The sequence below is a fragment of the Jaculus jaculus genome, chromosome 14, assembly GCF_020740685.1.
Source record: "Jaculus jaculus isolate mJacJac1 chromosome 14, mJacJac1.mat.Y.cur, whole genome shotgun sequence".
NCBI lineage: Eukaryota > Metazoa > Chordata > Mammalia > Rodentia > Dipodidae > Jaculus > Jaculus jaculus.
The window spans coordinates 11,998,113-12,140,907 of record NC_059115.1 but is presented as its reverse complement, the minus strand read 5'-3'; the positions used below and the strand labels follow the sequence as shown (position 1 = coordinate 12,140,907).

At 44.5% G+C, this 142,795-nt stretch overlaps 5 protein-coding genes and 1 pseudogene across 9 annotated transcripts; 5 read left to right on the top strand and 1 right to left on the bottom strand.

The window, feature by feature from the left end:
- The first annotated feature begins 47,033 nt into the window (after window positions 1–47,033).
- On the top strand, window positions 47,034–47,407 carry LOC101615605 (annotated as a pseudogene).
- An 18,089-nt stretch (window positions 47,408–65,496) lies between these two features.
- On the top strand, window positions 65,497–71,970 carry Usp29 (ubiquitin specific peptidase 29; the record flags this gene model as incomplete). The annotated part of the gene is made up of 2 exons (XM_045133313.1): window positions 65,497–69,477; window positions 71,947–71,970. Coding segments are annotated over exons 1-2 (4,005 nt in total), but the record flags the coding sequence as incomplete, so codon positions are not given.
- A 5,310-nt stretch (window positions 71,971–77,280) lies between these two features.
- Window positions 77,281–93,139, bottom strand: Zim3 (zinc finger imprinted 3). The gene is given in 6 exon segments (XM_045133695.1): window positions 77,281–78,645; window positions 78,648–79,771; window positions 83,582–83,714; window positions 87,634–87,691; window positions 91,753–92,032; window positions 92,918–93,139. Coding segments are annotated over 4 exon segments (1,365 nt in total). The 5' UTR covers window positions 87,649–87,691; window positions 91,753–92,032; window positions 92,918–93,139; the 3' UTR covers window positions 77,281–78,552.
- LOC123454718 (zinc finger protein 264-like) lies at window positions 92,717–102,207 on the top strand. Of its 3 annotated transcripts, none has more exons than XM_045133689.1 (4): window positions 92,717–92,823; window positions 96,354–96,480; window positions 98,338–98,433; window positions 100,255–102,207. In XM_045133689.1, exons 1-4 carry the CDS (start codon window positions 92,803–92,805, stop codon window positions 101,760–101,762), a joined length of 1,752 nt encoding a protein of 583 aa, XP_044989624.1. In that variant the 5' UTR covers window positions 92,717–92,802; the 3' UTR covers window positions 101,763–102,207. The 3 variants fall into 3 exon arrangements, with proteins under 3 accessions (XP_044989624.1, XP_044989625.1, XP_044989623.1); XM_045133690.1 differs by having other exon boundaries at window positions 92,788–92,823; window positions 96,396–96,480; XM_045133688.1 differs by lacking the exon at window positions 92,717–92,823 and adding an exon at window positions 92,839–93,008.
- Window positions 102,208–108,230: 6,023 nt separating this feature from the next.
- LOC101616503 (aurora kinase C) lies at window positions 108,231–118,559 on the top strand. Of its 2 annotated transcripts, XM_004671814.2 has the most exons (7): window positions 108,231–108,423; window positions 109,109–109,145; window positions 109,643–109,834; window positions 110,133–110,271; window positions 112,953–113,101; window positions 117,919–118,093; window positions 118,273–118,559. In XM_004671814.2, the coding sequence occupies exons 1-7, from the start codon at window positions 108,258–108,260 to the stop codon at window positions 118,441–118,443; spliced, it is 1,029 nt and encodes a 342-aa protein (XP_004671871.2). In that variant the 5' UTR covers window positions 108,231–108,257; the 3' UTR covers window positions 118,444–118,559. The 2 variants fall into 2 exon arrangements, with proteins under 2 accessions (XP_004671871.2, XP_044989637.1); XM_045133702.1 differs by lacking the exons at window positions 109,109–109,145; window positions 109,643–109,834; window positions 110,133–110,271 and having other exon boundaries at window positions 108,315–108,423.
- Window positions 118,560–132,573: 14,014 nt separating this feature from the next.
- LOC123454717 (zinc finger protein 805-like) lies at window positions 132,574–141,901 on the top strand. 2 transcript variants are annotated; one of them, XM_045133687.1, is made up of 4 exons: window positions 132,574–132,686; window positions 135,014–135,103; window positions 137,572–137,667; window positions 139,888–141,901. In XM_045133687.1, the coding sequence occupies exons 3-4, from the start codon at window positions 137,598–137,600 to the stop codon at window positions 141,567–141,569; spliced, it is 1,752 nt and encodes a 583-aa protein (XP_044989622.1). In that variant the 5' UTR covers window positions 132,574–132,686; window positions 135,014–135,103; window positions 137,572–137,597; the 3' UTR covers window positions 141,570–141,901. The 2 variants fall into 2 exon arrangements, with proteins under 2 accessions (XP_044989622.1, XP_044989621.1); XM_045133686.1 differs by having other exon boundaries at window positions 135,014–135,140.
- The last annotated feature ends 894 nt before the right edge of the window (window positions 141,902–142,795 follow it).

The following is a 142,795-nucleotide window of genomic DNA, read 5'->3' as shown; positions in this document are numbered from 1 at the left end:
AAAAATGTTGCCCACACTGTGACAGGTATGGGGATCAAGCCATCTACAAGCACCACCTATTATAATCCTTAGCACAACTAGGGATCTAGAAAAAATATATCTGAATATATACGTATATGTGAAAGATATATTCTCCAGCAAGGCTCCAGTTCCTAAACTGCCATGAACTGGAGATCAGGCATTCAGAACACACACACACACAATTTTTTTTCGAAAGAGAAAACTGAGGCTCAGGAAAATGAAGTCACTTTCCTATAATCCCATGTTTTTATTCACCCCTTCCCTCCTTCAGCAAGGATCATTGAGAATCATTCTATGGCAGGTTGAGATTTTAACCTATGTGGAGTCTGGAAAGTTCCATTCAGTGAGTAGTTCTCAGCTTCCTCCCCGTCATCTACAGTTTCCATGGCAACAAGCAGAACCTGCCTGCATCACTAACATCAGAGGATGCTCCTAACAACCAGAGCAGAGCAATGGATGTCAGAGCAGCTGAGCTGGGGAGCAGCATGGCCCTGTTGTCCCCTCGCCTGGGGTTCAGATAAGGCACAACTTTGGGTCATGTTAATACTCAAAATGCTGTCTTTGCAGATGAGAAACTCCGGTTCTGTATCTTTGCTCTTGCTCCACAGTGACCACCTAATCAGTTACTTGATTTATTCATTCAGCAAATATTTTTTGAGAGTTTTCTGTTTTCTGCAGACTGTTCTAGAGAGTGGATATCCAAGACTATCGAGTCTGTGTTCTCACTGGAGTTGATATCCTCTGTGAATAGACAGTAAATTGATACAGCTATGATATAGAAATGAATGTGATTGTAGGTGTAGACATAAATGATCGACAGATGTTTGTATACCTATGTGTATATATCTATATGTTACCATAATCTGTGTGCACATATATATTACTACATATAAATATCTGGTGGTGTTAAATTCTCTGGCAAATGATATATTGGAGTAAGACGCACTGTGAAATGTTGGGCCTCCTCTAAGTAGGGGTTAGGGGAACTATAAAGAAAGAGCAAGGAAACCATTCAGTATGCCATATATTCAGTTAACAAGTTGACAAATTCTGGACCTGAACTTTACCCCACAAACCCACATCTGAAATATTCTCTTGGGACAACTTAGAGCCTAGATCTAACGACAATACAATACCCATGTTTTTCCCAGGATCCAAAGTTAACAAACCAGGTGAGGTTCAGGGACAGGTGGAGGGAGAAGGAGCATAAATAGAAGGGAGACCTGGTGTCTCATTCCCCAGAGAACCACTGAGGTGGAATTTTCCTCTGTGGCTTCCTAACTTTGAAAGATCTGCCTTATCCTACTATCAATTTTTTTTTTTTTTTTGCTTTTATTTTTCTTCTTCAAGGTAGGGTCTTGCTCTAGTCCAGGTTAACCTGGAATTCACTATATAGTCTCAGGGTGGCCTTGAACTCACAATGATCCTCCTACCTCTGCCTTCAGAATGCTGGGATTAAAGACCTGTGCCACCATGCCCAGCTCACTGTTTGTTATTTCAAGTAGCCATTACAATACAGATACTCTACAAATTATGGTGATTCAACTTTAAAATGTTAGGCTTAGACTGGAGAGATGGCTCAGAGGCTAAAGATGCTTGCTTACATGCAAAGCCTGCCAGCCCAGGTTCGAGTCTTCAGTACCCATGTAAAGCCAGATGCATAACTTTTTAGACTTTGTGGAAATACAAAAATGCTACACAGTGCACACCTTTCATCCTAGCACTCAGGAGGCAGAGGTAGGAGGATCGCTATGAGTTTGAAGCCATCCTGGGACTACAGAGTGAGTTCCAGGTCAGCCTGGGCTAGAGTGAGACTATACTTCGAAAAATCTAAGAAATGGCTGGAGATACTGCTCAGGGTTAAGGCACTCAGTTGCAGAGCCTGACAGCCTGGGTTTGATTCCCCAGTATCCATGTAAAGCCAGACACACAAAGTGGTATATGCATCTGGAGCTTGCTTGCAGCTGGTAAAAGTCCTGGCATGCCCATTCTCTCCGTCCCTCCCTCTCTCTCTCTCTCTGTCTGCTTGCAAATAAATGAATAGAAATAAAATGATTTTTTAAAAAAGAAAATCTAAAAAAGATACACATTCAGCAAAAATTATACTTGGAATTTTTTCTTTCCTAGGTTATTAATATGCACCATGATATTTTCATGTACTTTTTGGGCTGTGGGGGTGAGCAGACGCTCCCAGCCAACCATATGATGGAGAGAATAAGCCACATTGTGTGCTCTGAGCCCAACATTGTGTGTGCCGGGCTGGTGGATGAGCCCAGGCCCTCAGGCATGCTGGGAGATGCTCTAGCTTTGATTGACAGATCCTCAGACCACTGACATTTTCTGCTATTTGCATTTTGTTTCCATAAACCCTCTTGTCTATGAAATGCCTACAAGGAGCATTCAACTTCTTGTAAGATAGGTTTTGTGTCTGAAGATAATCATCTTGAACCTGTTTAAGTTAAGCTAAGAAAAAGTAGTAGGCTAATTGCTCTTGGTTGTTCACCAAAATGGGATGGAAGGGGATGGGAGAGATGGCTTAGAGGTAAAAGGCACTTGCCTGCCACGCGAAAGGACCCAGGTTCGGCTCCCCAGGACCCACAGAAGCCAGATGCAGCCTTGATCACAGTCATTTATATATTTCTGCAATAAGCAGAAGTGATGCAGAGATTCACTGCTGGCAGAATTGGCAAGAATAAGTGACTCTTGTGTGCCTAGCCCTCAATAGGACATCCAAGGCCCTGGGGACCTTGTGAAAGAGGAGGTGGGAGGCATGAAGCAGCCGGAGCACGGGAGGAGGCCGTCACGCTCGGGACCTCGCAGCGGCTGGGGCTTCCTGCACAAGAGTGAGCCGGTCCACATTCCACCACGGAGCGGGGGGACCGTAAGCCCCCACGCAGCCCGCCGAGGCTGAGGGCACCTAGTAGTTCCTGGGGGAGAGGAAGCTATGTCCTTTGCTCGAACAGCTCCTGGTAATTTGCAGATACTTCAGTCAACAACCTCCCACTCCGGTAAATAACCCCCACCCACGCTCACGCAAGCAACCCTAATTTAACTTAATGGGTCAAAAAAACAGGCTTGGAAGTAGAGTGGCAATTAATTGGGAAGAAGAAGAAGGGTTTTAGTGGAGAGGGAGGGGATAAGGGAGCGTGCGGTAAGAGGAGAGTAAGATCAAATAGGAATACCTGCCACCCCACTGAGGGGCGTCCCCAACGGAGTGGGGGCAGGGACGAGGGAAAAGAAGGTACCAGTACACGCGATGTATCCACACAAAATATGTTAAGAATAAACATTTAAAAATACATAGTAGGATTCCGGGCGTGGTGGCACTTAGGAGGCAGAGGCAGGAGGATTGCCCTGAGTTCGAGGCCACCCTGAGATTACATAGTGAATTCCAGGTCAGCCTGGGCTAGAGTGAGACCCTACCTCGAAAAAAGAAATACATTATAGAATGTGCAAAAGTGTCAAAAATAAAAATAAAAAACAGCGCTAGGCTAAACTATGATGTTTGTTTAGTAAGTTAGATGTGCAAATAAATGCACTTTCTTTCTTTTCCTTCCTCCCCCTCCCCACCGTCTCTCTTTCTTTCTTTGAGACAGGCTTTCATGCAGGTTGGGCTGGCCCCAGGTTTGCTATGTAGCGGAGGAGGACCTTGAGTTTTTGAGCCTCCTGCCTCTACTTCCCAAATGCTGGGACTGTGGACATTTGCTACCACACCCAGCTTAGATGCATTTTCACTTTGTGTATTTTCAACATCTGATGGTTTTATCGGGACTGTGGTCCCTTCATAAGTCAAGGAATATCATCTGTACATTAAGGGCCAATTATGGGTCTTTAATTATTGTCAGTTCTTAGAATACAGGGTAAGCAAGTCAGAGAAATCTTCAGTATTACTCATGGAATGTTCACCATGAGGAAAAGATGTAGAACGTCAGCCAGGTGTGGGTGCTCCATTCCTCTAATCCCAGGGAGGGGGAGGCAAGATCAGGAGGTCAATTCCAGACTTGGCTACAAAGCAAGTTCTAGGCCATCCCTGGCTACATGAGACCCTATCTCAAATAAGCAAATAAATAAATGAATTAGATACATGTATTTAAAAATGCAGAATGTGGGCTAGAGAGATGGCTTAGTGGTTAAGCACTTGCCTGTGAAGTCTAAGGATCCTGGTTCAAGGCTCTTTTCCCCAGGAGTTATGTTAGCCAGATGCACAAGGGGGCGCACGCATCTGTAGTTTGTTTGCAGTGGCTGGTGGCTCTGGCGTGCCCATTCTCTCTCTCTCTGCCTCTTTCTCTCTGTCTGTTGCTCTCAAATAAATGCATAAAAATAAACAAAATAAAAATGCAGAACACAAATGAATAATAAATAAATTTACCTAGGCATGCTGTCTAACACCTTTAGCTCCAGCACTCAGGAGGCTGAGGTAGGAGGACTGCAGTAATTTGACAGCCAGCCTGGGCTACAGAATGAATTCCAGAACAGCCTGAGATAGAGTGAAACTCTGCCTCAAAAAAAGTAAAGAAAAACAATTTTAAATGGGCGGAAAGCCTGGTGTAGTAGCACATGTCTTTAATCCCAGCACTCAGGAGGCAGAGGCAGCAGGAGCACCCCAAGTTTGAAGCCAGCCTGAAACTACATAGTGAATTCAAGGCCAGCCCAGGCTACAGTGAGACCCTACCTCAAAAGAAAGAGAGAGACAGAGAAAGTAAGGAAGGAAGGGAAGGAGGGAGGGAAAGAGGGAAGAAGGAAGGAAGGAAGAAATAAAGAAAGAGAAAAAAGAAAAAGAGAGAGAAAGAAAGAAGGAAAGAAGGAAGGAAGGAAGGAAGGACAGGACAGGACAGGACAGGACAGGACAGGACAGGACAGGACAGGACAGGAAAGGAAAGGAAAGGAAAGGAAAGGAAAGGAAAGGAAAGGAAAGGAAAGGAAAGGAAAGGAAAGGAAAGGAAAGGAAAGGAAGAAATTGGTTAACATGACTTCAGATGAATAGGTCCTAAAAGCATGCAGTAAAATGTATTATGGCTGGAGAGGTGGCTCAGTGGTTAAGAACACTTCCTGAGCAAGCATGAAGGCCCGAGAGATCACTTGAGTTTGATCTCCAGGACCCACATGAACAGCTGGGCACGGCCACATGTGTCTATAACCACAGTCACTTAGGAGAGCAGAGAACAGAGAGCTGCTGGAATGTGCGCGCACACACACACACATACACACACACACACAATGGTAAACTCCAAGATCAATGAGAGGTTTTGCCTCAAAGAAGAGTGGCGGAGCTTGACGCTCGGCCGGCAAGAGCGCTGCGCCACAGGTGAGCACATAGGGTGCCTCGTGGGCGCTCACATGTGCATCCACTAAACACACACACACACACACACACACACACATCACATTACACTACCCACACAAGCAAAAAAAAGAGAGAGAGAGAGAGAGCTACAAGTGTACACCATGAATATAATTTGGACTATTTCTCCCCAAATTAACATGTTGAAAAAACAGAACGTTGGCTGGGCCAGTGTCTTACAGGTAAAGGCGCTTGCTTGCAGAGCCAGCCTAGGGTGCCGTTCCCTAGTGCTCATGTAAAACCAGACGCACAAAGCAGTGCACGTGTCTTGGGCTGTTTTCAGTGGCAGGGAGCCCTGGTGTGTCCATTTTATCCCTCTTTCTCTGTCTCTCTCTCTCTCTCTCTCTCTCACTCACCATAACTGCTAAGCCATCGCTCAAATAAAATATATTTTTAACAAGGTGTGGTGGCACACACCTTTAATCACAGCACTTGGAAGGCAGAGGCAGGAGGATCCTCATGAGTTCAAGGCCACCCTGAGATTACATAATGAATTCCAAGTCAGCCTGGACTACAGTGAGGCCCTACCTCAAAAAAAAAAAAAATCACAAATATATATATATACATTTAAATACAAATTAAATAGTTATATATTTATATTTAAAGAGTAGAAAGAGCTGGGCATGGTGACACACGCCTTTAATCCGAACACTTGGGAGGCAGAGGTAGGAGGATCACTGTGAGTTCAAGGCTGCCCTGAGACTATATATTGAATTCTAGGTCAACCTGGGATAGAGTGAAATCCCACCTTGACACAGCAACAACAGCAAAAGAATAGAAAGTGAGTTAGTCTTAACAAGAAATTTTATTTAATTCAATAGATGCAAAATATTACCATTTAGACACACCGCTTCATTTTTTTAATTGCTAGAATGGACAGGGAGGTGCCTCATTTAGTAGAGTGCTTGTCTTGGCAGACACAAAGCTCAGGGTTTGATTCCCAGCACCGCACAAGCCAGGAATGGTGTCACAGGCCTACAACCCTAGTAGTTAGGAGGTAGAGGAAGGGAGATCTGAATTTCAAGGTTGTCCTTGGGTACAAAGAGAGTTCAAGGCCAGCAGCCTTGATATACAAGACCTTATTGGGCTGGAGAGATGGCTTAGCGGTTAAGCGCTTGCCTGTGAAGCCTAAGGACCCCGGTTCGAGGCTCGGTTCCCCAGGCCCCACGTTAGCCAGATGCACAAGGGGGTGCACGTGTCTGGAGTTCGTTTGCAGAGGCTGGAAGCCCTGGCGCGCCCATTCCCTCTCTCTCCCTCTATCTGTCTTTCTCTCTGTGTCTGTCGCTCTCAAATAAATTAAAAAAAAAAAAAAAAAAGACCTTATCTTAAACCAAAACAAAGCCAAAAAGACTGGTGGGAGCTGTGGCACACACGGTAACGCCAGTGCTCAGGAGGCTGCTGCAGGATGATGGTGAGTGTGAGGCCCGCCTGGGCGACCTAAGGAGACCCTGTCTCAGCACACAGAAGCAACAAGAATATCAACTGGGCTGCAGGGATGGCTCAGTAGTCAAAGGCACTTGGTTGCAAAGCCTGATGGCCTGGGTTCATTTCCCCAGTATTCATGTAAAGCCAGATGCGCAAAGGGGCGCATGTATTTGGGGTTTGTTTACAGTGGGAGTGGGCCCTAGTTTGCCCATATTCACTCTGTCTGTCTACCTCTCTCTCTCTTCCTTTGTCAAATAAATAAATAATTTTAAAAATTAGTTATCAAAGAGCTACTGTATGTTTATTTCTTAATAAATTTTGCAAATATTGAATTTATTTCTTAATTATAATGTCTGAGTTGGAACCAGCCACATTTGAAGCATTTAGTGGTCACACTGGCTTATGGCTACCATATTGGTGTTAAACCAAAATTATGGGAGGAAATCATTTTGAACTGATCTTCTGCACTAGGTCTCAGCATTCTAGACCAATTAAAATGAAGTCACTCATGCAAAGCACCACACAATCAAACAGAAACTTTTAGAAATATTTATTTATTTTGATTTTTTGAGCTAGGGCCTCTCTCTAGCCCAGTCTGACCTGGAATTCACTATGTAGTCTCAGGGTGGCCTCAAACTCACCTACCTCTGCCTCCCGAGTGCTGGGATTAAATGTGTGTGCCACCATGCCTGGCTCTTATGTGTTTTTATCTATTTATTTGCAAGCAGAGACAGAGAGAGAAAGGAAGAGAATGGGCATGCCAGGGCCTCTAGCCCCTGCAACTGAACTCCAGATGCACATACCACTTTGTGCACCTGGTTGTATGTGGGTACTGCGGAATCAAATCTGGGTCATTAGACTTTATAGACAAATACCTAAACCTCTGAGCCATCTCTGCAGTCCTTATACAGAAGCTTTAAGGAAGCAGCTAGGGCACAAAGCAGACCTGAGTTAACAAGGAGGTCTGGGGCTGAGAGTGTAGCTCAGTGATGGAGCATGCCTCAGGGCCTCAGTTCAATTCCCAGCACAAAGGCAGGGCAGACTGAACTTATCTGGAAAGAGACCAACACTAGTGTTGATCCTGCAAGGATGATTGACTAACCTGTCATGATTGTGGAGGGCTGGAATGCGGCAGAGCCAAAATTATCTTGGGGTGTCTTTAGTCCTATTAATAACCATTCGTTGCTGTGGTGATTTGAGTGCGAAATGCCCCCCGATAGCCTCATGTGTTTGTGATGAAACCGCATATCAATCCCCCACAGGTGGCAGTTTGGGAGGTGGAGACTGGCTGGAGGAGGTGGCTTGTTGAGGGTGGGGTTAGTGGTGTTATGCTAGCGACCCCTTGCCAGCGTTGAGCCCTGTGCTGCCGTCCACCTGCTGTGGCAGAGGCGGTGTCCGGCCTCCGCTCGTGCCATGCTGTCCCCTGCCGTCGCGGAGCGTCCCCTGGAGACTGTAAGCCAAAATAAAAACTCTCCTCCCATGAGCTGCTTTTGGTTGGGTGCTTTGTCCCAGCAACAAGCAGGTCACTACAACAACCAGACAGACCCCATCTTAAGGTGGGTGGAGGAAGAGGACAAGCACCCCAAGGTCGTCGTCGGGCAGACCTCCACACCCGCACTGTGTTGCATGCATGCCCACGTGTTCATACAGATACACACACACACATAAGAAAGTAAAGGTAGGGGCTGGAGAGACGGCTCAGAGGTCGAAGGCACTTGCTTGTAAAGCTTGAAAGTCTGACAGCATGGGTTCAATTCCCACCTAGAGCCAGATGCACACAGTGGCACAGGTGTCTGCGGTTTGTTTGCAGTGGCAGGAGGCCGTGGCGTGCTCATGCTCGCTCTGTCTGCCTCTGTCTTTCAAATAAACAAATACAAATATTTTAAATATATTTTTTAATAATTTTTTTAAATTAATTATTTATTTGAGAGCGACAGACACAGAGAGAAAGACAGATGGAGGGAGAGAGAGAGAGAATGGGCACGCCAGGGCTTCCAGCCTCTGCAAACGAACTCCAGACGCGTGCGCCCCCTTGTGCATCTGGCTAACGTGGGGCCTGGGGAACCGAGCCTCGAACCGGGGTCCTTAGGCTTCACAGGCAAGCGCTTAACCGCTAAGCCATCTCTCCAGCCCTTAAGTATATCTTATTTTTTATTGACAACTTCCATGATTGTAAACAATATCCCATGGGAATTCCACCTCTTCCCCCCACACACACACACTTTCCCTTTTGAAACTTCACTCTCCATCATATCCCCCTCTCCTCAGTTTCTCTGTTATTCTGGTGTCATCATCTTTTCCTCCTGTTATGATGGTCTTGTGTAGGTAGTGTCAGGCACTGTGAGGTCATGGATATCCAGACCACTTTGTGTCTGGAGGAGTACGTTGTAAGGAGTCCTACCCTTCCTTTGGCTCTTACATTCTTTCCCCCACCTCTTCTGCAATGGACCCTGAGCCTTGGAAGGTGTGATGGAGATATTTCAGTGCTGAGCACTCCTCTGTCACTTCTTCTCAGCACCACAATGCCTTCTGAGTCATCCCAAGGTCACCACCATCTGAAAAGAGAACATTCTCTAACAAAAAGTGAGAGTAGCATTAATATATGGGTATGAACATTAATAGAAGTGCTTACTGGGCAGTTTGGTGAACATAGTGTATACATTTAGCCAGACGGCAACAGATGTTACATCCCTAGGGGTCATAACTACCCTGGGTGTAGGATTTCAGTATCAGGGATGTATTTCCTCCCATAGAGCAGACCTCCAGTCCAATTAGAGGGAAGTTGGTTTCCCCAGTAACAGACGTGCCACTATTGCACCCATTGTCTCATTTGGCCTGGCTGGCCAAATATAAGGCTTGGAGTGTCCACTGTTGAGTATCTTCACTGGTGATTTCTCTCTCTCCCATTGAACTGCATGCAGTGTGGCGTTTTCTGTCAGCTGGTCTGCATAGAGGAGGCTTTCAGCTCAGCTGCAACAGAATTTTTCAGTGACCTTGCAGCCCAGTATGTGGAATCCTCAGAAACAGGGTCTTCCCATCTATTCCTGGTGAGAAACCAAGGGCCTTGGCAATGGCCTGTAATGTTTTGGGAGCATCAGGGACCTCCCTGACCAACAACTCCCTGGAAGGTATCCCATCCCTGGCACTGAAAATTTTCTAGTAACAATCTACAGCTCCTGTGTGCTCCATTGTCCAAAAAAGTAGGTTTCCGTATGACTTATTTATATAAGTTTCTTGTTTCTACTTTCTTTTTACTTTTATTTACGTGTGTGTGTGTGTGTGTGTGTGTGTGTGTGTGTGTGTGCGCGCGTGCGTGCGTATGGGTGCACACGAAGGTCAGAAGAGTTGTCTGTGCTGTACCTTCTTTGAAACAGTCTCTTCCTGCTGGTTGTGGTGGCGCATGCTGGGAGGATATTGCTGAAGAGGCGGAGGCAGGAAGATCAGGAGTTCGAGGCCAGTCTGAAACAGTCTCTTCCACTGCCAATGAGTCTGCCCTGCAGATGCTTTGCATGGATACTTGGGAACTGAACCTCAGCCAGAAGGCTTTGCAAGCAAGCTCCTTTAATCACTGAGCCGTCTTTCCATCCCCTTGTTTCTACTTCACAATATCAGCTGTCCTGTTAGGAGTACTCACTGTCCTGTGGGTTAATGACCAATTAGATTTGTAAGTAGGTTTATTGTAACTTTGCCTTTTTGACTTTGGAAAGCACAAATCTAAAACCTACTTCAGATAAAATCTGGCCTGTTAAAACAGAGATATTTGCTCATCCGTGTTCACTGCTGCTCTATTGGCAACAGCTGGGAGATGGAACCAGCTTCAATACGCACCAATTGATAAAGAAAACGTGTCCCATATGCACACTGGAATTCTATTCAGCAGTGAAGGAAAATGGAAGCCAAGTGTGTGCCGTCAGCATCCAGCACTTGGGAGGTAGTGACGGGAGGATCAGGAAGTCAAGGTCATTTCAGCTACATAATGAACTTGAGGCCAGCTCAGGATGAGACTCTTTATCATCCCAGGAAGAGGAAAAATGAAGTCACGATACTCTATGGAACTGGAAGTTATTGTGTTAAATAAACCGGACTCAGAGAGACAGTTTTCTCACATATGCAAGACTCTAGATTTTAGTATGGGTGACATGAAACTAGAAAAAGGACCCAGGCGTGGTGGCACACACCTTTAATCCCAGCACTTGGGAGGCAGAAGTAGGAGGGCCACTGTGAGTTCGAGGCCACCCTGAGACTACATAGTGAATTCCAGGTCAGGCTAGGCTAGAGCAAGACCCTACCTCAAAAAAAAACAAAAAAAAGTAACTAGAAAAAGGGTAATTGGAGGGGAAAAGATCTTAAAGGGGGGATGGAAAAAGAGTAATAGAATACATGTGATATAACCCAGAGAGGGGTAGACATGGGGGGGAATGAATAAGAACAAACATGTGACAATTCCATAATGAAAATTCGAAAATTTAAGAAAAATACATAGCTGGGACAATGATGCTGCAGTTAAAGGCACTTGTTTGCAAAGCCTTATGGCCTAGGTTCAATTAGCCAGGACCCACGGAAAGCCAGATGCACAAAGAGGTGCATGCACCTGGAGTTTCTGTGCAGTGGCAAGAGGCCCATTCTCTCTCTTTTATTCTCTCTTCCCTCAGAAATTATACAAATATATAAATATATAAGTATAGATTTTTAAAAATATTTTTTGTTTATTTTTATTTATGTATTTGAAAGTGACAGAGAAAGAAGCAGATGGAGAGAGAGAGAGAATGGGCACACCAGGGCCTCCAGCCACTGCAAACGAACTCCAGACACATGCGCCCCCTTGTGCATCTGGCTAACGTGGGTCCTGGGGAATCAAGCCTCAAACTGGGGTCCTTAGGCTTCACAGGCAAGTGCTTAACCGCAGAGCCATCTCTTCAGCCCTTGTTTTGTTTTTTGAGGTAAGGTTTCACTCTAGCCCAGGCTGATCTGGAATTCACTATGTAGTCTCAGGGTGGCTTCGAACTCATGGCAATCCTCCTACTTCTGCCTCCCAAATGCTGGGATTAAAGGCATGTGCCACCATGCCTAGCAAATAAAATATTTTAATAAGTAAAACAAAAATGAAGAAAAATAAATTTTAAAAACTACTTCAAAGAAAGCTATCAGAGATGGGGCTAGGAAGATGGTTCAGCAGTTAAAGGTACTTGCTTACAAACTTTGTCAGCCCAGATTCAATTCTCAAGCCGCCCATGTAAGCCAGAGGCAAAAAGTGAACTAAGCATGTGGCATTTGTTTGTAGTGGCAAGAGGCCCTGGTGCCCACCCCCATACACAAGCAATAAATTAAAAAGCTATTTTAAAGAAAGAAATCCAGGTGTGGTGGTGCACACCTTTAATCCCAGCATTTGAGAGGCAGAGGCAGGAGGATTGTTGTGAGATTGGGGCACCCTGAGACTAACTCCAGGTCAGCTTGGGCTAGAGCAAAACCTTACCTAGAAACCATCCCCCACCTCCCCAAAAACAATAAAAGAGGAAAAAGAATTATCACAGTAAAGAGAAAAGGAGCAATTTATTGAAAGAGAAGCAGGTTTGGACAAAATATTTTGCTTTAGGAAGTGGAGCTTAGTATATATGACAGTATATATAAATATAATATATATATATATACTACTTATAGTATATATGCTAAGAATTGGCATTCCAATTACTCCTCCTGAACCAGGAGACCTCCTAAGTCCACCTAGGAAGTGAAGCCCAAGGAGATGGAGTGAGTTTGGCATCCCAGCAGCCATGTTAGCATCCATCCATTTGAGAAGGCTAAACCGAGGACTCAGAAAGGTACGACACGCTGCCTCCCAGCCGCGCACAATGATCCACCACCTGCTCTCTGTCTAGACCTGGTGTTTGCAACCACCTGTTGCCTGGGGTAGTTCAACCTCCAAGCCCTGCTTCTCTCCCTCTTTTTCTCGGCCCTTCTTGCCTCTCTTTGTCCCCCCCAACACACACACACACACACACACACACACACACACACACACACACACACAGTGGTTTCCATGGTGACAGTTGCTCATTACAAACAAGGTTGAGTATCCACTCGGCAGGGGAAGGGGAAGGCTGCTTTCAGAAGGGCATGGGTGGAAGATGGTGGGCGCAGCAAGGGTTATTTCTGCAGCCCCCACTCCTCCCCACCTCACCGGTGCACTCAAGCCTTTAATGTTCACTAAAGCTCTCCTCCATTGATTTTTTTTTCTCCCCCTTAAGAGGGAGGAAGAACTCATCTTGCAAGCTGCTGAGTTAGAAAAATAAGTCACAGGCTCCTGTTGGGCAGCTGCCACAGGTGTTCCAGATAACCTCATTATGTGCTGATGTCGTTCACCAGTCAGAACATTTTCTTCTTCCTCCAAAGAGAGTTGGTGGAGGGCTTATTGTGTGCAAAGGAGGTTTTGAGCCACTTGAATATAATTTGAAAACTCCGTGCTGTTAGAAATGAAATCTGCTCTGTAAAAAAAAGAGGAAACAAAAAAGCGTAAGAGTTCCTCTTATTCTCGTCTCAAAAGCCACCTGGCTCTTGTTCCTTGGAGCCCATGGGTCCCCAACCACCTGGACAGATGAATGAGAAGAGAATGCAACCAAAGGACCCAAGCGCGGCACAGGATGCTAATGACATTACCTCCAAGATCCACGCTGGGGACAGCTGTAGGCGTGACTTGTTCCTGGGAGCTGCATTCACGAATTAATCGCTTTTGACTTCCAGGCAGCTGTGATTATTCATCCCAATTCAAAAATCTCAAGACAGGTGCTTCCTAATACAATTTTTGATCGCTGGGGAAAATTCTCCATCACTTTGTGCTTTAGGAAAGGAAGCAGATGGTATGTGGGGAAAACATGAAACATCCGTTCCAGCAAACGTTTGTCCCCTTCACCATGAAACTGTAAATGGTCAGGGTTTTCATCTAATAACCATGGCTCCTTAACAAATTGCTTCTAATTTTTCTTCCATTTTTGGTATGTGTATGGTGTGGTGTGGTGCTCCACAGGCTCATGTGGAGCAGGGGCACTTCCAATGGCCCAGAGACCAACACTGGGTGCCCAGCTCACTCTGTGGTCCCAGCTTGGCCTCGAACTCACAGCTCTCCTCCTACCTCTGCCTCCCAAGTGCTGGGATTAAAGGCGTGCGTCCACTGTGCCTCTGGTCTTGTTCTGAGCAAGAGTCTACTGATTCTGAAGTCTTCCCGGCTCTGATGATTGTGGGGTCTGTGCTCCCCTATGGGACGGAGGTTACACGTGCGCATGGCCGTGCCCGTCCCAGCTGTTTACATGGGATGTGGAGATTCAAACCCTGCTGGTCTCAGGCCCTCCTGCTTGCACAGGAAGTGTACTTTATTAATAAGCCATCTCCCCAGTCCACAGCTTAATTTTATAAAAGACAGGGTCCATTATGGCCCTGAAATACCATGGCCCTGAGCGGATGACAGAAGTTTAGAGCAGAGCATCTGTAGAGAATAAGCTTAGGATGTTTGTCTCCTGAGAAAATTTATGTTATGATGCTGAATAAAATGGACATAGACCAAAGGATGCAGAGTTAGAGATACTCCTCACCTTACCATGGTGTTATTTCCTAACACATCCACTATATAGCTAGAAAAAAAAAAAATCCCTACAATGAGGACTAGCGAGATTGCTCAGTGGTTAAAGGCCCTTGCATACAAAGCATGCTGGCCGGAGTTCAGTTCGGTACTCCCATAAAGTCAGCTGCACAGCGAGGCGCATATGTCTGCAGTGCATTTGCAGCAGCAAGAGGCCCTCCAGGGCACATGTATGTGTGTATACATGCCTGTCTGTGTATGTGCATGTAACATCCATGCTTACGTGGGTTCTGGGGAATCGAACCTAAGTCCTTAGGCTGCACAGGCAAGTGCCTTAACCGCTAAACCACCTCTCTAGCCTCTCCCACCAATTCTTACCTGAGCCATTCTCTTCCTGATACTGGAGATGGCTGCTTTGAGTGAGCCCTGGCAATTCCCTTTTCTCTGCTACGCTTTGTAGGGCTGGGGCTCCAGGCGCATGTGGCTAACACCCAGCTGTTTATGATGGTTCTGGAGATTCGACCTGGGGCAATTTCAGGCCCCCTCAGGCCTTCCGTGCTTAATCAGGAAGCTCCTTTAACTGCTCACCCATATCTTCAGCCCCACCAGCAGATATTGTGAAACCGAACACAGGGAGTTGGCACTAGCTAGGAAACCCTTCATTGTTCCATTGGCATCCTGTGGTTGGTCGTGGGCAAACTTGAGATTTTACCAGCTCTACTAGCTCTTTTTCTCATTGTTGTGACAAAATACCTGATACAGTGGCTGGAAAGACGGCTACGATGCTAAAGGTGCATGCTTGCAAAGCCTGATGCCTGAGTTTGATTGCCCAGTGCCCACATTAAGACAGATTCACAAAGTGCATGTGTCTGGAGTTCGTTTGCAGTGGCAGAAGACCCTGGTGAGTACATTTTCTCTCTCTCTCTCTCATAAATAAATAAATAAGTTGGTTAAGTAAAATAATAAAAATAACTGACAGAGGATCTCACTCTATCAAGGTGGAAAAAGTACGGTGGTTGTAGTGGCTCAATCCACACAACTGGAGCTTGTGACTGCTTCTTCACGTGGTGTGAACAAGAAAGCAGAGGGCAGGCTGGAACTGGAACCAGAGGTGAATATAACCTTGGAGGTCCATCCCAGTGACTTTTCACAGGTTAGACCCTTCCTCCCCAAATGTTCCACAAATTCCCCAAACAGTTCGACCAGCTGGGAACAGACTGCTGTTCGCTGTGTTTACATGAACACTCTCTGTACCAGGAAGAGTGATGAAGCATGCGGGGCATGATGGTGCGTGCCTAGCCCCATCCCTCAGGAGGCTGAAGGAGGTGGATCACCATGAGTTCCAGGCCACCTTGTGCATCTGGCTTACATGGATACTGAGGAATCAAACCTAGGTCCTTTGACTTTGCAGGCAAGAGCCTCAACTGCTAAGCCATCTTTCTTGCCCTGAAAAATATTTTTTATTAGCCGGATGAGGTAGTACATGCCTTCAATCCCAGCACTTGGGAGGCAGAGGTAGGAGGATCACTTTGAGTTCAGGGCCACCCTAAAACCACATAGTGAATTCCAGATCAGCCTGTACTATAGTGAAATCTTACCTCAAAAAACCAAATATATATAATTTTTTAATTTACTTGCAAGGAGAGAGAGAGAATATAGGCATGCCAGGGCCTGTTGCCCTTGCAGATGAACTACAGACACATGCACATGTGAAAGAATTTTCTCAGCCAGACATGGTGGTGCATGTCTTTAATTCCAGCACTCGGGAGGCAGAGGTAGGAGGATTGCTGTGAGTTAGAGGTCACCATGAGACTAGATATTGAATTTCACATTAGCCTGGGCTAGAGCATGAACCTTACCTCGAGAAAAAAAGAAAGAAAAGAAAAGAAAAGAAAAGAAAAGAAAAGAAAAGAAAAGAAAAGAAAAGAAATTTCTCCCAAACTGATTGGTTTGACAGGCACAAAAGAAAAAGATTGATTGAGTAACCCCAGCCTACAGACCTAAGGATGAAGATGAGGATTATTATATATTATACACCAGTACTGTACTACGATTGGTCTAGATGGGGTTTCTAGATTATTTGGGCCAGAACAAGAAAAATATGGCCCTGTTGAGCTATCTCAACAGTAAGGTGACCTCTCCTCACATGACCATTGGCCTCACGCTGCTCTGCCCTTTCCTTTCTCATTGCCTCTGCCTGTAACTTTTTGTTGTTGTTGTTGTTTGTTTTTCAAGGCAGGGTGTCACTCTAGCTCCGACTGACCTGGAATTTACTATGTCGTCTCAGGGTGGCCTCGAACTCATCATGATCCTCCTACCTCTGCCTCCCAAGTGCTGAGATTAAAGGTGTGGGCCACCACACCTGGCTGCCCTGCAACTTTTAAAAAATGTATTTTGTTTATTTGCAAGGAGAGAGAGAGCAAAAGTGTCCACTGCAGTTGTCAAGCTTAAGAAATTTAATATCATTTCATGATAACCTAATATATCGACCATGTTCACATAATAATTATCCCAACAATTTATCAGATAGCGTTTTTTCGCTGATCTTGGATCAAACCCAAGTTTATGCTATATGTTGTCTTACTGTCCTTCATCTCCTCCTCCTCCTCCTTTCTCTCTCTCTTTCTCTCTCTCTCTCTGTGTGTGTGTGTGTGTGTGTGATTTGCACACTCTGTGCACATTTGCATAGAGGCCAAAGGAGACATCAGGCATTCTCCTCTGTTGTGCCGCTGAGGGTGTCTCACTGAACCTGGAGCTCACTGTTTTTCAGGTTTCTTGTTAGGCCCGTTTTTGAGGTAGGGTCTCACTCAAGCCCAAGCTGACCTAGAATTCACTATGTAGTCTCAGGCTGGCCTTAAACTCACAGTGACCCTCCTCCAACCTCTGCCTCCCAAGTGCTGGGATTAAAGGCATGTACAACTACGCCTGGTGATGCTGACTTTTTTTTTTTTTTTTTTTTTTTTTTTGAGGTAGAGTTTCGCTGTAGTCCAGGCTGATCTAGAGTTCACTGTGTAGTCTCAGGGTGGCCTTGAACTCATGATGATCCTTCTACCTCTGCTTCCCGAATGCTGGGATTAAAAGCATTCGTCACCATGCCTGGCTGACAGTGACAGTTTTTACAGTTTTTTTTTTTTATTTTTATTTTCTTGTTTGAGAAAGAGGCAGAGAGAGAGAGAGAGAGAGAGAGAGAGAGAGGAGGAGGGGAGAATTGGGGGCACCAGGACCTCCAGCTACTGGAAACAAACTCCAGACACATGTACCACCTTGTGCATCTGGTTTATATGGGTCCTAGGGAATCAAACCTGGGTCCTTTGGCTTTGCAGGCAAGTGCCTTAATGGTTAAGCCATTTTCCCAACTGGACAGTGATGTTTCTGCTGAATACCATCTGCAGAGTGCCCCACAGCCTTGGTGGTTCTGATACTCCCTGGTTCTTTGTTGAAATTTTTTGCTCTGTTGGATGGATGGTTTTGTTGCTCGGTATATCATATCACAGGCTCATGATGTTATTTGGACTTGGTATTTGGTGCTGTTGGTTTTGACATGTTTGAAGAAGTGCCTGCCACAGTGAAGTTATTTCCTCATGTCATTAATCATCTGTACAAATATACTGTGTCTCTTCGTACTTCTGCCCACAAGATTTAGTATCCTTTGATCGCTCTTGCCTGAAATAGTTATTCCAGAGTGGATGCCAAGTCATGAGTCTCTAATCCACTTCTCCTTTTATATTTAGGTTAGAACTCCTCTCCAAGGCCCAACTGTCTGGTTTCCACACTTATTGATCAGGTGTTGCTTTAATGGCTCTTAACTGTAGCTAATGACTCGCTTGCTTCTAATTTGATCTTTTCAGGATTTATTTTTCTCTGGAAGTACCCCCTTTTTTTGAGATAGGGTTTCACTCTAGCCCAGGCTGACCTGGAATTCACTATGTAGTCTCAAGGTGGCCTTGAACTCACAGTGATCCTCCTACCTCTGCCTCCTGAGTGCTGGGATTAAAGGTGTATGCCACCGCACCCAGCTCGTTTGACCTTTCAAACAATTTTTCTGTACTTTCCAGGCACAATGAGATATTTTAGGTTTCTATTTTATTTTCTCTGACCAGCCCTTTAATTGGGTGTCTGTCTACAGAATCCTGGAATCCCTGTGGTGGAAACATGTGTAAGGGATAGGGAGATGGCTCAGGGGTTAAAGGTGCCTTTTTGCAAAGCCTGCTGACCTGAGTTTGATCAGCCCCAGCACCTACCTAGAGCTGGATGCAAAGGGGAGTGGCATATGCATGTGATCCTGAAGGACCTATGACAGCAGGAAGCTCACAGGCAGCGAGAGACTGTCTCAAAGATGGAAGAAGCACAGGTACCTCGTAGTTGTTCTCTGACCTGTAAACACACGCCGTGATATGTGTGTACCCCCACATTCATACACACACACACTAAAACACACACACACAAAAATAAATTTTAAAAATTTAAATGCTTTTATTTATTCTAGAGAGAGACAGAGAAAATGGTTGTACCAGGGCCTCTTGCCACTGCAAATGAACTGCAGACACATGTACCACTTTGTGTGTCTAGCTTTACACGGAATTGAACCTAGACCATTAGAATTTGTAACCAAGTCTTTGACCAGTAAGCCATCTCTCCAGCCTTTAAATGTATTTTTAAAAAGACATCACATATAATGAGAGATGGCTCAGAGGTTAAGGTGCTTGCCTGCAAAAGCCTAAGGACTCAAGTTTGATTCCCCAGTGCCCATGTAAAGCCAGATGCGCAAAGTGGCGCAACATCTGGAGTTCATTTGCAGGGGCTGGAGGCCCTGGGGCACCCATGAGCGCTCTCTCTCTCTCTCTCTCTCTCTCTCTCTCTCTCTGCTTGCAAATAAATAAAATATAAATTAAAAAATAAAAGATAAAAACAGCTGGGTGTGGTGGCTCACACCTTCAATCTTCAATATTCAGGATGCTGAGGTAGGATGATTGCCATGAGTTCCAGGCCAACCTGGCCTACAAATTGATTTCTAATTCATTCTGGGCTACAGTCAGATGCTACTTCAAATTAAAAAAAAAAAAAACAAAAAAAACCACCATGGGTTGGAAGGATTGCTTAATGGTTAAGGAACTTGCCTGCAAAGCCAAAAGACCCTGGTCCTATTCTCCAGGACCCATGTAAGCCAGATGTATGAAGTAGCACGTGTGTCATGGAGTTCATTTGCAGCGGCTAGAGGCCCTGGCACACCCATTCTCTCGATCTCTCTCTCTTTCTCAAATAAATAAACAAATAATAAAATCTTTAAAAAAAAAATAGCTGGGCGTGGTGGTACCTTTAACCCCAGCACTTGGGAGACAGAGGTAGGAAGATCACTATGAGCTCAAAGCCACCCTGAAACTACATAGTTAATTCCAGGTCAGCCTGAGCTAGAGTGACACCCTACCTCGGGGCGGGGGGGAGGAGGGAAATTGGGCTGGAGAGATGGCTCAGTGGTTAAGGCACTTACTCTTAAAGCTTAACAACCAAAGTTTGATTCCCCAGTACCCATGTAATGCCAGATGCACAAAATGGCACATGTGTCTGGATTTCATTTGCAACATCTAGAGGTATACCCATTTCTCTCTCCGCCAGGTGTGGTGGTGCATGCCTTTAAGCCCAGCTGAGGTAGGAGGATCACTGTGAGTTCAAGGCTAGCCGGAGACTACACAGTGAATTCCAGGTCAGCCTGGGCTAGAACAAGACACCACCTTGAAAAAACAAAAATAAATAAACAAACAAAAACTCCCCCAAAATAAATAAAAATAAAATAGAAGGATCTGGGGAGGTTGCTCAGTGGTTAAAGGAAAAAGGGCTGGGGAGATGGCTCAGAGGGTAAAGGCACTTGCTTGCGAAGCCTGTTGGTCTAGGTTTGACTTCCCAGCACCCATGTAAAGCCAGGTCCAAAGGGTGGCACATGGGGGAGAGCCGGTGGTGAAGCATTTGACTGCAAAAGGCGGCACGTGAGTCTGGTGTTGACAGTGACAACAGACCCTGGCATATCCATACACACACACACGCACACGCACACACACACACACACACACACACGCACACACACATACACACACACACACACGTGCACACACACAATTTTTTAAATGAAAACAAAAAGTAAATCATGCTGTGCATCAAAAATATACAGATTTTTCATTTAACAATAAAAATATTAAAATTTTACTGAATTTTTTTTTTATTTATTTTTTTAATTTTTTTTAAATTTAATTTATTAGTTTTCATTTCAGTGAATACAGGCAGTTTGGTACCATTATTTAGGCTCATCTGTGATCTACCGCCTCCCATTAGACCCTCCTTGTTAATGAAAATGGGTCGTGCATTGTGGAGTTAGCCCCCAGTTATTAGTATGATAAATGTCTCTGCAAATCATGACCCAACATGTGACTCTGACATTCTTTCCGCCCCCTCTTCCGCAAGATTTCCCTGAGCCATGTTGGGTTCATTTTTGGTCTGCTTCAGTGCTGAGGTGTTGGGGGCCTCTGAGGCTCTGGCTCTCTGATTTGGTAGGAGATGATTTTTTCTCTGCGTTGATCTCCTTCCCCTTTGTGCTGGTATCTGGTTCACAGGAAAACATCACCCTTGCTTATTTCGCCAGTTGTCCTTAGTTTCAGTCGGGCCCCTTTTGAGGTATGTTGGGGAAGCTCTCTTCTTGGGATCTGCATCTATCTGGAAAAGAGAAGCAGATTCTCCAACGGAGAGTAAGTTAGCACCCGGAAAATTGAGATAACACTTACTTTTTTGATAGACAGTTTGATAGGTGTAGGCCCTCTTATACCCCGTGATTGATGGTAGCTTGATATTGTAGAGTGGGCTTGTGTTTGGGTATGGTTCTGACTTGTTTCCCAGCTCCAGCTAAGGGTCTAGTACCACTGAGTGGATCAGTTAGCCAAATCAAGAGCAATTGATTCCTCACCATGGCTGTGTGCCACTATTGCACTTGTGTGGGTATCACATCGGGTTATTTGTTGCTTATTAGGTTAAACAATGTGTTGCTTGGACAGATCTTGGTCATTTCCCCCAGTCGCCTATGTAGCGCCTTCTGGCGCTAGACACGCTGACTGTCTGGGGACTGACTCTCTCCTGGCTTCCAGCCATGTCATTCCATTTTACGCGTCAGGTGTGTATGGAGTCTTCAGCAATAGGGTCTTGTCAGTGGCCTTTGGTGGGTCATCAAGTACTCTGACAGAAGTCTGTCATTGTTTTGGGAAACCGTGTAGGTTTCTCTGATCAAAAGCTCATTGTGGATGGTAGGCCCAAGCTGGAAGTGGGGGTTACAGGTCAGTGTCCACTAAGAAATTGAGGAAAAAGATAACTAATATACAAGAGTTAGAGAGGAGAGAGATAGAGGGGAGAGAGGGAGAGGGAGGGAGGGAAGATGTAGGAGATTTAGGTCAGTCAATGGTACCATAAAATTCTACTTCCTAAAAGACAGACCAAATGGCTGAACCTTCACTAGACCCTTACAGGAAACACCTGAACCACAAGACACTGGAGAGGGTAGGATCAAGACTGACCTAAAATTTTACTGAATTTAAGCAATTCCTGGAGATAAGGTCTTGCTATATGGCCTGGACCTCTAATGTTCCTGATTCAAACCAGCAAATGTTGGGATTACAGGTAAACACCATCACATGCAGCTGGTAATTAAATCTCTCTCACGCTCTCTCTTGCTCTCTGTCTATGTCTGTGGTGTATTTGCATGTGTGTGACTGGGCACACATGCCCATGGTGCACATGTGATGGTCAGAGGACAACCACAGGGCAGGTCCTCTCCCTCCACTCCGAAGGTTTCCCTCCGTCCTGCTGTTCCTGTGAGCTGCGCGCTCTCTGGGAGCTCCTTGGAAATCCCCTTGTCTCACCTCCCACTTCACCATCAGTATACTGGAATTTTAGAAGCTCTCCATGGCTTCCAGCTTTTATATGAGCTGTGTTGATCAAATCTAGTACTCAGTCTTGAGCAGCAAGAGTTTTATCCACTGAACCATCTCTGCAACACCAGAGAAGTTTTATTCTATATTATAATATAAAAAAATATATAATCCTAAAGTGGGCATGGTGGCGCACACCTTTAATGCCAACACCTGGGAGGCAGAGGTAAGAGGATTGCCATGAGTTCGAGGCCACCCTAAGACTACACAGTGAGTTCCAGGTCAGCCTGGACTAGAGTAAGACCCTACCTCAAAAAAAAAAAAAAATAGAGATGGGCGTGGTGGCGCACATCTTTAATCCCAGCACTCGGGAGGCAGAGGTAGGAGGATCACCCTTGAGTTCGAGGCTACCCTGAGACTACATAGTGAATTCCAGGTCAGCCAGCCACCATGCACACCTTTAATCCCAGCACTTGGGAAGCAGAGATAGGAGGATTGCTTTGAGTTCAAGACCACTCTGAAACTACATAGTGAAATCCAGGTCAGCCTGGGCTAGAGTGAGACCCTACCTCGAAAAACAAAACAAAAAAAATTTTTTTTAAATATATGTATATATTCCTGTAGGGTCAGGGGAGAGAATAGAGGAGAGAAAGTTGTGGGAGGAGGGTTAATCAAAATGAAAGAAACCATATGAAAACCTCTTTCTTGCTGGGCATGGTGGCACATGCCTTTAATCCTAGCATTTGGGAGGTAGAGGTAGGAAGATTGCCATGAGTTCGAGGTCACCCTGAGACTGCATAGTGAATTCCAGATCAATCTGAGACTCTACCTCAGGAAAAAAAAAAAAAAAATTAAAAAAAACCTACTTCTCAGGGTGTGGTGGTGCACTGGGTAAGGGTGGAGGCTGAGGTAAGGATTCATGAGTTCAAGACCACCCTGACCCTACACAGTGAATTTCACATCAGTCTGGGCTAAGGGAGATCCTACCTCAAAACAATCAATCAAACAGACAAAAAGAATTGTTTCACTAGAAATGACGGATCACACGGGCCTAGGTTAATGACAGTCTGATCTAAGGAGACATATAGATGTCCAAACTTTCACTAAAAAATATTTTAAGAGGCCGGGCGTGGTGGCACATGCCTTTAATCCCAGCACTTAGGAGGCAGAGGTAGGAGGATCGCCGTGAGTTCGAGGCCACCCTGAGACTCCTTAGTGAATTCCAGGTCAGCCTGGGCTAGAGTGAGACCCTACCTCGAAAAACCAAAAAAAAAAAAAAAAAAAATTTAGGGCCGGGCGTGGTGGTGCACACCTTTAATCCCAGCACTTGGGAGGCAGAGGTAGGAGGATTGCTTTGAGCTTAAGACCACCCTGAGACTACATAGTGAAATCCAGGTCAGCCTGAACTAGAGCAAAACCCTACCTCAAAAAAACTATATATATTAGGGCTGGAGAGATGTCTTAGCAGTGAAGGCACTTGCCTACAAAGCCAAAGAACCCAGGTTATATTCCTCAGGACCCACATAAGCCAGATACACAATGTGGTGCATGCATCTGGAGTTCCTTTGCCATGGCTAAAGGCCCTGGTGCACCAATTCTCTGTCTCTGTCTCTATGTGTGTGTGTCTCTCTCTCAAATAAATAAATAAATAAAATACTAAGAAAAATATTTTTTTTAATTTTTAAATTTTTATTAACATTATCCATGATTATAAAAAAAATATATCCCATGGTAATTCCCCCCTCCCCCCTGACACTTTCCCCTTTGAAATTCCATTCTCCATCATATTACCTCCCCATCTCAATCATTGTACTTACATATATACAATATCAACCTATTAAGTACCCTCCTCCCTTCCTTTCTCTTCCCTTTATATCTCCTTTTTAACTTACTGGCCTCTGCAACTAAGCATTTTCCTTCTCACACAGAAGCCCAATCATCTGTAGCTAGGATCCACATATGAGAGAGAACATGTGGCACTTGGCTTTCTGGGCCTGGGTTACCTCACTTAGTATAATCCTTTCCAGGTCCATCCATTTTTCTGCAAATTTCATGAAAAATATTTTTGAAAAAAAATTTTAAAAACTGTTTTAGCTGGGAGTGGTGGTGCATGCCTTTAATCCCAGCACTAGGAAGGCTGAGGTAGGAGGATCGCAATATGATGTCATCTACAAATGCTTTGGACTTCACTCATAGCGCTTCTGGGATGCATGAAGCCTTGGATTGGACACAGCTGATGTGTGAGACATATGCAAAAGGTGAAGCTGGGTTGGAGAGATGGCTTAGCACTTAAGGCACTTGCCTATAAACATTAAAGACCTGAGTTTGATTCCCCAGTACCCACAGAACACCATGGACAAAATGGCACATGCATCTGGAGTTCATTTACAGTGGCTAGAGGCCCTGGAGTGTCCATTTTCTCTCTTCCTATTTGCATCTCTCTCTCTCTCTCTCTCTCTCTCTCAAATAAATAATAAGTAAATAAAACATTCAAAGAAAGAAAAGCTGTCTGGGGTGATGGTACACGCCTTTAATCCTAGCCCTCGGGAGGCAGAGGTAGGAGGATGGCTGTGAGTTCGAAGCCACACTGAGGCTCCATAGTGAACTCCAGGTCAGTGAGCTCGAGTGAGACCCTACCTCGAAAAAGAAAGAAAAGCTGAAGCTGACTCAACAGGATTTGTAGGTATCTGAGACTTGGAAGTTTGGCTGAACGCACCCGAATGAGGAATTGCCCCTAGGTTTTCACCCTGAGCAACTTGGTGGGTCACAGTGACAAGAACTGAGGGGCCAGCGGGCACGCAGGAGGACATCAGGGTGGGAGCCTCCCGCAGCCCAGGGGTGTGTGGCAGTGGCGGGAGTTGGGGGGAGTTGGGGTGTTACTAGTGAGACACTGCAAAGGGAAGCTGAGCAGAGAGCCGCGCCTGGGAAGTCGACGCGGCCAGGCTGTTTACCATTTCTCCAGAAGCCAGAGCAAAATTCAGTTCTCAGATCAGCGGTGGAATTTTCCACTGAGCTAAAGGCCAGACTTGATTCTGAGAATTACATACATCCCTGTGTAATTAAGGACGGAAAAGGTTTCTCTTAGACACAAAACAATGTGGACAGTATTCTGGAGCTGAAAATCACATCTGTCTAAATAGCCATCTGTTTTACAAATTTCCCCTTGATTGTGTTTTCATCCAGAATTTTCAAGCTGACAACACTGAATTTTACAATCTGCAGGCTTTATTTCTTTTGTGATGGGGGGTGCCAGGGTGAGGTTGGCCAGGCTAGCTTTGAACTCTCAAAATCTTACTGCCTCAACCTCCCGAGTGCTGAAATTTACAGGTGTGAGCCACCATAGCTGATGCTTTCATTTCTTGAAAAGAGCTCATCATGGTGTCTGGCACAAAATAAAGTGTTTGGTGGAATGCTTTGTGGAGTTTGTTTTTCTGATATAGTCAATAAAAGATTGTAACATCGCAGTTAACTAATTTGCATACAATTTTTATTTTTAATGTTTATTTGTCTGAAAGAAAAGAAAGAGGGAGAAATAAACAAAGAGGCAGAGAGAGAGATAGAGAAAATGGGTGCGCCAGGGCCTCTAACCACTTCAAATGAACTCTAAACACATGCACTGCTTTATGCATCTGACTTTACTTGGATCGAACCTCGGTCCTTAGGCTTTTTAAGGCAAGTGTCATCCCTCCAACCCTATTTTTATTTTTACTGTGGGGTCTTGGGAGCTTTTGTTGTTATTTGATACTTTCTCTTATAGCTTAGACTGGCCTTGAACTTAGCATGTAGTTAAGAATGATCTTAAATTCTTCTTGCCTCCTCCTCCCAAGTGTTGGGATGGTTCCCTAGTGGCATGCACCACTACCCCTGGCTTGAACTCTCCTTTGAAAAAAAAACATCATAATATGGGGCTAGAGAGTTAGTTGTCTTGAAAGTTAGGGCTCTTGCCAGCAAAGCCACAGGACCCAGGTTCAATTCCCCAGCACGCATGTAAAACCAGATGCACAAAGTGGTGCATGTGTCTGGAGTTCTCTCTCTCAAATAAATAAAATAAAAAATAAGCCAGGTGTGGTGGCGCATGCCTTTAGTCCCAGCACTTGGGAGGCAGAGGTAGGAAGTTCACCATGAGTTCAAGGCCACCATGAAACTGCATAGCAAATTCTAGGTCAACCAAAAAAAAGTTTCCTTTAATGAAGGTTATGGTCTTATGTCCTTCTCCTCCATTCCCCGTTACCTCAGGGCTTTCCTAAGTGTGGTTGTGGGTGTTCGCTTTGGGTAACTGAGGTTTCAGTCAGTCTTTATCCTAAAATACATATATATCTATATATCTATATCTATCTATATCTATCTATCTATGTATCATCTATCTATCTACATACATACATACATACATACATACATACATACATACATACATACGTTAGCTGGGCACAGTGGCTCACGCCTTTACTCCCAGAACTCTGGAGGCAGAGGTAGGAGGATTGCTGTGAGTTCAAAGCCAGCCTGAGACTTCATAGTGAATTCCAGGCCAGCTTGGGCTAGAACAAGACCCTACCTTGAAAAACAAAACAAAACAAAAAACCATATAGGGGGCAGGGACAACGGCCCAGTGGGTAAGAGCACTTTCTGTACCAGCACGGGGGCCTGAGAGCATCTGAACTTGACCCCCAGCACCCATGTAAAGAGCTGGGCGTGGCCACGCATGCAGAGAATCCCTCGCAGGTCACCCAGCCGGCTGGACAAAGAAAAGGGCAGTTTCAGGTTCAGTGAGAGATTTCATCTCGAGGAACCACGCAGGTGAGCACAGAGAGTGTTCTCTAGCCTCTGCAAGAATGCATACACACGTGCCGACACTTTACATACACATATCACACACACAACAACACATCATGCCACACACACCAGAAGAAACAAATAGAAGTTTGGTGTGGTGGCGCACGCCTTTAATTCTGGTACTCTAGGAGACAGACGTAGGAGGATCACTGTGAGTTTGAGGCCAGTCTGGGACTACAGAATGAGTTCCCAGTCAGTCTGGCCCAGAGTAAGAATTTGGGTGGGGAAAAAGGGAAAGTGATGGAAGGGGATTGTGGTCATGGTATATTGTGAATAGAAAGGCTTTTTTTGTTTTCTGTTTTGAGATACAGGTCTCGCTCTAGCTCAGGCTGACCTGGAACTCACTATATAGTTTCAGGCTGGCCTTGAACTTATAACAATCCTTCTACCTCTGCCTCTCTAAAAAGTTTTTTTATTTCTTCTTTCTCTCTTTCTCTCTCTCTTTCTCTCTTTCTTTCTTTCTTTCTTTCTTTCTTCCTTCCTTCTTTCTTCCTTCCTTCCTTCCTTCCTTCCTTCCTTCCTTTCTTTCTTTCTTTCTTTCTTTCTTTCTTTCTTTCTTTCTTTCTTTCTTTTTAGGGAAGATGGAGCACTGGAGAGGTGGCTCAGTGGTCCCAGGCCCCAGTGTCTACGTAAAGCCAGATCCACAAAGTGGCACATGTATCTGGAGTTAGTTTACAATCATAGGAGGCCCTGGTGTGCCCATATTTGCTTGCTCACTTGTTTTCTCTCTCTCTGTCTCCCCTCTCTCCAAATAAATAAAGAAAGAAAGAAAAGATGCGGCTAGTGAGATTGCTAGTGAATAAAGTTGCCATGCAATCAAGAGTCAGGTACCCACTTAAAGGTACTGAAGACAGGCGTAGGCGTCTGTAACCCTCATGTATCTATGATGACATGGGAGGCAAAGACAGGAGAATCTCCCCGACAGAAGCGTTCAGGCCAGCTGGCCTGGGAAACACATAGCGGACAATAAGCGCGCCTGCCCCAAGCAAGGCGGAGGGTGAGGATGGAAACCCAGGTTGTCTTCTGACCTCAGCATGTGCACTGTGGCTCACACATGCACACACACACACACACACACACACACACACACACACACACACACTGGTGAAAATACGCAACCATAAAATTACCCTTGCGGGCTGGAGAGATGGCTTAGCGGTTAAGTGCTTGCCTGTGAAGTCTAAGGACCCCGGTTCGAGGCTCGGTTCCCCAGGTCCCACGTTAGCCAGATGCACAAGGGGGCGCACGCGTCTGGAGTTCGTTTGCAGTGGCTGGAGGCCCTGGCGCGCCCATTCTCTCTCTTCTCTCCCTATCTGCCTCTTTCTCTCTCTGTCACTATCAAATAAATAAATAAAAATAAACAAAAAAAAAATTTTAAAAATTACCCTTGCTTCCTGACAGTATCCAATTCAGAACAGGCCTTGCCCCTTTAAATTCAAAACAAACCCAAATCCTTGAGCAGGAAAGATAGCTTAGTGATTAAACTTACTTGCTTGCTAAGCCTGCCAATCCAAGTTCAATTCCCCAGAACCCATGGAAAGCCAGATTCACAAAGTGGCACATGCATCTGAAGTTTGTTTATGGAGGCAAGAGGCTTGGGTGTGTCCATACTCTTTCCTTCTGAGAGGAGAGAAAGAAGGAAGGAGGGAGGGAGAAGGGAAGAAGAAAACACAGAGAAAGAGGGAAAGGAAGAATGAAACAAAATAAAAATCCTAAATGTGTTTTTCCTGACACCCTCTTACCATGTCCTATTGTGTGGCTTCTTTCTCATTTCAACAAAAGCCACATCCTCACCCTCTGGCTTTCTTTTTCAAAAATGCCCAATAGAAACTTATTTTCAGTGTGTGGTGGCTACAGGAGAGGCTCAAAATTCCTCAAAGTGCTGAGAAGTGACTGTGGAGTGTTCAGTGCTAAGTAAAACATCTCTTTTAACACCTTCTGAGGTGCTATAGAGGGGACATGACAGAAAAGAGGGCAAAAAATGTAAAAGTCCAAGGATGGGGAGGAGTGCTTTGGAATGAGGCCTTCCAAACGCAATGTAGCCATCAAATCCACAACTTCACAGTGACTGTCATATTCTGCACAGGATCTGCACAATATTGTGCCCATCAACATTCCATCATGACTAGCAGAGGAGGGAGAAAGAGAGAGAGAGAGAAAGGAAGGAAGGAAGGAAGGAAGGAAGGAAGGAAGGAAGGAAGGAAGGAAGGAAGGAAGGAAGGAAGGAGGGAAGGAAAGAAGAAAGGGAAGGAAGGTAAAGAAAGAAGGAAGAAAAAAAGGAATGAAGAGAAGGAAGGAAAAGTAGGAAGGAAGGAATATAATTAGAAAGATGGCTTGTTTTAAAGAAGGATCAGGACTGGGGAGATTGCTTAGCGGTTAGGGCCCTTGCCTGCAAAGCCAAAGGACCTAGGTTGGATTCCCTAGGACCCATGTAAGCCAGATGCACAAGATGGCACATGCATCTGGAGTTTGTTTGCAGTGGCTGAAGGCCCTGGTGCACCCATATTCTCTCTCTCTCTCTCTCTCTCTCTCTCTCTCTCTCCTCTCTATCAATTAAGTAAATAAAAATATATTTTATATATTTTAAAAATATATAGTATATTCAATGGAAGAGGAACTGTGGAAGGGGAACAAAAGAATGTAAGAGGAGGAGGGGATTATGATCAAAATACATTGTGTGCATGTATGAAAACTGTCAATTAAAACTGTACAGGGCTGGAGAGATGGCTCAGCAGTTAAGGCACTTGCCTGCAAAGTCTAATGACTGGGGTTTGATTCCCCAGTACTCACAAAGTAGCACATGCATTTGGAGTTTGTTTGCAGTGGCTAGAAGCCCTGATGTGACCCTTCATATTCTCTCTCTCTTTCTCTCCCTTCCTCTCTCTCTCTCTCTCTCTCTCTCTCTCTCTCCCCCCTTGAAAATGAGTAATTTAAAATATTTTTTTAAACCTGTAAATATTTGCAGTGCACAACATGATATTTTGACATGTATGTACATGTGGGGTGACTAAATCAAGTCACTGGCAAATCCATCATTTCCCAATATTTTTGTTTGTGTGTGATGAGAACATTGAAAATATCCTTATCAAGTGTAGGGAATATTGATATTAACTGTAATCATTATGCTGCACTGTGAACGGACATGGGAATGAAGAAAATACCGCTCAGGGGCCGACATGCCTCCCTGCACACCTGCAGGCCCTGAGCCTGAATCTGAGCACCCTGTTCATGAGCTCTGCTGCTGCGCTGGCCTCAGCACACAAGAACAGTGAATGGGATCTGCTCCCCTGGGCCTCTCTTCCTCCCTTGAACTCACCTCTTCCTTATCCTTCTGGAGGGAAAGATAAAGACAAGGGGCTGGAGAGATGGCTCAGCGCGTTTAAGGCACCTGCCTTCAAAGCCTCAGGACCAGGCTTGATTGCCAGCCCCAGGTATCGCCAGAGGCACAAGATGGCACAAGGGTCCAGCCTTCATTTGCATTGGCCGGAGGTGCTGGCACACCCGTTTAAGAAAAAAGTAAAAATAAATACAAAGTCAAAGAAATAAAAACAAAACATGGATTGACATAAATCTGCAGCCACAGCAGTCTAAAGAAAGTTCCAGGCTCTCCCCAGCCGAGACAGTGTTCTAACAGCGCCATCTTTTGGCAGTAGACGTAATCATTGCTGGATGTCCAGAGGAACTCAGCCCCAAAGCCTCCTCCTCAGACTGCTTTCAAAAGCTCCCTAGGAGGCTGGAGAGATGGCTTAGTGGTCAAGGTGCCTGCCTGCATAGCCTAAGGACTCAGGTTCAATTATCCAGGACCCGTGTAAGCCAGATGCACAAGGTGGAGCGTGCATCTGGTGTTTGTTTGCAGTGGCTAGAGACCCTGGCATGCCCATTGTCTCTGTCTATGTCTCTCTCTCTCTCTCTCTCTCAAATAAGTGAATAAATAATAATAAGTATATGTTTTTTAAAATAAAACTCCCTAGGCATGGTGGTGCTCATCAGTAAGTAGAGTCAGGAAGCTCCGAGTTCAAGGCCAGCTTTCGGCTAAATGGACTACGTTGAAACCCTGTTTTTTTTAAAAAAAAAAAAAAAAAAGTACAAGAAACTCCCACTAGTCTTTGGCCAAAAGAGGGGCTACACCCATAAAAGTTTTTCTTTTTCTTTTTATTTATTTATTTTTTTTTTTTTTGGTTTTTCGAGGTAGGGTCTCACTCTGGTCCAGGCTGACCTGGAATAAACTCTGTAGTCTCAGGGTGGCCTTGAACTCACGGCGATCCTCCTACCTCTGCCTCCCGAATGCTGGGATTAAAGGCGTGCGCCACCACGCCCGGCCATAAAAGTTTTTCTTAATTGACAATGCTTGCCCAATTTAACGTACGCTGACCTCAGTCCGCACTGCAGAATCTGTTTTCTTTTTCTGAAGGCAGCAAGAACTGAGGATACACATCAGCCGGCGCCCCGCCGCAACCACAGAGGAGCTGCGGAGACCAGCAAGCAAGAGCGCTGCCCCGCAGCCCAGGGTGATGGAGACCGACCCGGAGCAGAGATGCAGAAGCTGCCCAGTGTTCAACCCTGAAGTGGACCTAAACACACCCACCATGTCTAGGGGACTTTGCGGAGGAGGAGGTGAAGGATTGGAAGAGTCACAGAGGAAGGGGCAATCCCCAGAGGCATGCCGCCCACAGCCGTGGGGCTCCCGAGGAGGGCCTCAGCGGAACGGGGCAGGGAGCGGGGACAAAGTGATACCCACACCTGATGTGTCCACACAAAGTTTCTACTTAATAAAAAAATAAATAGGGCTGGAGAGATGGCTTAGCGGTTAAGCGCTTGCCTGTGAAGCCTGAGGACCCCGGTTCCAGGCTCGGTTCCCCAGGTCCCACGTTAGCCAGATGCACAAGGGGGCGCACGCGTCTGGAGTTCGTTTGCAGAGGCTGGAAGCCCTGGCACGCCCATTCTCTCTCTCTCTCCCACTATCTGTCTTTCTCTCTGTGTCTGTCGCTCTCAAATAAATAAATTAAAAAAAAAATAAAATAAATAAACAAAACCGCAAATTCCCTGAGGAAAGTGGAGTTTCTCTCTTCCCCAACCCCTGCTCTGTGTGTGTGTGTGTGTGTGTGTGTGTGTGTGTCTGTCTGTCTGTCTGTCTCTTTTCTCTCTTTCTCCCCACGTGTTCATCCCTCTGTGTACAGACACTCTATATATCTGTTCTAATTCCTTATTTATTTATTTATTATTTTTTCAAGGTAGGGTCTCACTCTAGCCCAGGCTGACCCAGAAGAATTCACGATGTCATCTCAGTCTGGCCTCGAACTCACAACAATCCTACCTCTGCCTCCCGAGTGCAGGGATTAACGGCGTGCGCCACCACGCCCGGCTTAAGACCCTAACTCTTAGTGTGGTCACACTGTGAAGTACTGGGGTGGGGGTGGCATGGACCCCAGCATACTTTGGCGGTTGGGGGAGAAGCAGACACGATTAGCCTTCCCGCCAGCACAGCGTCTTCCTTCGCGTACCGCCTGCCGCCTTCTCATGGCCGCCAGCTCCGCCGCTTCCGAGGCTCTTTGCCTGCGTCCGCTCCTGCCCCGCACTCGTTACCAGCTCCTGGAATTCAGTGCCAGTCAGCCAGCCTGCTTCGCCCCATCTCCTTTATGACTATTGAAAACTAACTTGCCTGCAAAGCCTAAGGACCCAGGTTTGCTTCTCAGGACCCATCTAAAGCCAGATGCACACGGTGGTGGTGTACATTTGGATTTTGTATGCAGTGAATAGAGCCACTGGTGCTCTCCTCCTCCTCCTCCTCTTTCTCTCTCATAAGTAAATAAATAAATAAATAAATAAAATATTTAAAAAATCAGAAAACTTCCAGGCAGGGTGGTACACGCCTTTAATCCTAGCATTCAAGAGGCAAAGGTAGGAGGATCAAAATGAGTTCGAGGCCACCCTGAGACTACAATAGTCAATTCCAGGTCAGCCTGAGCTACAGTGAGTCCCTACCTTGAAAAACAAAACAGGGCTGGAGAGATGGCTTAGCGGTTAAGCGCTCGCCTGTGAAGCCTAAGGACCCCGGTTCGAGGCTCGCTTCCCCAGGTCCCACGTTAGCCAGATGCACAAGGGGGCGCACGCGTCTGGAGTTCGTTTGCAGAGGCTGGAAGCCCTGGCGCGCCCATTCTCTCTCTCTCCCTCTACCTGTCTTTCTCTCTGTGTCTGTTGCTCTCAAATAAATAAAAAAAAAGAAAAAAGAAAAAAAGAAAAACAAAACAGACGAACAAACAGAAAATGAAGCCATCAACATGGATCTGGTAGCAGAGAGTGGTGGCACACACCTTTAATCCCAGCACTGGGGAAGCAGAGGTAGTTTGAAGCCAACCTGAGACTACAGAGTGAATTCCAGGTCAGCATGGGCTAGAGCGAGACCCTACCTTGAAAAACAAAACAAACAAACAAACATAAAAACAGGAGGGGAGAGAGGGCATTACCAAGGGATCTTGTTTACATTCATGGAAGTTGTTAATTAAAAAAAAATTTAAACCAAAGTAAATTAAATAAATAAATGAACAATAAAATATTAAGAAAAAGGGGGCAGGATGAAGAGGTGGCTCAGCAGTTAAGGTGCTAGCTTGATGGACTTGGGTTAAATTCTCCAGTACCTACAAAAAGCCAGATGCACAAAGTGGCACATGCATCTGGAAATGGTTTGCAGTGGCCAGAGGCCCTGGAACACCCATTCTCTCTCTTTCTCCTTGCAAATAAATAAAAATATATTTAAAAAAAACAACAAGAAAACAAACAAAAGAAGTCCAGGGGCTAAAGAGATTGCTCAGTGATTAAAGACACTTCTTTTTGGTTTTGTTTTTTTTTTCAAGGTAGGGTCTCACTGTGGCCTCTGGCTCAGGCTGACCTGCAGTTCATGAGGGTGGTCTCAAACTCACAGCGATCCTCCTACCTCTCCCTCCCAAGTGCTAGGATTAAAGGAATGTGCCACCACACCCAGCTTTAAAGACACTTTTCTGTGTGTGCTGGGATTAAAGGGATGCACCACCATGTCCAATTTAAAAACACTTCTTGCACAGCCTACCATGCTGGGCTCAATTCACCAGTACTCACTAAAGCCAGATGCATAAAGTGGTGGGCACATGCATCTAGAATTCTTTCACAGTGGCAGGAAGCCCTGGTGCACTCATTCTTGCTAGTTTTTTTTTTTTTTCTCTCTCTCCCTTGCAAATAAATTTAAAAAATTAAAATAAGAAGTCCATGTGTATGTGTGTATTTCTTAATGTTTTCATGTCTGGGAATGCAATACTATATTCCTGAAGACACAAGCTCCCCATTCCATTATTTTGTTGTCTTACATGAGCAGGCCTGTGGATTTCTGAAGTTTCTGTGGCAGTTGCAACATATCACCACGAGATGGCGATGAGCACCAAGTAACAAGAAAAATAACTAACCCCTTTTATTTATTTTTTATTATTACTATGATTTTGTTGTTGTTTAGTTCTTAAAAATATTTTATTTACTTATTTGAGATAGACAAACAGAGAGTGTGAGTTTGGATGCACCACGGTCACTGCAAACACACTCCAGACTCATTCACCACTTTGTACATCTGGCTTTTCGTGAGTACTGGGGAATTGAACCTGCACCATAAGGCTTTACAAACAAGCTCTTTTAACCACTGAACCATCTCTGCGGTCCTATTTATTTATTTTAAACTTTAAAAAACCATTTGAGGGTTTGAGAGATGGTTTATCAGTAAAGGCACATTCCCCAGCAGCACCCACGTAAAGCTAGATGCGCCCAGTGGCACACGCACCTGGAGTTCCTTTGCAGCAGCTGGAGGCCCTGGCATGCCCATTCTCTCCATCTGTCCCTCTTCCCTCCCTCCCTCCCTCCCTGTCTCTCCTCTCTCTCTCTTACTCTTACTTTCTACTTGCAAACAAATAAAATATTTTTTTTCTTATTTCTTAAAATCTTTTTTAAAACTTTTTAAAATTACTCCAGAGCTTGACAGATGGCTTAGAGGTTAAGGGACTTGCCAGCAAAGCCAAAGGATCTAGGTTCAATTCCCCAGTATCCATGTAAGCCAGATGCACAAGGTGGTGCATGCACCTGGATGTTTTTTTTGCAGTGGCTAGAGGTGGTACACCCATTCTCTCTTTTTCTCTTCCTGCTTCTCTTTCTCTAATACATAAAAGATTTTAAAATTATTTATTTATTCCTTTATTTATTTAATTATTTGAGAGAGACAGAAAGAGAATGAGAGCACCAGGACCTCCAGCCACTGCAAATGAACTCCAGACATATGTGCCACCTTGTGCCTGGCTTTATGTGGGTCCTGGGGATTTGAACCTGGGTCCTTTGGCTTTGCAGGCAAGCACCTTAACCACTAAACCATCCCTCCAGCCCACATAAAATATATTTTTAAAACTGTTTGATCTGGGTGTGGTGGTGCATGCTTCTAATCCCAGCACTTGGGAACCAGAGGTAGGAGGATCACCTTGAGTTTGAGGCCACCCTGACACTACATAGTGAATTTCAGGTCAGCCTGGGCTGGAACAAGACCCTACCTTGGAGGAAAATAAAATACATTTGAAGAGGCTGGAGAGATTTTTGAGGTAGGTTTCACTCTAGCTCAGGCTGACCTGGAATTCACTATGTAGTTTCAGGCTGGCCTCGAACTCATGGCAACCCTTCTACCTCTGCCTCCTGAGTGCTGGGATTAAAGGTGTGAGCCACTACGCCTGGTTTAAATTAATTGTTTTTAAATTTTGGTTTTTTGAGGTAGGGTCTTGCTCTAGCCCAGGCTGACCTGGAATTCGTCTCAGGCTGGACTCAAACTCAGCTACCCTCCTACCTCAGTCTCCCAAATGCTGGGATTAAAGGCGTGTGTCACCACACCAGGCATAAATTTAAAAAATTTAAAAGCTAGTTGGTCATAATGGCATACACCTTTAATCCTTGTACTCCGGAGGCACATGCTTGAGGACCACTGTGAGTTCGAGGCCAGCCTGAGACTACATAGTAAATTCCAAGTCAGCCTGGGCTAGAGTAAGACCCTCAAAACAAAACAAAACAAAACAAAACAAAATTTATATATCTGCCTCTTTATTCTCTCTTAAGTACATAAATAAATAAATATTTTTTAAAAATGGGGGCTGGAGGGATGGCTTAGTGGTTAAGGTGTGTGCCTGCAAAGCCAAAAGACCCAGGTTCGATTCCCCAGGACCCACATTAGCCAGCTGAATAAAGGAGCACATCTGGAGTTTATTTGCTGTGGCTGGAGGCCCTGGTGAGACCATTCTCTCTCTCTCTCTCTCTCTCTCTCTCTCTCTCTCTCTCTCTCTTTCTCTCTCCCTCTTTCTCTGTAAAATAATAAAATATTTAAAAGGGGTGCTGGAGAGATGGCTTAGCAGTTAAGGAGTTTGCCTGCAAAGCCAAAAGGGATCCTGGTTCGATTCTCCAAGATCCATGTAAGCCTGATGCACAAAGGTGGCACATGTGTCTGGAGTTCGTTTGCAGTGGATGAAGGCCCTGGCGTACCCGTTCTCTCTCTCTCCCCCCCCCTCTCTCTTTATGCTTCTTTATCTCTCAAATATGTAAATGGGCTGGAGAGATGGCTCAGGCTGCTAAGGCACTTACCTGCAAAGCCTAATAAGGTTTGATTCCCCAGTACCCATGTAATGTCAGATGCACAAAGTGGTATTTGCGTCTGGAGTTCCTTTGCAGTAGCTGGAGGCCCTGGAGCGCCCATTCTCTCTCTTTCCCTCTCCCTCTCTCTCTCTCTCTAATGTAACTAAGTAAAATATTCTCTTTTTTTTAACTTTTTTTTTTTTTTTTTTTTTTTTTTAGTTTTTAGAGGTAGGGTCTCACTCTATCCAAAGCTGACCTGGAATTCACTATGTAGTCTCAGGGTGGCCTGGCAATTAGTGATCTTCTTACTTCTGCCTCCTGAGTGCTGGCATTAAAGGTGTGTATCACTACACCCAGTTTAAACAAAATATTCTTCAAAAAACCCGTAAGGGGATGGGAATATGATTCAACAGTTAAAGGTGTCCTGAGTTCAATTCCCAAGCCACCTACATAAAGCCAGATGCAAAATGACACTCAAGCATCTCGTTTTCATTTGCAGTGACAAGAGGCTGCGGCACGTGTGCATGCACGTGCAAGTAAATGATGTTTTAAAAAATGAAGCCTCAGCCGGACGTGGTGGCGCACGCCTTTAATCCCAGCACTCGGGAGGCAGAGGTAGGAGGATCACCGTGAGTTCGAGGCCACCCTAAGACTCCATAGTGAATTCCAGGTCAGCCTGAGCTAGAGTGAGACCCTACCTTGAAAAAACCACCAAAAAAAAAAAAAAAAAAAAAAAACTTGAAAAAAAAAATGAGGCCTTGAAAATCAAAGAAAATGAGGCCAATGATATTCTATAGGTCATTCCAAATTCGCACACCCAAATATTAAGCTGAGCTTATTCTTTTAGTGTACAAACAACCTTTAAGTTTGGGGAATCCCAAGACACCATTCTAGACCATTTACAAACAATTCATTCTACAGAATAAGGTATATAGAGTTTAAGTAAGTAGCTATCCTCATGAGTTAGGGCAGAATGGACCTAGGCATCAAATTTATACAGGCTGGCCCCAATCTGTAGAATGAACCAAAAGTCAGGCTGCTCAGAGCCATCATTGAGGCTTCATGTTTACAGGGACATCATCATCATCATCATCAACATCATTATTATAATAATAATTATTATTATTATTGTTGAACTGGAAATTGAACCCAGCACTTTGGGCATGCCAGGCAAGCACTGTAGCACTAAGTCACGTCTGCAGCCTGACACATGGGTGACTGCATGCATGGCTCTCCTGCCAGTGACGGAGCCCCAGCCTCGGTTTCCAGCAGAGGGCACCAGCCGGGGAGGCCCAGGCTTGCAGTCTGGCTTCAGCCAGGGGACAGGAGCCCCAGCAGGATGTTGAAGCGATTCATCCACCTGGGACCCAAAGGAGGTGACTCTGGCTGTGACCTGCCATTACACGAGTTCAGAGTGACTGCGGTTCTGCATCCCCACAAGTCTCCAGGGTGCCTCCTCACCCAAGTCAGTAAGAGAAATCACTTGTGGTACTTGCGGTGCTTGGTGCCATTATTTTTATTTTTATTTATCTATTTATTTATTGACAACTTCCAAAATTGTAAACAATATCCCATGGTAATGCCCTCCCTCCCCCCACTTTCCCCTTTGAAACTCCACCCTCCATCATACCCTGCTCAATCAGTCTTCTCTTTTATATTGATGTCATCATCTTTTCTTTCTATTATGATGGTCTTGGGTAGATAGTGTCAGGCACTGTGAAGTCATGGATAACCAGGCCATTTTGTGTCTGGAGGAGCACATTGTAAGCAGTCCTGCCCTTCCTTTGGCTCTTACATTTTTTCTGCTACCTCTTCCACAATGGACCCTGAGCCTTGGGAGGTGTGATTGAAATATTTCAGTGCTGAGCACTCCTCTGTCATTTTTAAATTTTTTTTTTTATTCATTGTTTATTTATTTATTTGAGAGCGACAGACACAGAGAGAAAGACAGATAGAGAGAGAGAGAGAATGGGCGTGCCAGGACTTCCAACCTCTGCAAACAAACTCCAGACGCGTGCGCCCCCTTGTGCATCTGGCTAACATGGGACCTGGGGAACCGAGCCTCGAACCGGGATCCTTAGGCTTCACAGGCAAGCGCTTAACTGCTAAGCCATCTCTCCAGCCCTTCTCTGTCATTTTGTCTGAGCACCATGGTGCCTTGTGAGTCATCCCAAGGTCACTGCCATTTGAAAAGAGGTTCTCTAACCAAAAGTGAGAGTAGCATTAATACATGGGTATGACCGTTAAGAGAAGTACTTACTGGGCAGTTTGATGAGCTTAGTATACACATTTAGCCAGACACCAGCAGACATTACACCCCTAGGGCTCATGACTACCCCTGTTGTAGGTTTTCAGAATCAGAGATGTATTCTTTCCATGGAGTGGGCCTCCAATCAAATTAGAGGGCAGTTGGTTTCCCCCATAACAGATGTGCCACTATTGCACCCATTGGCTCATTTGTCCTGGCTGGCCAAATATAAGCCTTGCAGTGTCCACTGTTGAGAATCTTCACTGGTGATTTCTCTCTCTCTCTCTCTCTCTCTCTCTCTCTCTCTCTCTCTCTCTCTCTCTCTCATTGAACTGCATACAGCATAGCTTTTACCAGCTTTCTGTCAGCTGGTCTACATGGAGGAGGATTTCAGCTGAGTTATAGCAGGATTTCTCAGTGACCTTGCAGCTCAAGTATGGGGCGTGTTCAGCAATGGGGTCTTACCATTTATTCATGCTGGGAAACCAAGGGCTTCAACATTGGCCTGTAATGTTTTGGGGCCATCAGGGACATCCCTAGCCCACAACTCACTACATTAATTCACCTCCATTAATCGATTCTTCTACTTACATATACACAATATCATCCTATTAAGTTCCTCCCATCCCTTTCTATTCCCTTTATAACTTTTTTCTAGCTTACTGGATTCTGCTACTGAGTTTTCTTACTACTCACATAAAAGTCCAATCATCTGTAGCTAGGATCCACATATGAGAGAGAATATGTGATGCTTGGCTTTCTGGGCCTGGATTACCTCACTTAGTATAATTCTTTCCACATCCATCCATTTTCCTGAAAATTTCATAGCTTTATTTTTCTTTACCGCTGAGTAGAACTCCATAGCATAGGGCTGGAGAAATGGCTTAGTGGTTAAGGCGCTTGCCTGTGAAGCCAAAGGACTTTGGTTTGATTCCCCAGGACCCATGTAAGCCAGATGCACAAGGTGGCACATGCATCTGGGGTTGGTTTGCAGTGGTTGGAAGCCCTGGTGCACCCATTCTCTCCCTCTCTTTCTTTCTCTCTCTCTCCCTCCCTTTTTCCCTCTCTCAAATAAACAAAAACAACATATTTTTAAAAAAAAAAAAAAAAAAAAACTCCATTGTGTAAATGTGCCATATCTTCATTGTCCACTCATCAGTTAAGGGACATCTAGGCTGGTGCCATTTCCTAGCTATTGTGAATAGAGCATCAGTAAACATGGTTGAGCAAGTATCTCTAAGGTAGTGAGATGAGTCCTTAGGATATATGCCTAGGAGTGCTATGGCTGGGTCATATGGTAGATCTATTTTCAGCTGTCTCAGGAACTGCCACAATGATTTCCACAATGGCTGGACCATATTGCATTTCCACCAATAGTGTAGAAGGGTTTCTATTATTCTGCATCCACACCAGCATTTATGGTCATTTGTTTTCATGATGGTAGCCAATCTGACAGGAGTGAGATGGAATATCAATGTAGTTTTAATCTGCATTTCCCTAATGACTAGGGATATAGAACATTTTTTTAGATGTTTATATGCCATCTGTACTTCTTCTTTTGAGAACTTTATTTAGTTCATAGCCTATTTTTAATTGGGTTGTTTGATTTATTTTTTTTTTTTGAGTTCTTTGTATATCCTATATATTAATCCTCTGTCAGATGTATACATGGCAAAGATTTTCTCCCATTCTGTAGGTTGCCTCTTTGCTCTATTCACAGTATCTTTTACTGTACCAAAGCTTTGTAATTTCATGAGATCCCAGTGGTTAATTTGTGGTTTTATTGTCTGAGCAACTGGTGTTATATTCAGAAAGTCTTTGCCAAGACCAATATGTTGAAGGGTTTCCCTACTTTTTCCTCTAGGAGTTTCAGAGTTTCAGGTCTAATCTTTGACCCACTTAGACTTAATTATTGTGCATGGAGAGAGATAAGGATCTATTTTCATCCTTCTACAGATACATATCCAGTTTTCCCAGCACCATTTGCTGAAGAGGCTGCCTTTTCTACAATGAGTATTTTTGGCACTTTTGTCAAATATCAGGTGGCTATAGCTACCCGGACTTACCTTTGGGTCCTCTCTTCTGCTCCACTGATCTACATTTTTGTGCCACTACCATACTATTTTTGTTACTATTGCTCTGCAATATAGGTTAAAATCAGGTATGGTGATACCACCAGCTTATTTTTGTTGCTCAAAATTGTTTTAGATATTCACGTTTTTTTTGGACTTGCAGATGAATATTTGGATTGCTCTTTTTCTTTTTATTTCCATGAAGAATGCCATTGGAATTTTGACTGGTATTGCAATAAATGTGTATATTGCTTTCAGTAAGATTGCCATTTTCACAATATTGATTTTTCCAATCCAAGAACAAGGGATGTCTTTCCATTCCTAGTGTCTTCTGCAATTTCTCACTTGACTTTTCATTGTAGAGATTCTTTTTTTTTTTTAATTTTTTGTTACTTTTTATTTATTTATTTGAGAGAGAAAGACGAAGAGAAACAGAGAGAGAGAGAATGGGCGTGCCAGGGCCTCCAGCCATTGCAAACAAACTCCAGATGCATGTGCCCCCTTGTACATCTGGCTAACATGGGTCCTGGGGAATCGAGCCTCAAGCCCAGATCCTTAGGCTTCACAGGCAAGCACTTAGCCACGAAGCCATCTCTCCAGCCCCTGATTGTAGAGATTCTTAACTTCCTTGGTTAGGTTTATTCCAAGGTACTTTTGTTTATTTATTTATTTAATATTGATGCAATTGTGAATGGGAGTGATTCTCTGATTTCATCTTCTGTGTGATTGTTGTTAGCATATAGGAAGCCTACTCATTTCTGTGTGTTTATTTTGTATCCTGCTACTTAGCTATATGTGTTTATGAGCTCTAACAGTTTGCTGGTAGAGTCTTTAGGGTCCTTTATGTATAGAATCATGTCATCTGCAAATAATGATAACTTGATCTCTTCCTTTCCAATTTGTATCCCTTCTATGTGTGTCTCTTGCTTTATTGCTACAGCTAAGACTTCCAGTACTATATTAAATAAAAGTGGGGACAGTGCACAGCCTTGTCTTGTTCCTGATTTTAGTGGGAAAGCTTCAAGGTTTTGCTGTAGGCTTGTAATAAATAGCCTTTATTATGTTGAGATATGTTCCTTCTATACCCAGTCACTGTAGGACTTTTATCATGAAGGGATGTTGGATTTTGGCAAATGCTTTTTATGCATCTAATGAAATGATCAGGTGATTTTTGTCCTTCAATCCATTTAGATAATGTATTACATTTATCAATTTGCATATGTTGAACCATCCTGGGATAAAGAACATCTCTGGGATAAATGATCTTTCTGATATATTCTTGTATTCTGTTTGCCAATATTTTGTTTTGAATTTTTCCATCTATGTTCATGAGGGACCTTGGTGTGTAATTTTCTGTTTTTGTTTTATCTTTTCCTGGTTTTGATATCAGGGTGATGGTGGCCTCACAGAAGGAGTTAAGTAGGAGTCCTTTTTTTCTATTTTATGGAAAAGTTTAAGACGCATTGGTGTTAGTTCTTCCCTGAAGGTCTGGTAAAATTCACCAGTGAATACATCTGAGCCTCGATTGTTTTCAGTTGGGAGAATTTTTTTTCTCAATTTTTAACATTTTCCATGATTATAAAAAAAATATCCCATGGTAATACCCTCCCTCCCCCCAGTTTCCCCTTTGAAATTCCATTCTCCATCATATTCCGTCCCCATCTCAATCAGTCTCTCTTTTATTTTGATGTCATGATCTTTTCCTCCTGTTATGAAGGTCTTGTGTAGGTAGTGTCAGGCGCTATGAGGTCATGGATATCCAGGCCATTTTGTGTCTGGAGGAGCACGTTGTAAGGAGTCCTGTCCTTCTTTTGGCTATTACATTCTTTCCGCCACCTCTTCCTCATTAGACCCTGAGCCTTGGAAGATGTGATCGAGATGTTAGTCAGTACTCCAGTCACTTCTTTCCAGCATCATGATACCTTCTGAGTTGTCCCAAGGTCACTGACATCTGAAGAGAGAAGATTCTCTACCCAAAGTGAGAGTAGCGTTAATATAAGGGTACAAATATTAAGAGAAGTGCTTACTGGGCAGTTTGAAAAGCATAGTACATACACTTATCCAGAAATCAGCAGATGTTACACCCCTAGGGCTCATGACTACCCCTGTTTTAAGTTTTCAGTACAGTTGGGAGATTTTTTTTTTAATATTTTTGTTCATTTTTTATTTATTTATTTGAGAGTGACAGATAGAGAGAGAAAGACAGATAGAGGGAGAGAGAGAGAATGGGCGCGCCAGGGCTTCCAGCCACTGCAAACGAACTCCAGACGCATGCGCCCCCTTGTGCATCTGGCTAACGTGGGTCCTGGGGAACCGAGCCTCGAACCGGGGTCCTTAGGCTTCACAGGCAAGCGCTTAACCGCTAAGCCATCTCTCCAGCCCAGTTGGGAGATTTTTGATAACTGCTTGGATCTCCATACTTGTTATAGGTCTATTTAAGTGGTTAATCTTATCTTGATTTAAATTAGGTAGGTCATATTAATCAAGTAAATCATCCATTTCATTCAGATTTTCAAACTTAGTGGAGAATATGTCTTTATAGTATGTTCCTATGGTTTTTTGTATTTCTCTGGTATCTGTTATGATGGTGCCTTTTTCATCTCTAATTTTATCCATCTGTGTCTCTTCTCTCTTTCTTCTGGTCAGATTTGATAAGGGTTTATCAATCTTGTTTCTCCTTTCAAGAATCAACTCTTTGTTTCATCGATTCTTTGGATTTTTTGTTTGTTTGTTTGTTTCTATTTCATTAATTTCTGCCCAAATCGTTGTTATTTCCTCCAGTCTACTGATTTTTGGTTTGCATTGTTCTTTTTTCCAAGGCTTTAAGGTAAAGCATTAAGTTGTTTACTTGCAACCTTTCTAATTTCTTTTTTTTTTTAATATTTTATTTATTTATTTATTGGGGGGGCAGATAGAGAGAGAGAGAGAATGGGTGCGCCAGGGCCTTCAGCCACTGTAAACGAACTCCAGAAACACGTGCCCCCTTGTGCTCTGGATTACGTGGGTCATGGGGAATCAAACCCGGGTCCTTAGGCTTCATAGGCAAACACCTTAACCACTAAGCCATTTCCCCAGCCCCTTTCTAATTTCTTAACATAGGCACTTAAAACTATAAATTTCCCTCTTAGGACTGCCTTCATTGTGTCCCAAAAGTTTTGGTATGTTGTGTTCTCGTTATCATTTGACTCTATGAATTTTTTGATATCCTCCTTGATTTCTTCATTGATTAATTCATCATTTAGTAGTGTATTGTTTAGTTCCCATGATTTTGTGTATGCTCTACAGCTCTTTTTGCTACTGATTTGTAATTTGATCCCATTGTGATAAGAGAACATGGAAGGAATTATTTCAATTTTCCTGTATTTGTTAAAATATGTTTTGTGTCATAATATATGGTCTGTTTTAGAGAATATTCCATATATTGATGAAAAGAATGTGTATTCTGAAGCATTTGGATGAAATGTCCTGTATATATCTGTTAGATCCATTTGGTCTATGACCTCATTTAATCCAGATGCCTCTCTGTTAATTTTTGTTTGTTTGTTTGTTGTTTTGAGGTAGGGTCTCACTCTGGTCTAGGCTGACCTGGAATTAACTCTGTAGTCTCAGGGTGGCCTTGAACTCATGGCAATCCTCCTATCTCTGCCTCCCGAGTGCTGCGATTAAAGGCATGCACCACCACGCCCGGCTCTGGTAATTTTTTGCCAAGATGACCTGTCAATTGATGAGAGTGAGGTGTTAAAATCACCCACTACAACTGTGTTTGCTGTTATCTTTGACCTTTGTTCTAATAGTATTTGTTTGATGAAGCTGGGAGCCCCCATGTTAATTGCATATATGTTTAGGATTGTAATGTCCTCCTGTTTGAGTGTTCCTTTAATTAATATAAAGGTGGCCTTCCTTATCTTTCCTAGGTAATGTTGGACTGAAGTCTACCTTATCAGATATTAGGATAGCAACTCCTGCTTGTTTTCTAGGCCAGCTTGCTTGAAACACCATTTTCCCAACCTTTCAACCAAAGATAGTGTCCATCCTTTGTAGAAATGTGAGTTTCTTGGAGACAACAAATTGAAGAATCCTGCTTTGCAACACAGTCTGCAATCTTATGTCTTTTGGTTGGGGCCTAAGGCCATTGATATTAAGAGTTATTATTGAAAGGTTTTATTTAGTTGTATCATTTTTCTTGTTTTGTAGTTCTTCCAATTTTACCTTTGCTCTCTTGTATTAACTAGTATTTGAGTATGGTTTGTCTTTTCCAGGTTTCTTATATGTGTGCTTTTCTTTCTCTTCAGCATGGAGCATCCTGTCAAGTACTTCCTGTAGAGCTGGTTTTGTCTTTAAATATTCCTTTAGCATGCTTTTGTTGTGGAATGTCCTTATTTCTCCATCTATTTGAGTGGATAGCTTCACAGAATAAAATAACCTTGGTTGACAGCTTTCTTTCAGAACTTGGAATATATCATTCCAAGCCCTCTGGCTTTTAAAGTTTGTGTTGAGTAATCTGCTGTGATCCTGGTGGGCTTGCCTTTGTATATGACTTGATTTTTCTCTCTAACTGCTTTCAATATATTTTCTTTGGTGTGTATGTTTGGTAGTTTAATTATAATATGATGAGGAGAGCTTCTTTCCAGGTTTTGTCTGGTTGGTGTTCTAAAGGATTCATGTATCTCCATTGTCACCTTTTCCCCAAGTTGGGGGACATTTTCTTCTATGATTTTGTTGAAAGTGCCTACTATGCCTTTGGAGTGAAATTCTCCTTTTGCTATACCCTGAGTTTAAAAAAAATATTTTATTTCTGTATTTATTTCAGAGAGAGAGAAGAAGAGGAAGAGAGAAAGACAGAATGGGCATGCCAGCGCCTCCAGCCACTGTAAACGAACTCCAGTCACATGCACACCCTGTGCATCTGCCTTATGTGGATCCTGGGGAATTGAACTGGGGTCCTTAGACTTCACAGACAAACGCCTTAACCACTAAGCCATTTCCCCAGCCCTACCCCCTGAATTCTTAGGTTTGAACTTTTCAGAGTGTTACGAATCTCTTGAAATTCCCCATTCATACTTTCCTATTAGTTTGTCTTTCTCTTTGTTTGGCTGTATTAGATCTGCCAGCTGGTCTAGTTCATCCATTCTATTGGTGAGATTGTCTACAGAGTTTTATTTCATTGACTGTGTTCTTCATTGCTAGTAATTCTGACTGGCTTTTCTTAATTATTTCTATTTCCTTATTTATGTCTTGTATTGTCCTCCTTATCTAATTAAATTCATTTCTTATGTCTTCTTACATCCCTTTGATTTCTTTGAACATATTTCTAATCATTCTTTTGAATTCTTTTTCAAGCATTTGCTCAAAATCAGTCTCAGTGGAGGTCATTTCTAATACATTAATCCTTTTTGGTGGATTTATATTGCCTTGATTTTTTGTATTTCTTGTGTTATAATGTACATATTTTTGCATCTTGGATTAATTTAATACTTGGATTTTCTAATTATATGCTTTATTATTAGATGCATCAATCAATCTGATGTTATATATCTTCACGATAGGAGTTTAAGGTGCCAGGTGTGGCTCTTAAGACTCTCAGAGTAACAACAAAAGTGAACCTAGGTGTTGGTTTGCCTGTTGTGAGAGTATTCAAGTAGGCTGAGTGGAACAAAATACAGGCAGATTCTAAAATTTAACTAAACAATGTACACATTCAATAAAAAACAGCACAGACTATTTATGCAAGAGTAGGTATTATGACAACCAGATCCTCTGACAAAATCACAGTCCCTTAGTATGTGTGTTTCCTTACACTCTTAATCCTGTCAACTAGGAGACTTAATATTTCTGGTCTGTTGAGGGTTCCAAGTCAGCTTGTGACCAAGTGAGTCCTATCCCTAACAAATGACAAAAGAGGAAACAAAGGCACTATTAATCAGGAAGCAACAAATGACCAGCCCGAAATATAGCTTATTTAAGAATGGCAAATCTAAATGGTCGCCGCAGCTCTCCGAGCTTCGCCATGCTGCCCAAGGACGACAAGAAGAAGAAAGACGCCAGGAAGTTGGCTAAGAAAGACAAAGACCCAGTCAACAAGTCTGGGGGCAAGGCCAAAAAGAAGAAGTGGTCCAAAAGCAAAGTTCGGGACAAGCTAAACAACCTAGTCTTGTTTGACAAAGCTACGTGCGACAAACTCTAAAGAAGTTCCCAACTATTAGCTTATTACCCCAGCTGTGATCTCAGAGACTGAAGACCCACAGTTCCCTGGCCAGGGCAGCCCTTCAGGAGCTCCTTAGTAAAGGACTTATCAAACTGGTTTCAAAGCACAGAGCTCAAGTGATTTACACCAGAAATACCAAGGGTGGCGATGCCCCTGCTGCTGGTGAATATGTATAAACAGGTTCAACTCAACTGACTGTACATTCGGAAAAATAAAATTTTGTAAGTCAAAAAAAATTGGCAAATCTGAGGCCAAATGAGCCAATGGATACTATAATGGCCCATTTGTCATGGTGGAAACCAACTGCCCTCCAATTGGACTACAGGCCCCCTCCATGGGAGGGAATCCATCCCTGATACTGAAAACTTAAAGAGGGGTAGTCATGAGCTCTAGGGGTGTAATGTCTGCTGCTGTCTGGCTAAATGTATATACTATGCTTATCACACTGCCCAGTAAGTATTTCTATTAATGTTCATACCCATATATTAATGCTACTCTCAGTTTTGTAGAGAACCTCTACTTTTCAGATGGCAGTGACCTTGGCATGACTCAGAAGACATCATGGTGCTGGAAAGACCGGAGTGCTCAGTACTGTAACATCTCCATCACACCTTCGAAGGTTCAGGGTCTAATGTGGAAGAGGTGGAGGAAAGACTGTAAGAGCCAAAGGAAGGGTAGGACTCCTCACAACGTGCCCCCCCCCAGACACAATATGGCCTTGATATCCATGACTTCACAGTGCCTGACATTACCTTCACAAGACCATCATAATAGGAGGCAAAGATGATGACATCAAAACAAAAGAGAGACTGATTGATGGGGGAGGGGATATGATGGAGAATGGAGTTTCAAAGGGGAAAGTGAGGGGAGGGAGGGCATTACCATGGGATATTGTTTATAATCATGGAAGTTGTAAATAAAATAAAATAATAAAAAAGAATGACAAATCTCACCATCCATTAGATTTAACATATAGGTTATCCTGACGTGGAAGGTGTAGTTAGCACTTCTGATTCAAGCCTATATACCAGGCTTATTTGGCGGGTACTGACCTGGTGTAATCCCATTTACCTTTTGGGATGCCTTTAGTCTCAGTTATGCTGCGCTCCTGCTTGGGCCTCTCTTTGCTGTGCTGTGGGCTCAGGTAGACTGGCTGGGTCACTGGGTCACTGCTCTGGGTGCCGGTGCTGGGTGCTGTGTAGGTGAGCTCCCTTCCCCAGGTCGCTGGTGCTTGCTGAGGCTTGTGCTGGTGGTGGGGGAGGTTGTGGATGGTGGCCGAAGTTCTCCCGCTGGTCCTCAGGATCCTCTTCCTCACAAGGTGCTCCTCCTTTGGTTCCTGCTGTTCTCCCTTCACATTTTTTGAGTTTGCGAGGAGCTCCGATGAGTGGACAATCTCCTCACCTGACTTCTCCTGTGCTCAGTGGAGTCCTTCTGCTGTGGCCATGCAGACCTGGTTCTGCTGCTGCTGGAGTCACTTCTGCCTGCTTGTGTGGGCTCTAGGTGGTCTGGATCTCTCCTACTTCATATGCTCCTCACTTTTTAGTAGGAGAATGTGTTTTGTTGGGTTTATTTTGGGCTTTTTCTCCCCTAGGCTGCTTTGGTGTGGTTCCCATGCCACTGTCTTAACCAGAAGTCCATTTATTTATTTATTTATGTTTGAAGCAGGGTCTCACTTTAGTTCAGGCTAACCTGGAATTGACTCTTGTAGCCCAGGCTGGCCTGGAACTCATGGAGACTCTCCTAACCTCAGCTTCCCAGGTGCTAGGATTAAAGGTGTACACTACCATGCAGGGCTCAGGTGCCATCATTTTAATTGGACTCAGGACTCTGGTTTGAGGCCTCAGACTTTTTTGTTGTTGTTTTTGTTTGTAGAGGAAGAATCTCACTCTAGCCCATGCAGACCTGGAATTCACTATGTATCTCAGGGTGGCCTCAAACTCATGGTGATCCTCCTACCTCTGCCTCCCAAGTGCTGGAATTAAAGGCGTGTGCCACCAAGTCCTGCTGATCTGCTTTTTGATGAACCCAAACAGTATTTTTGCCCCATCTGCACTAGACAAGCAGCTTCCTGGTTAGCCCATCCTGCCAGCCTGGCCTGTGCGTCTGTCCACACAGATGACCAGCCAAAGAAGCAGTACCCTATCGTGGAGCTGGGCCCAGAAGGCAGAGGATGGATCCCAGACAAACTTGCCAGAGGCTCCAGAACGGCAGCACCCAAAGGGGCTGGGTCTAGACTGAATTTTTAAAAAAATATTCTATTTTTGTTTATTTATTTGAGAGAGAGTCAGATAGAGGGAGAAAGAAGGAGAGAGCTAATGGGTGCAGCAGGGCCTCCAGCCACTGCAAACGAATTCCAGACACATGCACCATCTTGTGCATCTGGCTTACATGAGTCCTGGGGAATTGAACCTGGGTCCTTTGGCTTTGCAGGCAAGTGCCTTAACCACTAAGCTATCTCTCCAGCCCTAGACTGAATTTTTGAGGGTACTTGGGCAGAGAGTTCCATCTGCTTTTTTAGAGAGAGAGGGAGAGAGACAGAGAGAGAGAGGGAGAATTGGCGTACCAGGACCTCAGCCAGTGCAATTGAACTCCAGATCCTTGCGCTACCTAGTCAGCATGTGCGACCTTGTGCTTACCTCACCTTTGTGTAAAGTGGGATCTGGAGAGTCAAACATGGGTCCTTTGACTTTGCAGGTAAGCGCCTTAACTGCTAAGCCATCTTTCCAGCCCCATCTGCTTTTTTTCCCCCAACTGCTTTTTTAAAATTAATTTTTAAACTTTTTATTGACAACTTCCATAAAAATGTGCAGTCACTTTTTTTCCTCTTTGTGCCAAAAACTACCTGGATTGTAAGGAGTCCAATTATAAGAGTACAAAAAGAAAGAAAGAAGGAAAAAAAGAAAGAAAGAAAGGAAGAAAGAGAGAAAAGAAAAGAAGAAAAACCAGCTCAAGTAAGCACCTTTGACTGCTGAACCATCTCTCCAACCCTCAACTATCAATTCCCAGACAAGCTTTGTTGCAGTGTTTTGAGACTGTGTCTTACATAGCTGAGGTTGGTAGGTTGCCCTCAAACACACTAGGCTGACCTTGCATTCTCAATATTCTTACCTCCACCTAACAACAGACAATTTTAATTCTCATTTGAGGAGATAATTTAATCAAGGAAGGGGTGTGGGGCTGGAGAGATGGTCTAGTGATTAAGGCACTTACCTGAAAAGCCTAAGGACCCAGGTTGTTCCCCAAAACCCATGTAAGCCAGATGCACAAGATGGAACATGGCTCTGGAGTTAGTCTTAGCTCTTAGGAGGCAGAGGAAGAAGCAACCAGGGCTACAGAATCGTTCTAGGTCAGCCTGGGCTCCAATGAGACCCTCACTGAGGGTTTTGGATTATTAAGCTAATCGTTCCAGTGGTGGTGGGCACCTCTTTAGTCCCAACACTTGGGAGGCAGAGGTAGGAGGATTGCCATGAGTTCCAGGCCACCCTGGGACTACATAGTAAATTCGTGGATTAGAGTGAAACCCTACAGCAAAAACAAATTTTAACCTAATCCTATTTAATTATGGAGAGTGATTTTTTGTTTGTTTGTTTTTTCAAGGTAGGGTCTGGCTCTAGCTCAGGCTGACCTGGAATTCCCTATGTAGTCTCAGGGTGGCCTCATGGTAATCCTCCTACTTCTGCATTCCAAGTCCTGGGATTAAGGGTGTGCCCCACCAGGCCTGGTTGAGAGTATTTTTAGAAAAAAAACCTGATCAATATTCTCAGGTACAGAGTTGATAAAATTTCAAAGTCCTTTTGTTGTTGTTGTTGGTGGTGGTGGTGGTGTTTTTTTTCGAGGTAGTGTCTTGCTGTAGCTCAGGCTGACCTGGAATTCACTATGTAGTCTCAGGGTGGTCTCGAACTCACAGCGATCCTCCTATCTCTGCCTCTCGAGCGCTGGGATTAAAGGCGTGCGCCACCACGCCTTGCTGAAAGTCCTTTTAGTGGCGGTTTTAACGGGAGCATTTGATGGGAAGCTGTTTGTTGTCATTTCCTTTTTCAGAGAGAATATCAAATAAGAGAAGAGGTGGGTGTGGCTACATGTGGGCTGGTTTTATATAGCTGAACTTTTGAGGCTGGTCGTTTCTTTTGGTGAAAGTTTGGTAGTCAAGTCTCCGTCTGCTCCGGAACCATGAGCAGCTCCTTCAAGTCTGATGCAAATTTCTTTGTAAGGAATTGATGGTGAGTAAAGGATTAATTTTTTGTTTCCTTTTGATGTTATTGGAAAGAAATTAGGTGTGGGTGCATGTGGCAGTCAGGGTCAATGTCGGGTGTTTTACTTGATTGATTTCTACTTTTTTTGAGGGATGGGGATTGAGATAGAGTTGCTCCAGCCCAGGCTGACTTGAAATTCACTATGTAGTCTCAGGCTGGCCTCCAAATCACAGCAATTCTCCCACCTCTGCCTCTCCAGTGCTGGGATTAAAGGCGTGTGTCACCACGCCCAGCCAATTTCCACCTTATTTTTTTTATTCATTATCTATTTATTTGAGAGCGACAGAAACAGAGAGAAAGGCAGATAGAGATTGAGAGAATGGGCACGCCAGGGCCTCCAGCCACTACAAACCAACTCCAGACGCGTGCGCCCCCTTGTGCATCTGCTTAACGTGGGTCCTGGGGAACCGAGCCTCGAACCAGGGTACTTAGGCTTCACAGGCAAGCGATTAACCGCTAAGCCATCTCTCCAGACCCTCCACCTTATTTTTTAATATTTACTAAATATTGCATTGTGTGTATGGGCATGCCATGGCCTTTTGCCAGGAGAAACATTTTTAATTTGACTTTATGTGGATACCAGGAGAATGAACTTGGGCTGGTAGGCTTCACCTACCTTTGTTGTTGTGTGTTTGTTTGATTTGGTTTGGTTTGGTTTGATTTCCCAGATAGTGTTTTGTTCTAGTCCAGTCTTACCTAGAATTTACTATTTTGTCCCAGGGTCACCTGGAACTCACGTGCTTCTCTTATCTCTGCCTCCTGAGTGCTGAGATTAAAGGCATGTGCCATCAGGCCCTGCTTCCTGCATAAACATTGACATGTATATGTATGTATGTATTTTATACACACACACACACACACACACACACACACATATATATATATATTGTTGTTATTTTGTTTTGTTTTTTGTTTTTTGGTTTTGAGGTAGGGTCTCACTCTGGCTCAGGCTGACCTGGAATTCACTATTAGCCTCAGGGTGTCCTGGGATTCGCAGTGATCTTCCTTCCTCTGCCTCCTGAGTACTGGGATTAAAGGGTGTACACTTTTTTTTGTTGGTTTTTGTTCTTACACTTTTTTTAAACTTTTATTTTTATTTACTTGAAAGAGAGAGAGAGAGAGAAAGAAGCAAAGAGAGAAGGAGAGAGAGAGAATGGGTGCACCAGGGCCTCCAGCCATTGCAAGTGAACTCCAGATGCATGTGCCCCCTTGTGCATCTGCCTAACATGGGTCATGCGGAGTTGAACCAATGTCCTTTGGCTTTGCAGGTAAATGCCTTAACTGCTAAGCCATTTCTTCAGCCCCATTTTACACTATTTTAAAAAATAATTTAATTTTTATTTTTACTTATTTATTACAGCCAAAGAGAGGGAGAGAGAGTGAGAATGGGCGTGCCAAGGCTTCTAGCCACTACAAATGAACTCCAGACACATACGTCACCATGTGCATCCAGCTTCCACGGGACCTGGAGAATCAAACCTGGGTCCTTTGGCTTTGCAGACATATGGCTTAATGGCTAAGCCATCTTTTGAGCCCTGGTTTTACCAGGTAGGGTGTCGCTCTAGCCCAGGCTGACCTGGAGTTCACTATGTAGTCTCAGGGTAGCTTAGAATTCATGGTGATCATCCTACCTCTGCCTCCATGCCTGGCCCTTAATTTTTTTTTTAATTTATTTGAGAGATAGAATCAACAGAAAGACACAGACACAGAGAGAGACAATGGGAAGGAACATCAGACACATGCACCATGTTACACATCTGGCTTTACATGGGTACTGGGAAATGGAACTTGGCCTTTAGGCATTGGATGCATGAGACCTTACTGCTGCAACATCTCTCCAGCCCCCACCTTATTTTTATTTTTAATTTCTTTTGTTTTTATTTTATTTTTATTTATTTACTTGAGAGCGACAGATGGAGAGAGAAAGAGGCAGATATAGAGAGACAGAGAATGGGCACTCCAGGGCCTCCAGCCACTGCAAAGGAACTCCAGACACGTGCGTGTCCTTGTGCATCTGGCTAACGTGGGTCTTGGGGAATCCAGCCTCGAAACGGGGTTCTTTAGGCTTCAAAGGCAAGTGCTTAATCACTAAGCCATCTCTCCAGCCCTATTTTTATTTTTATTTACTTATTGATTGGTTTTGAGAAAGCACTTCTCGCTTAACGTGGCACTCACAGATTTGGCTAATCTAGACTCCTAATGAGCCTATGTAATCTGTGCCCACATCCCCAGGATGGAGATTATAGATGCACACAACTTCATTTGGCATTTTTGGGTTCTGGGGAAATATACTCAAGTCCAGGTATTCTTTTTAAAACATTTTTTTGTTCATTTTTTATTTATTTATTTGAGAGCGACAGACATAGAGAGAAAGACAGATAGAGGGAGAGAGAGGGAATGGGCGTGCCAGGGCTTCCAGCCTCTGCAAACGAACTCCAGACACGTGCGCCCCCTTGTGCATCTGGCTAACGTGGGACCTGGGGAACCGAGCCTCGAACCGGGGTCCTTAGGCTTCACAGGCAAGTGCTTAACCACTAAGCCATCTGTCCAGCCCCCAGGTATTCTTTTTAAAACTGTGTGTGTGTGTGTGTGTGTGTGTGTGTGTGTATGTTCAAGGGGGTGATAGAGAGTATGGGTACGGTAAGGCCTCCAGCCACTACAGGAATCCTAGATGCATGCGCCGCTCTGATATCTGACTATGTGGATGTGGGGTCTGGGAATGGAGCCAGGCTTTGTAAGCAAGTGCCTTTAATGGCTGAGCCAGCTCCCCAGCTCATGGGAGCGGGTATTCTCTACTGCCTGCAGAGAAACGAGAAAATGTGTGAGGGAAGGTTCTCCCTGTCCCTAAGTAGCCCCCGTTTCTACTTTCATCTCTTTTTAAAAAATCTAGATTATGCATATGAGAAAAAATATATGCAATAACTTTCTTCTGGAGTCTGGCTTATTTTCCTTAAAATTATGATCATATTTCGTTTATTTTCTGGCAAAAAAAATTTTGTTTTGTTTTGTTTTTTCTTGGTTTTCTGTGTCCCAGGCCATTGTGACTACTTTCTGGTTACTATCTACAGTCACGTAACCAACATGGAGATAGGTAACTTCAAGCAGGCTGTGTTATACGCTGACACTGATTTCTTCTGGTATGTACTCAGGAGTGGTGTATCAAGGTCAGATGACCACCCTACTTTCCTCTTTGTGACTTTTTTTTTTTTTTTCCCCTGAAGCAGGGCCTCACTCTAGCCCAGGCAGACCTGGAACTCACTCTGTAACCCCAGGCTGGCCTCACACTCACATTGATCCTCCTACCTCAGCCTCCTAAGTGTGGGGACTAAAGGCATATGCCATCATGCCTAGATATATTTTCATTTTATTTTTAAATTTAACTTAATTTTCACTTTATTGAGGAACCTTCACCCTTCCATACTCGCTAGCTGAACTTACAATCCAACAATGTATAAAGGGCTCCTCCACTTCCTCGCCAGCACTTGTTATCTGCATCCTTCCTGACAGTCACTTAGGACAGGGAGATATGGAATTTCAGTGTATTTTTGATTTGCCTTTTCCTGATAGGTAAAGGTGCTAAGCACGTTTTATGTATGGCTTTCTTTCTTTTTTTTTTAATAATATCTTATTTTTATTCATTTATTTATTTGACAGAGAAAGAGGGAGAGAGAGTGACCGAATGGGTGTTCCAGGGCTTCCAGCCACTGCAAACAAATTCCAGACACATGTAACCCCTTGGGTCCTGGGGAATCAAACCTGGATCCTTTGGCTTTGCAGGCAAATGCCTTAATTGCTAAGCCATCCCTCCAGCTCCTGTTTTATTTTTGTTGGAGTTTGTGTATTGAGTCTGTCCCAAAAAAACTGGGTTAAGGAGACAGACCATGTTTACTATAACCTCCCCTACCCCAGAACACTGAATCTCTTCCTGCCTGTGCCCTTTTGAGAATTTTCTATTGACAATTTGTCCTTTTTTCTGGAGAATTTTCTGTTGGAAATTCATTTCATTTTGCTCATTTATTAATGTCTTATCAGATTAATAGTCTCTCTTACAGAATTCTTTTTTTTTTTTTTCCTTTCGGTTTTTCATGGTAGGGTTTTACTCTAGTCCAGGCTGACCTGGAATTCACTATGTAATCTCAGCATGACCTCGAACTCACGGTAATCCTCCTATCTCTGCCTCCCAAGTGCACCACCAACCCTGTTTAAGTATTTTCTTTAATGCTGGTTTAGTAGCCAAGAATTGCTTGAGTGTGTGTTTTTCATGGAAGGACAAAATTCTCCACTGATTTTTAAAAGATTGTCTTACTGGATGTGGTCATCTTAGCAATGATTTAATTTCAGGACTTTAAATGTATCATTTCATGCTTTTCTGGCTTTTTGAGAATTTTGCTGAGAGATATGTCATTCTGATGAATTTGCCTTGATGAGGAAATGGTGGTTTTCCACTATAGCTTTGGGTTTTTTTTGTTTTTTTTTTTAATTTTTTTTTGTTCATTATTTATTTATTTATTTGAGAGCGACAGACATAGAGAGAAAGACAGATAGAGGGAGAGAGAGAATGGGCGCGCCAGGGCTTCCAGCCTCTGCAAACGAACTCCAGACGCGTGCGCCCCCTTGTGCATCTGGCTAACATGGGACCTGGGGAACCGAGCCTCGAACCGGGGTCCTTAGGCTTCACAGGCAAGTGCTTAACCGCTAAGCCATCTCTCCAGCCCAGCTTTGGGTTTTTGAACTCACTCTGTAGGTTAAGCTGGCCTTGGACTTACAGCCATTCTCCTACCTTAGCCTCCCAAGTGATGGATTACAAGTTATATATTAAATTATATGTTATATTAAGTTATATATTAAATTATAAATATAAATAAAATATATATTAAGTTATATATTAAATTATAAATAAATTATATATTATAAATAGTAGAGTCACCACAGCTCTATAAGGTTTTTTGTTGTTTGTTTGTTTTTTGAGGTAGGGTCTTGCTCTAGCCCAGGCTGACCTGGAGTTCACTTTATAGTCTCAGGCTGGCCTTGAACTCAGAGGATTCTCCTCCTCCCTAGTACTGGGATTAAAGGTGTGCACCATCACACCCAGCTACTGTAGTTTTAATACTGTTTTTTTGTTTGTTTGTTTGTTTTGTTTTCCAAGGTAGGGTCTCACTCTAGCTCAGGCTGACTTGGAATTCACTGCGTAGTCTCAGGATGGCTGCGATCCTCCTACCTCTGCCTCCTGAGTGCTGGGATTAAAGGCCTGCACCACCACCCTGGCTTGTGGTCATGGTTTTTGTTTTACTTTTATTTATTTGAAAGACAGAGAGAATGAACAGAGGCATGTTAAGGGTCTCTTTGTGGGAACACTTCGTGTGTCAGGCTTTATGTGCATACTGGTGAGTCAAACCCAGATGGACTTTGCAAGCAAGGGCCTTTAACTGTTGAGCCATCTCTACAGTACCATATTTGTTTGTTTGTTTTTTCCTGTTTTGAGACAGGGTCTCAGTAAAGCGCAGGCTAACTCTGAAGGTCTGTTTGGCTTTGGGCTTGGGATGCCCTTCTATCTCAGCCTACTGAATGTGATGGGATTAAAGGTTTGAGCCACCACACCCAGCTTTGGTCATGCTTGTTTTAGCTTTTTCTTTGCTGTCCAAATGTAATTTCTTATCTCCAATCCCTAATATTCTTTTCTAATATCTTATTTATTTACTTGAGAGAGAAAGAGGGAACATGACCTTGCCAGGGCAGGGTCTCTTGCCACTACAAACAAACTCCAGATGCAGGCCTCACTTTGTATATCTGGCTTTATATTGGTACTGGAGAATCAAACCTGGCCTTCTCAGGGTTTGCGAACAAGCGCCTTTAACCACTGAGACATCTCTCCAACCCTGTCTACTCCCCTCCCCCTAATATTTCATTATTCTGCCCTAATATTTATTATTTCATCCCATCTATTGGTTTTCAGTTTGCCTTGTTCTTTTTTTCCAAGGCTTTAAGGTGAAGCATTAGGTTGTTTACTTGAGACCTTTCTAATGTCTTAATATAGGCACTTAAAGCTATAAATTTCCTGGGCTGGAGAGATGGCGTAGCAGTTAAGCACTTGCCTGTGAAGCCTAAGGATCCCAGTTCGAGGCTTGATTATCCAGGACCCATGTTAGCCAGATGCACAAGGGGGCACATGCATCTGGAGTTCGTTTGCAGTGGCTGAAGGCCCTGGCACACCCATTCTCTCTCTCTCTCTGCCTTTCTCTCTGTGTCTGTCGCTCTCAAATAAATAAACAAAAAAAAAAAAGTTTAAAGCTATAAATTTCCCTTTTAGGGCTGTGTTCATTGTGTCTCAAAGGTTTTAGTATGTTGTGTTCTCATTATCATTTGACTCTATGAATTTTTGATTTCCTTCTTGATTTCTTCATTGACCCATTCATCATTTATCATTTAGTAGTGTATTGTTTAGTTTCTATGATTTTGTATATGTCCTAGATAGAGTGCAAGGAATTATTTCAATTTTCCTATACTTGTTAAGATTTGCTTTGTGTCCTAATATATGCTTATTTTAGAGAATATTCCATGTGCTGCTGAAAAGAATGTGTATTCTGCAGCATTTGGATGAAATGTTCTGTATATATCTATTAGGTCCCTTTCTTCTATGACCTCATTTAATCCAAATGCCTCTCTGTTTATTTTTTGCCAGGACGACCTGTCACTTGATGAGAGTGAGGTGTTAAAATCACCCACTACAACTGTGTTTGGTGTTATCTGTGACCTTAGTTCTAAAAGTGTTTGGGGAAGTTGGGAGCCCCCATATTGGGTGCATATATGTTTAGGATTGTAATGTCCTCCTGTTAGAGTATGCCTTTAATCAATATAAAGTGACTTTCTTTATCTTACCTAACTAATGTTGGATTGAAGTCTACCTTGTCAGATATTAGGATAGCAACCCCTGATTGTTTTCTAGGCCCATTTGATTGAAACACTGTTTTCCAACCTTTCACCCTAAGATAGTGTCCATCCTTTGTAGAAAGGTGAGTTTTTTGGAGGCAACAAATTGAAGGATCCTGCTGTTTAATCCAGTCTCCAAAACTATGTCTTTTGGTTGGGACATTGGGGCCATTGATATTAAGAGATATTATTGAAAGGTGTGTAATTATTTTTGCTGTTTTTTGTAGTTCTTCCAGTTTTACCTTTGCTCTCTTGTATTAATTAGTATTTGAGTATTGTTTGTTTCCAGGTTCCTTCTATGTGTGTTTTTCTTTCTCTTCAGCATGGAGGATTCTTTCAAGTATTTTCTGTAGAGCTGCTTTTGTCTTTATATATTCCTTTAGCCTGCTTCTGTTGTGGAATGTTCTTATTTCTCTGTCTATTTGAATGGATAGCTTTGCAGGATAAAGTAACCTTGGTTGACAGTTGTTATCTTTCAGTACTTGGAATACATCACTCCAAGCGCTTCTGGCTTTTAAAGTTTGTATTGAGTAATCTGCTGTGATCCTGGTGGGCTTGCCTTTGTATATGACTTGATTTTTCTCTCTAACTGCTTTCAATATATTTTCTTTGGTGTGTATGTTTGGTAGTTTAATTATAATATGATGAGGAGATCTTCTTTCCAGGTTTTGTCTGGTTGGTGTTCTAAAGGATTCATGTATCTCCATTGTCACCTTTTTCCCAAGTTGGGGGACATTTTCTTCTATGATTTTGTTGAAAGTGCCTACTATGCCTTTGAGGTGAAATTCTCCTTTTGCTATACCCTGAGTTTAAAAAAAATATTTTATTTCTGTATTTATTTCAGAGAGAGAGAGAAGAGGAAGAGAGAAAGACAGAATGGGCATGCCAGGGCCTCCAGCCACTGTAAACGAACTCCAGTCACATGCACACCCTGTGCATCTGCCTTATGTGGGTCCTGGGGAATTGAACTGGGGTCCTTAGGCTTCACAGACAAACGCCTTAACCACTAAGCCATTTCCCCAGCCCTACCCCCTGAATTCTTAGGTTTGAACTTTTCAGAGTGTTACGAATCTCTTGAAATTCCCCATTCATACTTTCCTATTAGTTTGTCTTTCTCTTTATTTGGCTGTATTAGATCTGCCAGCTGGTCTAGTTCATCCATTCTATTGGTGAGATTGTCTACAGAGTTTATTTCATTGACTGTGTTCTTCATTGCTAGTAATTCTGACTGGTTTTTCTTAATAATTTCTATTTCCTTATTTATGTCTTGTATTGTCCTCCTTATCTAATTAAATTCATTTCTTATGTCCTCTTACATCCCTTTGATTTCTTTGAACATATTCATAATCATTCTTTTGAAATCTTTTTCAGGCATTTGCCCAAAATCAGTCTCACTGGCGGTCATTTCTAATGCATAAATCCTTTTTGGTGGATTTATATTGCCTTGATTTTTTGTATTTCTTGTGTTATAATGTACATATTTTTGCATCTTGAATTAATTTAATACTTGGATTTTCTAATTATATGCTTTATTATTAGATGCATCAATCAATCTGATGTTATATATCTTCAGGGTAGGAGCTTAAGGTGCCAGGTAGGGCTCTTAAGACTCTCAGAGTAACAACAAAAGTGAACCTAGGTGTTGGTTTGCCTGTTGTGAGAGTATTCAAGTAGGCTGAGTGAAACAAAATACAGGCAGATTAACTAAACAATGTACACATTCAATGAAAAACAGCACAGACTATTTATGCAAGAGTAGGTATTATGACAACCAGATCCTCTATCAACAAGGAGGTTAAGATTTCTGGTCTGTTGATGGCTCCAAGTCAGCTCGTGACAAAGTGAGACCCTTCCCTAATGTGTAACAGAAGAGGAAACAAAGCCACTATAAATCAAGAAGCAACAAACAACAGGCCCAAAATACAGTTTACTTAAGAATGGCAAATCTTTCCGGGTATGGTGGCGCATGTCTTTAATCCCAGCACTTGGGAGGCAGAGGAATGAGGATCACCATGAGTTTGAGGCCACCCTGAGCCTCCATAGTGAATTCCAGGTCAGCCTGGGCTAGAGTGAGACCCTACCTTGAAAAACCAAAAGGAAAAAAAAGAAAAAAAGAAAAAAAGAATGGCAAATCTGACCATCCATCAGATTTAACCTATAATTTATCCTGATATGGAAGGGTACAATTAGCACTTCTGGTTCAGGCCTATATTCCAGGCTTATTTGGTGGTTACTGACCTGGTATAATCCCAGTTACCTTTTGGGATGAGCTTGGTCTCAGTCATGCTGTGCTCCTGCTTGGGTCCGTCTTTGGTGCACTGTGGGTTCAAGTAGGCTGGCTGGGTCGCTGGACCACTGCCCTGGCTGCGGGTACTGGGTGCTGCAGCCTCCCTTCCCCAGGTCTCTGCTGCTTGTGCTTGTGGTGGGTAAGGGGAGGCTGTGGATGGTGACTCTAGTTCTCCCACTGGTCCATGTGGTCCTCTACCTCATGGTCAGCTCCTCCGCTGGTCGCTGTGGTCCTCCCTTCACATTTCTTGAGATTGTGAAGAGCTCTGGTGTGGGTAGAAAATCCCCTCACCTGGCTTTTCCAGCGGCTCAAGCCGAGCCTGGCAGCTGTGGCCCCGTGGCCCTGGCCCTGGCACTGCTGGACCCGCTTCTGCCTGCCTGTGTGGGCTCTGGACACTCTGGATCTCTCCTACTTCTCTGCTGCCATTTTAATTTCTTTTTTTCTGGTTTGCTTTTCTCCCCTAGGCTTCTTTGGTGTGGTTCCAATGCTGCCATCTTAACCAGCAGGAGGATTTCTTGAGCCTAGGAGTTTGAAACCAGGGTAATTTCAAGACTGTAGCCAAGAGTGACAGCCACATGGATTGAATGGGCATAACTACGTATGTACATATAGAAGACTTTTTATTTATTTATTTATTTATTTAAAGTTTTTAATTTCTTTATTTGAGAGCGACAGACACAGAGAGAAAGACAGAGGGAGAGAGAGAGAATGGGCGCACCAGGGCTTCCAGCCTCTGCAAACGAACTCCAGACGCGTGCGCCCCCTTGTGCATCTGGCTAACGTGGGACCTGGGGAACCGAGCCTCGAACCGGGGTCCTTAGGCTTCACAGGCAAGCGCTTAACCGCTAAGCCATCTCTCCAGCCCAAGACTTTTTATTTTTATTTTTATTTTTTAATTTATTAGTTTTCTTTTCAGCAAAGGACTTTTTATTTTATGAGAAAGAGTGAGGCAGAGAATTGGTCCACCAGGGCCTCAGCCGCTGCAGGAGTGCTCCAGCCACGTGTGCCGCCTGTGCGCATGCGTCACCTCATGCATCCGGCTTACGTGGGTTCTCAGAAGTTGAATCTGGGTCCTAAGGCTTTGCAGGCAAGTGCCTTAACCACTAATCCATCTCTCCAGCCCTAGAAGACTTTTCTTGTGCAAGGAAGGGTTTCACTCTAGCCCAGGCTGACCTGGAATTCTCTCTGTATTCTCATGGTGGCCTCAAATTCATGGCAATCCTCCTACCTCTGCCTCCCAAGTTCTGGGATAAAAGGCAGCTGGGCATGGTGGCACATGTCTTTAATCCCAGCATCTAGGAGGGAGAGATAGGAGGATCACTGAGTTCGAGGACACCCTGAGACTAGTGAATTCTAGGTCAGCCTGGGCTATGGCAAAACCCTACATTGAAAAACCAAAAAAAAAAAAAGTATTATCAATTTTTATGCCTGTATATATTTTCATCATAATGTAATCCCCTTCTAGTATTTTGTCTTAATATTCCTCTCCATACCGGCTTCACTGAACCTGTTCTTTTTCCCAAATAGCCCTTCTTTTACTTTGATGTTTCCTTTTTTTTCTTGTGTGGGCCTGACCTGCTAAGTTTAGTTAGGGTTACCCATGTGTGGGGGATGATTTACCTGAGCTGGTGGATCCTACAAGTATTATCTATACTTCTGCAGAATATTTCTCCCACCTTCCCAACCACCATTAATTGCCAGTAACTCCTCAGGGAGGAATGAGGATCTCAGGCCCACCTCCGCTATCCCTGATGGAATGCTGATGGGCCCAATGTTGTGTGGGCACTGTGCACCCAATATTGTGTGAGTAGTTTATGAATTACAACTGTCATTGCGAGATCATTAGTGCAATGGCCATGTGTGGTGGTTTCAATGTAAATTTTTGTTCCTAATAGACTCAGGTTTTTTTTTTTTTTTGTTTGTTTGTTTGTTTTTTTTAAATTTTTTTGTGTCATTTTTTTTTTTAATTTTTTTATTTATTTAATTGAGAGCGACAGACACAGAGAGAAAGACAGATAGAGGGAGAGAGAGAGAATGGGCGCGTCAGGGCTTCCAGCCTCTGCAAACGAACTCCAGACGCGTGCGCCCCCTTGTGCATCTGGCTAACGTGGGACCTGGGGAACCGAGCCTCGAACCGGGGTCCTTAGGCTTCACAGGCAAGCGCTTAACCGCCAAGCCATCTCTCCAGCCCCTTTTTTGTTTGTTTGTTTGTTCTGTTTTTGTTCTATGAGGCAGGGTTTCACTCTAGTCCAGGCTGACCTGGAATTCACTATGTAGTCTCAAGGTGGCCTCAAACTCATGGTGATCCTCCTACCTCTGCCTTCTGAGTGCTGGGATTAAATGCATGTGCCACCACACCGTCAGGAAATTTTTTTGTTAAGTAGAAAACATGGACTCATCATATGTTAGTAGCATCGATTCCCTCCTCCCTGTCCCCATTCTTCTGAGGGCCCTAAGGCCTCAGTGGGATTGATGGCACTCCCTCTAGTTTTGCAGGGTGTCATTGTGAGACCACCAGCCAGCCATTGTATGCTGGAGGTGGGGCATTGCCTCGGGAGATTCCCTTGCCCTCTGTGGCTCTTACATTCTTTCCACTTCCTCTTCTGCAAAGCTCCCTGAGCCATGGTGGGTCTTTTTAAGTCTACTTTAGTGCGGCGCTCTCAGCCGATGGTGGGTTTATGCTTTGATGTGTTTTGAGTGTCCTCAGTGTCTGGTTGACGCTGGTTGACGGGCTCGCTGTTGAAGCAGCGCTCCTGCTCATCTCCTCAATCCTGTGGTTTCCCCTGGGCCCTGGCTGAGGTGCGAGGGGGACCCGGGGGTGTCTGATTGCACTTCCTGGTCGTCAGCAGGCAGAGGTCTGCTGCAGGTGCTGTCACTGGTGCAGGGTCTCGTTCCCAGCCCTGTCAGCGGTGTAGAGAGCCACTTTTGAACGCTAGCTGTCCAGGCTTGCAGATGCTGGAAGTTCTCCCTCTCATATGCATGTACGGTGAAGGGAGCAACCTTCTTCCACCACGATGGACTTCCCCTGGAGTCTGTAAGCCTGAAATAAACCCTGTCCTCCCATGAGCTGCAACCCCAGCAGTTGGGAAGCACAGGCAAGATGCGTAAAAGTTTGCGGCTAACCTGGCCTACACAGACCAAAAAGTCAAGAGTGTAAGTAGCTCAATACTTTGAAAATTCTTTTGTTTCTTGTCTTTAATTAATTTATTATTTTTTAGTAACAACTTCCATTATTGTAAACAATATCCCATGGTAATGCCCTCCCTCCCCCCACTTTCCCCTTGGAAACTCCATTCTCCATCATGTCCCCTCCCCCTCTCAATCAGTCTCTCTTTTTTGATGTCATCATCTTTTCCTCCTATTATGATGGTCTTGTGTAGGTAGTGTCAGGCACTGTGAGGTCATGGATATGCAGGCCATTTTGTGTCTGGAGGGGCACACTGTAAGGAGTCCTACCCTTCCTTTGGCTCTTACATTCTTTCTGCCACCTCTTCTGCAATACACCCTGAGCCTTGGAAGGTGTGATAGAGATATTGCAGTGCCAAACCTTGGAAAATTTTTAAAAAATGTATCTATGTGTGGATATGTATGTGTGTTTTATTTTTATCTATTTGAGAGCAACAGACAGACAGAAAGAGGCAGAGAGAGAGAGAGAGAGAGATTGGGTGCTCCAGGGCCTCCAGCCACTGCAAACGAACTCCAGATGTGTGCGCCCCCTTGTGCATCTGTCTAATGTGGGTCCTGGAGAATAGAGCCTCATGCCAGGGTCCGTAGGCTTCACAGGCAAGCTCTTAACCACTAAGCCATCTCTCCAGCCCTCCACCTTTTATTGAGACAGGGTCTCATGCTACTACAAATGACTCTGGCCCACAGGTATCTTTATGTAGGTGCTAGGGAATTAAACCTGGGCTGTATTCAGGCCAGAGAGCTTTGCAAACAAGAGCATCAGCTGCTGATTGTCTCAGCCCCAAGCTTTTTAAAATTGATTTTATTGATGAAGTAATTTTAGTTGACGAAACTGAGAAAACCTGGAGTTATTGGCAGGTATGGTGTATCACATCTTGGGAGGCTGAGGTTGGAGCATTTCTATGACTTTGAGGCCAGCCTGGAACTACAGAGTGAATTCCAGGTCAGCCTGGGCTAGAGTGAGACCTTCAAAGAAAGAAAAACTGAAACAGGTTTGGTAGCACGTGCCTTTAATCCCAGCACTCAGAAGGCAGAGGTAGGTGGATCACTCTGAGTTCAAGGCCTCCGTGGGACTACATAATGAATTCCAGGTCAGCCTGGGGTAGAGTGAGACCCTACCTTAAAAAATGTAATTATTAGCTGGCCATAGTGGCACATGCCTTTAATCCCAGCACTTGGGATGCAGAGGCAGGAGGATCTCTGTGAGTTCAAGGCCAACCTGAGACTACATACTGAATTAAGTATTTCTCCATAGTTTTTTACTTAGGACATGAAAAGTAAAAGCAAATGATTATTAAATAAGCTTTTACATAAAACAACCTGCTTATTTTTTGTCATAATGTATGTATATACTTTTTAAAAATATTTTATTTTTATTATTTATTTGAAAGACAGAAAGAGAACGAATGAATGGGTACACAAGGGCCTCCTCTCCCTACAAATAGGCTCTAGATGCATGTGCCACCTTGGGTATTTGACTTATGTGGGTCCTGAGGAATTGAACCTGAGTTCATTGGCTTTGCATGCAAGTGCATTAACCATTAGGCTATCTCTCCAGCCCTAAGTATGCTTTTATTTCTTAGGTTACATGTGTTTCACTTACAAAGAAGGCATGGCTCATCTAAAAATACACGGTTTTGTGCAAATCTGGAGCAAAAAGACTAGTATGGCAAAACTGAAAAGAGCGGTAATTGAAATAGTGGAAGGAGAAAAGGAAGTTGAACTGGTAGTTTCTTCCCAATCTAGAAAAAACCAATGGATTTTTCATCTGAGTAATGATGCAAGTGTGGTTCTTAGACGTCGTGGAAAAAGACTCTATCACCTGCATTTAACATTGAAAAGCAGTGCCTCCTTAGTTGTGGGTAAGTTATCTTTCACAGATGCCAAACAGATGAAGATGTTCCTGGATACATTTCATCAAAGCAGATTTCCACTCATGAAGCCTGAGGGTGACCGGCCTGGCAGAAGTACCCGGAAAGTCGTGAACAAAACTCTGCTTTACATAGAGTGTGACAAGGCAGCTTATCGATTCTTCAGGACCTCACCTCTCTCTAAGGAGAAGCCCTTGTCGGTGTCAAATTCACCCATCAATCCTGCTGAGAAAGAGATATTAAAAAACCGAGGTGAGAAAAGAAAAACAGTATTTTCTAGCCAAGACATGAATGCAGATATCCTGAAAGAAAAAGATAACCCTCTGCCAAACAAGAAACTTAGAAGATCTCACTTGCAGCATGAGAGCAATAAAAGAGAGAAGTTGTTGAGCTTAAACCTTCAAGAGAAACATAGAGATGTGAACACTGTCCCTTCATTCAATACCAACACTAGTGGATATCCTAACCCGGGTGAGATTGTCCCTTCATTCAATACCAAGGCTAATGGATATCCTAACCTGGGTGAGACTGTCCCTTCATTCAATACCAACACTAGTGGATATCCTAACCCAGGTGAGACTGTCCCTTCATTCAATACCAACGCTAATGGATATCCTAACCCGGGTGAGACTGTCCCTTCATTCAATACCAACACTAGTGGATATCCTAACCCGGGTGAGACTGTCCCTTCATTCAATACCAATGCTAATGGATATCCTACCCTGGGTGAGACTGTCCCTTCATTCAATACCAACGCTAGTGGATATCCTAACCCGGGTGAGACTGTCCCTTCATTCAATACCAACACAAGTGGATATCCTAACCCGGGTGAGACTGTCCCTTCATTCAATACCAAGGCTAATGGATATCCTAACCTGGGTGAGACTGTCCCTTCATTCAATACCAATGCTAATGGATATCCTAACCGGGGTGAGACTGTCCCTTCATTCAATACCAATGCTAATGGATATCCTAACCCGGGTGAGACCGTCCCTTCATTCAATACCAAGGCTAATGGATATCCTAACCTGGGTGAGACTGTCCCTTCATTCAATACCAATGCTAATGGATATCCTAACCGGGGTGAGACTGTCCCTTCATTCAATACCAAGGCTAATGGATATCCTAACCCGGGTGAGACTGTCCCTTCATTCAATACCAATGCTAATGGATATCCTAACCCGGGTGAGACTGTCCCTTCATTCAATACCAATGCTAATGGATATCCTAACCCGGGTGAGACTGTCCCTTCATTCAATACCAATGCTAATGGATATCCTAACCCGGGTGAGACTGTCCCTTCATTCAATACCAAGGCTAATGGATATCCTAACCTGGGTGAGACTGTCCCTTCATTCAATACCAATGCTAATGGATATCCTAACCCGGGTGAGACTGTCCCTTCATTCAATACCAACACAAGTGGATATCCTAACCCGGGTGAGACTGTCCCTTCATTCAATACCAATGCTAATGGATATCCTACCCTGGGTGAGACTGTCCCTTCATTCAATACCAACCTTAATGGATATGCTAACCTGGGTGAGACTGTCCCTTCATTCAATACCAACGCTAGTGGATATCCTAACCCGGGTGAGACTGTCCCTTCATTCAATACCAACGCTAGTGGATATCCTAACCTGGGTGAGACTGTCCCTTTATTGAATACCAAGGCTAATGGATATCCTAACCCGGGTGAGACTGTCCCTTCATTCAATACCAACACTAGTGGATATCCTAACCCGGGTGAGACTGTCCCTTCATTCAATACCAACATTAATGGATATCCTAACCTGGGTGAGACTGTCCCTTCATTCAATACCAACATTAATGGATATCCTAACCCGGGTGAGACTGTCCCTTCATTCAGCAGTATTGATTCTCCATTGGAATTGGAGCATAGCCAGGAAAATCCATGTTTTAATCAAAACTCTGTTCTTCTGGACACTGATCCAAAGACACCACGTGAAGGCTTCCCCAACTTGGGAAACACCTGTTACATGAATGCCGTCTTACAATCGCTCTTTGCAATTCCATCACTTGCTAATGATTTATTCACTCAAGGCATCCCATGGGAGAATATGTCCAATAATCTGATTGTCCCTTTCAGCCTGCTGTTTGCCTTTAAAGATATTTCTGAGGCAAACACCAAGAGCATGTTACTTCTAAATATTAAACATTCCATTTCGGACATTGCGGCCATATTCTGTGGAGACGGGCAGCATGATGCTCATGAGTTTTTAGGTCAGTGTTTAGATCAGCTGAAAGAAGACATGAAGACCCTCAACACTACTTGGCCAGCCAAGATGGAAACCCAGCGTGAAAATTCACGTGCACACCTGTGTGCTGGTGATGCTGCCACCAAAGTGTTCATGTGTCCCATTGTTACGAATTTTGAGCTTGAGTTACAGGTCTCAATTGTCTGTAGAGCTTGTGGGCAGGCTGCCATGAAGACAGAGCTGAATAATTATCTCTCCATCAACCTAGACTGCGAACAAAGAGCACTTCCTCTGTCCCTCCAGGATTATTTTGATCTTTTCTTTATACCAGAAGTTGTTGAGTGTCACTGTGAGAAATGTGAGAGCAAGAGCTCTGTCTTCAGGTACAAGTTCCGCAGGCTCCCCAGGGTGCTCATTGTGCATCTGAAGCGCTACAGCATTAATGAAGAGTGGTTGCTAGTGAAGAATTATCAGCAAGTTAAAATTTCCAAGTACTTGAGTTTATCTTCCCATTGTGATGAGCACACTAAGCCACCACTTCCTTTGGAAAGTAAGGTATCTGATGAGGGTCACAATGTCCTCAAGGCCCCTGAGATGTTTGGCTCCTCAGAACCATCTATGAAACGAACCACAGAATCCAATGATTCTGTGGTTCTACACACTAGACCAGATGAGGGTGGTGAAGTACAGATATTCCAGGGGGCATGCGAAGGGGCAAGGAATGTGTGGCAGCCGCAGAGTGGTGTAGAAAGTCGTTCAAAACTGGAGCTAGTCAACACAGAAAATGAGATGCTCCTTGAAAATAAGCTGTGGGCCATTGGCTCAATGGTGAATGAGAGAGACACCTTCCTTCCTATGATCTGTCAACTTTTCGGCATCCCATATCCAGATTCCACACAGTATGATCTCCAACAGGTACCTGAATATCCAGACCTTAAGAACCACGAGGAAAGGAATCCAGCTGGAGAGTCTGATCCCGCTTCTACCCAGCTTTGGGAAGATAACCCAACAGAAAACAAGATGCTAGGAGGATTTCAACCCCAAGGAGTGGGTACAGGGCTCTACCAGAACAGTGCAATGGGAAACAACAAGGAAATCCTTCATCCTTCGCCACCTCCCAGGGTTAGCCAGTTGGATGCTCAGGAAGACCCCATGAGGGGCCTGGGTAGATCCCGGGGACTGCGCTCCCTTCTGACAGAGGGCTCTGACCACAGTGCTGGCAGGGACACCACTGTGGCGGAGGGCAGTGAGGCAGAGTCCGAGGAGGGGCCCGTGGAGCTTCGCACCTACAGGCTCATCAGTGTCATCAGCCATATTGGGGACTCCAGTGAGGGCCATTACGTCAGTGACGTGTACGACTTCCAAAAGCAAGCGTGGTTCTTGTACAATGATATGTCTGTGTCAGAAATTCCAGAGGCCATGGTACAGAAGCTGAGGCTCGGTGATGGCTACATTTTTTTTTACATGCACAATGAGATTTTTGAGACACTGTTGGGAGAAGCAGCGCATTTCTAAGTAAATTCCCTCAGGGGAAGGAAAGGATTCTTTCTCCGAGCTGCTCCCCTGGTGGAGAACAATTCTGAACTTGGCCCAGAATGAAGAAAATAAACAGCTCAAGGTGAAAGCTAAGCAACACAGAACAACAACAACAAAATCCTGATTATTGTTGCAGGGTTTGAAGACAACAGAGTCTCAGCTCAAGTTAGGCTTAGCTTGGGGGTTAGAGTGCTGGACAATGATCACTAGAAATTCCCAAGCCAAAGGCTCTTGATCCTATTGTCTTAAAACTTGAAAAGGTCTGACAAGTGCAGATGTGGCAGAAGTTCAGGTTAAATAAGATTTTTTTTTTAGAAATGAAGCTTAAGCAGAGCGCTCTCCAGCTGGGAGGGGTCTTTTGAGTAGATAACCCACTCCATAACTCAGACTGGTATGCAAATCTCCTACAAAATTACACAGTGAATTTCATGTTTTATGGAATGGTTTTTTTTTAGTGTGTGGGATATTTTAGTTATCTTAATTATATTTTAATTGTATTTAAATTTGTCTATTGTCTATAACATTTATTTGTAAATTTAATAAAACAACTAATACATGGATCATTTTGGCTGGATTAAACACGTGTTTTTGACTCAATGGTAAAAATTTCTAGTTACCCACCAACTGTATTTTTCACTTGTTTCTAAGGATTTCAGGACATGGTATCAGGGTGGAGTAGTTGTGAAATGTAAGAGAATTGATCAGAATCATGTACAAGATTTTTTTCTTATTTCTTGAGGCAGAGCCTCACTCTAGCCCAGACTGACTGGAACTCACACTATATAACCTACGCTGGTCACCAATTCACACTGATCCTCCTACCCCAGTTTCTCAATTACTGGGATTAAAGAGTGAACCACTAAACCTGGATCAAGATTTTACTAATGGTTTATTTTGATGTATTTGAGAGAAAAAGGCAGATACAGACATAGAGAATGGGCACACCAGGGCCTCCATCTCTGCAAATGAACTCCAGATGCATATGCCACTTTGTGCATCTGCCTGGGTACTGGGGAATCAAACATGGGTGCTTAGGCTTAACAGACAGGCAAACACCTTAAATTTATCAGACAGAAAAGGAGAGAGATAGTAGAAAGACCTGCCAGAGCATTCTGCCTCTGCAAACAAATTCCAGACACATGTGCCCCTTTGTGTGTCTGGATTTACATGGGTACCAGGGAATTGAAACCAGGCTATCAAGCTTTGCAAGCAAGCACCTTTAACTGCTGAGCCATCTCTCCAGTCTGAAGAAGGGAATTATTTTAAGAGAAGAGAGGGAGGCATGATAACATATACCTGTTACCCTAGCATTTGGGAACCACAAGAAGATACAAGTTCAAGGTCTTCCCCTGCTACACAGAGGTCTTCCCCTGCTACACAGAGTTTGAGGACAACATAACAAGAGGCCAGGGTATGGCTCAGTGGTACAATAATTAACTATGTAATGCTCTGGGCTTGACCTGTAAACCGACAGACAGATTCATAATGTCACACTTTATTATTATTATTATTGGTTTTTCAAGTTAGGGTCTGACCTGGAATTCTACTATGTAGTCTCAGGGTAACCTGGAACTCATGGCAATCCTCCTCCCTCTGCCTCCTGAGTTCTGGGATTAAAGGCATGTGCCACCACACCTGGCTCATGACTTCACTCAATATTTTGGTATATTTTCTCCTAATAAGACACACCTAATGAAATCTATATATGTATATGTGTAGTTTATAAATTATATAACAACATGGTATGAAATATACATTGTAGGCCAGGCATGGTGGCTCATGACTTTAAGAGGATCACTGAGTTCATGGCCAACTTAGGCCACAGCATGAGTTCCAGGATAACCTGGACTAGAGTGAGACACTGCCTAGACTATGGGGCTGGAGAGGTGGGTTAGCAGTTAAAGGAGCTAGCTTGTAAAGCCTGGCAACCTGGGCTCAATTCCCTAGCACCCATGTAAAGCCAGATGCACAAAGTGGCACATGCATCTGGAGTTCATTTGCAGCAGCTGGAGGTCCTGGCACATTCATAGTCTCTGTGTCATTCTCTCAAATGAACATTTGAACTATTTTTTTTTCCAAATTTTATTTATTTGAGAGTGACAGACACAGAGAGAAAGACAGATAGGGGGAGAGAGAGAGAATGGGCGCGCCAGGGCTTCCAGCCTCTGCAAACGAACTCCAGACGCGTGCGCCCCCTTGTGCATCTGGCTAACGTGGGACCTGGGGAATCGAGCCTCGAACCGGGGCCCTTAGGCTTCACAGGCAAGCGCTTAACCGCTAAGCCATCTCTCCAGTCCAACATAAACTATTTTTTAAAAAATAGATTACATACTGTAAGGTTCAGGAGTGACCAAGGACCATGGAGACCACTCTGATGCAAAGATGGAATTTTTTATAGGGGGAAAAACATGAGCTGCCAGGACTGACTCTCAAGAGCAGAGCAGTCAGCTTGGGGCTACAGATAGTGGGCTTTATAGGCTCTTCAGTTGGGAGAAGGTGAGGAAGGGAAGGAATTTCTTTGTTGGGGCAGTGAATCTCTCTTCTTCATTAGCCATAGGGTGAGACCAGAAGTGACCCAGTGAGAGATGGGGGCACTAAATCTAGACCTGGGGCCTTGTTAGGCTGGGGAGGGATAATGGCTAGATAATTTCTTGAGGAATTTTATTCGATTAGGAACAAAGAGGTCCAGTCACTTCCACCCTGAAGTCCATCCTGGACTGGAACCTGACATGAAATTTAGGTTTAAGTATTATTGATACTGAAATCTCCTGGGACATAAACTCACCTTGTGGCCGGCACCAGGCTTCAGCCTTTTCCTTCTCCTGAGGGCTTGGGAGTCTAATTTCTTCGAGGCATTGCAATAGTCTGACAGCCAATGGGAGGGTCACAAATTTCTTTACTGTATCATCATTCCTACCAGGACAGATAGGAATATGCAGTTACAGATGGGCCTGGACAATGTTGTGGATGTTATGTGGTCTGGTGTCGCACAAGTAAAGCCATCGACTCACGAAGTGTGAGGCAAAGTTTTATTAGATAAGAAAAGAAAGAAAAGAAAAAGAAGAAAGTCTGGTATATCAGGTCTGCAGCCCAGAATTGTTTGGAGTGTCAGCTTTTATTGGAAATAACCACATTATGTTTATAGGAAAAAATAAGCCAACAAACAGGATGGTTGTTAAACCAGAAATCACAATTCACATGTTACAGTTACAGCCATAAAAGTGATCTTAGACATAGTGAGGAATTAAGTGTGTCTTAGAAGATGATAAGGGAAGGAAGAAAACAAACAAAAGGAACCTGTAAACAGGTCTGGTCAGGTACAGGAAGTGCCTGGGGGTTGTGGTGGAGGCCTGCAACCAGGACTCTCCCAATGCTGGGGTACCCAAGGCCTGGGGTAATGCTGTTCAGACCAGTAGAGCCTCCTATTATCCATCATTTCTATCTGCTTAAGCACGTGTTTCATTCCATTCTTTTATGAGCTCCTATAAAGAAGGGACTTTCATTTTTCTCTAAGCTAGGTATAAAAAAATGAAAAAAAACAAAACAAAACAAAACATTTTGCTCACTTTACAGTGGAGACACAGTGTCCTAGAGTTCTTTTTCAGACTCACTCAAGCAAAACAAACCCTTGGCTTCACCACAGAGAAAAAATTTCAAGGAACACTTCTATGAAGCAGAGTTAGTATCTACTAAAGCAGATTTAAAAAAAAATTATTATTTTCTTTTTGCAAGCAGAGAGAGAATGGGCATGCCATGTCCTCTTGCCTCTGCAAATGAACTCCAGATACATGCAATACTTTGTGCATCTTGTTTTATGTGTGTGCTAGGGAATTAAACTCAGGCCATCAGGCTTTGCAAATAAATTCCCTTAGCCATTTAGCTATTTCTCTGACCCTAAAAAATATTTGTAATCTATTTAAGTGACAGAGGGAGACAGATTGTGCTAGGGTCTCTTGTCATTAAAAACAAACTCCAGCCAGGTGTGGTGGTGCACACCTTTAACGCCAGCATTATGAGGCTGAGGTAGGAGGATTGCTGTGAGTTTCAGGCCACCCTGAGACTACATAGTGAATTCCATGTCAGCCTGGGCAAGATCTAGACCCTACCTCAAAAAATACAAACAAAACAAAAAAACACCAAAAAAGAAAAAAAAAAAAAAGCTCTACATTCTCTCTCTCTCTTAAATGTTTTTTCAAAAAAGAAAAGCTCTGTGGGTGGGGAAATGGGAGTCTATCTGCAGCACAAGAGGCCCTGGTATGAGCATGCTCGCTTGTCTCCCACATACATAAATAAAATATATTAAAAATCCAGTGGAAAACTAATTCTCCTGGAAAAGGTGCCTCTTCCGGTAACATGACTGGAATCACATCCAAGGATCCATGACCTCTAAAGGCTTGGTGGTATTCTCTGGAGGTGGGGGTGCACATTTCTCAACAATTCCTGGACACTTTCTCAGTAGCTCCTAAATTAAGTTTTAAACTTGGGTTGAAGATGGCTCAGTGGTTAAGGCACTTGCTTGCAAAGACTAATGACTGAGGTGTGATTCCCCAGTACCCATGTAAAGCCATATGCACAATGGTGCATATATTTGGAGCTCATTTGCAGAAGCTGGAGGTCCTGACACCCATTCTCTCTCTGCTTGCAAATAAATATTTTTTATAAAAATATATGTATTTTGGTTTTTCAAAGTAGGGTCTCACTCTGGCCCAAGCTGACCTGGAATTCACTAGGTAGTCTCAGGGTGGCCTCGAACTCACGGCAATTCTCCTACCTCTGCCTCATGGTGCTGGGATTAAAGGTGTGCGCCACCATGCTCGGCTATTTATTTGAGAAAAAGAGGCAGAGAAGGGCCTCCAACTGTTGCAAATGAACTTGACACATGCACCACCTTGTGCATCTTGTTTACATGGATCATGGGGAATCAAACCTTGGTTGTTTGGCTTTGTAGGCAAGTGTCTTAACAACTAAGCCATCTCTCCAGCCCATAAAAATATTTTTAAAAAGTTTTAGAAGCCAGGCACAGACCTTTAATCCCAGCACTTGGGAGGCAGACTTAGGAGGATTGTGTGAGTTTGAGGCCACTACACAGTCAACTCCAAGTCAGCCTGGGCTAGAGTGAGACCCTATGTTGAAAAACCAAAAGAACAAAAATAGAGTTTTAAACTCAGCCAGGTGGCTTGCTCAATATTCAGTGGGGGTGGGGAGGAGTCGGTACAAAGTTCAATGCCGTCACCACATCATTTCATGCCTCAAGTGACTATAGACTAAGGTTTGTCCGGCTGAGATAGAAATATGATCTATGGGCATGGCGGTGCCCAGGCTTACTAAAAATTTTTTTTTAGTAAAATTATTTCATTTAGTTGACAAAGAGGGAGAGAGAATGGGCACGCCAGAACCTCCAGCCACTGCAAATGAACTCCAGATGTGTGCACCCCCTTGTGCATCTGGCTAACGTGGGTCCTGGTGAATCAAACCTGGGTCCTTTGGCTTTGCAGGCCATCCCTCCAGCCTGGTGCACACCTTTTAATCCCAGCACTTGGGAGGCAAAGTGAAGGGTTAATAGTCTTCCCTGACAACTAGAAGGAATAAAGAGTTACTATCCCTAAGACTAGCTAAAACAAAAGCCTCACAGGCAAGGCCCGCCTACTCCCACAATTGATAAACTTCCCTTGCAGGAACAGAAACATCTGGTGGGTCATCCTCCCTAGACAATTTTGCTAAAGAAGCTTATTCTGAGCAAAGACACAAATAACTACAGTTCTTTATCTATTTCCCTTGGTCCTGCAGCAAGTCCAGGGTTTTTTTCAAAGGATATTTCTTATAAGCTTGCGCCCCAGCCTGGCCCAGTGCTTCAGCCTTCATCTTGTGGGACAACTGCTGCCCATCACTGTTTCTCTCAATAAATACTCTGTAAAAATCAAGTCCGATGCTCTCTTTTGCTCTTACACTTTCCTTACAGAGGTAGGTGGGTTGCTGTTTGACACCATCCAGAGACTACACAGTGAATTCCAGGTTAGCCTGGGCTAGAGCAAGACCTGATCTCAAAAAAAAAAAAAAAAAAAAAAAAAAAATCCAGTTTTCTGGCTACGTTGCATCCAGGCATCCCTATGTGATCTTGGCTTTGCCAAGCAGATATATTCAAAGATACCTGGAACAGAAAGACATTCAGAGAAGCAGAACAGGTACACCCTACAACGGAGTGGCTCCAGGAAACTGGACACTTTAATTGGTTGGGACCACCATTCTAGACTGTTGAATCAATTAGGCAAAGTGGGGAGAGACAGAGATTTTTCTTTTCTGGAGACAGGTTTCACGCAGTCAAGGATGTCCTTGATGCCCACCCTCCTGCCTCGAGCTCCCAGGTTTTGGGACTGCAGGCGTGCGCCATCATGCCTTGCTTCCTCTCTCAACTTTAAGACTTCTAAGGGTTGGGCTGGGGATGGAGTTCAGCGGTGGAGATGACACAGCACACCTAGTGTCCTGGGATTGATCTTCAGCATTGCAAACACACACAATTTACCATCTCACTTGGGTTTCCAAGTTTACTTTATTGTCTCAACAAAGCAGTCCCAAATAAAATATAGAACCAACCTGGTATATACTATTGATATAACCCTATGCTGTGATACTTCCTGATGCGAATTAGCCTCAGCATTTTTCAAAGGAACAGTTATCACTAGAATAAAGCCACGGAGGCTCCTGATGTGGTGGTGGTTTGAATGTAAGAGGTCCCCTGGCCTCATGGTCTGTGACTAAGCCGCCTCGAGGCTCGGCGGGCACAGCTTTGCTGGACAAGTCGCTGACAACAGGTCTTGGTGTAATGCAGCCCTTCTCCTGGTCTAGCCAGCTCTTTCTCACTACCTGGTATGTGAGCAGCTTCCTGTTCCTGTTCGCTTTCCCCACCAGGATGGAAACTACCCCTTGAGACTCTTGAGCTGGAAATAAACACCGACCTTCACCCTTCATGCAATTACTAGAAGGGTGTTGTACCCTAGTCACCAGAAGGTAAGTGTGACAGATGTATTTGGTTTACTTATACCTCTTCTGTATTGTTAGAGCAAAGTCACTTTAAACATATTTACTGGCCGAGCTAATTCCAGCACCCTGGGCGGCAGAGGTAGGAGGATTGCTGTGAGTTCGAGGCCACCCTGAGACTACATAGTGAATTCCAGGTCAGCCTGGACTAGAGTGAGAGCCAACCTTGAAAACAGAAAAAAAAAAAAAAGAAAAGAAAAATATTTACTGGGTGGCAATTACAGTGGCAGGCAACCTGCAGAAGACTAAGTGTTGTTTGGCAAATTCCTCTGCACTGAAAGCAGTAAACAACTATTGCCAGCTTTTATCAAAAGCAGCTGGGGGCTGGAGAAGTGGCTTAGCAGCTAAGGCGCTTGCCTAAGAAGCCCAAGAACCCAGGTTCGATTCCACAGTACCCACATAAATCCAGATGCACAAGGAAATGCATGTCTAAAATTCTTTTGCAGTGGCTAGAGGCCTTGATGTACCCATTCTTTATCTGCTTCTCTCTCAATTAAAATATATGTATATGTGTGTGTATATATATATGTGTGTGTGTGTGTGTGTATAATATATATATATGTATATTTTTTATTTCTTATTTTTATTTTTTTTTGGTTTTTCGAGGTAGGGTTTCACTCTAGCCCAGGCTGACCTGGAATTCACTATGTGGTCTCAGAGTGGCCTCAAACTCAGCAATCCTCCTACCTCTGCCTCCCAGGTGCTGGTATTAAAGACTCACGCTACCACGCCTGGCTCAAAATATGTATTTTTTTTAAATATGTATTTTTTAAAAGCAGCTGGGACAAGTCACAAGGAAAGGCATGGGGAGGGTCATCAGACCCCTACCTGAGATATCAGGCACCCCCGTGCCAGGTTTATGCAATGATGCATGAATTCTCATGGCCTCAGGGGTAGGTAGAGTAGACAGAGGGTGAAAGATCAAGGGATAATGAACTCCACAGAACCAGCCTCTTTGGGGTCTCCATGCTCTGTAAGCTCTCACCACAGGCTGAGGGAGGAGCTTCTTAAGGGGAAACCCCACCCAGTGAGCTGAAGCGCTGCTGTGTGGTCTCATACTCCCGGCCAGAGGCAAGGGGCTCCTTGAAGCAGCCACAAGGAAGTCGTCATCCAGGACAGGGTGAGACTTCTCAGAGGCGTGGCTGCTCTGCGGTCCCCATGCTGGGTAACGAAGTCCTCATCCTGTCACAGGGAGGTGCATCTGAGGAATAATGCTGACGCAGGGAGCCCCATCAAGACAGCATTCTGGCTGGGTGTGGTGGCGCACACCTTTAATCCCGGCACTTGGGAGGCAGAGGTAGGACTGCCGTGAGTTTGAGGCCACCTTGAGAATATATAATGAATTCCAGGTTAGCCTGGGCTAGAGTGAGACCCTACCTGGGAAAAACCAACAACAACAACAAACAAACAAAAAACCCCAGCCATTTTGGGGGCTCTATGTTCCTGTAAGTAACCCCAATAAACCCGTAGTTCACAAACTGGAATGGGTGTAATGGCACCTTGGTCGGCCGTGCGAGCCCTTCCTGGCTGGGGTAGAGGAGACGCGTGCTGACAGCTCCCCAGGGGAAAACAGTTTCCCAAGACACTAAAGCAGACGGGTCGCTTCAGCCCAGGAGTTCAAGCCCACCCTGGGCAACATAAGGAGACTCCTGATCTCAAGCATAACAAAACAACCAGACAAGTAGTTCTGAACAACTTAAACTAACTTTCAAAGGGTAGTGAGAGCCAAGTCCTCCCTGTCCTGCAAATTATAGAGCACACTGGGCTGTGAGGTTTTAGATGGCTCTTCCACACTACCCTATACATGAGGGATTTTTTTGTTTTATTTTGTTTTTTCAAGGTAAGGTCTCACTCTCGCCCAAGCTGAACTGGCACTCACTCTATAGTCCCAGACTAGCCTCAAACTCATAGTGATCCTCCTACCTCTGTCTCCCCAGTGCTGGGATTAAAAAAGGCGTGCGCCAACATTCCTGGCCCCTTCAGATATTTTTTAAATGTATAATGTTCCTATCTTTTGTGAATTCTTTCCTGGTGTCTAAAAAGGCATGACTTGTCGGTGAGGGCTTTTCTACACTCAGAACTTCTGTAAAGTTTCTTTTCCTAGCATGGGTTTTTGCATGCACCTCGAGGTGTATTTTCCGGCGGAAGGACTTCTCGCATTCATTACACGTGTAGGCTCTCTCTCCAGTGTGAATTTTCTGATGCACTTGGAGGTTGGACTTCAGGAAGAAAGCTTTCCCACACCGATCACATTCGTGCTGCTTCGTCCCTGTGTGCGTTTTCTTATGCTGAGCAAGGTTACTCTTCTGCACAAAGGACTTGCCACATAGATCACACTCATAAGCCCTCACCCCAGCATGGATTTTCTCGTGATCCACGGCATTTGCTCTCTGGGAAAAAGCCTTCTCACATATCCTGCATCTGTAGGGCTTCTCGCCCGTGTGTATCCTCTGGTGTTTCACGAGAGACGCCTTGCAAATGAAAGCTTTTGTGCAGTCCTTGCATCTGTAACGTCTGTGTTGCAAGTGAATGTGTTTGTGTTGACTGAAGGTTGAGCTTTGTTTGAAGGATTTGCCACATACATTACACTCATAACCTTTCTCCTCCTTGTGGATTTTCTTATGATTACTGAGTGAAGAAACCCAGAAAAACGTCTTCTCACATGTCTCACATTTATAGGGTCTCTCTTTGGTGTGCATCTTCTGATGCTGAGTGAGATTTGTCTTCTGCTTGTAGGTTTTTCCACACTCGTCGCAGTGATAGAGTTTTCTCTCTTCGTGGATTTTCCGATGTTTGTTGAGGTGCCACCCCTTTCGGAACGCTTTGCCACATTTCTCACATCTGAAAGACCTCTCGCTGCTATGGGTCCTCAGATGCCGCTCGAGGCGGAGCTTTGAACTGAGCAGCTTTCCACAGGTCTGACATTCAAACTTCATCTTCATAAATTTAAACAGATCATCTAAATTTCCAAACTGATATTCATGTAGATTGTCTCGTACACAGCACTTCACATCTAAACTATGGCTTAAATGTCTTCCACTCAGGTCACATTCTGAGAACCCGAATCCTGAAGGAGCACCGACACTGTTCAGTAGGAACTTTTCTTCGTGTTCGGTGCCTTCTTGCTTAGTCAGTGATTCCTTGTGGATTAACACCATGCCTCTCTTGAGACTCTCCTCCACGTGCAAAGGCCTCCTGACCTGTCTTTCAGCATCCTGGTCTTTTTCTGAAATGGATTAGAGAGAAACATCCTGTGAGAAGCTTTGCCTTTGCAGGATAGGACATGAAATGCTACACAACATCAACTGAGGTCATTCTGGTTTCTGACTGAATGTCTGAGGGAAATGACCTTCATCTAACTGGTGAAGAAGACTGAGGGGCTGCCTGACTGCGCACCACCAAGTACACGTGCTGTCTGGGACAACCACCAGCATTACGGATCATGACTTACGAAAGGGCCGGAGAGAGAGCTCTAGTGGTTATAGGCTTGTAAAGCCTGACGGCCAGGTTCGATTTCCAAGTACCCGCATAAAGTGAGAGGCACAAGTGGTACGCACATCTGGAGTTCATTTGCAGTGGCAGGAGAGCCTGGCAGGCCCATACTCACTCTTTCCCTGTCTACCTCTCTTAAATAAATGAAAATTTTTTCTTTTTTTTTTTGAGGTAGGGTCTCACTCGAGCCCAGGCTGACCTGGAATTCACTATGTAGTCTCAGGGTGGCCTCAAATTCAGGCAATCTTCCTACCTATGCCTCCCAAGTGCTGGGATTAAAGGTGTATGCCACCATGTCCAGCTTTTTTTTTTTTTTTTTAAGACAAGGTGATCTAGGCTAGCTTCCAATTTACTGTGTAGCTGCGGATCCTACTTCTACCCTACGCTGTATCTGCAGCCCTTTATTTTTTTAAAAAAACTTTTATTTTTTTAAATATTTTTTGTTCATTTTTTATTTATTTGAGAGTGACAGACGGAGAGAAAGACAGATAGAGGGAGAGAGAGAGAATGGGCGAGCCACGGCTTCCAGCCACTGCAAACGAACTCCAGACGCGTGTGCCCCCTTGTGCATCTGGCTAACGTGGGACCTGGGGAACCGAGCCTCAAACCTGGGTCCTTAGGCTTCACAGGCCAGCGCTTAACCGCTAAGCCATCTCTCCAGCCCTGCAGCCCTTTATTTTGAGACAGGATCTTCCTAGTTGTGATCACACCCAACAGGAATGGGAATTCATTTAGGAAAAAGGATGTTTTTGCAAACAGAAATTCAGCTGAAAATATAAACACTGCTTAGAAAAAAACCTAGAAATTTCCTACAGTTCTCAGCAGAAGTCTTATCTGTCCCTACTCCCTGAAATATGACAATAGACACAGAAGAGACTCAAAATTCATGAAAACAGACTCAGAGGCTGCTGAGAGCTCAACAGTGAAGGAGACTTATCACACACCCTCCAAGACCCAGGGAACATTGTGGAAAAGAAGGCGGAAAGAATGTAAGAGCCACAGGGTGGGAAAACGTTTTCTGAGGCACTGTCCCTCTTGCAGAGACTGACTAGTGCATTCATTACCCCACAGTGATTACGAATAACCCCACTGAGGAAGGCCTCTCTGGAAGAGGCAGGGGAGGGAAAACTTAAGAGTAAACCCAATGGGAATGTGACCATATTGCATATGAACATAAGTTCTTCATGCAAAAACCAAAAATGACCTAGCATGCCTAAGACCAGGTATTCAAGCTCTAGCACAGGGAAAAAAAGAGAAAGAAACAAACAGGAAGAGGCTTTGATGTAAACTTGGCCCACAACCTACTGGCTACACACCTAAACTGCAGCTTGCCATGACTTTTCCTTCCATGGGATCCAGCCCATGACCCTATCCCAATCTCAAAATTACTTTTTTTTTTTTTTTTTTTTTAAGGTAAGGTTTCCCTCTAGCCCAGGCTGACCTGGAATTCACTATGCACTCTCAGGGTGGCCTCAAACTCAAAGTGATCCTCCTACCTCTGCTGTTTATTGTGATTAAAGGTGCACACCACCATGCCTAGCTCAGGTTTGTATATTCAGTCTTTTGCTGTTGTGTGTTTAATATTTTTTTTTTATTTAAGAGAGCAAGAAAGGAAGATACAGATAGAGAGAATGGGCATGCCAGTGCCTCCAGCCACTATAAACAAACTCCAGATGCATGTGCCACTTTGTGCATCTGGCTTACGTGGGTACTAGGGAACTGAACCTGGGTCCTTAGATTTCACAGGTAAGCCATCTCTCCAGCCCACATCTTTGTTTTTTTTTTAAATTTCTATTTATTTGTAAGCAGAGAGTAAAACACAGAGAGAGAACGGGCACACCAGGGCCTTTAGCCACTGCAAACAAACTCTAGATGCATGGGCCCCTTTATTCATCTCACTTTACGTAGGTATTGGGGAACTGAACTAGGCTTTGCAGACAAGTGCCCTAACTGCTGAGCCATCTCTCCAGTCCCTCCAAATCACATCTAGTTTGGCAGTGCTATTGTATCATATTCAGGGAGAGTGCGGTGTATGTATGCATGTACAGATGCTTATGCGTGTGATCTTGCACGTGTGTGTACAGGCAACAATGTGTGTTTGTGACACTCTTGAGAAGAATGAACTGAACGGGAAGACAGGTTCTCAGATGCACCTGGACAAGCAAATCTTTTTCTTCTTGGAGCATAAAGCTTTTCTAGAAACAAGAGCCAGGGGCAGGGTAAAGGGAAGGAACCCTAACCCACAAACATTAGCAGCCCTCATTCCCATGGTACTTACATGACCCTGACAGTGAGGGTGTCCTTACTTTTACCACTGGAGAGTGGGGGGATGGCTCATTGGTTGAAGGCACTTGCTTGTAAAGCCTTATGGCCTGCATTGGATTCTCCTCCCCCACCCCATGTATACTCAAGATGCACGAAGTGGTGTGTGTCTCTTGAGTTTGTTTCCAGTGGCAGGAGGCCCTGGCATTCCCATACTTGCTCCCTCTCTCTCTCATTGAAAGCAGAGAGGGAGAGACTGGGGACAGAGTCAACTGTGAAGTCATCAATGGGTTAGAATGTTGATGGGGTGGGTGCCCTCAGGACCCAATCACTTCTCCACAGAGCCAGCAGCTGTGAACCACGCCTTCTACACAACTGAGCCTTTGGAGGATACTTTATGCCAAACTCACAACCAGCCGAAAGCCCATGGATAAATAAAAACACTGAGACACACTCAATAAAGATAGATGACCTATAGTTGAAGTACAGCCATAATCAATAAAAAAAAGAAAAGCCCACAATTCCAGCATTTGTGAGGCTGAGACAGGACTGTGAGTGGGAAGCCAGTCTGAGTGTGACAGGTAAAGTCTATTGTCAACTTGATTAGGTTAGCAACCAGGTGAGACACACACCTCTTTGGCAGGTCTGTGTTTCCAGGAAGGACTGATGGAGGAAGGTAGACCTTCCCCCAGATCAGGGGGCTCTTCTGGTGGCAGAGGATATATAAAGAAGCTTCAAGAGAACACAGTATCTTCTGCCTGGCTGCCCTTGGACTAGGATGTGCATCTACTCTGTTGCTCCTTGAACACTGGAACCTAGCCACCAGCCGTCCAGTGTGGACTGAAGACCAGCGGCTCTCCAGGAATCGTCTAGGCCTCCAGCCGTCCAGTGACAGCTGAAGCCTCCAGCCTTGTGGGCTGAGCAGCCACTCAGTATTCTGACTCTCCAGCCTTCAGACTGCCATTGCTGGACTACCCATCCCATATCCTATAAGCCAATCTAATAAGCCCCCTTTATACTACATACTCACCCCAGTTCTGTTCCCTGAAGAGTACTTCAGTTAGCACACTGAGTTACGTAGTAAGTCCAAAGCCAGCATGGGCCTATAGTGAGGCTTTATCTCTAAAGACAAAAGATAAACCTGGCACAAGCTCCTCTTGCCTCACTCTGGCTCAGACAAAACATACCCAAACTGGAGAGCACTTCAGAGCGAGCCTGTTCCTCGTGAGGGTGTGTGCATTTCAGACCGCAGCCAGACCCCCACCCACACAGCCTTCCTCACCCGCGGAGACGGAGACCAGGTTCCGGTAGTTCTCCAGCATCACATCCTCATACAGTTTTCTCTGGTTGGGCTTCAGCCTCTGCCACTCCTCTTGGGTGAAGTTCACAGTGATGTCCTCAAAGGACACTTGTCCCTGTAACAACAAACATCCTTATAAAGATTTTGCCATGAGTAAGACCCTATTGCTGAAGACTTCACATACTTGGGCTGCAAGGCCACTGAGAAATCCTGCTGGAACTGAGCTGATATCCTCCTCAATATAGACCAGCTGACAGAAAGCTGGAAGAAGCCATTCTACATGCAGTTCAACAGGAGAAAGAGATACCAGCAGTGAAGATATTCAACAGTGGACACTGCAAGCCTTATAACTGGCCAGCCAGCCCAAATGAGCCAACAGGTGAAATAGTGGTACGTCTGTCATGGTGGAAACCAACTGCCCTCCAATTGGACTGGAGGCACACTCCATGGGGGGAAACACATCCCTGATACTGAAAACTTAAAACAGGGGGGTAGTCATGAACCCTAGGGGTATAACATCTGCTGATGTCTAGAAAAATATATATACTATGCTTGTCAAACTGCCCAGTAAGCACTTCTCTTAATATGTATACCCTTATATTAACGCTACTCTCACTTTGGGTAGAGAATCTTCTCTTTTCAGATGGCAGTGACCTTGGGATGACTCAGAAGGTATCATAGTGCTGGAAAGAAGTGACTGGAGTACTGAGTAACATATGGATCACACCTGCCAAGGCTCAGAGTCTAATGTGGAAGAGGTGGCAGAAAGTATGTAAGAGCCAAAGGAAGGGTAGGACTCCTTATAACTTGCTCCCTACAGACATAAAATGGCCTGGATATCCATGACCTCATAGTGCTTGACACTACCTACACAAGACCATCATAAGAAGAGGAAAAAACCATGACATCAAAATAAAAGAGAGATTGATTGAGATGGGGAGGGGATATGATGGAGAATTGAGTTTCAAAGGGGAACGTGGGGCAGGGGGGAGAGGGTATTACCATGGGATACTTTTTATAATCATGGAAAATGTTAATAAAAAAATTGAGAGAAGCCGGGCGTGGTGGCGCATGCCTTTAATCCCAGCACTCGGGAGGCAGAGGTAGGAGGATCACCGTGAGTTCAAGGCCACCCTGAGACTACAGAGTTACTTCCAGGTCAGCCTGGACCAGAGTGAGACCCTACCTCGAAAAACCAAAAAAAAAAAAAAAAAAAAAAAAAAATTGAGAGAAAAAAAAGAGATTTTGCCATGAAAGTGGACACAGCAGTAAGTGCATACAATGTCAGTATTCAGGAGGTGGATATTCTGACATATGAAAGCTTACTTTTTTGGATAATGGTACATCTAGAAGCCACAGACTGTTACTAGAAAAATTTCAGTGACAGGGATGGGATACCTTTCAGTGAGTTGATGGCCAGGGAGGTCCTTGTTTCCTCCAAAACATTACAGGCTATTGCCAAGGCCCCTGGTTTCCCACTAGTAACAGATAGTAAGACCCTATTGTTGAAGACTTCACATGCCCGGGTGGCAAGGTCATTGAGAAATCAAGCTGGCACTGAGATGGAACCTTCTTACTATAGACCAGCCAACTGGAAACTCAAAAAAGCTGCACTGCATGCAGCCCTATGTGAGACAGAAGTCATCAGTGGTGCAAACAGTGGACACTGGAAGCCTCAAGTTTGTCCAGACAGGCCAAATGACCAAACCGATGCAAGAGTGGCATGTCTGCTCTGGGGGAAACGACTGCTCTCAAATTGGACTGGAGGCCTCCTCTATGGGAGGGAATATATGCCTGGTACTGAAAACCTAATCAAAAGTCTATGGCAGGGGAGGTCATGAGCCTTAGGGATATAAATCCTGCTGCTGTCTGGATTTATTATTTGTATATATTATTCTTACCAAACTGCCCTGAAAGCACTACACTTAATGCTCATACTCATATATTAATGCTACTCTCACTTATGGATAGAGAAGCTTCTCTTTTCAGATGGTGATGACCACTGGGATGACCCAAAAGGCAACACAGTGCTGAGAAGAAGTGACAGAAGAGTGTTCAGCACTGAAACATCTCTATCACACCCTCCAAGGCTCAATGTCCATTGCAGAAGAGGTGGCAGAACAAATTTAAGAGCCGAGCTGGGCATGGTGATGCACGCCTTCAATCCCAGCACTCGGGAGGCAGAGGTTCGAGGATTGTTGTGAGTTCGAGGCCACCCTGAGACTACACAGAGAATTCCAGGACAGCCTGGGATAGAGTAAGACTCTACCTTGAAAAACAAAAAAAGAATGTAAGAGCCAAAGGAAAGGTACCACTCCTTACAATGCAACTGTCCACAATGCCTAGCTATACCTTCACAAGACCCTCCCTCATATTAGGAGAAAAAGATGATGACATCAAAATAAAAGAAAGACTAGGGCTGGAGAGATGGCTTAGTAGTTGAGGCACTTGCCTGCAAAGCCAAAGGACCCAGCTTCAACTCTCCAGGACCCACATAAAGCTAGCTGCACAAGGTAGCCATGGGTTTGGAGTTCGTATGCAGTAGCTAGAGGCCCTGACGTGTCCATTTTCTCTCTCTGCCTCTTTCTCTCTCTCTCCCTCCCTCCCTTTTTCAAATAAATAAATAAAAATAAATTTAAAATAAAAGAAACACTTGGGGCTGGAGAGATGGCTCAGCGGTTAAGCGCTTCCCTGTGAAGCCTAAGGACCCTGGTTCGAGGCTCGATTCCCCAGGACCCACGTTAGCCAGATGTACAAGGGGGCACACCCATCTGGAGTTTGTTTGCAGTGGCTAGAAGCCCTGGTGCGCCCATTCTCTCTCTCTCTCTCTCTCTCTCTCTGCCTCTCTCTCTCAAATAAATAAATAAAAAGCAACCAAAAAAAAAAAAGAAAGACTAATGGAGAGAGGAAGGGGATATGATGTAGAGCAGAGTTGTGATGTGGAAAGTGAGGGAGGGGAGGGAAAGATCATGTTGTATTGTCTGTAAGTATAGAAGTTGTCAATTAAAAAATTCATTAGCATATAAAGAATTAGGTTTCATCATGGCATTTTTTTTTCTTCTTTTTTGTATTTTATGAGTGACAGCAGAAGAGACTTGGCCCACCAGGACCTTCAGCCACTGCAGTCGAACTCCAGATGCGAGTGCCATCTTGTGCACATGTGTAAAAGTACATGCTTGTGTCACCTCGAGCATCTGGCTTATGTGGGGCATGTGGAGAGTTGAACATGGGTCCTTAAACTTTGTAGGCAAGTGACTTAACCACTTAAACCATCTCTTCAACCCACCATTATGGCAATTTTTTTTTTTTTTTTTTTTTTGGAATTAGTGTCTTTCTCTTTAGCCAAGGCTGACCCAGGATTCATTATGGAGTCTCAGGGTGGTCTTGAGCTCATGGCAATCCTCCACCTCTGCCTCCTGTGGTCTGGGATTAAAAGTATTATTTTACTTCCCATTTTCCCATTCTCCTTTCTGACCTCCAAGAGCTCTTCCTGCTACTATACCATCACTGCTGCTTTCCTCTTTTAGAAAAATAGTTGATCCAGGCTGGAGAGATGGTTAGCGGTTAAGAATTGCCTGCAAAGCCTAAGGACCCAAGTTCAATTTTCTAGTACCCACCTAAGCCAGATGCACAAGGTGGTGTATGCATCTGGAGTTCATTTGCAGTAGTTGGAAACCCTGGTGTGCTCTGTCTCTCTCAAATACATAAATAAATAAAATTTTAAAAAATTTATAAAAGGCCAGGTGTGGTGGCACATGTCTTTAATCCCAGCACTTGGGAGGCAGAGGTAGGAGGATCACCATGAGTTTGAGGCCGCCTTGAGACTACATAGTGAATTCCAGGTCAGCCTGAGCTAGAGTGATACCCTATCTCAAAAAACCAAAAACAAAACAAACAACAACAACAGCAAAGAAAGAAAGAAAGTAAGTAAAGTAGAAAAGAGGGTACTCAGTGGTAAAGGGCTTATGTGAGGTCCTAGGTAGTCCTCAGTACCAATTCAAAAAGAAAGGAAAAAGCCAAAATAACCAACTTACCTGGAAATCACTCATTTCTTATTTTTTTTCAAGCCAAGACAATGTCAGGAAGGAAGATCTAGGGAAAAATGAAAAAGAAAAACTACAAGTTAATGCAAATCGCTTTGCCATCCAGTACAGACAGCTTCACACTACAAGTGCATGGTACTTTCCTCCTTATTAATTACTTTTTTCTTCGCTGTGACATAACACCTGGTAGAAAGTTCTGAAGGTCCAGGTTTAGGAGACACCATCCATCATGGGACAGAAAGCCTGGTACTGAGACAGGTACGTCCAAGACCCTGGGACCTTTCTGGAGATGTGGTGCGGCTTGTTATCCCCTCTCTCTAGCTCAGAAATATTTGGCTGGAAGCAAAACTTGCTCCCCCACCACCTACTTCCACCAGCCAGCCACACCTCTTTAAGATTCCACAACATGAGTTGGGGGCGTGGTGGTGCACACCTTAATTCCAGCACGCCAGAGGAGGCAGAGGTAGGAGGATCGCTGTGAGATCGAGGACAGCCTGAGACTACATAATGAATTCCAGGCCCTCCTAGGCTAGAGTGAGACCCTACCTCGAAAGATTCAAAATAAAAACTCTACAACATGTCCAAACCGCACCACCAATTGGTGACCTCAAACACATGATCCTGTGGGGGAAGTTTCACATTCAAATATAGCACCCTCTTATAATTATCACTTATGTATTTGGAAGAGAGAGAGAGACAGGGCATGGGTGTCACCAGAGCTTCCTGCCACCACACACAAACTCCAGACACATGGGCCACTTTGAGCATCTGGCTTTACATGGGTACTGGAGAATCAAACCCAGGCTGTTAGGCTTTACCAGAAAGTGCCTTTAACTGCTTACCCATCTTTCTTGAAATTTTTTAAAATACAGATTAAGAGCTTGGGAGATGGCTCAGTGGTTAAGGTGCTTGCCTGCAAAGCCTAAGGATCAGAGTTCAATTCCCCAGTATTCAGGTTCACTGATATGAACTTACAGACCAGGAAAAGTTATGGAAGAAGGGATTTATTGAAGCTTACAGATCCAGGAGCAATTCCATAATGATAGAAGTTGGCCTCTTAAAGGACCAGGCAAAAAGAGTAAAAGCCAATAGCCACACAGCACATTTTTTTTTTTTTTTATTTCTATGACAGTCTTTCCTCAGGCATCCTCTCCATTGTTTTATTGTAAAGCAATTGGACTATCTTCCTTAAGGTTGCTAATGTGTTTATAATAGCAACTTCAGAAATCTAAAACCAGTCTCAGTGCCTGTAATTTTAACTTGCTTGAGGTTTTCTAACTTAAAATCCTAAATCTCTCAGTCCAATATCTTTAACCAAGCACATCAGTCCATTACAAATTTAACCTTCATCAAACTCCTAGGCCCGGGCATGCAGCCAGCCCTTATGCCAGCATCCCAGTTGTAACAAAGTCCTCTGCAGTCTTCCATTCCCTTAGAAAGCTCCTAAGCCAAGCCTCAAAGTTCAATACTGTCTGCACTTAGCATTGGCAAACTCTCATCAGAATAAAACTTGGCTTACCACTCCAGAAGACATCTTCAGTATGCAAGCACCAAGTCCATGCCCATTCCTCCAGAACAAAGGTTCCAAAAGATCAACATCTACATGGTCAGGTTCATCTCACCCCACCTTCTGTAGCAGACAGATTCAGGTTCCCTGAGATGAACTTCCAGACCAGGCACAATTTGGGAGAAGGGATTTATTGAAGCTTACAGATCCAGGGGAAGGTCCATAATGGTAGAAGTTGGGCCCCTCCTAAAGGACCAGACAAAAAAAGAAAAAGCTAAAAGCCAAAAGCCACACAGCACAACACACTTCAGGAACTTTAGCTAGGCACACTCCACATATCTTTAGATTGAAATCTGAAACCCACCACCACACCTTAAGATCAGACCAGTGACACTGTCTCTAGCCAGGTGGCTGCAGATCAAAACTACAAGCTAACAAACCACTGAATATATTGGGGGCCATAGATTCAAACTACCACAGCATGTAAAGCCAGATGTACAAGGTGGTGCAGAGGTCTGGAGTTCATTTGCAGTGGCTAGAGACCCTGGTGTGCCCATTCTCTTTCTGTCTCTCTCTCTCTCTCTCTCTCTTCCCTCTCTGCCTCTTTCTCCTCACTCTCTCACATAAATAAACAAATAAAATATAAAGTGGCCAAAAATTAAAAATAACAAATGGACTGGGTGTGATGGCACACACCTTTAATCACAGTACTTGGGAGGCAGAGGAAGGAGAATCATTATGAATTCAAGGCCAGTCTGGGGAATCCAGGTTGAGTTCCAGGTCAGCCTGGACTAAAGTTAGACCCTGCCTTTAAAAAAAAAATAATAAAACATAAGCCAGGCGCAGGCCTTTAATCCCAGCACTCAGGAGGCAGAGGTAGGAGGATCGCCATGAGTTCGAGGCCACCCTGAGACTATATAGTGAATTTCAAGTCAGCCTGGGCTAGAGTGAAATCCTACCTGGGTGGGTGGGGGGGGGGGCGGGCAGCTGGGCATGGTGGGGCAGGCTTTTAATTCCAGCACTCAGGAGGCAGAGGTGGGAGGATCACCATGAGTTTGAAGCCACCCTCAGACTGCATAGTGAATTCCAGGTCAGCCTGAGCTCGAGTGAGACCCTACCTTGAAAAACCAAAATAAATAAATAAATTAATTAATTAATTAAAATGATAGGGATGGAGAATTGGCTTAGTGGTTAAGGTATTTGCCTGTAAATCAAAGGCCCCTGGTTCAACTACCCAGTACCCATGTAAGTCAGATGCACAAAGTGGCACATTCATCTGGAATTTGTAGCGGCTAAAGGCCCTGGCATACCAATTCTCTCTCTCTCTCTTCACAAATAAATAAATAATAAATACTTTTTTAGAAAGCTAGACACAAGCAATACCTACATAAGGCCCTCATAATAGGAGAAAAAGATGTTGACATCAAATTAAAAGAGACTAATGGAGAGAGGGAGGGGATATGACGGACAGCAGAGTTATGAAAGGGAAAGTGGGGAAGGGGAGGGAAATACCATGGCTTGTTGTCTGTAAGTGTAGAAGTTGTCATGTATGTATGTATGTATACGTGTATGTGTGTGTGTGTGTGTGTGTGTGTATATGTATATATGTATACATATATATATATGGGGAGGAGAGAGAGCGTGCGCTAGACACGATGGCTTAATCTTGTAATATCAACAGTGGGGAAGCCAAGACAGGAGGCTTACTACTAGCTCTAGGTCAGCTTTGGGTGTAGTGTGATAACTGTCTGGAAAGAAATAAAAATAAAATTCAGAGCTGGGTGTGGTGGCGCACACCTTTAATCCCGGCACTCAGGAAGCAGAGGTAGGAGGATCGCTGTGAGTTCGAGGCCACCCTGAGACTCGATAGTGAATTCCAGGTCAGCCTGGGGTGGAGTGAGACCCTACCTCAAAAAACCAAAAAAATAAAATAAAATAAAATTCAGCAATTTTACTTTGGGGTATATATGCAGAAGAAATAAATTCAAAACTAGATTTGATGGCACCCACTGAAGATGCTGAGCCAGCAAGATCATGAATTTGAGGCCTGCCTGGGCTACATAGTGAGGCCTTGTCCTCCCCAAAAAACACCTTAGGAAATAAAGTTAGTATGTTGAAACCGTAAGAGTCCAACAGCAGTCTCCTTATCCCCTACACCTTCCTCATTCTTCCCACCTAGCCATGGATTTAGTTATGTAGTTTTTTGTGTGCATGAAATACAGAAACAGACTACGTGAAAAGAACATAAACACATCATAGTGGCTGACCAGCCTTTGACATATAATGAAGAACGTGTGATATGATTAAAGGGAAAATAGATTCCTGCTTTCTTTTAGAATTCTAGTCACACCATGAACTGAAAGGGATCCCCAAACCCCTTACAGAGGCAACATCTGCACTCCGGTGTTTTTGCAGCATTATTCACCATAGTTACAAAGTCAAATTAAGGGCTGGAGAGATGGCTCGCCGGTTAAGGCACTTGCCTGCAAAGACTAACGACCCTGGTTCGAATCAGGGGTTCATTTCCAGCGGTAAGAGGCCCTGGTGCGTGTGTATACACACACACACACGTGCACGCATGCAAATATATAGCAAATACGTACATATTCCCCTTGCAGACTCCGCACCTCAGGGGATTGCAAATTCACACTTCACGTCTTCAAGTGATCCAGTTAACCCTGAAGTCCTTGCATTCGGCGGAGGTTGGTTACTCCGGGCCAAAAAAACAAAAAACGAAAACGAAAAAACACAACCTAGGAGAATAGGTTGAGAATAGGTTGTACAAGATGGTCAGGTGAGGCTCCCCGCATCCTCCTCAGGACGAGTAGTATTACGCTACGATGTTTTGTTATCTGTGCAGATGACGATCCGGACAGCAGACATCTGAAAGGGACAAGACAAGAGGTCAGCGGAGGGTCCAGTGTGTCACCTTTACACGAGCCCTGGCGCTGGCGAGCATGCCTGAGCTCTCAAGCCTCCATTTCCACGGATGAAGAACGGTGGGCTCACCTCTGCGTTTTGGTCCTTCCCGGGCAACCTACCTTTCAACAGATGTCCCCACACTGTAGTGGGTCGGGGACCTAAGAGCGTCTTTACGCGCTGCGAGACTTACATGGTGAGGCGTTTATCGCCTCGTGGGACATACAGCTTTTTAAAAAGACTATATTACCCAGAAGGCTGTGCTTCAGTGACGGCAAACTTCCGGGTTGCTCTACGGCCACACCATTTGCGCCATGAGACATAGCTTAAAACTACATTACCCAGAAAGCTGTGCTTACAGGCCGCGGACTTCCGGCTTGCTCGCCGGAGATGCCATTGGCCTCTGCACTTTGGTTCCTAGCCGGCTTGAGTCCCTGCACGTCAAATTTCGGGTCACTTCCCACGCTTGTCATGGGGACTCCAGCGGGAAAAGAAGTTTAGGAATATCTTACGAAAGTCGGCTACGAACGATTTGTGGCTTCCGGTCGCCTGCCGGACCGACGCTCGTCACGCGCACTTCAACATTCCGTGGGCCAAGGGCGGCGCCCGGAACTCGTTCGCCATTTCGTCCGTAGATACGGTGGCCGGGAGTGGCCCTACCGCGGCTGGCAAGATCAGCCAGGCGCCTCACAGTGCCCGCCTAGCTGCAAGACGCCGCGGCTCGCAGTCGGGTGATGGCGACGGCGCAGACGCAGGTGAGCTGACCGTGCTGTCACGATCGCCGCTCCTCGGGCAAGGCGGGGACGGCTTCCCGAAGGGCCCGGGAGCCTAGACGTCCCCTGCGCTTACCTCTGAGGTTGTCTACTCGCTTGGGCACATGGGTCCACTTGACTCGTCCGCGGCTCCTAAAGGATGTTTGGTTGTACAAGATGCTCTACCAGTGAGTGCTTACAGTGAACGATGCTTTCTGCAAGGGCTGGGATCATGTTACTAACTCTGCCTACTATGGCCTAACTCCCTGTTTACAAAGGTCTGATTCCCTCACTGCCTCAGACTGACTCCCTGCTCCAGGGCCTGACTCCTCCCTACCAAGGCCTGACTCCTCCCTGCCAGGGTCTGACTCCTCCCTGCCAAGGCCTGACTGCTTTCTGCCTTGGCCCAACTGCCTCCCCCCTCGGCCCCCTCCCAACAAGGGCCATCTTATTCATTCCATGAGGGCACCAAATAAGAGAGAGAGTAAAGTAAGGATTACATCACAGTCTAACTTGGTGAACCAATGAGTGTTGGGATTACTTATAGAGCACAAGTGAAGGGTTGCTTACCAGAGTGTGGCTGACCAAGGCAGCTGCATGGTTGTAAAGTCCTACCCGCATCTTGGATGGCAGCTTCATAGAAGCTGCACCATGGAGCCCCTCTTCTAACTAACCTTTCATTTCTTGAATAATCTCGGTGGGGAGGGGGGTTGACAGGAGGGAAAATAGCTAGAATCCCATGTGAGGGTCTTGTGCCTCGTTAGTGTCTCCTATTAGGGACCATCAATGGCCCCGTTACCAGTGTTCTAGATTTGGTTGTCACTATTATTATGCTCTGAAGTTGTCATGGTTACCAGGCCAAAGCTTTCTCTATTCCAAGATGGCATCCCATTATAGCCAGTGGAGAAAACGCTGTACAACCAGGAAGCAGGGAAGGCTAGGACATTCAATGTAGGGAGAAGTACCTGGAGAAAGATAAGGTATATTGGCCACGTAGGGAGCCCCATCAGTGTCTGTGTGGTGGCCATGGTAGAGGCATGGAGAGCAAAACTGTGTGGTCTTTTACAGTAACCTTTGGTGTGATTCTTCTTGCCTGGATTACTTATCAATTGGCTATTTATGTTCCCTGGTCTTGAAGTCTCCTGGCCTGAGGAAAATGGGTGGTCGGGGGAGTTCATTGTGGAATTTCCTCAGGAGTTTAGATGGCCCAGGTAAGGTCCAGGCAACTTGGGAAGCTTGTTTGGGGTTTGTCTCCAAGTATATGCCAACATCTCTAGTGTCTTTCTTTTGTTATTATTATTATTAACAGCTTCCATAATTGTAAATAATATCCGATGGCAATACCCTCCCTCCCCTCACTTTCCCCTTTGAAACTCCATTCTCCATCATATCCCCTCCCCCTCTCAATCAGTCTCTCCTTTATTTTGATGTCAGGATCTTTTCCTCCTATTATGATGGTCTTGTGTAGGTAGTGTCAGGCACTGTGAGGTCATAGATATCCAGGCCATTTTGTGTCTGGAGGAGCATGTTGTAAGGAGTCCTACCCTTCCTTTGGGCTCTTATATTCTTTTCGCCACCTCTTCCACAGTAGACCCTAAGCCTTAGAAGGTGTGATGGAGATGTTATAGTACTGAGCACTCTGGTCACTTCTTTCCAGCACCATGATGCCTTCTGAGTCATCCCAAGGTCACTACCATCTGAAAAGTGGAGGTTCTCTACCAAAAGTAAGAGTAGCATTAATAATAAGCTATGAACATTAAGAGCAGTGCTTACCAGGCAGTGTGATGACCATAGTATATACATTTAGCCAGACATCAGCAGACGTTACACTCCTAGGGCTCATGATCACCCCTGTTTTAGGTTTTCACTATCAGGGATGTATTCTCTCCCTGAGCAGGCCTCCAGTCCAATTAGAGAACAGTTGGTTTCCACCATGACAGACATGCCACAATTGCACCCGTTGGTTCATTTGGCCAGGCTGGCCAAATATAAGGCTTGCAGTGTCCACTGTTGAGTATCTTCATTGGTGATTTATCCCTCTCCAATTGAACTGCATGCAGAATGGCTTCTTCCAGCTTTCTGTCAGCTGGTCTACATGGAGGAGGTTTTCAGCTCAGTTCCAGCAGGATTTCTCAGTGGCCTTGCAGCCCAAGTATATGGAGTCTTCAGCAATAGGATCTTACTATCTATTCCTGGTGGGAAACCAAGGGCCTCGACAATGGCCTGTAATGTTCTAGTGTATTTTGAGACAGAGTCTTACTAACTATTTAATTTTGACCAATCTAGAATTCACAATTCTGTCTCAGCCTTGCAAGTTCTGGGATAATACAGGCTTGAGCCATCAGTAGAGTCAGTGCCTTTCATGTGAAGTCAATGGTGAACATGCTACTTTGTTCACAGAAATATTTCCAGGAGTGCTTGAAACAGATTTTGCAGGAAAAGTTAGTGAAAATGTTTCACATACTCATTACTCTTTTTTGTTTTTTGTTTTTCTGGCTTTTGTTGAGGTACGGTCTCACTCTAGTCCAGACTGACCTGGAGCACACATGTAGTCTCAGGGTGGCCTCGAACTTATGACAATCCTCCTACCTCTGCCTCCTGAGTGCTGGGATTAAAGGTGTGCGCTACCATGCCTGGCTTCACAACCTCATTACTCTTTATACATGTACATCACTTTAGATTTATTTTGGTGTTAAAGTAGTACAGGATTGCCGGATGTGGTGGTGCATGCCTTTAATCCCAGCACTCAAGGAGGCAAAGGTAGGAGGATTGTCATAAGTTCGAGGCCACCCTGAGACTACATGTATGCTCCAGGTCAGTCTGGACTAGAGTGAGACCGTACCTCAAAAAAAAAAAAGCATTGCAAGATTATGCCATTTAGCCTTGGACCAGTGGGACCTGTGTTCTGTGTAGCCTGTGGCAGGCAGTAAGATGTGTAGCCCCATGTGAACTGGTGAATCTCCTCTTGCCTCAAGCTTCAAGTCACATACTGCAGTGTGAAAGATACGACAGTGTTGATATCAGGAACTGGAAAATTAAGAAATTCCCACATGAACAGGGAAGAATTTCTCTTAAAAAAAAAAAAAGAAGAAAAGAAAAAACTCATGATGATGATGGAGGAACTGTTATTGTGAAGGAACATGGGACAGGTAGACCTGAGAGGTCCATGTTGTTACCATCGGTGACACCATTATTCCCTCCTACCTCTGATTTCCGGGAGCCCTTACTGTCTCCTCCTTATAGTCTACAAGTCATCTTCATTGTCTGTGCTCAGGTTTTGGGTTTCATAAAGCCCAGACTGGCCCTGAAGTCTCAACAGTTTTCTTGCCTTGACCTTTGAAGTTCTGGCCATACGGATGTGAGCCAACAGGCTTAAATGGCTCCCACATAGGAGGCCGTTGTCCTTTATACCACTAGCACAAACCCAAAGCAACATCTTCCGCAGTGTAGGTCTCAGGCTGTGCAACTGGTGCCTCATCTCTCATAACCCTCTTATGCAAGGTTAACACTACTGCCTCTACTTGACTGTCCAGATATCTCTGACCTTTGAGGATGTGGCTGTAACCTTTACACAGGAGGAATGGGGGCAGCTGGACCCAGTTCAGAAGACTCTGTACCAAGAGGTGATGCTGGAAATCTCTGGACTCCTGATCTCTCTCGGTAAGGCTTTCTACCTCCACTGTGCATCTCCTCTGCCTTTGTTTGGACACAAAGACTCACTGTGTACTTGGACTGGGCTCAAACTCAGAAACAGTCCTCCCACCCTTACCTTGACTTTGGGGATTACAAGCATGAGCACTGTTGAAGTCAACCCCTTGCCACTGGGATGAGCATCCAGCCAGACACAGTTTGTGTCAGGAGTGGGTCTATGTTAGACCCAGGGACAGTTCCATCAGTGTCAGAAGAAGCTGGTGCCCCTGTCGACCCAAGTAGAGAGAAACCCCCAAATAGCCAGCAAACTCCAAAAAGGCAGCAAGCATGAACCACCAGAACTCAAACTGCTTTGAGCATACACAATAGGGCTGGACTCAGATTTGCCCCCAGTGACATGCCCCCTCCAGCAGGAATCTGCCTGCTAGGGGCTCAAGGTGGAAGTTTAATCCAAAATGACTAAGTCAGGCTGGAGAGATGGCTTAGCAGTTATGGCATTTGCCTGTGAAGCTGTAGGACCCAAGCCAGATGCACAAGGTCCCACGTGCATGCATCTGGAGTTTATTTCAGCAGCTGAAGGCCCTTGTGCACCCATTCTCTCTCTCTCTCTCTCTCTCTCAAGTCAAATAAATAATAACAAAAATAAAAATCAAAACAAACAGCATGACTCAGTCTGGGGCTGGAATGGTGTCTCAGTGGTTGAGGTACTTGTCTGCAAAGCCTGAGGACCAGTATCCCCGTAGAGCAGACGTACGTACAAGGCGGCACACGCACCTGGAGTTAGTTTGCAGAAGCTAGAGCCTTGGCATACCCATTCTCTTTCTCCCCCCACCCAACTTGCAAATAAACAAAAAATATTTTAAAAAACAAAACTTTAAAAAAAATGAGTTTGGGCTGGAGAGATGGCTTAGTGGTTAAGCACTTGCCTGTGAAGCCTAAGGACCCCAGTTCGAGGCTCAGTTCCCCAGGACCCACGTTAGCCAGATGTACAAGGGGGCGTATGCGTCTGGAGTTCGTTTGCAGTGGCTGGAGGTCCTGGTGCGCTCATTCTCTCTCTCTTTCTCTATTCTGCCTCTTTCTCTCTCTGTCACTCTCAAATAAATAAATAAAAATCTTAAAAAAAAATGAGTTTGTGGGACCAAACATTCAAAATGCCACAGTCACTAAGTGCTGCCCACCTGCCCTTGTCATTCCACTGTCTGATTCTAACGCTGGCAAGTCAAGGAGGCCTTGGGAAGCAACCTCCTACCTCCCCACTGCTTCATTTTCTGGACTCACCTCTTCCTGTCTGGTCTCACTGTCTCTTCAGATAAGAGACATGGTACCTTATTCGCTCAGGGCAATATGGAGGAAAAGGTAGTGGACGGAAACAGTTGTACAGAACCAACAGGGCACTTTCCAGCCGGGCCCTGAGATCCGGCAGGAGAACTGAACGACCACAATTATGGCCTGCCTTTGTGGGCCTGCTCTTGCCACTGTCTTTTAAGAATGCCCCTTTCTGGGGTTTAGGGAGGTGGCTCAGCATTTAAAGGTGCTTGCTGGCCCAGGTTCAATTCCCTAGCCACCCACGTAAAGTCAGACAGGCCGTCATTTAAGCCGTGAGACCCTAGTGCACACACATCTCACCTCCACCGCCACACACACATGCAAAAACAGGACGAGACGGAGGGAGGGAGGAAAGAAGGGAGAGAGGGAATGGCCTTTTTTGCGCTAGCAAGAGTAGCAGTTTCCAAGTCATAGGTTAACGTCTTGTGTTGCTGGGAGCAGTTTCATTGCAGCGTCCAACCTTCATGTAGATGAGACTGAGCATCTTTATCCCTTTTCACCAAAATCCAAATGTGCTCTTTCATCTTCCTCCCTGAACAGGGTATCCTGTTCCCAACTTTGAACCACTTGGCCAGCTGGAGCAGCAGTGGGAGCTGTGGACAGTGGCAAAAGACACCTCCCAGAGCACCGGCTCAGGTAAGAGTCTAGATCTCAGTGGGGAAGCCTAGCAGGCCTGGTCCTGAAATCTAGGAAGTTTTTATTGTACCCTTGGAATTTAGAGCCACAGAACTCTGGAACTTGTGGCTCTTCTGACTCCCCATGCCATTACACTTTTCACTCCTCTGTGATGGAACTGGGTTCTTAGAACATATAATGCCTGTGTCAGGATTCTACCTGCATGGACTTAAAACCTTGCTTCTCAGTCACCAGCTCTGTGACGCTACTGAAGTGGAACGACCTCTTGTATTTGTGAAAACAAGTTTTGACTAAGTTACTGTTAGCTGCTGTGTCAAACTCTGAGATTCGGGGGCTTGGCATATGATTATGTTTCTCAGTCAAGCTGAGCTGTGTACCACACAGTTATTCAAGGATTCACATGCCTTCTCTCATCACCCTGTGGCTTTAAGGTTGTCCTGTAGTCCTCTAGCTGACCCAGGACTGGAGAAGAAGGGGTGCCAATACCCACTTCCAAGAACACCGGCTCCACTCACAGGAACTAAGCATGTGGCGACCCTTGGGGCCATGGGGCTGGGATGTGTGATTGGACTCTGTGTCTAACAAGTGAAAAGTCTTTCTCAACATCTGTTTAACCTACTACAACTTGATTGCGATAGTAGCTTCTTTGTCAGTGGTTCTGTTGGGGAAGACATGATCCCTTCATGTGTGAGTGCATAAAGCAGCGGTGTCTGAGCTGTGGAGAGATGAACCAGAGTGAGCGTTGTCGTCAGTCACATCAGACAAGGATTTCTCACAGTTCTTTGTACACACTGAGGAAAAGGGCCTCTCTCACTCTCCCAGAGCCCTTCTGCAACTCTCTCCTGCCTGCCACCGCTTCTACTCTCTGTTCATTCTCGGAGCGTCATCCAGACACAAAAAGCAGTCCCTTCCCATGTCTTCATGATTCTGCTGCTTTTTAAAGTCTCAGGATAACTGGGTTCCTATCTGGGCTCTTGATGTCAGGTGCCATTCACATGCTGATTGGCATTTAAGCCCTGATTGTCTGATAACATAATTTGCCTTACTGGTATGGCCATATGTTTTCCTGAGTTATCTTTGGGATAAATTGTTTATTGGCCAATAATGAGTTACCTACTTGCAAAAAAAATCAGTTGTGTCCTAGGAACCTATGATGAACTTAAAAGGGAATTCTGGAAGCCTCTAGTATTTGAAGATTATTTCTCATGACATTGAATGAACTCTGAGCTTGCTTTTGGGAATTTACTTTTTAAAATTTAATTTTAAAAACTTATATATAAGAGGTTGTACTCTTTTATCCCCTCTCCTCTGCTCCTGTTACCCTGGGGGCCCTCCTCAGTGGGGCTATGGTAGTCAGTGGGGTCATGAAGGCCTAAGTCAGTCCCTATGGGGTAGCAGGGGGTCACGCCTCAGGGTATTCCTACGCACTCTGTGGCTCTTAAAATCTTTCCATCCCTTCTTCCACAATGTTCCTGGGTGTTTGCTTCCATCTGGGCTGCATTAGTACTCACAGCACTGTGCCTTGGTATTACCTAGAGGAAATTTATCCCATGGCATCATTCTCACTCTGCATAGCAGGTGCAGTTTTTAATTGTTAAGGTAACTTGGCAGACTGTGTGTTGACCCAGATGTCCCTGTCACAGTATTAGGACTCAAGGACCAGAGGAAAGAATGAAAGATACTAGCCTAGGCTTCAGAGTCAATATGACAAAGGCGTGGAAGCACTGTCTTTAGCTTCCTTTATTTCTAAATAGCATGGTGGTTTTGTTTCTTCTCTTTTGCCATTATTAACAGTCCCGCCGGGTGTTGAATTCGTTTCAGGTGACAATGGGAAAACCAGGGCCACAGAACCCACCGCTTGTGAGCTGGCTTTGTCTGAAGAAGCCTTCCTCCAGGGACAGCTAACACAAGGAACCTCCAGGGACTCCCAGAGGGTGCAAGCCAGGGTTCAGGATGCTGTGTCCGAAGTGCAGCCAGGATGCGCGACTGCACATGGTGGTTTAGGGACAGCTCAGGAACTGTGTTCAAGGATCGCACAGGAGGAAGAGGAAGCTCTCTTCAAATGCAGCGAATGTGGGAAAGTGTTTACGAAGAAACACCTCCTTGCGGGGCACGAGAAAATCCACTCCGGAGTGAAGCCGTACGAGTGCACAGAGTGTGGGAAGACCTTCATTAAGAGCACTCACCTGCTCCAGCACCAGATGATCCACACGGGGGAGAGGCCCTACGAGTGCCTGGAGTGTGGGAAGGCCTTCAACCGCAAGTCGTACCTGACGCAGCACCAGCGCATTCACAGCGGGGAGAAGCCGTACCAGTGCGGGCAGTGTGGCAAGGCCTTCACGCACCGCTCCAACTTCGTGCTGCACAGCAGGAGGCACACCGGAGAGAAGTCTTTCGTGTGCACAGAATGTGGACAAGTCTTTCGACATAGGGGAGGTTTTCTTAGACACTACGCCGTTCATGGCGGGGAGAACCCCTATGAGTGCTTTGAGTGTGGCCAAGTCTTCAAACACAGGTCCTACCTCCTGTGGCACCAGCAGACGCACACTGGGAAGAAGCCCTATGAGTGCAGTGAGTGCGGGAAGGTCTTCCTGGAGAGCACAGCGCTGATTCACCACTACGTCACCCACACTGGAGAGAAGCCCTTCGAGTGCCTCGAGTGCGGGAAGGCCTTCAACCACAGGTCGTACCTCAAGAGGCACCAGCGCATTCACACCGGCGAGAAGCCCTTTGTGTGCAGTGAGTGTGGAAAAGCTTTCACTCACTGCTCTACTTACATCTTGCATAAGAGAGCCCACACTGGAGAAAAACCTTTCGAGTGCAAAGAATGTGGGAAAGCTTTTACCAACCGGAAAGACCTCATTCGCCACTTCAGCATCCACACTGGGGAGAAGCCGTACGAGTGTACGGAGTGTGGGAAGGCCTTTGCCCGCATGTCAGGCCTCACGAGGCACAAGCGGATCCACAGTGGAGAGAAGCCCTATGAGTGTGCCGAGTGTGGGAAATCGTTTTGCTGGAGCACGAACCTCATCCGGCACGCCATCATCCACACTGGGGAGAAGCCCTATAAGTGCAGCGAATGTGGAAAGGCCTTCAGCCGCAGCTCATCCCTCGCCCAGCATCAGAAGATGCATAGTGGGAGAAACCCCACCAGAGGAACGGATGGGGGGAGCCCTCTCACGGGTGCGCACACCGCAGTGACCCTCCGAGAACTCCTTATGCGGAAAGAGTTTTTGAATGTAACCACTGAGGGAAATCTTTTGCCACAGGAAACATCTTCCTCACCATCAGATCGTTTATACCAAAGAGAAACTCCACAAGTGTCTTGATTGTGGGAAAACCTCCGGTTACAGGAGGTTGCTTGTCATCTGGAGAGGAACTCTGCAGTGGACCCAGCCTGCAGCCTTATTCCCCATTGGCACACTCACCCAGGAGGGAGATGCAGGGTGTGGGGTTTGCACATGAGGAAACCTTTAGCTGTATCTCCCGAGTTTACAGTGCAGTGTTATCTCAGGAATTGGTTTTACAAAGAAGTATAGATGAAAATTAAAAGCACATGTCTCTTCAGATCTTTCTGCCAAGTCTGTGACACTTTGTTGTTGATTGCTTGGTATAGTTGGGGTGGAGAGAGCGCTTTAGAGGTAGAAAGCCTTGGCCATCTTTGTGTCTTAGGTAGGCATCTGTATGCTGGTTGTCTATCAGGAGCATTAGCCGAGGGCACATCTGCAAAAGTTAATTTTGTGCATGCTTTATGTGTGCTACAAAAGGTTCTTTTTTAAAAAAAAAAAGTTTTAAATTTGTATTTATTTATTAGAGAGGGAGAGAGAGAATGGGCACGCCAGGATCTCTAGCCACTACAAACAAACTCCATACATGTGCATCACCATGTGCAGCTGGCTTACATGGGTTGACACATTTCAACAGTTAAGGCCATTTAGGGCTTGATGTTTATTTATTTAATTTATTTACTGGTTTTTCGAGGTAGGGTCTCCCTTTAGCCCAGGCTGGATCTCCCAAGTCCTGGGATGAAAGGTGTGCACCACCACACCTGGCTGATTTTTTTTTTTTTTAAGAGAAATAACTTTGTCATGTAGTTTTAAAATCTTAACACTTGGGCAGGGCATATTGGTGCATATCTGCAATCCCAACACTCTTAGAGACAGGCAGCATAGGTTTGAGGCCACCTCTGGCTACATGGCAAGACTGTCAGAGACAGAGAAAGAAAAGTCTTGCCAGACTTTTTCTTAGTTTCCTGCCTATCAAGTGATGTAGCTATACAGTAAATCTTTTTTTTTAATTTTAAATTTTTGTTTATTTATTTGAGAGCAACAGACAGAGAGAGAAAGATGCAGAGAGAGAGAGAGAAAGAGAGAGAGAGGATGGGCACGCCAGGGCCTCCAGCCACTGTAAACAAACACCAGATGCATGTGTGCCCTCGTGCATCTGGTTAACATAGCCCTGGGGAATCGAGCCTCGAACCGGGGTCCTTAGGCTTCACAGCCAAACGCTTAACCGCTAAGCCATCTCTCCAGCCATATAGGGTAAATCTTTAGGATAGGCAAAGTGATTAGGATAAATTTGCCTTTGTTATGTTTGGCCCCAAAATTACAATAATAATACTGCCTCAGCCTCTCAAATGCTAGGATGAGAGGCATGAGCTCCCATGTCCTGTTTAAATCTGTCTATATTTTAAATCTTATTTATTTATTTATTATTTGACAGAGAAAGAGGGGGAGAGAGAGAAAGAATGGACGCGCCAGGGCATCCAGCCTCTGCAAACGAACTCCAGATGCATGCGTCCCCTTGTGCACGTGGCTTATGTAGGTCTTGGGGAATCGAACCTGGGTCCTTTGGCTTTGCAGGCAAATGCCTTAACCACTAAGTCATCCCTCCAGCCTTAAATTTATTTATATTTTAAAAAATGATAGAGTTTCCACAGAAATTGAGTTAAGTCCGTAGAGACTTTTTACTGTACTTGGTCTTTTCAGTTCAGGAATTCATTATGTCTCCACTTATTTAAACATTCCTCAATTTCATCAGTGTCTAATAATTATTAACATATAGATCCTGCACATACTATACTCAAACTTAGCTAAAAGACCAAGAAGTGACAGAATGTGCATATTTCAAAATATATATTTTATTTATTTATTTAAGAGAGAAAGAGTTAGAAAGAGATAATGGGCCAGAGCTTCCTGCCATTGCAAACGAACTCCAAATGCATGTGCCACCTTGTACATCTGTCTTTACATGGGCACTGGGGAATCAAATCTGGGTCCTTTGGCATTGCTGGCAAGTGCCTTAACCACTGAGCCATCTCTCCAGCCTCAGAATGTACACTTTTAAAAAAAAACTGTTTTTTGCTTTATTCATTGTTGTTTTGTTTCTATTTTGGTTTTTCGAGGTAGAGTCTTGTTCTAGCCCAGGCTGGCCTGGAATTCACTATGTAGTCTCAGGGTGGCCTCAAACTCACAGTGATTCTCCTTCCTCTGCTTCCCTAATGCTGGGATTAAAGATGTGCACCACCGCGTCCGGCTGTTTTGTTTCTTTTCAAGGTAGAGTCTCACAGTAGCCCAGACTGACTTGGAACTTACTTTGTAGTCCAAGGCTGGTCCTCTTACTTCCGCCTCCTGAGTGCTGGGATTAAAGGCACATACCACTATGTCTGGCTATTCTATTATTTTTATTTGCAAGGAGATAAAGAGAATGAGCATGCCAGGGCCTTTTGCCACTGCAAATGAACTCCAGATGCATGCATGCACCACTTTGTGCATCTGGCTTTACATGGGTACTGGGGAATCAAACCCAGGCCATTTGACTCTGCATGTAAGCAAACGCCTTTACTTGCTGAGCCATCTCTCTAGCCCTACGTACATGTTTTTGATGGGATTCACATCGAGGTTTCTTTTGGATTTTTTTTTTTTTTTTCAAGGTAAGGTCTCACTCTGGTCCAGGCTGACCTGGAATCAACTCTGTAGTTTCAGGTTGGCCTTGAACTCATGGCGATCCTCCTACCTCTGCCTCCTGAGTGCTGGGATTAAAGGCGTGCACCACCACGCCCGGCCAAGGTTTCTTTTTGAAGTGTGTAAATGGCATTTTCACGTGGTAATTGGTATAGTGTGTGTGTGTGTGTGTGCGTGGGTGTGTGTCCATGTGTGTACTAGGGTACAGGTTAGTGGTATTTGCCAGTAGCATTCACAAGGCCTCGGATTTGACATAAAAACTACAAAACAAAGTTGTCATTTTTCTGCACATTGTTCTGTTTTGCTGTTACTTCGATGAAACCCTCATCCCCACCCCACCTGTTTTTTGGTTTGTATCCTTTCTTATTTCTAGCCTTTACTTTTTACAGAATCCCTGGGATTGTTCTCTCTGAAAATAGCAAATGTCACTACAAAGTACAGATGTTTCTTCCATCTGCTCTGAATACCTTTCTTGTTTTTGTTAAGGTCATGCTAAAACTTCTAATATAACATTGCGTAAGAGTAGTGAAAAAGGCTGTCCTTGGCTGGTTCTTACCCCCCACATAGATTTTGTCGCCCAGGCTGCCCTTACAGTTAAGTGCTACCATGCCCAGTCCTGAGTGACTGGTTCTTATAGTAGGGCAAAAATGTTCTCCTTTTAGTTCTTTCAACTTCATTTTTTTTTTTCTTTTCTCCCAGTTTTTGAGGTAGACTCTCGCTCCAGCCCTGGCTGACCTGGAATTCACTATATAGTCTCAGGATGGCCTTCAACTCATGGCGATCCTCCTCCCTCTGCCTCCCGAGTGCTGGGATTAAAAATGGGTGCCACCATGGCTGACTTAGAACTTATTTTCTTTAAGATATTTATTTATTTATTTAGAGAAAGAGAGAATGGGCACACCAGGGCCTCTAGCCACTGCATAGGAACTCCAGATGCAAATGCTGCCTTGTGCATCTGGCTTACATGGGACCTGGAGAATTGAACCTGGCATGCACCTTAACCACTAACCCATCTTTCCAGCCCAAGAACTTATTTTTTAAATTGTAGTTGCAGATTTTAAGAAGAAAACAATTTAATAAATTTGATTTTATTGGTTTTTAAATTTTTTTTTTTTGAGGTAGGTGTCACTCTAGTCCAGGATGATCTTTAATTCACCACGTAGTCTCAGCCTGGCCCTGAACTCACAAGGATCCTCCTACCTCTGCCTTCCCAAGGACTCAGATTAAAGGTGTGTGCCTTTAATTGACAACCTCCATACAAATACATAATATATGCCATGTTCATAATCTCCTCCCGCCACTCTTTCTGATTTATTTTTGTTATTTTTTTTGGTGCGCTAGACCTGAATCATCAATGCACATACTGAAGAGTCTCACCTCATTGGAAGTTTCAAAGATAACTCATGCTCCATATGATTTGATAAGTAGCTCCCTGGTGAGTGTAGTGGTGCACATCTGTTGTGGGGAGGTTACTGAGGCAGGAGGTTCACTTGAGACCAGGAGGTTAAGGTCAGCCTGGGCAATATACCCAGACCCAGTCTCCAGATGAATAACCGACTTCCCTTTCTCCCTCACTCTTACCACCCCAAACATCCCACAAGGGTGACTGGTAGAACTTGTATATTTGGGCCGGATGTGGTGGCACAGGCATTTAATCTCAGCACTCAGAAGGCAGAGATAGGATGGCTGTGACCTGGAACTAGAGTGACTTCCAGGTCAGCCTGAGCTAGAGTGAGACCCTCCCTTGAAAAAAAAAAGAAAAACAAAAGTAAAGACTTGTGATTGTGGAGAGATGTAATGTTGCACTCTCAGTCAAATTATATTGGGCTATCTTTAGCCCCCTTAATAACCATTTATTGCACATCTCTGTCTCTGATTTAACATCCTTGTGACTACCCATTGATCAGGTGAAAACTTTGTGGAATGTACTAACAGACCTCTAGCTTCTGCCAGCTTAAAGGCTAAAAATGTCATCAGATAACATCTGAAGCTTAGAGTAGAGATTTTCCTGCTTTGCTGGAACCCACCTATGTGATGTGTTCATTTGTGTTTGAAAAGTGCCTTGGTTTATGATCACCTTTTGTTCTGCAACACAATGCCTCCCAGCCCTCCTCCTATTTTATTATATTAAAAATATGTTTAATATTTATTTTTATTATTTTTAATATTTTATTTATTTTTTATTTCTTTGAGAGAGGGAAAGAGTCAGGGAGAGAGAGAGAAAGAATGGGCATGCTAGGGCTTCCAGCCACTGCAAAAGAACTCCAGATGAATGCGCCATCTTGTACATCTGGCTTATGTGGATCCTGGGGAATTGAACCGAGGTCCTTTGGCTTTGCATGCAAGCGCCTTAACCACTAAGCCATCTCTCCAACCCTATTTTTAAAATATTTTATCTATCTGTTTGATAGAGAAGGAGAGAGAGAGAAAGAGGCAGATAGAGAGAATGGGTGTTTCCAGTCAGTGCAAGCAAACTTCAGAGGCATAAGCCACCCTGTGTGAATCTGGCTTAAGCAGTTTCTGTGGAGTCAAACCTGGGTCCTTAAGCTTCACAGGCAAGCGCCCTAACAGCTAAGCTATCTCTCTAGCCCATATTTAATTTATTTGTAAAACATGGTGCATGGTTTTCGTGGCAACCTAAATCTGTGTTCCCTGGCCATGGTCACTTATATTTTTGTTTTGTTGTGCCAAGACCCCTGACCAGGAGCCAAGATCCTCGGTCAGCCAGAGAACCGCCACAGAAGCCAAGACACTCGAATGCAAAAGCAACAGGTTTATTTATTGCAAGCCTAGGCCTGGGCTCCGTCCACACAGTCCGGCACAGCGGTAGTGAGGGAGAGAGCCCAGACCCTCAAAGGAAAGGGGTTTATAAAGGAAAGGTTACATCATATTGCAACTTTTAAAATGATTGGTTCTAAGAGGGCGCACGGGAATTTCAGAGAGGGTGCACGTGGGAACTCAACCTACTTATCTTAGGTAGTGACTTGTTTGCAGAACCTATTGCAAGAGCTGTTTGCAGAACCTATCTTTTGCAAGAGGCCGGAGCCTCCCTGGCTAGGCATCTCTGGAATGTCTTTGAAGTGGAGGCTTCCCAGGAATCACGGGGTGGGGGTAGCTATAGAGCTAAGCAAGCACCCATACAGAAGCAAAAATAGCACATTAGCTAGTTCCTCATCTGAGTCAAAAAGGCTGTCTTGATTTTAAATGGCAGCACCACTGTCCAGCCACTAAGCGAGGTCACAGAAGCCAGATGCAGCACATGACTTCTCCTTGGTCTCTCAGTTTAATTATTCATTTATTTGCTTTTCGATTTAGGGGCTCACTCCAGCCCAGGCTGACCTGGAGCTCACTCTGTGGTCTCAGGCTGGCCTCGAACTCACAGCCATCCTCCTACCTCTGCCTCCAGAGTGCTGGGATTAAAGGCGAGCGTCAGCACGCCCAGCGGTCACTCATATTTGGCTACAGAATAAAGTACAGCCTATTCCCTTTGAGGTGAGAGCTGTGTATTGTTGCGTTGTCGTTGGGCGCCTTAAGGCCAGCGCAGGACGGTGGCCTCTCAGGTCTGTGCAAGCCCGGCAGGGCCCAGGGTGGGGGAATGGCTCAATTTGACCCCACGGTCGCGGAGGTCAATGACCACTTACAGGATTTGAGCCCACTGGCCTCCCGGCCTCCGTCCGTCAGTTTACATTCCCTTCAGGCCTGGCACGGCCAACCCTCGGCCCCGCCCACGCCGTCCTATTGGCTGAGTGCCCTGACGTTGGAAGTTTTGGCCAATGGGGATGAATCACGGGCCTTTGGGTCCCGCCCCGCGGTCCAGGCGCGCTGTACGAAGCAGCGGCCCGGCCGGACTGCCCCTCCGCCATGGACCGCGTCTTGCTCGTCAGCTCCGAGGAGGGGCCTGGGCCCGAGCGCCTCCCCGTCAGCCCTCTCCGCCAGCGCAAGGACTGCAGCAGCCAGGAGTTCGCCTCTCCTTTACCTCTCCCCAGGAGTTTCGTGAAGACGCCCTCGGACAAAGCTCCGCCCACAGGTGAGGGCGTGGCGTCCCCTGGCAGGCTCCGTGGAGAGCGCCCGAGCTGGACGCCAGCCTGGCGACCGCGGTGGCCCCTTGCCTCAGAGTCGGAACCAGAGAGGGCAAGGGCAGAAGAGACTCGGGCCCCCTTTTGGGATGGGAGTGGAGTACACTGAAGGAAAGTCCTCGTTCCCTCAGTCCCTCCTCCTCTTCCTCTCCTTCCCCTCTTCCTCTTAAATCTTTTGTAGGAGGTGCTCTTTCTTTCTTTTTTCTTCTTCTTTTTTTTTTTTTCCGGGTAGGGTCTCACTGTAGCTCTGGCTGATCTGGAATTCATTATGTAGTTTCAGGGTGGCCTCGAACTCACAGTGATCCTCCTGCCACTGCCTCCCAAGTGTTGGGATTAAAGGCGTGCCCCACCACGCCAGGCTGGGGGACAGTGCTTTTTGAAGCAGGGCCTCACTCTACCCCAGGCTGATCTATAACTCTGTAGTTCAGGCTGATCTCGATTTAACAGGGATCCTCTTACCTCAGCCTCCAGTGTGCTGGGATTAAAGGCAGGCGCCACCATGGCCGGTGTTCTCTCTCCTTTTGTAGCCCAGGCTGGCCTCGAGCTCCTAAATCCTCCTGCCTTCACCTCCCAAGTGCTGGGATGACAGGTATACTGCCACCACACACACCTCTCTTTCTGTCTCTCTTTCATTAGATGTGGAACACCAAGTACAGCCTGGCATCCCAAACACGTGAGTGCTTTGCTTGGGCATCTGGAAGAGCAAAGACAATGGGACCCGGGTGAAGAGTAAGCGGGGCAGGTGGAATGTTGGCTCTTGGATCCAAGATGCTATTATTTCTGATCAGACGTCCAGTAAAGCTGAGGCTTTACCCAGGGAGAGAGGTATAGGAAAGCAGAGGAGAAGAGGAAGGGGAAGATTTGGGGATTCCTAACTCTTCCTCTGCGCATTTTGAGCTGATGTCTTTTGTAAAAGTTTTAAAAAATATTTTATTAATTTAATTTAATTTATTTGAGAGAGAGGGAGGGAAGCAGATAGAGAGAATAGGCGCACCAGGGCCTCTAGTCTCTCCAAAGGAACTCCAGATGCATGTGCCACCCTGTTCATCTGGTTTTATGTAGGTACTGGGGAATCAAACCTTGGTTCTTTGGTTTTGCAGGCAAGCCCCTTTACCGCTAAGCCATCTCTCCAGCCCTGATGTCTTCCCCCTCCCCCACCTCTTCATTTAGGAGGCTTCTCACAATCGATGACTTTGAAATAGGGCGCCCTTTGGGTAAGGGGAAATTTGGAAATGTATACCTGGCTCGCCTGAAGAAAAGCCATTTCATTGTGGCCCTGAAAGTACTCTTCAAGTCCCAGATTGAGAAGGAAGGACTGGAGCACCAGCTACGCAGGGAAGTTGAAATCCAGGCACATCTCCAGTAAGGATGGTCTGTGTAAAGCTCCTCGCCTGTGTCTTTATTTTTGCTCCCAACCCTCTTCCTCCTTTGACATTTGAACTCATCCTTCCCCATGACCCTCAAGTAAGCCCTTTGCTTTTCCCTGCACATTTTTTTTCTCTGCAGCCCACTCCCAATTCTACCATGGAACATTCTCTCCCTGTGTACGACACCCTCATCTTGATGTCTCTTCCCTCTGTGCTTCACACATCGGGCTCTTTTTAACCAGATCCCAGCCACCTGTGTTGGGCTCAGAAGTGTTCCCTTGTTACTCCTTCAGACACCCTAATATCCTTCGCCTGTACAACTACTTCCATGATGCTCGCCGGATATACCTGGTTCTGGAATATGCTCCCAGGGGCGAACTCTATAAGGAGCTGCAACGAAATAGCACTTTAGATGAGCAGTGCACCGCCACGGTGAGCAGGCCTGAGATCTCTGGGGGCCATGGGTTTGCTGTAGGATGGTGACAGGGGCGGGGTCTCTGTGGTGCCTGCCAAGATCAACCCACCACTTTCTTTTCTTTTCTTTTCTTTTTTTTTTTTTTTTTTTTTTTGAGACAGTGTCTATTTTCTATGTAGCCAAGCTGGAACAACTGGAACTCCAAAAAGCCCATGTTGATCTGGAACGTGAGTGAGCCTCCTGCCTGAGCCTCTCAGGAGTTGGGATGTGCCATCATGTGCCACCATGCCTGGCTCAGATTGCTTTTATGTATTTATTTATGACTGAGTCTCTCTATGTAGCTGTAGCTGAGACTGACCTATGTTGCCCAGACTAGCCTCAGACTTGTAGTGTTCCTTCCTGACTCTGCCTCCCAAGTGCTGAAATTAAAGGAACATGTCACCAAAGTTGGCTCAGATTGCTTTTTAGTTTCATTTTGATTTAAAAATTTTTTAAATATTTTATTTATTTATGAGAGAGAGAATAGGCATGCCAGGGCCTAGAGCTGTTGCAAATGAACTCCAGACACATGCACCACCTTGTGCATCTGGCTTACGTGGGTCCTGGGGAATTGAACCTGGATTCTCTGGCTTTGCAGGCAAGCACCTTAAATACTAAGCCATCTCTCCAGCTCTCATTTTGATTTTGAAAAATTTTTTTAAGGCTGAGTGTAGTTGCACATGCCTTTAATCCCAGCATTTGGGAGGCAGAGGTAAGAGGATCACTGTGAGTTCAAGGCCACCCTGAGACTACATAGTGCATTCCAGGTCAGCCTGGGCTAGAGTGAGACCCTATCTTGAAAAACCAAATATGTGTGTGTGTGTGTGATGGAAGTTGTCAATAAAATTTACACACACACACACACACGCACATACATATTTTATTGACAACTTCCATAACTGTAGATAATATCCCATGGTAATTCCCTCCCTACTCCCACTTTCCCCTTTGAAACTCCACTCTCCATCATATCCTCTCCTCCTCTCAATCAGTCTTTCATTTTTTAAAAATTATTTATTTATTTATTTTTGATTTTGTGAGGTAGGGTCTCACTCTAGCCCAGGCTGACCTGGAATTCACTATGTAGTCTCAGGGCGGCCTCGAACTCACAGCGATCCTTCCTACCTCTGCCTCCCGAGTGCTGGGATTAAAGGCGTGCGCCACCATGCCCGGCTCCAGTATTTTAGTTTGATTCATGATCTTTTCCTTCTATTTTGATAGTCTTGTGTATGTAGTGTCATTCACTGTGAGATCCTTTTTTTGTTTGTTTGTTTTTTTGAGGTAGGGTGTCACTCTAACCCAAGCTGACCTGGTATTCACTATGTAGTCTCATGGTGACCTCGAACTCATGGCAATCCTCCTACCTCTGCCTCCTGAGTCCTGGTAAAGGCATTTATCACCACACCTGGCTCCATTTTTTTATTTTTATTAGCTGGATGTGGTGGCATACACCTTTAACCCCAGAACTTGGGAGGCAGAGATAGGAGGATCACTGTGAGTTCGAGGCCACCGAGACTACATAATGAATTCCAGGTCAGCGTTTACTAGAATAAAACCCTACGTTGGAAAACCAATGTATATATACATTCATTTATGTGTGTCTCTTGCCTCTGTAAATGAATGGCAGGTGCTTGTGGTCCTTTTTTACCTAGCTTTACATGGGTGCTAAGGAGTTGAACACAGGCAAGCAGGGTTGGCAAACAAGTCCCTTCAACTACTGAGCCATTTCCCTAGTCCCAAATGCTTATTTCTGAATTTTGTTCTGTGAATTTCATGACATGACACATACACACAGTTGAATTCCTCAGTTACCCCCAAGTGTTTCCAAGAGTATGAATAGGTAGTTTCAGTCCTTTGGTTTTAAGCAACAGACTCTAACTCTGCTACCTTATGCAAAAAATAAAAAGAAAATAAAAAAACAAAAAAGAAACCATAAACATGGCATACAAAGGTTGGCTGGGGAAGGTGGTTGCAGGAAGATTTAGAGTTAAAAGTTGTCCTTGGCTACATAGTGAGTTCAAGTTCAGCCTGAGTTACATGAGACCCTGTCTCAAAGAAGAAAAAAGGGGGGCTGGGGAGATGGCTTACCGGTTAAGGTGCTTGCCTGCAAAGCCAAAGAAGGACCCAGGCTAGATTCCCCAGGACCCACGTTAGCCAAATGCATAAGGGCGCGCACGCATCTGGAGTTCAGTTGCAGTGGCTAGAGGCCCTAGCATGCCCATTCTCTTATCTCTCTCTCTCTGCCTCTTTCTCTCTCTGTCGCTCTCAAATAAATAAAAATAAAACAAACAAGCAAGCAAACAAAGAAAAGCAAAAACAACAACAAATAAAAAGAAAAAGGTATGTAAAGTTTACCGAGTAAATGGTAAGTGGGTACAACATCCTTAGAAATAACTAAAGAAACTAGGCATGGTGGTGTTACTTCTTTAATCCCAGCACTCGGGAGGCAGAGGTAAGAGGATTGCCATGAGTTTGAGACCACCCTGAGATTACATAGTGAATTCCAAGTCCGCCTGAGCTAGAGTGAGACCCTACCTCAAAGAAAAAAACAAACAACAACAAAAATAGATTCCACCACAGCCCGAAACCCATGATGCATATTCTACCTCCCAGGGACATTGTGGAAGGCTTCCGTTCCCGATTGCTTTTGTTCACACAGATAATGGAGGAGTTGGCAGACGCCCTCACCTACTGCCATTCGAAGAAAGTGATCCACAGAGACATCAAGCCAGAGAACCTCCTACTGGGGCTCAGGGGTGAGGTCAAGATTGCAGACTTTGGCTGGTCTGTGCACACCCTGTCTCTCAGGTAGGTCAGGTGCCACTGCGCGGGCACCATCATGACTGAAAACTGACCTAGCTGAATTCATTCCACATGTAAGACCTACATATAGACTGGGAAGGTTTATCTTGGAATACTGCTCTTTTCAAATATGTATTTGCAGAATTTATTAAAGAATGGGCCCAACCAGAGCTGTTCTTTTCTAGTGTTATTTAATATGTAACTGTACCATCATGATTCCATGGAAGAGATTACCTGCTCAGGACCCCTCCCAACTCAAGAGCTTTCTGCTTTACTTCCTTTCCTAACATAAATATTGCTTAACTTGCCTTCAAAAAAAAAAAAAGGCCAGGCATGGTAGAGCACATCTTTAATCCCAGCACTTGGGAAGCAAAGGTAGGATTGCCATGAGTTTGAAGTCACCTTGGAACTACAGAGTGAATTCCAGGTCAACCTGGGCTAGAGCAAGACCCTACCTCAAAAAACAAAAACAAACAAAAAGATCCCATGTAAGTAAATTTAGAAGCATGGCTTCTTAATTCCAGTAGTGAATTTTTCTGTATGAACAAACTATATTTACTCAGTTTGTCTTCATATGCCATCACTATTATAAATTTTTCTCTTTCTTTCTTCCTTCCCTCCTCTTCCTTATTCCCCTTCCACCTTTTTAAAGCTTCATTTTTATTTATTAGAGAGAGAAAGAGGCAAAGAGAGAGAAAGGAATGAATGAGTGTATCAGGCCCTCTAGCCACTTCAAACCAACCCCAGATGCGTGAGCCCGCTTGTGTATGTGACTTACATGGATCCTGGGGAATTGAACCTGGGTCCTTTGGCTTTGCAGGTAAGTGCTTTAGCCACTAAACCATCTCTCTTCCCCCCCCCCCTTTTTTTGAGGTAGGGTTTCAATCTAGCCCAGGCTGACATGGAATTACTATGTAGTCTCAGGCTTGCCTTGAACTCCTACCTCTGCCTCCCCAGTGCTGGGATTAAAGGTGAGCACCACATGCCTGGTCTTTCTTTTCTTTTTAATTGTTTGTTTTTTACTTTACCGTTTTAAAAAATATTTTATTTATTTGAGAGAGAGAGCAGATAAAAAGAATGGGTGTGCCAGGGTCTTTAGCCACTGCAGATAAGCTCCAGATACATATGCCCTCTTATGAATCTGACTTAACGTGGGTCTTGGGGAATTGAACCTGGGTCTTTAGGCTTTGCAGGCAAATGCCTTAACTGGTAAGCCATTTCACCATCCCACTTAAGAAAAAAAATTGTGTGTGTGTGTGTGTGTGTGTGTGTGTTTTCAGGGGGTGCACCAGTGTCTTGCCATGGCAAACAAATGCTGGATGCATGCTTCACTTTATTGAATCTGAGCTGGTAGACTTTGCAAGCAAGTACTTTTAACCACTGACTCATCTTGACAGCCTCCACCTTCCTTTTTTTAATTTTTTTTTTTCTTGAGTGTCTCACTCTGCAGCTCAGGCTGACCTCAAACTCACAGTCCTCCTGCCTCAGTCTACCAAATGCTGGGATTATAGTCATGTACCACCACAGATTACTTCCAAATCTTTCTTAAAATATTTTATTTGGTGCTGGAGAAATGGCTTAGCACTTCAGGCATTTGCCTGCCAAGGCTTGATTCCCTAATACTCACGTAAGCCAGATGCCCAAGGTGGCACATGCATCTGGAGTTCATTTGGAGTGGCTGGAGGCTCTGGTGCACCCACTCTTTCTCTCACAAATAAATAAAAGTTTAAGAAATATATTTTATTTATTTGTGATTAGAGAGGGAAGTAAGAGAGAGATAATGGGTGCATTCTAGACACATGACAACTCTGTGCATCTGACTTTACATGGGCACTGGGGAATTGAACCTTGGCTGTCAGGCTTTGCAAGCAAGAGCCTTTAACCACTGAACCATCTCCCCAGCCCTCACGTCTGTCTTGATGCTGAGAATTTTTACTACATGACATTTTAGTTGTTTTGTTCTCTCAACTCAAGGTCTCGCTCTGTTGTCAAGCCTGGCCTGGAGCTTACTTTGTAGCTAGTTTGGCCTTGAAGTTACAACACTTCCTTCTTTGGTCATCGCAGTGTTGGCTGGGATTTAGGGTTTGGACCACCACATCTGGCTACCTTCTCTGAATCTTTGATTTTTATTAATTAGTTTGTTTGTGTGTCTGCGTGTGCATACTTGCTCCTGTGTGTGTGTTTACAGATGCTGATGTACCACGCACACGTGCGAAGGTCAGGAGACAGTGTTCAGGTCCAGCCTTCCCAGCCCACCTCATTTGGGACAGGGCTTCTGTCAGTCTTGCTCTGCTGCTATTATTATTTTTAAAAATTTTATTGGTTTGTTTTTCGAGGTAGGGTCTTACTCTAGCCCAGGATGACCTGGAACTCACTCTGTAGTCTCAGACTGTCCTTGAACTCATGGTGATCCTCCTACCCCTGCCTTCCAAGTGCTGAGATCAAAGGTGTGCGCCACCATGCACAGCTGCTCTTCTTTTTACTATGCTTACCTGGAGCTTCCATGAAATGAAATTCTCCTGTTTGCTCCTCAGTCTCTCTGACAAGACTGTTGGGATTGCTGGATTATGTTTTTCGAGGTAGGGTTTCACTTTACCTCAGGCTGATCTGGAATTCATTCTGTAGTCTCAAGGTAGCCTGAAACTTATGGTGAGCCTCCTACCTCTACCTCTGTCTCTCAAGTACTGACATTAAAGGCGTGCACCACCATGTCCTGCTCTTTTTTTTTAACATGACGTCTGATGATTAAACTTGGGTACTCAGGCTTGGCACTTCATTCATTGAGCTATATCCTAGCCCTCTGAATGTTTTCAATTTTTGTTTATTTATGGTTTTTTGAAGTAGGGTCTTACTCTAGACCAGGCTGGAATTTATATTCACTATGTAGTCTCAGGCTGGCCTAGAACTCCCAGGGATCCTCCTACCCCTGCTTTTTTTTTTTTTTTTTTTTTTTTTTTTTTTTGTTAAGAACAGAATTAGAGGGTTGGAGAGATGGCTTAGTGGCTAAGACACTTACCAGCAAGGCCAAAGGACCCAGATTCAATTTTCCAGTACCTATATAAAGCCAGATGCACAAGGTGGCACATGTGTCTAGAGTTCATTTGCAGTGGCTAAATGCCCTGGTTCTATCCATTCCTTCTCTCTATATGACTTTCTATCAAATAAATAAATAAATAAAATATTTTAAAAACAGAATTTGGGCTGAAGGGATGGCTTAACAATTAAGGTGCTTGCCTGCAAAGCCAAAGGATATAGATTCAATTCCCCAGGACCCATGTAATCCAGATGCACAAGGTGGCACATGCATCCGGAGTTTGTCTGCAGTAGCTAGAGGCCCTGGTGTGACCATTTTCTCTCTTTCTCTCTTAAGTAATAAACAAATATAAAAGGAAAGGCATGTGCCACCATGCTCAGCTAAAAAAAAGAAACAGAATTAGAAAACAAGGCTGGAGAGTTAAAGGTGCTTGCTTGCAAAGCTTGATGGCCTGGCTTTGGACCCCTATTACCCAAAGTGCCTCATGTATCTGGAGTCCATCTGCAGTGGCAGGAGGCCTTGACATGCCCATTCTCTCCTCCTATACCATTCCCCACTTGCAAATAAATAAAACTATTTTTCAAAAAATTACAAAACAGCTGGGCGTGGTGGCGCATGCCTTTAATCCCAGCACTTGGGAAGCTGAGATAGGAGGATTACCATGAGTTCAAGGCCACCCTGAGACTACATAGTGAATTCCAGGTCAGCCTGAACTAGAGTGAAACCCTACCTCGAAAAACAATACAAACAAAAAATTACAAAACATAAAACCTGGGCATGGTGGCACACACCTATAATCCCAGCACTCAGGAGGCAGAGGTAGGAGAATTGCCATGAGTTCGAGGCCAGCCTGAGACTACATAGTGAATTCTAGGTCAGCCTGGACTACAGTGAGACTGTACCTTGAAAATAAAAATAAATAAATAGTGTGAGTGGTGAGTGGAGGATGAAAACTACAAAGTATACAAGGAAATTTTTACTTCATGAGCTTCTCAAATTCTCACTTGTTCATTAATTTCCAAGACTAAAAGCCCTTTCAAGCAATATTCAACTACCTACAGTAATGTTATTAATAGGGATATGGATCAGTTTCACCAAGAAGCTAATGAATCCCATTATACCAAGTTCTCTTGCTATGATCATGCCATCAATCTTCTGGATTTTCCTCCTCTCAGGTTCGGTGCACCCCTGCAGCCCCCGCCCCCTCTGCTTCCAGGTAGGGTCTCATTCTAGCCCAAGCTGACCTGGAACTAACTCGTAGCACCAGGCTGGCCTTGAACTCATGCTGAACCTCCTTCAGCCTCCTGAGATTAAAGGGGGTGAACCACCATGTCTGGCCTTTTTTATTTTGTTTTGTTCAAGTCTAGTCTGACTGTAGCCCAGTTTTACCCAGAACTCACTCTAGCTCCAGGCTGGCCCCAATCTCACAGCCATCCTTCTTCATCCTCCCTAGTGTTGGGATGAAAGGTATGTGCCACTGTGCCCATCTTGGTGTGTCTTTAGGAAGCTACTTGAGTATTTTACAAACTACAGACTTGGCTCAATAAATTGTGTTACCTGACCTTTGATGGCCTGCTGAGTTGCCCTGAAGAGGCTGGAGATATGTAGCACAAAAACCTGACCCCTCTGAATCTTGGTCCACATTAAACGTTGGTGTTTTTCACTCTCCTTAGTTGAGGAGGGGTTGTTCAGAATGACTCAGGGTCTCCCTTGTCGCTGAGGCTGGGGAAAGAGGATTTCCTGCATGCAGGGCCTCCTCACCAGTGTTCTCTCCTTTGCCTTCTTCTAGGAGAAGGACAATGTGCGGAACCCTGGATTACTTGCCGCCAGAAATGATTGAAGGGAAGACATATGATGAGAAGGTGGATCTGTGGTGCATTGGGGTGCTCTGCTATGAGCTGCTGGTGGGAAATCCACCCTTTGAGAGCTCCTCTCACAATGAGACATACAGACGCATTGTCAAGGTGAGATGGCACACTTTGGGCATTCAATGATGGCACCTTTAGCATGTGAAGACTGGGGCACATGCAAAAGATTCTCTCCTGTAAGCCAGAAGAGCACACAGAAGAGACTCAAAGAGCAGGAAGAACATTAACCAAACAAACTGACCAGATTTCTCTCTCTCCTTCCCTGGCCTCAACAGGTAGATGTGAGATATCCACTGTCTCTGCCTGTGGGAGCCCAGGACTTGATCTCCAAGCTGCTCAGGTACCACCCCTCAGAGCGGCTGACCCTGGCCCAGATCCAGAAGCACCCCTGGGTCAAGACCCACTCTCGGAGAGTGATTCCTCCCTGTGGTCAGATGACTTCCTAAGCCCTGTTGGCCGCGCTCCTTGTGCTTGTTCCACAAGCTCTCTTGGCTTTGTTGCCTCATCTGTTTTGTTTCTTTTTTAAGAGGCTAACTAATAAATACTGAATTATTTTGTGCTACTTCTCTCTGGTTGTGTGAATTAACATGTGACTGTGTGTAGTATATTCCTTACAAAACTCTCGATTATGCCCCTTTTGGCCCAGGAAGACTTTTCTCTCTTGGAAAGATGGTGGCTCTTTTCTGCAGACAAAGGCCCAAGGGATAAAGACCCTGCCACTTTTCACAGTAACTCCTTAAACCCTACTTTGTGCCCATGTAAGTCAGGTTTATTGTCAGTCCAATGGTTCATTCTGTATGCTGCCATCTTTTTTTTTTCTAATTTTTAATATTCTATTTTATATATACACACACACACACACACACACACACACACACACACATGGAGAGAGAGAGAGAGAGAGAATGGATGTGCCAGAGTCTCTAGCCACTGCAGATGAACTCCAGGCACATGCACTAGCTTGTACATCTGATTTATGTGGGTCCTGGAGAATTGAACCTGGGTCCTTAGGCTTTGTAAGCAAGTGCCTTAATACTAAGCTTCTCTCCAGCCTATGCTGCTATATTTGATCCTGGTGTGATGGCACATGCCTTTAATTCCAGTACTTGGGTGCCATCTTTGAAATACAATATTTCTGCATGTCAGATGTATGTTCAATTTTATTTTGTATTTATTTATTTGTTTTTTTGAGGTAGGATCTTGCTCTAGCGCAAGTTGACCTAGAATTCACTATGTAGTCTCAGGCTGGCCTTGAATTTATAACAGTCCACCTACCTCGGCCTCCTGAGTGCTGGGATTAAAGGCGTATGCCACCACACCTGCCTTTTTTTTTTTTTTTTTTTTTTTGAGGCAACAGACTGCTCTTTTAAAAATATTTTTAATTATTTAAAAATCTTTTAAATATATATATATATATATATATATATGTATATATATATATATGTATACACATACACATACACACACACACACACACACACATATATTTACTTATTTACTTATTTAACAGAGAGAGAGAAAGGGCATGCCAGGGCCTCTAGCCACTGGGGGAAAAAAAAAGCTCCAGATGCATGTTCCACCATGTGCATCTGACTTACTAGTATTTTTTGTTGTTTATTTTTATTAGTTGAGAATGACAGAGAGAAAGAGGCAGATAGAGAGAGAATGGGCACACCAGGGCCTCCACCACTGCAAATGAACTCCAGATGCATGCGCCACCTCGCACATCTGGCTTACATGGGTCCTGGGGAATCGAGCAGAAACTGGGGGTGCATACATCTGGAGTTCAATTGCAGTGGCTGGAGGTCCTGGCATACCAATTCACTCTCTTGCTTTCTCACATTAAAACAAAAAGGGCTTAGTGGTTAAGGTGCTTGTCTACATAGCCAAAGGACCCAGGTTCAATTCCACCAGCACCCATATAAGTCAGATGCACGGGGCTAGAGAGATGGCTTAGCGGTTAAGCGCTTGCCTGTGAAACCCAAGGACCCTGGTTTGAGGCTCGATTCCCCAGGACCCAGGACTGCTTATGATGCACTCTTCCAGATACAAAATGTCCTAGATGTCCATGATTTTGCAATGCCTGAAACTATCCTTATAATAAGAGGAAAAGGTGATGATATCAAAATAAAAGAGAGACTAATTGAGAGGGGGTATAATGGAAAGTGGATGTGGGATGAAGGGGAAGGAATTATCTTAGCTTATTGTCTAAAATTATGGGAGTTGTCAATTAAAAAGTTTTAAAAATGAGCCATAAGCAGTCCTACTCTTCTTTTTCTCTTACATTCTTTCTGCCACCTCTTTTGCAATTAACCCTGAGCTTTGGGGGGTGTGATAGAGATGTTTCAGTACTGAACACTCTTCTGTCACTTCTTCTCAGCTCTGTGGTGCCTTTTGAGTCATCCCAGAGGTCACCACCATCTAAAAAGAGAAATTTCTCTAACCCAAAAGTGAGAGTAGCAGGGTTTCTCAGTGACTTTGCAGCCCAATTATGTGGAGTCTTCAGCAATAGGGTCTTACCATCTATTCCTGGTGGGAAACCAAGAACCTCAGCAAGGCTTGTAATGTTTTGGGGATGTCAGGGACCTCCTGGCTAAAATCTCACTGGAAGGTATCCCATCCCTGGCACTGAAATTTTTATAGCACCAACCTGTGGCTTCTGGGCATGCCACTATCCAAAAAAGTAGGTTTCCATACAGCTTATTCATACCCTCTTAAATTTTGATTACCCTTCTTCCACCCTTCCTTTACTCAATCTCTTCTCCTGTCCTCACTTAAGCCATTCTACCCTAGTAATCTGTTCATCTACTTATTTTCATATATACAATACTGTGGTGGTTTGACTCTGGTGTCCCCCATAAACTTAGATGTTCTGAATGCTAGGTTTCCAGCTGATGGAGATTTGGGAATTAACGCATCCTGGAGGTAGTGTATTGTTGGGGGTGGGCTAATGGCCAGTTTCCCCATGCCAGTGTTTGGCACACCCTCCTGTTGCTGTGGTCCACCTTATGTTGGCCAGGGGGTGATGTCCACCCTCTGCTCATGACATCGTGGAGCTTCCCCTTGAGCCTGTAAGCCAAAATAAATATCTTTTTCCCATGAGCTACTCTTGGTTGGGTGATTTCTACCAGCAATGCAAACCGGATTGCAATAAATACCATCCCCTTAAGTCCTCTCCTCTCCTCCCTCCCTTATAGCCCCTTTCTAGTTGACTGACCTCTGCTACTGGTCTTTACCCCAACTCACATAAAAGCCTAAGCATTTGTAGCTAGGATCCACACATAAGAGAGAACATGCAGCATTTGGCTTTCTGGGCCTGGGTTACCTCACTAAGTACAATCCTTTCCAGATCCATCCATTTCCCTGCAAATTTCATAATTTCTTTTGTTTTCAAGGTAGGGTCTCACTCTAGACCAGGCTGACCTGGAATTCACTATGTAGTCTCAGGGTAACTTTGAACTGATGGAGATCCTCCTACAACTGCCTCCAAGTGCTGGGATTAAAGGCATGTGCCACCACACCCGGCCATAATTTCATTTTTCTTGTGGCCAAGATGGCCACCATCTAGCTGCGCTGCACATCCTGGGGAAAGAAAGGCAAGACATTAAGGGTTTTGGGGGTCTTGTTGTCAGTGAGAGGGCACAGAGGTGGGTAAAACAGGGAATCGTGGATCCCCTCATGGGCGGGTAGACCACCCCTTCCACCAAATACCAAATAGCCGCTGGGGCCGCCATGCTCCAATTACATGCCAATCATGTGCCGATTGAGCACCGATTGATCCCTGCGTGCAGAAGCTTAAACTGCTCTGTACACTTGCCCACATTACTGCTGCTGCCGCTGCATGTTCAGTGAGCCCAGTCCCACAGCAACTGCCACACAAGCCCAGACTGTGTCTCTCACTTGCACCAGCTCAGGTGCCATCCCCGACCTGTCTGCCATGCCAGCCATCCCCTATTTTCCTGTGGCTGGGGAGCGCAGACTGTTTCTGGGTCCCAGTGTTCCCAGCCAGAGTTTGGGCTGCTTCAGGGCTTGGTACCTCAGTCCCCGGCCAAGCTTGAATGCAGGCAGCTTTGGTGCTGCTTGAGAATTCAGGCAACTTTGGCATCCCTCTCAGGCAGTAGATAGGCTGCTTTGGCAAGGGGGAGCCAAAGCCCAGGCTGCTTGGCAACTGCCCCAGGCTGCCTCAGATTCCCATTGCGCTAGAGCCCAGGCTGATCCACCCACCTACCTGCCCATACACTGTCATGGGCAGACCACAGAGCAAAAGAAATAACATGAAAAATCAAATGCAAGAAAATCCAGTTAGATCACCCAGCCCTACAATGAATACATCCAACCAAAACAAAGAAGAGTCATTAGGATCAGAACGTCAAATTGAAGCTCTGAGCAATGCAACCCTGACTAACCTACTGGTAGAACTTGCAGGAAAGCAACAAAGGACCAATAATCGTGTAGATGCTACCATCACTCAGCTAGAATAAATTGATCAGAGATTGGAAGGAGTTTAAAGACAGTTAATAGATTTGAGGGAGAGTGAAAAAAAAAAGAGGACCTTAAAAATCAGCTGGCCATACTAAATGAAGACATAAAGAAATGCAAGGAGGAATCCAAGAATCATCAAGAAAATCAGAAAATGATGTGAAAAGGGAGCTTGACAGAGTGATGGAAATGATACATAGAAAAGTAGTAGAAAATGCAAACTTAAACAAGCCCAAACCTCTCTAGAGGCTCTCAAGAATAGTCAGCAAAGTGGAGGATAGAAACTCTGATCTGGAAGACAAGATGGAAGAAACAGTTTGAGAGTTCAAAAATTTCAGTAAGTTCAAAAGTTCCTGTGAACAGAACATGAGGGAATTGTGGGATACACTTAAACGTCCTAATATCAGGATCACTGGAATACCAGAAGGAGAAGAATTTCAGACCAAAGGCATGGAGAACTTATTTAGCAAAATAATTGAAGAAAACTTCCCCAGTCTCTTAAAAGAAAGGCCAATCAAGATACAAGAAGCCAACAGAACTCCAAACAGACTGGACCAAAGGAGAAACTCTCCAAGACATATTATTATTAAGACTCTAAACATAGACACCAAAGAGAAAATTCTAAAAGCAGCTAGGGAAAAACAGCACACCACTTTCAAAGGTAACCCCATCAGAATTACTCCAGACTTCTCAATGGAAACCCTGAATGCTAGAAGGGCCTGGAATAAAACACTGCAAAGTCTAAGAACCTATGGCTTCCAACCCAAACTACTCTACCTGGCAAAAGTCTCTCTCATAATAGATGGTGAAAGAAAAACTTTCCATGACAAAGCTCAGCTTTATATGAACACAAAACCAAACCTACAGAGAGTATTTCAGGAAATTCTCCACAGAGAAGAAACAAATAACCAAACTCAAATGCCTACAAAAAGCAGATCATAATAACCAAACTCAGAGTAGGCACAAAAAACTTCAAAGCCCATGAAAACACCAATACACATCTACCATCACAATATGGCAGGGATCAAATCAAATCTCACAGTCATTGCCCTAAATATTAATGGCCTTAATTCACCCATCAAGAGACACAAGCTAACAGGATGGATCAAAAAATTAGAACCCTCAATCTGTTGCCTTTAAGAAACCCACCTCACCACTAAAGACAGACACCTCCTCAGGGTGAAAGGGTGGAAGACAATATTCCAAGCACATGGGAATAAGAAACAAGCAGGTGGTATATTAATATCGGATAAAATAGACTTCAAACCAAAAATAATCAAAAAAGACAAAGAAGGCTACTTCCTACTTATCAAGGGAACGATCCATCAAGAGGATATTACAATCAAAAATCTGTATGCACCAAACATAGGGGCACCACAGTTCATAAAACAAAACCTAGTTGACAATAAAATAGAAATAACCACCAACACCATCATAGCTGGGGACTTCAATACACCATTATCAGTAATAGACAAATCATCAAACAGAAACTCAACAGGGAAGTAAGAGAGCTCAACAAAACCATAGGTCACTTAGACCTAATGGACATCTACAGAACTTCCCATCTCAAATCCACAGACTACACATTCTTCTCAGCAGCCCATGGAACATTCTCTAAAATAGACCATATACTGGGTCACAAAGACTGCTTCCACATATTTAGGAAAATTGACATAATTCCTTGTATGATATCAGATCACAATGCTATATTGCTAGAAATCAACAACAAAAGACCCACCAAGAATCCCAGCAGCACCTGGAAACTGAACAGCACACTTTTAAACAATAAATGGATAGTGGATGAAATAAAAAATGAAATTGCAAAATTCCTGGAATTGAATGACAATGAGAACACATCATAACAAAACTTATGGGACACAAGAAAGGTGGTCCTCAGGGGAAAATTCATAACACTCAATGCCTTCATAAAAAAGACAGAAAGATCCCAAATCAACAACCTAACCATCCACCTAAAGGCACTGGAAAAACAAGAAAAATCCAACCCAAAGAGCTCCAGAAGGAAAGAAATAATTAAAATCAGAGCAGAAATTAATGAATTGGAAACCAAGGAAACAATTAAGACAATTGACAAAACAAAGAGCTGTATCTTTGAAAAAATAAACAAGATTGACAAACTCCTGGCCAATTTGATCAAGCAAAAAAAGGAGAAGCTTCAAATTAACAAAATTCAAAATGATAAAGGAGAGATCGCAACAGACATAAGTGAAATTGGTAGAATCATAATTTCATTTTTCTTTACCATGGAATAGAACTCCATTGTATAAATTTTCCACATCTTCATTGCCCTTCATCAGTTGAGAGACATCTAGACTGGTTTTATTTCCTAGCTATTGTGAATAGAATGGCAATAAATATTGATGTTCACATATCCCTAGGATATATGCCTAGGAGTTATATGGTAAATCTATTTCTAACCATCTCAGGAACCTTCACATTGATTTCCACAATGGCTGGACAAGTTTACATTCATATCTACAGTGTAACAGGGTTCCTCTTTTTCCATATCCTCACCAGCATTTATTGTCATTTGTTTCCTCAATGGTAGCCATTCTGACAGGAATGAAATCTCAAAATAGTTTTTTTTTTTTAATATTTTTTGTTCATTTTTTATTTAGTTATTTGAGAGCGACAGACATAGAGAGAAAGACAGAGGGAGAGAGAGAGAATGGGCGCGCCAGGGCTTCCAGCCACTGCAAATGAACTCCAGACGCGTGCGCCCCCTTGTGCATTTGGCTAACGTGGGACCTGGGGAACTGAGCCTTGAACCGGGGTCCTTAGGCTTCACAGGCAAGCGCTTAACCGCTAAGCCATCTCTCCAGCCCTCAAAATAGTTTTAATTTGCATTTCCCTGATTGCTAAGGATATAAAACATTTTTTTTAGATGTTTGTAGGTCATCTGTATTTCTTCCTTTGAGAACTCTCTATTTAGTTCCATAGCTCATTTTTTTTTCATAGCTCATTTTTAATTGGGTTGTTTAATTTCTTATTATTTAGGTTTTTGATTTCTTTGTATATCCTGGATATTAGTACTATGTCAGATGTATAGCTGGCAAAGATTTTCTCCCATTCTATAGGTTGCCTCTTTGCTCTATTCACAGTCTTTTGTCATACAAAAGCTTTGTAATTTCATGAGATCCCAGCAGTTGATTAGCAGTTTTATTTCCTGAGCAACTGGAATCATATTCAGAAAGTTGTTGCCTATGCCAATATGTTGAGCGGTTTCCCCTACTTTGTTCTCTAGCAGTTTCAGGTCTGATATTAAGGTCTTTGATCCATTTGGATTTAATTCTTGTGCATGGAGAGAGATAAAGATCTATTTTCATCCTTCTACATACAGATAACCAGTTTTCCCAGCACCATTTTTTTTTTTTTTTTTGAAGAGGCTGCCTTTTCTCTAATGAGTATTTTTGGCATTTTTGTCAAAGATCAGGTGGCTATCACTACCTAGGTTTACATCTGGGTCCTCTATTCTGTTCCATTGATCTATATGTCTGTTTTGTGCCAGTACCATGCTGTTTTTGTTACTATGGTTGTATAATATAGGTTAAAGTCAAGTATGATGATACCACTAGCCTTATTTTTGTTGCTCAAAATTGTTTTGAATGTTTGAGGATTTTATTTTATTTTTTTTTTTTGGTTTTTTTGATGTAGGGTCTCTAGCTCAGGCTCATCTGGAATCCACTATGTAGTCTCAGGGTGGCCTTGAACTCATGGCAATCCTCTTACCTCTGCCTCCCAAGTGCTGGGATTAAAGGCGTGCACCACCATGCCCAGCTGTATTTGAGGATTTTTAAAAATATATTTTATTTTTATTTGACAGAGAGAAAGAGGGAGAGACAGACAGAATGGGCACACCAGGGCTTCCAGCCACTGCAAACGAACTCCAAATGCATGCACCATCTTTTACATCTGGCTTATGTGGGTCCTGGGAATTGAACCTGTGTCCTTTGGCTCTGCAGGAAAAAGCCTTCACTGCTAATCTATCCCTTCAGCCCTATATTCGAGGATTTTTGTGCTTCCAAATGAATTTTAGGAATTTTTTTTCTATTCCCATGAAAAATGCCACTGGAATTTTGATTAGGATTGCATTAAATGTGTAGATTGCTTTTGGTAAGATTTACATTTTCACAATATTGATTCTTCCAATCCAAGAACATGGGATATCTTCCCGTTTCTTAGTGTCTTCTGCAACCTCTGTCTTAACTGTTTTATTATTTTCATTGTAAATATTCACTTCCTTGGTCCAGTTTATTCCAAGGTGCTTTATTTTTGAGGCAATTGTGAATGGAAGTGAGTCCCTGATTGCATTCTCAGCATGTTAGTTATTAGTACCTACAAAGGCTACTGATTTTTGTGTGTTTATTTTGTATACTGCTATTTTGCTAAAAGTGTTCATCAGCTTTAACAGTTTGCTGGTAGAGTCTTTAGGGTCCTTTATGTACAGAATCATATCATCTGCATATAATGATAGGTTGATCCATTTCTTTCCGATTTGTATCCTTTTTATGTTTGTTTCTTGCCTTATTGCTATAGCTAAGACACCCATTACTATATTAAATAAAAGTGAGGGTACTTAGCCTCCTACCCTTTGCCCTGTTCTGCACCCAGAATACTCCCTACACCTATGGCTTGACTCCCTATAAGATCATGTTTGGGAGGCCACCTCCCCTACTTCCCAAACTCCAAACAGAATTGCTAGCTGAGATATCTGAATTTAATTTTCTCAAATCTATCCAGGCACCACAGACAGCCCAGGATAATATCTTCCCAATCCTGAGGCAAGTCTATGAGTTTCCACCTCTCAAACCCCACGGACACAAACCTAGGGACCTGGTTTGTGTCAAGAGACACAATAAGGAAAACCTTGGTCCACGCTGGAAAGGACCACACACTGTCATCCTCACCACCCCAACAGCAGTCAAGGTAGATGGCATCCGGACTTGGTTTTACCACTCCCACATCAAACCCTTGCCGGACAGAAGATATACGATTCTAACTCAAGATGGTGAGCTCAACGACATCCAACTGACCCTCTGCGAGTCAAGCTAGTTCATCAGCCATTGTGAGTTTAATTTCTTGTCTTCTTCAAATACTTTATCTCCTAGATTCCCCATGTGGGCCCCAAGTGGCCAGTGAATTCCCGGTGTCTGGAGGCTAACTGATACAAAAACAGGAAAGGTCCTATCTAGCTTTTCTCCCAGTGGCCTAAACCAATAACCTTACTTTCAGGTAGACCTTGTAGACCTCTGGCCTTCTATTTGGGACTACCAAAGGGCCAAATTCCCATTAGAAGCCTCAGTTTACTGACACACACTTATTACCTGTGCCCCATGGGTCGATACATGGACAGTCGTTGCTGTACTGAGGGGACTAGTTTTTGTTCATTTATTTTTATTTTTATTTTTATTTTTATTTGAGAGTGACAGAGAGAGAAAGAGGGAGGGAGGGAGGGAGGGAGAGAGAGAGAGAGAGAGAGAGAGAGAGAGAGAGAGGGAGAGGGAGAGAGAGAAAGAGAATGGGCATGTCAGGGCCTCCAGCCACTGAAAATGAACTCCAGATGCATGCACCTTGTGCATCTGGCTAACGTGGGTCCTGGGGAATCAAGCCTTGAACCCGGGTCCTCAGGTTTCACAGGCAAGTGCTTAACCATTAAGCCATCTCTCCAGCCCTGAGGGGACTAATTTTTGTGTAGAATGGGGATGTAAATCCCAAACAATCGGGCCAGAAAAATGTAAAGGGAACAATCTTTGTTGGACTGTTTAGGATTGTAATGTCCTCCTGTTGGAGTGTGCCTTTAATCAATATAAAGTGACCTTCCTTATGTTTCTTAACTAATGTTGGACTGAAGTCTACCTTGTCAGATATTAGGATAGCAACCCCTGCTTGTTTTCTAGGCCCATTTGCTTGAAACACCGTTTTCCAGCTGTTCACCCTAAGATAGTGTCCATCCTTTGTAGAAAGGTGAGTTTCTTGGAGACAACAAATTGAAGGATCCTGCTTTTTAACCCAGTCTGGAAATCTATGTCTTTTGTCGGGTTATTGGGGCCATTGATGTTAAGAGATATTATTGAAAGGTGTATATTTATTTTTGCCATTTTTTTGTAGTTCTTATGGTTTTACCTTTGCTCTCTTGTGTTAACTAGTATTTGAATATTGTTGTTTTTTTCCAGGTCCCTTATATGTGTGTTTTTCTCTCTCTTCAGCATGGGGGGTTCTTTCAAGTATTTTCTGTAGAGCTGGTTTTGTCTTCAAGTACTCCTTTAGCCTGCTTTTGTCATGAAATGTCCTTATTTCTCCTTCTATTTGAATGGATAGCTTTACAGGATAAAGTAACCTTGGTTGACAGTTGTTATCTTTCAGAACTTGGAATACATCATTCCAAGTCCTTCTGGCTTTTAAAGTTTGTATTGAATAATCTGCTGTAATCCTGATGGGCTTGCCTTTGTAGGTAACTTGATTTTTCTCTCTAACTGCTTTCAATATTTTTTGTTTGGTTTGTGTGTTTGATTAAAATATGGTGAGGAGAGGTTCTTTCCAGGTTTTGTCTGGCTGATGTTCTAAAGAATTCCTGTATCCGCATTGGCACCTCTTTGCCAGTTTGGGGGAAATTTTCTTCTATGATTTTGTTGAAGATGCATACTATGCCTTTGGAGTGAAATTCTTCTCCTTCTACTATACCCTGAATTCTTACGTTTGATCTTTTCATAGTGTCCCAAATACCTTGAAATTCCTATTCATGCTTTTCTATTAGTTTGTCTTTCTCTTTGTTGGACTGTATTAGATCTGTCACCTGGTTTTCCAGCTTAGATATTCTGTCTTCTCCTTTATCCATTTTACTGGTGAGATTTTCTACAGTTTTTTAATTTCATTAACTATGTTCTTCATTGCTAGTAATTCTGACTGGTTTTACTTTATTATTTCTATTTCCTTATTTATGTCTTGTATGGACCTCATTATTTCATTAAATTGGTGTCCTGTATCTTCTTTCATTCCTTTGATTTCCTCTTTCATTCCTTTGGTTTATTCTTTGACTTCTTTTAACATATTTATAAATCATTCTTTTGAAATCTTTCTCTGGCATTTTCTCTAAGTTGTTCTCACTGGACATCATTTCTGATGCATTAATACTTTTTGGTGGATTTATATTGTCTTGATTTTTGGTGTTTCTTGTGTTATAATGTATATATTTTTGCATCTTGGATTAATTTAATGCTTGGATTTTCTAGTTAGCTGGGTATTGAATGTATCAATCAATCTGATGTTATATATCTTCAGGGTAGGAGCTTAAGGTGCTAGGTGTGGCTCTTAAGACTCTCAGAGTAACAACAAAAGTGAACCTAGGTGTTGAGTTTGTCTGCTATGAGAGTATTCAAGTAGGCTGAGTGGAACAAAATACAGGCAGATTCTAAAATTTAACTAAACAATGTATACATTCAATGAAAAACAGTACAGACTATTTATGCAAGAGTAGGTATTATGACAACCAGATACTCTATCAACAAGGAGGTTAAGATTTTTGGTCTGTTGAGTGTTCCAAGCCAATTTGTGCCTAAGTGAGACCCTTCCCTAATGTATAACAGAAGAGGAGACGAAGCCACTATAAATCAAGAAGCAACAAACAACAAGCCCAAAATATAGCTTATTTAAGAATGGTAAATCTATCCATCAGATTTAACCTATAATTTATCCTGATATGGAAGGTGCAATTAGCACTTTCAGTCCAGCAGGTTTATTAGGCGGGTACTGACCTGTTGTAATCCCAGTAACCTTTTGAGATGATTTTTGTCTCAGTTATGCTATGCTTCTGCTTGGGTCCCTCTTTGGTGCACTGTGGGTTCAAGTAGGCTGGCTGGGTTTCTGGACCACTGCTCTGTTCACTGGAGCTGGGCACTGGCAGTGGGGGAGGGGAGGCTGTCGAAGGTGGTTCTAGTTCTCTCACTGGTCTATGTGATCCTCTTCCTGGTGATCTGCTCCTCCGATTTTCACTGCTATTCTCCCTTCACATTTCTAGAGTTTGGGATGTGCTCCAGTGGGAGTGGAAAATCCCCTCACCTGGCTTTTCCTGAAGCTCAAGCTGAGCCTGGCCGCTGTGGCCCTGTGGACCTGGCGCCGCCCCTGCTGGAGCCGCTTCTGCCCGCCTGTGGCCTCTGGATGCTCTGGATCTCTCTTGCTTCTCTGCTGCCCGTTTAATTTCTTATACACTTCACTTTTTAGTAAAAACGTGTATTTTGCTGGTTTTTGTTTGTTTGTTTGTTGGCTTTTTCTTCTCTAAGCTGCTTTGGTGTGGTTCCTATGCCACCATCTTCTGTCAGATTTTTGTCCAGCAACAACTGCAATATCTGAATTGCCAATGTCACCACTGCTTCTAATTTGGGGCTGTTTTTAGCTACTGGAGCTCCTGGATTGTGCTGGGAGTGGGGAGTGAGCCATGTCCTTGGTAGGCTAGAGCAGGAGAAAGCTAGATGAACCTATGTTTTGATAATATCATGCAATCAGATTGATGAATTGTTTGCTTCTGGATTTTTCTATAGAACATTTCCAAATCATGGTTGATAGCATGTAGGGTCAGCAGATAGGATGGTCCTATGGGCCAGATGTGGTAGAGAATGAATGTAATCATAGAAATCATGATACTGAGACAAAAGGATAGTCTAGACTTCAAGGCCAGCTTGGGCTTGGGATACATGAGACTCTTTCCAAAACAAAAGGTTAGTGTCAGTGGGGTTATGTGGTGCACACCTTTAATTCCAGCACTGGGGAGGCAAGGATTGCTATGAGTCTGAAGTCACCCTGACACTATACAGTGAATTCCAGGTCCACCAAGGCTAGAGTGAGACCCTACCTCAATCACTCCCCACTCCACACCCCAAAAAAAAGAAAAGAAAAAGAAACAAAGAACAGACCCAATACTCTTGAAACTCCAGCTTTTGGCGTTTGGCATATCTTTAACCTGTTTGCCCTATAAATGGATCCAGAGAGCTCATACAGGAAGCCAGGGCCATAGGGAAACACTCAGCTTTGAGTCCTTTCACTCTCGTCCCGACTCCTGAGTCTTCAGTTTTCGTCAGACGGACAGTCTCGCTCTGCCCGTGGCTCCACCCGAGTTGTGTCCACTATAACGAGGAGGATATTTAAGCCAGATCCAGTGGCCCACACCTGTAATCTCAGCTATTTAGGAGGCTGAAGCAGGAGGATGGCAAGTTCGAGGTGTGCCTGAGCAACTTAGCAAGAGACCCTGTCTCAACAATAAAAAAGTTACATAGTGAATTCCAGGTCAGCCTGGGCTAGAGTGAAACCCTACCCGGAAAGAAAAACAAACATAAAACAAAAAAGTTTAGGGCTGGAGACAGGACTTAGTGGTTAGGGCACTTGCCTGTCTGAGGCCTAAGGACTCAGGTTCCATCCCCCAGGATTCATGTAAGCCAGATGCACAAGGTGGCACGTGTCTGGAGTTCGTCTGCAGTGACTAGAGGCCCTCTATCTATCTATCTATCTATCTATCTATCTATCTATCTATCTATCTATCTGTCTGTCTGTCTGTCTGTCTGTCTGTCTGTCTGTCCGTCTAATCTATCATCTGTCTATCATTTATTTATCCATCTATCATCTCAAAAATAATTACTAAATAAAAAACTTAAAAAAGAAGTTAAGTCTAAGCCACAAGTCATGGCCTGGAAACATCAGCTCAGCAGAGCAGTCACTCCTCCCCGGGTTGTCAGCGGAGAGCAAGAACTACCTTCAGCAGAAGGCACCGCGCTCACGCTCTGCGGCGCGCTTAGCCAATGAGAGCGCGGTGGGCGGCGGGACGTCGGCCGTCGCTTGTGACGTCACTTTGGCGCGACTAGTCGAAGGATGGGCGGCGGCGTTCCTTGGCGGGCTCCGGGGCGTCTTCTCTGAAGGGAGCCCGGTGCGGCGAACCCGGGGCTCGGCGCGATGAACGCCGCCGCGAGCCCTCCTGCCCCGGCCGCGCGGAGAGGCGCCGGAGGGCGGCCGAGCCCGCGGGGTCCCCGGACGGCGACGGCGCCCGTGCACCCCGCGCGGGTGAGTGGACGGGGCTTGGCCTGGCTGTTTCGTCGCGTGCCTGGAGAGCCCAGAAAGTCACCGCGGGCGCCTTGGCGCTGGTGTTTGTTTAGGAAAAGTGGAGCTGGCTGGCGACGGGACTTAACCCCAGTGTAAACTACCGGAGAGGGTAATTATACCGACGGACAATTGCGGCCGGACTGTGAAAATAAGGTTGTGAGATGGTCTAGTGGCTAAGGCCCTTGTCTGCAAAGCCTAAGGACCCAGGTTAGATTCCCCAGAACCCATGTAAAACAGATGCACATGGTGGTGCATGTGTCTGGAGTTGGTTTGCAGTGGCTGGAGGCTATGGTGTGCTCTCCCATCATTCTCCTCCTCTCTCTATAACAAATACATGTTTTTAAAAGGTAGGATTTTGAGGCATAGTGTCTAACCACTTGCACCCTTTTCTGTACTAAACACACTTGGAATTAATTTATCCTGTTGTAAATCATGCGTATCGCTACTAACTGACAATCCAGACAGAAAAAGACAACGCCGGAAACATTTCCTGTTATTTATTTATTTATTTGCTAGAGAAAGAGACAGGCATCAGGTATGCAAACAAACTCCAGACACGTGGGTCACCTTGTGTGCCTGGCTTGACATGGGTACTGGGCAGCTGAAACTGGCGGAGAGGGCTTTGCAAGTAAGTGTCTTTGACCACTACACTGATTCCCAAGCAGGCCGTTTTCCTTTTGGGGGGTCCCTGCTTTTCAAGTAGGACCAGCCATAGACAGCCATACATAATACCTCAGCAGGCAGGTTCTAGGATGCTCATTAATTTTCACACAGTGGGAACAACTCTCTTCACACCCATCATCCAAACTGAGCTATGGGCCATGAGCTTGCACCTTATCTGCCCATTTACGATCTTGTTTCCTTCCCTTCTTCCTTGGCCCTCTGCTCCTGACATACACTAATAGGACTATTCAAAGTTGTCTCTCACTTTTCCAGCCTTCACCTCTGCCTCATGCCATCCACAGATCGCTGCAAGACCATCCTTCAGAACCTTTTGGTTCTACTCAAATGTCATTTCTTTAGCCCAGGCTTAAGCACAAGATTAATCCTTGCTTTTGGGAGTGGAGACAAGAAAGAGGATCAGGAGTTCAGGGTCGTCCTGGGCTACATGAGACCCTGTCTGACTTCTCCTGAGATATGAAGCACACACACACGCACACACAAACTGTAGGTGTATTTGTTAAGCTCCTCTAGATTCATTCACTGACATGCCGAGGAGGTGCTTGTTGATGGTGTTCACCTTAGAGGCTGTGGAAGAAATCACAAAACTAATCCCATCCAGCATGGAATGTTTTTGGCCTTACGGCTTTCTTTCTGTCCTTCCTCTCCCTCCCTCTCTCCTCCTCTTTCCCTTCCTTTCTCCCTTCCTCTTCTTCTCTCTCTCTCTCTCTCCTGGCTGTGGTTGGTGGGAATTACTGTTTTGATTTGACTTAAAGCACTACTGCTGTTAGTTTCCGATGCTCGCATCCAGACTCCAGGGGTCTGACTTCAGAACTGGGGACTTCACCAAATGTGAAGTTGTCAGTGTGGGCAGGTAGTTCCTTAAATCAGTGGTGCTCAGGATCACTGGTCTGCACATTACTGGTGTCATTACCATTATCATTGTCATTATTTCTTCCTTTGATTTCCTAGAGCGTAACTGCCCATATATCACAGCCTGCAAGTTGTTTCAATGTCTCTTATTCTCTAATAGCTCCTGCATAGGAGGTTTCTCTCTTTACAATACTAACATGCCTCCAACAGCATCTCCATCTTCCTGGAGCCATCAGCATGGCTGTTAGGATGCTGTGTGTAATATTCTGGCTTTCGTCCTTCTGTACCTACTTATTTTTTTTATTTGCAGAGAGAATGGGTGCATTCGGGCCTCCATTTGCTGCAAATGAACTCCAGATTCGTGTGTCCCTGTACATCTTGCTTTACATGGGTACTGGGGAATTGAACCCTGGTATTTTAGGCTTTGCAGGCAAGTGCCTTAACTGCTCAGCCATTGTTTCTGCCCCTTCCCTCCCAGACCTTTAAATTTTTTCTTTTTGTTTGTTTTGTTATCAAGGTAGGGTCTCACTCTTGCTCAGGCTGACCTGGAATTCACTATGTAGTCTCAGGGTGACCTCGAACTTACGGCGATCCTCCTACCTCTGCCTCCCAAGTGCTGGGATTAAAGGTGTGTGCCACCATGCCCGGCTTAAAATTATTTATTTTTTATTTGCGAGAGAAAGAATGGGTACTCTAGGGCCTCTAGCCACTGAAAGCGAACACCACTGTGCATCTGGCTTATGTGGGTAGTGGGGAATCAAACCCGGGTGCTTAGGCTTCATAGACAAGGGCCTTAACTGCCAAGCCATGTCTCCAGCCCCCCTCTGTACTTTTTTGAGCAGATCACATACAGTCTATCTGGAAGCCTGTGGTCCATACTAATACTTCTAGTTGACTTTTCAGGTGTCTGTGACCTTTGAGGATGTGGCTGTAACTTTCACCCAGGAGGAGTGGGGACAGCTGGATCCAGCTCAGAGGACCCTGTATCAGGAGGTAATGATGGAAAACTGTGGGCTCCTGGTCTCTTTGGGTAAGTCTTACTGCTTCATCTGCCTCGTTCATTCCAGGTCTCTCTCTGGTTCCAGGCCTGACTAGTTAAGAAGGTCTCTGAGCCCATCCTCCTTCCTTCCCACTGCTTCATTCATTTCCTGAACTCATTTCTTCCTGACTGTTACTCCTGTATCTGTTTGGTCCCAGGGTAATATGGATGGAGAAGGTAGTATCTTGGGGTCTAGTCCTGGCTTGAAGGAGGGTTCCCGAAGAGAGGTGTGAAAGGGAGCGGTGAAATAACGACTCGAAGTCAAGTTCTGGTGCAAGCTGACAGGCTAATGCTGAAGGCAGCTGAGTTTTCTTATCTTTTTCTCTCTGCCTCCTTTTCTGTTTCTATTTTTTTATTTTTCTCTTTCTATTTAAGACCTTTAAGGAAAACAATTATCTCTGACCCATTTTCTTGTTTTTCCAATTCTATGCCAGAGCCTCTTTCAGATACATTGACCAACCCTTCACCAACACCAATTTTTACTGGAAAAGTAAACTTAGAGATTGGGATACCAAGTGAAAGACAGAGAAAGACAAACATTATACAGAAAAACCACATATTTCTGTAGCGTAGAGAGCCAAGGATTTTTCTATGGAGGGGCCACATCAGACTTCAAGGAAGAGACAGCTGGGCTGAACTGTGTCAAGCAGCTCTTCAGCGCTCGATTCCTCGTGATCCTGAAATGGCATGTTTGTCGTCTCTGGCAGTAGTAGGAGGAAATAATGTGCTTTGCAGATCTCAGAGGCACAGAACTCACAAAGTTACTTGCCTGTTATATTCTGGCTTCTTTGTGCATCTGTTCATTTCACTATATATTAAGAATGGCTTTTGGGGACTGGGGTTGGGGTGCTGGAGAAATGGCTCAGTGGTTAATGACACTTACTTGCTTGCAAAGCCTGATGGACCAGGTTCAGTTCCCCAGACCCATGTAAACCCAGATGCACAAAGTGCACATGTATCTGGGGTTTGTTTGCAGAGGCAGAGCACTTTGGCACTACCATTCTCATTCTTTCTCTCTCAAATGAATAATAGTAATTTTTTAAAAGCAAGTTTGTTTTTTTTTTTTTTCCCGAGGTAGGGTTTCACTCTAGCCCAGGCTGACCTGGACTCGAACTCACGGCAATCCTCCTACCTCTGCCTCCTGAGTGCTGGGATTAAAGACGTGTGTCACCAAGCCTGGCTTTATTTTTATTTTTTATTATTGACAACTTCCATTATTATAGACAATAAAGCATGATAATTCCCTTTCCTTCCTCACTTTCCTTTTCACAACTCCACTCTCCATCATATCCCCTCTCTCTCTCAGCCAGTCTCTCTTTTTACAATTTTTTTATTTTTAAATTTTTATTAACATTTTCCATGATTATAAAAAAAATCCCATGGTAATTCCCTCCTCCCCCTAATACTTTCCCCTTTGAAATTCCATTCTCCATCATATTACCTCCCCAGTCTCTCTTTTTATTTTGATGTTATCATCTTTTCCTTCTCTTGTAATGGTCTTGTGTAGGTAGTGTCGGACACTGCAAGGTCATGGATCTCCAGGCCATTTTGTGTCTGGAAGAGTGCATTGTAAGGAGTCCTACCCTTCCTTTGGCTCTTATATTCTTTCTGCCACCTCTTCAGCAATGGATGCCCAAGCCTTGGAAGACATGATAGAGATGTCTCAGTGCTGAGCACTCCTCTGTCACTTCTTCTCAGCACTGTGGTACCTTTTGAGTCATCGCAGTGGTTACCCTCATCTGCTAGAGAAGCTTCTCCAGCCAGTGAGAGTAGCATGAATATATGGGTATGAGCATTAAGAAAAGTGTTTACTGAGTAGTTTGGTGGGCACAATATATGCATCTAGCCAGACACCAGCAGGCATTGCACCTCTAGGTCTTGTGACCTCTTCTGCCATAGACTTTTTTAAAAATTTTGTTTGTTTTGTCATAGGGTTTTGACTAGGTTTTCAGTATCAGGCATGTATTCCCTCCCATGGAGCAGGCCTCCAGTCCAATTAGAGATTGGTTTCCCCCATAACAGATGTGCCACTATGCACCTGGTGGGTCATTTGGCCTGGCTGGCCAAACTCAAGGCTTGCAGTGTCCACTATTGTTTATTACTGCTAATGACTTCTCCCTTCCCTAGGGTTGCATGTAGCAATCCTTTTCCAGCTTTCTGTCGGCTGGTCTACAGAGAAGAGGTTTTTAGCTCAGCTCCAGCTTGATTTCTCAGTGGCCTGCAGCCCAAACACGGGGCATGTGGAGTCTTCAGCAGTAGGGTCTTACCAACTACTTCTGGTGGGAAATCAAGAGCCTTGGCAGTGGCCTGGGAGCAGCTTCTTTCCAAGGTCCAATCCTCATCCTGAAATCTTAGATGACATTTGGGGGTCTATATCTCTTTTCAGTAAATTTCATGTGTCCTCATTTTTCTTCTTGAGCAGGGTGTCCTGTTCCCACACCTGAGCTGATGTACCCGTTGGAGCATGGACATGAGCGATGTACGCTGATGGAAGACCTTCCCCCAAGCCACTGTCCAGGTAGGAGTCCACGCCAGGGCTGGCGGAGGTCTGGCCTCTGTTCCTTTCCTTTTCCCCTCTCTCTTTTTCTCTTCCTCCCTTCTTTTCCCTCTCTTCCTTTCCTCTTTTGCACTACTGTGGATTGAAACCAGGGCTTCCTTCATGCTAGGCAAATGCTCTGTTACTGAACTGCCTGCCTCTCTTTCTTCCTGTCCTCCCTCTCTCCTTTCTTCCCTCATTCTCTGTCTTCTAAGGCAAGGTCTCATGTATCCCAGGCTGACCTGGAACTCACTCTAGTCCAGGCTGACCTCAAACTCACAGCAATCCTCCTACCTTAGCTTCCTGCATTAAAGGATTAAAGGCATGAGCCATGATACCCAGTTTGGTTTTAAACTTCTGATTCTCTTGCCTTTACCTCCAAGTGCTGAGATTACAAGTGTCTACCACCATGCCAAGCACCCAAGCCTTTGTAAAAATTTTTGTTTTTATTTTGAGGGCTGGAGAGATGTCTTATACAGTGTAGCTTTGATATGCAGTATAATTACTCCCATTCCCCAGATGGAGGTTTTTAGCTCTTGCCACTGAGCTGCTGTATCTACTCCACCTATACCAAGTTCTTTATGGTGAGTGAGTTTCTTTCTAAGTCTTTTCTTCTTGCCCTATATCTATGCCAGTACCACTTTGCCTTATGAGCTCTGTTCTGGGAGAGGCAATGGTCATCCCTATGGTTACCTAATTCAGAATCATGAAAACTAGCTTCCTCTTTTTTACTGTGCTGGTGTCAACATCAGCCTGCTGTCTATCTCCTAGACTAGAGTGCCTGTCTTCTTTCTCTGTGTGACACCCCCTTTGCAGCTTCGGGACGCGCTTCTTTGAGTAGCTCTGGCTGTAAAACTCCCTAGACCTTAACTCAGCGTTGAGCATGTGGTACTCCCTTTGTTTCGCTCTTGTGGCATCAACTTCATGATTTCCTAAAACCTCCCTCAGTGTGACTAATTTCCTAAAAAGGCTCACCAGTTTGGGGTGTGCTAGCTCGCACCTGTAATCCCAGCACTCCAGGACATCCTGGGTAATAGAGTAAAACACGGCTTTCCAAAAAAAGGAATGAAAATTAACCAACAAAACTCACTAAAATCTATTAAAAAGAATATATATTATGCAACTTTAAAATGTGGTCCAGAAAGAGTTTGAAGCACAGCTTCCATGTCCTCCAGGCATCATTACCCTTCTGGTGTTCCTGTGTGGCAACACACGCGTGGAGTGTTATCCGCCCTGCAAGGTCACAGGAGCTCTGGTGCATAGTTTTGTTGTGCCTCATTGCATACACACAAATGATTGACTCAGTGACCATGTGACTCAGTCTGTGGCCCTTGTCCCCTTTCCAGAGGTTCACCTGATGCTGCTCAAAACCTTAATGCTTTACTTGCCTATTGGTCTTTCTGGTTTAGCCAGCCCTTGGCTCCAGTCATATCTATCCATTTGTCCATCCATCTATCCATCCACCTACCTACTTACTGTCTTACCTATCTGTGGGCTCATAATGAGTTTCTTTTGTGAAAATGCTGCATCTGGAATTGTGAAGCCTTCTCTAGAGAAGACCAGAGCTCTGTCCCATCACATAGTCTTTCCTCTTGTTTTAGTCTTCAGAGAGTCAAGAATCTAAGAACCCAAAAGGAAAGAAATTGGAAGCCTGAGGTTAACAGGCATGGAGACACTTTTTTTCAGGTGATCCTCTTACCTCTGCCTCCTGAGTGCTGAGATTAAAGGTATGTGCTACTGCACCCAGCTTTTTTTCTGTTTTCTTTCTTTTTTTTTTTTTGGTTATTGTTTTTAAATATTTTACTTTATTTTAGTTTTTTAAGGTAGGGTCTTACTTTAGCTCAGGCTGACCTGGAATTCACTGTGTAGTCTCAGGGTGGCCTCAAACTCATGACAATCCTCCTACCTCTGCCTTCTGAGTGCTGGGATTAAAGGCGTGCGCCACCATGCATGGCTTGTTTTTAAATATTTTATTATTTGAGAGAGAGAGGAGAGAGAGAATGGGCATGCCAGGGCCTCTAGCCATTAGCAAACAAACTTCATATGTATGTTCCACCTTGTGCATTGGCTTTACACGGGTCCTGGGGAATCAATCCTATGTTCTTAGGCTTCTCAGAAAAGCACCTTAACCACTGAGCCATCTCTCCAGCCCTCTTCTGTTTTTGTTAGTAATTGGTTCTGATGTGTGTTGATTTGTTTCAGGTGACAATGGAAAAACCAAGGCCACAGAACTTGTCACTTATGAGCCAGCATTGTGTAAGGGGGTCTCCCCCCAGGTTGAATTAGCCCAAGGTGCTTTAGGGAACTTCCAGCTGATACAAGCCAGGAGCCACGTTGGTTCCTCAGAAGTGCAACAAGGACTCTTGAGAGCAGGAAGAGATGGTCAGAGTGAGAAGCTTCCTGCTGGACGTGATGGTTTAGGCTCAGCTGGGGATTTGTGCTCAAGGACTGTACAGAAGGAGTACTTCTCAGAAGATGCTGGCCATGACCGTGAATCACTGCAGTCCAGTAAAGATCCCATGATTGAGGAAGGAAACGGTATCTTCAGATGTAGTAAATGTGGGAAAGTGTTTAACAAGAAACGTCTTCTTGTTCGACATGAGAGGATTCACTCTGGAGTGAAGCCATATGAATGCACAGAGTGTGGGAAGACCTTCAGCAAGAGTACATACCTTCTTCAACACCATATGGTCCATACTGGGGAGAAGCCCTTCAAGTGCCTGGAGTGTGGGAAGGCCTTCAACCGCAAGTCCCACCTGACGCAGCACCAGCGCATTCACAGTGGGGAGAAGCCGTATCAGTGCGGGCAGTGTGGCAAGGCCTTCACACACCGCTCCACTTTTGTCTTACATAACAGGAGCCACACCGGAGAAAAACCTTTTCTGTGCAAAGAATGTGGCAAAGCTTTTCGAGATAGACCAGGTTTCATTCGACATTACATCATCCACAGCGGGGAGAACCCCTATGAGTGCTTCGAGTGTGGGAAGGTCTTCAAACACAGGTCATACCTCATGTGGCATCAGCAGACTCACACTGGGGAAAAGCCCTATGAGTGCAGTGAGTGTGGAAAAGCATTTTGTGAGAGCGCAGCGCTGATTCACCACTATGTCATCCACACTGGAGAGAAGCCCTTCGAGTGCCTCGAGTGCGGGAAGGCCTTCAACCACAGGTCGTACCTCAAGAGGCACCAGCGCATTCACACCGGCGAGAAGCCTTATGTGTGCAGTGAGTGTGGAAAAGCTTTCACTCACTGCTCTACTTACATCTTGCATAAGAGAGCCCACACTGGAGAAAAACCCTTCGCATGCAAAGAATGTGGGAAAGCTTTTAGTAATAGAGCAGACCTCATTCGCCACTTCAGCATCCACACTGGGGACAAGCCATACGAGTGTACGGAGTGTGGGAAGGCCTTCAACCGGCAGTCAGGCCTCACAAGGCACCAGCGAATTCATAGTGGAGAGAAGCCCTATGAATGTGCCGAGTGTGGGAAATCCTTTTGCTGGAGCACGAACCTCATTCGACACGCCACCATCCACACTGGGGAGAAGCCCCATGAGTGCAGCGAATGTGGAAAGGCCTTCAGCTGCAGCTCATCCCTCGCCCAGCATCAAAGGATGCATAGTGGGAGAAACCCTACCAGTGGAACGGATAAGGGAAAGGCTTTCACAAGTGGGAAGACCTCTGTCAACATCCAAGAACTTCTCTTGGGAAGTGACTTGTTGAATGTCACCACTGAGGAACACCTTTTGCAGACAGAGACATCTTTCATGACATCTGACCATTCATACCAAAGAGAATCTCCCACAAGTGTCCTCACTGTGAGAAAACCTGTTGCAAAATGTTTGTTGGCATCTGAAAGCGCAATAGAAAGTGACCTAGCATAGAAAATTGTTTTTCATCTGACACTTCATGTAGGAGAAAGGTCACTGGTTATTTTGCACATAGGAGTACCTTCAGCTACATCTCTCCTAGTTTACAATTCAGCCTTATCTCAGGAATTGATTGGTGTGAAGAGAAGGAGGTGAAGTGGAAGGAGGTGCAGGAGTGATGTAAAGAAAACCCCAAGCACTCCTGCACACTCCTCTGCCAAGTCTGTTGCACTTACGCATTTCTTATTTGCATGCCGAGAGTTTTCATTTAGGAGGTAAAGGAACTTGACTATCTTGTATATACTACTTATTGCTGTCCAATGTCTAGTTAAAATGTGGAGGCCAAACCTTGGCTCCAATTATTGATTGTTCTTATTCCACACATGACTAGCGAAGCATAAGTTTTATTCTGAAATGCTTTTATATTTAAGAAGATAAGAAAGCTGGGCGTGGTGGTGCACGCCTTTAAGCCCAGCACTGGGGAGGCAGAGGTAGGTGGATCACCGTGAGTTTCAGGCCACCCTGAGACTACATTGTGAATTCCAGGTCAGCCTGGACTAGAGTGAAACCCTACCTTGAGGAAAAAAAAAAAAAAAAAAAAGAAGGAAGTATGGGTGTGGGTGGTGGTTTGAGAATTGAATCCAGGGCGTATGCATGCTAAGCATGTGCTATACCACTAAACTATACCCTCAGACCCAGGAAATACATATGAATGATGGACACTTTTTGTTGAACCACTTATGAGTTACTTATTTTAATGTTTTTAAAACAATTTTTGTTTGTTTTTATTTATTTATGAGCGACAGACAGAGGAGAAAGAGGCAGAGAGAGATAGAATGGGTACATCAGGGCCTCCAGCCACTGCAAATGAAGTCCAGATGCATTTGCCCTCTTATGCATCTGGCTTACGTGGATACTGGGCAATGAAGCCTTGAACCAGGATCCTTAGGCTTCACAGGCAAGCACTTAACCTCTAAGCCATCTCTCCAGCCCTTAATACGGTTTTAAATACCACTCACAGTATTTTCTTCCTTCTGTCCGTCCATTCATTCATTCGTTCTTTTTTTATTTTCTGAGGTTGGGTCATATTCTAGCAGACTAACCTGGAACTCACTCTGTAGCCCTGATGGCCTTGAATTCACAGCGATCCTTCTACCTCTGCTTCCCAGGTGCTGGGATTAAAGGCATGCACCCTGCCATTGTTCTGTCTTCATAATGAAATCTTTGAGGAAGTTTGTTAA

Excerpts from the sequence above, each read along its gene's own strand:
- LOC123454718 (XM_045133688.1), top strand. The coding sequence starts at position 92,946 with ATGGGTCCACTTGACTCGTCCGCGGCTCCTAAAGGATGTTTGGTTGTA. Across the intron at positions 93,009-96,353 it reads TTGTACAAGATGCTCTACCA|ATATCTCTGACCTTTGAGGA; the intron begins GTGAGTGCTTAC and ends TTGACTGTCCAG. Across the intron at positions 98,434-100,254 it reads CTCCCAGAGCACCGGCTCAG|GTGACAATGGGAAAACCAGG; the intron begins GTAAGAGTCTAG and ends AATTCGTTTCAG.
- LOC101616503 (XM_004671814.2), top strand. The coding sequence starts at position 108,258 with ATGGACCGCGTCTTGCTCGTCAGCTCCGAGGAGGGGCCTGGGCCCGAG. Across the intron at positions 109,146-109,642 it reads CAGCCTGGCATCCCAAACAC|GAGGCTTCTCACAATCGATG; the intron begins GTGAGTGCTTTG and ends CTCTTCATTTAG. Across the intron at positions 113,102-117,918 it reads GTGCACACCCTGTCTCTCAG|GAGAAGGACAATGTGCGGAA; the intron begins GTAGGTCAGGTG and ends GCCTTCTTCTAG.
- LOC123454717 (XM_045133686.1), top strand. The coding sequence starts at position 135,107 with ATGATGGAAAACTGTGGGCTCCTGGTCTCTTTGG. Across the intron at positions 135,141-137,571 it reads TGGGCTCCTGGTCTCTTTGG|GGTGTCCTGTTCCCACACCT; the intron begins GTAAGTCTTACT and ends CTTCTTGAGCAG. Across the intron at positions 137,668-139,887 it reads TCCCCCAAGCCACTGTCCAG|GTGACAATGGAAAAACCAAG; the intron begins GTAGGAGTCCAC and ends GATTTGTTTCAG.